Source organism: Wyeomyia smithii, chromosome 3 (assembly GCF_029784165.1).
Source record: "Wyeomyia smithii strain HCP4-BCI-WySm-NY-G18 chromosome 3, ASM2978416v1, whole genome shotgun sequence".
Lineage (NCBI taxonomy): Eukaryota > Metazoa > Arthropoda > Insecta > Diptera > Culicidae > Wyeomyia > Wyeomyia smithii.
Genome location: NC_073696.1, coordinates 153,201,160 through 153,345,338, shown reverse-complemented (window position 1 = coordinate 153,345,338; position 144,179 = coordinate 153,201,160). Strand labels below are relative to the sequence as shown.

The window sequence follows — 144,179 nt, the reverse complement described above, 5'->3', positions numbered from 1 at the left end:
TGGAAGCAATAATTTTTGACCTTACAGGACAATTAAAGAAATTAGATTTGTGATTTTTCCCACAATTTACACATTTGAAACTATTAGTGGTCTCTTTCACGGGGCAGATATCTTTCGCGTGACTAGTGTCACCACAAATCATACATTTTGCTGCCATATGGCACGTTCGAGTTCCATGACCATAGGCTTGACAATTCCGACATTGCGTAAGATTATGGATTCCTCCATGTCTCTTGAAATTTCCCCATTTTATTCGCACGTTAAATAAAACACGTGCTTTTTCCAAACATTTCAAATTATGTACTTTGGTACGATCAAAATGTACTAAGTAATTTTCCTGGTGTATTCCAGTTTGATTAATTTTGGCATTTGCCTTTCGTTTCATCAAAATTACTTGGTTGGGGTCAAAACCAAGTGTTTCTGACAAACAAACTTTAACTTCATCAATAGATTGATCATTTGAAAGACCTTTCAAAACAGCCTTAAACGGTCTCTCGTTTTTGGCATCAAAAGAATAAAATTGATACATCTTTTCAGTCAAATACTGCAAAAGATGTTTACGGCCATCAAAAGATTCGGCTAAAATACGAATTTCGCCTTGGCGGCCAATTTGAAAATTAACTTTTACATCCGACAGAAATGATGAAAGTTCTGATCGAAATGCTTTAAAATTTGCTACAAATACCACAAAAGGTGGAACTTTAACCTTCTTCATAACGGCTTTATGCTCAGTATGAGAAGTTTGAACTTCTTGATCCCCTACGGAAGAAAGAATATCATACCTGTTAGTCGAAATTTCAGTGTTACTTGGAGGAGATGCCTCACGTTTCCTTGAAGCCGCATCAAAGCGAGCTTTTTTATTTCTTCCAGGCATAACTGGAAAACTTCACTACACTTTCACTTCACTATAGAATTTAAGTAGAAATATCTCAAACCAAATTTACTCACTGATGAAGTTGTTTCTAATACTGAGCGAACAAAGGCGTAGAACAGTGATCGCAGGCAGTAGGGGTCACGGAAACTTCTGGCAGCTCTAATGATGAATCCTAAGTTTCTGTTTGCTTTAGCAATAATATTCGAGTAATGATCTCTGAACGAAATCTGTGAGTCCAATAAAACTTCAAGGTCTCGCACAACACCAACTCTGACGACCGGGCGTCCGTTGATTTCGTAAGCCCACTCAATAGCAGATCATCAGCATACGCTAGCTTACAGCCAGGAGTAGGTATAAACAGGCATCGTTGAAGAAAATCGAGTACAGTAAAGGCCCCGAGTTGCTTCCCTGAGGCACTCCGGAGCTGTTTGTGAAGCTGTAAGAGAAAGTCGATCCAAGTTTGATGTTCAGCTTACGGTTGATCAAGTAGAATCCCAACCATTCAACGAAGTGAGGAGAGGCACCTAAACGCTCAATTTTAGTTAGCAATAATTGATGGTCAACACGATCGAAGGCAGCCTTAAGATATGCGTAGATTGTATCAATTTGATTTCCATCCTCCATTGCCTTGATGCAAAGTGATGAGAATTCTGCGAGGTTAGCGTCAATCGACCGTCCCTTGAAGAAACCATGTTGAGCAGGTGAAATATATGAACGAACTGCAGCAAATAGACCACCTCCAACTAAAATTTCAAAAAGCTTAGACCCAGTGCATAATGATGTTATCCCTCGGTAATTGCCGACATCACGCTTGTCCCCTTTTTGCTTTTCTCCTAGAAAGGTATAGCAATCACTTGAAAAACCAAAGGTATAAAAGTGGTCCCAATGGCCGAATGTCATATACCGCTTGACTCAGTTCGACGAACTGAGCATTTCCTGCATGTATGTGTGTGTATGTGTGTGTGTATATATGTGTGTGTATGTGTGTGTAAGTGTGTATGTGCAACTTTTTATTCTCACTCACATTTCTCAAAGATGGCTGGACCGATTTTCATGAAATTAATTGCAATGAAAGGTCTAGTTGCTATTGAATTTCATTGTAATCGGATTTTTAGTTTAGGCACCATGTATCAAAATGTGAAAATCACGACATTTCTTTATCTCAGAACTTACACAACCGATTTGAACAAAATTAATTTCAAATGAACCGGTTACCTAAAAAACCCTTAACTTTTGATTTTTATGAAGATTTACCTTGTGGTTCAGAAGTTATGGAAAGAAACGTGTTCTGGAGATTATTTAATCTTACTCAATCAATGTCATATGGAAGTTCTTGTTGCCCCATAAGACTCTATTGATTTTTTTTTGCAAACGGATTATTAATTTGCCTGTTATGTTTAAAAATGTGAAATCCAGCTATGAAAAGAAACATATTCCGAAGACTACATAAACTCACTCACTTTTCTCAGAGATGGTTGAGCCGATTTCTACAAAATTAGTGTCAAATGAAAGGTCTAGCTGCCTCATAACACCCGATTGAATTTTGCTGTAATCGGAATGTATCGAAATGTGAAAATCACGAAACATCATTATCTTAGAAACTACACAACCGATTTGAACAATATTGATATCAGATAACAGGAATTAGTTAAGGGTTAACTGATAAATTATGATTGAACACGTGGTTTCAAAGTTTGGCTATAGGGCATACGTTCCATTTTTATTTGATTATAATCGAACTTAAGCAACCGTTATGTATTAAATTTTTAATGCATATGTATGTTTCAATGTATGCTCATATGTGTGTGAATGTTCGGTAAAGTTGTGCTGTTGGCTATCCGAAATTCCTCATTTAGAGTGAAAAAAGAAACCAGCAGAAATTTTCAACGAGTATTTTTTCTCTTAAATCGTGTAAATCTATTTTAACATATAATAATTTTGGATGAGAAAGGCTGGGTCTCACCGCTAGGTGGATTAATTTGGGTTTTAAAAATAGGGAACATAAATGATTGTTTCCACATCTCCGGGAATTTCGCCTGTGTTAGTCAGCGGAGTTGCAATAGACTCAGCACAAAGCTTCAGTACAATGGATAGTATACCATCGGGCCCAGCTACAAGAGACGATTTCAGTTTTCGAATTGCTGTGCGAACCTCTTCTACGGTAAACAAGAGGGTTGTTATGTCAATAACATCGCGAGGTACTGATCCCAACGCCAGGTTGATGGACTTTTCGTTAGCGGGTTCAGCACTAAACACGCCGGAGAAGTGGTCTGCAAAAAGATTGCAAATTTTCTCACGAGATTCGGCAACTTTCGTACCAAGAAAACAGTTTACTGGAGTCCATTTGTTTTACGTTTTTCATTCATAAAGCTCCAAAAGCTTTTGGGGTTGCGCTTCATATCATTTTCTTTCTTTTGTACATATCTATTGTAGAGATAACGATTCATTTATTAATTTATTAATTAATTTATTTATTTATTTTTATTTTTTCGTCAAACAAAAGTAGACTACATATGTTTAAAACTAACTTACTTGCTTTATGCTATTTATACTAGTGGAAGCAAAAAAAAAAGAGTTTATACATAATTGAATAATAATTTCTTTACTTGACGGATTATTACAATAAATGTTTTCTATCGATTTAAATTGCGCGTTGAATTGAAATATTGTTTTAATTTAGTTCTCGACATAAAAAAGTCAATTGCTTCACAGTGTTGGTTATACACTAACATCATTTGATTAATAGGCCCGTATTCAGCATAATTGTTTCATTGATGATTTAAAGAAAACCAAGTCCGAGTTCGTAAATTTCTAGAAGGTACATAAAAATTGAGTTTTGATAATATTTCGGGTGAATCGACACGTTGAGATACGATATCGTTAACAAATGACAGACAGAATTGCAGAAAACGGAGACCATACAATGCTACAGTATTCTAAAAGTGACCTGACATAGGAATTATAAAGTGTTTTTATTGTGTATGGATCTTGGATATTATAGCAGAAACGTTTTATAAAACTGAGCATGTTACTAGCCTTATTAATAATTGTATTGTAGTGATCAGTGAATGTTAATTTTGAGTCGAGTATGACTCCTAAGTCCCTAACTCGTTCACATTTCTCTACTACCTGATCTCCTAAGGAAATAATATTGCTTGGCATGTTTCTTTTTCTGCCAAAAGCCATCGAACTACATTTTTTACGTTTAGCTGAAGAAGGCTTTTTTTACACCAAATGTAAAAATATTTTATCTCGTTACGAAAAATGTTTACATCATCAGCGTTTTTAATTTCAATGAAAAGTTTTATATCGTCGGCATAAATAAGAGTTTTTACATGTTTTAGAATAGAGGAAATGTCGTTTACAAATAATATAAATAGTAGAGGGCCCAAGCGAGAGCCTTGAGGAACTCCGGAGGTTACCTGAATAGGTTTCGATAGTCTACCTTTTAATTTGACTGTTTGTTGACGATCTATCATATACGATTCAATCCATTTGAGTAATTGTGGATGAATTCCAATTTTTCGTAACTTGAAGAGAAAGGGGTAGATCAATGCGATCGAAAGCTTTATTGAAGTCAGTATATAAGGTTTCAACATAACTACCTTTATCCATTGCGTTCAAAGAGAAGTTAATAAACTCGAGTAAGTTAGTTGTTGTTGAGCGCCCTTTGAAAAAACCATGTTGCGTTGGGGTAATTCTATTTTTTATTTGGTGGAATAACTTTTTGTTTATTATTGCTTCAAAAAGCTTAGGTATACAGGAAAGAATGGCTATGCCTCGATAGTTGCTAATGTCGGATTTTTTTATCAGATTTGAACACAGGCACTAGATATGAGATTTTCCAGAATTTCGGGAAGCAACCGGATTCCAGCGACATATTGAAAATCAAGAACAGTGGGGAAGTTAGCTCTTTAGCTAAATGTTTCATGAATGCTGGCGGAATTCCGTCTGGTCCCGGACCTTCAGACGCATCCAGAGCTTTTGAAGTATCTTCAATTTCGCGTGCACTGACATGTTCTATATTGAAATAGTTGGGAAACTCAGGAAAGTTGGTGAAGAATGTACAGTCACGATCAGATTCTGAGAAAGTTGTATAATTTTGTTGAAAAAAATCAGCAAATAGATCAGAGATGTATGCCGGGTTCTCTTCAACTTTGTCATGCAATTGCATTTTTGAAGGAAAATTTTCAGATTTTAACTTTGATTTAACATATTTGAAAAAATTTTTTGGACAGGATTTGATTTTAAGCTCAGTCTTTAGTGTGAACTCTTCGAACACGTTACTAATGGCATCGTTTAATTCGCCGCAAATGTTAAGATAAGTTGTTAAAGCATCACGATTTTTATTAGTTTTGTATTTTTTATGTGCTTTTTGTTTTTTGTTTTTTTAAGTTTTTAATTTGTCTATTGTACCAGACTGGGTATTTGGAATTGCAATGACGTCTACTTCTTTTCAATGGTATTTCGCTAATAAATAAATCAGATAATATCTTATAAAAATTTTCTATAGCCGAATCGACGTTTCCGTCTTCAAACAATACATCTTGCCAGTTGATACTATTTAGTTTATGTTTTAATTCATCATAGTTTGCTGACTGAAAGTCAAACACATCTTCGAATTCATATTCGTCAGGCCTTTTATTCATATGCACAAATAAAGAAAACTCTATTGCTGTATGATAAACTTCGTTTTTCCATAATGGTTATAATGAATTCGTCACACAAAAGTCTCCACTAATGTTGGACATTAACAGATCTAGATAACAATTTTGTCCATTTTTCACATGATTTATTTGATTAAGGCCAAGACTAGAGGTTTTATCAAAAAGCAGTTGCAGCGTTTCATTTTCGCCAATAATTGGAAGTAAAATGCTATGGCTATCGATGTCAATCAATTTGCGTTGGTTGAAATCACCGTATATGTGGAGTTTTACTTCAGATAACAGCTTAAATGCAATATTTTCAACAACATGAAAAAACTTTTCAAAGATTTCTTTCCGCGCATTATTTGGAGGGGAATAGACAGAGACAAATACGTGTGTCTCTCCTGCTAGTTCTGCTTTCACCCAAACATGTTCGAACTCTTTAAACTGAATGGTGTCGATAAGCGCTGAATTAAAGTCTACTGACACCGCAACCAAAACACCACCACCGGATTTCATTTCAGATAATTGATAGTTACGGTCATTTCTATAGACATTATATCGGCAACCGAAGACTTCTTCGCTGCGAACACCCTCATCCCAGCTGGTTTCGGTTGCTAAAATAACAGAAAATGAACAGGATAGTACATTTTTTTGAATTTCGTTAATTTTGTGAGCGCCTCGCATGCGGTTAAAATTTTGGCAATATACAGAGATCTCGGTAGTGGTGGGGTGTTCGAGTGTAGAAGCTAAAGAATGAGAGTCATTATTAACAGAGGTGTTTACCAGAGCAGAGCAGGTCGCGTCATTTCCTACATCTCTAGGTTGAACAAAATTATCACCAGCAACGGTCCTCTGATGAGTGAGCCAATTGCGTTGAAGACACGAGTGCCTAGATGAGCACGCAATGTATTGTGAAGTAGGAAGGTGTGCAGGATCGCTGATCATCTGGGGTTGAGAAAGTGGAAACGCGTCGTTCGCCGGGTATGGGTTTAAAGTTTCGCCTCTTTGAAATTGAATCGTAGGAATGAAGTTAGCTTGAGGTCTGGAGAATTGGTGTTTCGCTGCTGCAAGAAGCACTCTGTCAGGTGGTAACAGTTGATTTGCATGGAAACGATTAGAGTTGGTGTGTTGTTGATCATTGTAGGAGTTGGTGACGTTATTCTGTTGCCTGTTGACCATGTCATAGTTGGGGCTATTGTTTTTATTCCAAAAACTGTTGTTGACGTGACGGTTGGGGTTGGTATATCTACGGTTACTATTGGTGTTGAAGTTGTAGTTGTTTCGATTGGTACTTTGATGGTTGTTATTGAGATTTCTGTTAAAGTTGAGGTTGCGATTTTGGTTCTGATTGTTGTTGTTATTGTTGAAGTAGTTCTTATTGTTGCGGTTGTTGTTGGAATTGTTATTATTATTGCAGTAATTGCTGTTGTAGTTATTTCTATTATTATTGACAAAATTGTTGTTATTATCGTTGTTGTTGTTGTGAATGATATGGTTAAGCCTAGGGTTGTTGTTTCTGTTGTAATTATTTCGCCTATAATGATTTCGTCTTCTGGCCCTCCGTTTTCTTGCTTTGTCTGCCTGTTTTGCTGCTGCATAATACGGTGTAATTTTGTATTGTACGCTGTCCAGTCCTGTTTCCAAACTTTTCTCGAGCCAAGGAAACACCATCCACTGTTTGGAAGATCATTTGAAGGCTGGCCGGCCATAGTTATTTCATCTGCCTTACTTGGATAGCCAATGCTGTTTTCGATGGGCATCATTCTTGGCGTATACTCAGAAATTCTGCTGCCAATTATTCGGAAATTCTTCCAAGATTTCAGGTACACTACATTGAGTCTTAGAAGTGGCCATATCGATCAAATTTTCATTAACAGCTTCAAGCTGTTCGTCGACTTTATTAGTTATTTCATCAATATGACTGGTCAGCTTATTTGTAATCGAGTTGCTAAGTATCCCAAGCGACTCAGTCATGTTAACTTTAGCGGAAGTTATAGCATCGTCGAAAAGTGTCGTCACGTGGTTATTGATTTGTCTCACTACTTTTGTAGGAGAGTTCACTTTTGAAGTAGAATACTTCTCTCAGGAAGTTCGGCTACATAGGGATGTGAAATGAAAATCTAAAACCGAAAAAAGTGAAAAATATGTCCAATTTCAAATGCTAATAAATCGGTTAGCATTCGATGGATTTCCTTCGTTCTTGTAGCAATAGATTGGAAAATCTTATAAGATTCTTCCCAAATGAAGATAATTGTAATTTTATTATTCAAACTATTGTACTATTGAAAACAGTCAAGCCTTGCCAAAACGCAAAATTCGATCTCTGATTGGTTGTTATATGATTGCTTCCCAAGCACGGTCGACAGAATCATATACTTTGCTATTGAAAATATGCTATTTGGCCTATATAAGAGCCTGTTTCAGCTGAAGCTGCTCATAATAGTTCTAGACAGCGACAACAGCAGCAGCAGTAGCTGTGCAGTGAATACCAGCGATAGGGACCACAGATTTGTCGTAGTAATGGATAGCGCACTAGTTGCAGCGGATTTCAGCGTCGATAGCAGCTGGATGCAGTGACAGCGGATACCAATGACAGCGTATAACGGCCATAACTGTGGCATGGCTTCGGATAGCGTGGCAGTTGCAGCGAGTATCAGCATCGATAGCAGCTGATGCAGTGAGGCACTTTAGTGAAATGCAGTCTCTGTGTGATAGCGGGCACTAGTAAATGCATTCAGTGAAAAGTTAACTCATTTTGACAACACATGAGCCGTCTAGTTTTGAGTGTTGAAACAGCTTTCCACTGTTTATTCTATTACAAGGAATACTTTATTCGCATTGTCAGTGATAACGCCAAGATATGATCGGTATCTTATCCGATATTGAATTGAACAACAAATTGTCCTTTTCAGGATGAAATAAAAGCCTGATGATTGAAGAGTTAATATTTTCTCTTGAGTTATTCACATTTTTAAATTTGTAAAAGTTATAAATTTTACTTTATCTCCGTGTCTCAGAACGTACTGAATTATCTTTTTCTTCAGTCATGAGCACGACATACGAAAAATTTTCATTATCTGCATAAAAATTAATTTATCGCATAACCAAAATTCAAAAATTGTTAAGCCCCAATCATGACAAGCATCTTACTATATTATTGGAAATGGTCAATCCTTCTTGATGCGCAAAGTTCGATTGATCTGATAAGTCAACGTTTATTTACTAGAAAAAATGACTGACACGCAAGCAGCTGGGTTATCTTTCTTGTAGAAGTATTCTACTTCAACCTTGCGGTCGTGGCTTTGCCCACAACCCTCCTGTGATTTTTTTAACAGACGAAAGCTCCTGTTTTAGTTCATCGAATAGAGTTTCTTGCCGTTCGAGTGCCTTTTGAACGATTCCAATTTTTTGCAATGTTGACGTCGATTTGTGTATTGCTTCGCTATGCTTTTTCACTAAGTCAGCAAGAAGAGCCTGCTGGTGTACCAGGTGACGAAAATTTAATTCCATCGCGATTCGCTCCTGGCAATCATTGCAGGCTGGCATCATGTAGCGCCTAATCTGGTCTTCCTTGTTTCGTTGAACACCTGCGCACGCGGCATGGAATCGTAGGGAACACCCCTCACACTTCCATGAGTTCCGGTTGTCCGAAGACCCAAAACCGCATACCACACAGTTTCCACTAACTAACGAAGTCATGTTTGCAAAAAAAAGTGTAAATAACGCACAAACTTACTCGCGCGGAGCTTGAGTTGACTTACTGGCACAAAAGCACCTTCAAGCGAAAAAAGAATGTAAACAAAAAACAAAAATTTAAATTCGCGCGTGGCCGAGAGCTAATTAAAACACGTCCGTATTGGTTAACGATTCGCAACAAAGCGAAAGTCCGATAATTGCTGCTTGCGATGTTGAACTCACGCTTCTCGAAAAAACTGCGACAGTTGGTATATTTTCTCAATGCAGCTGCTCGTAGGGGTTTTAGTTCGTGAAGTTGACCATTTAACCAAGGTAGTTTCCTCCGAGGGCGTGACAGAGGCACATATTGCTGTTGAGTTGAGACAACTGGCAAGGGTAAGTTTCAACGGCTTTATCGATATCACTATCTAATAATCGGGACCGATTGAGGCTTGCAAAGCGCTACCAAGTGTGACAAAATCAGCTTTGCGAAAGTCGAACTTCATGTCGTTAGTAATATCATTATAGTTAATAGTGTGAGGGCAGTTCAAATTGCAAACAAGAGCTGGATGAAACGAATCAGTCTGCAGCAGGGGCCTGACTGTCTCTGACACGACACACTCCGAGGCGATTTCAGCGTTATTAAAAATAAGATCCAATGTGCGGTCTCTGATGTTTCAGATATCGTTGATCTGTTTCATGTTCAGCAAAGCCATGCACAGTGGGGCGACTTGATACAAAAGCTGGCCAAGCAAAAAAAGTGTCGATAAATGCGACAAAAACTTACATAATTTTGGGACGCTGAACACGAATTTGGCATCCATTTTTTGATTGGGGCCGTCCATAAAGCCATCCAATTTTTAATATTTGAATTATATGTTCTTTGACCACAAGTATTGCCACCGGGCGTCCTACCCATTGAAAAAAAAAACGTAATTTATGGACGCCCCTCGAGCTAAGCAAATTTTGCCTATAATGGCGACTTTCCCCAACAAAATTCAGTAGTAAAAAGGTCGAACACAGAATAAAAAAAACTACTTTTTTTCTGCGAAACACGTAATGTGGAGAATGTTGAAAATAACAGTTTTGATTATTTATATTATTAACGAAATTTCAGCAGATATTGACCCAGTTTCTGTAACATGACAGACGAACACAGTTTGTCAAAAATATTTGATATATATTCTCTTTAAAGTATGTCACTTGTAAATGCAATTAAATGTGCTTCTGTGATTAAAATCATTTCAAAAATCGAGAAGTACAAACCGGGTAGCTCCGTTCCGGTCCGGTTCGAAATAAAATCGAAACTCGAAGTTTCCGGTGCTATCTGACTTTTGACCGGATTCTACCCGGTGCGATGTCGAACACTATTCACAAGAAGTTTCAATAGACGCGACGCTGATTATTTTTTGACTTCTTTAAAAATCAGACAATATATGTTACGGAACAATAAATTCATCCACCTGACCAAGATTTTATTTGACGAAGATCTTGCTGCGAAGCCGCTGTAGACTTTGGCTGAAACTGAAACCAACAACCAGCTTTCCCCTAACCGGCAGAATCGTGACAGTTAGGTCATCGTGCCAAAAAAAACAGGTTTTCATGTTGACATTTCCTCAGAAACTGTTGAACAAATGAAACGGCAGGAAGATGATTTTCCCGGTGTGAAGCCTAATTTCCCGGGTTTCCCGTATATTTTACCCGGTCATTTGAAATTCCCGGCTTTTTCCCGCTTTTCCCGTTTTTCGCAGTGGAGTGGCCACCCTACCGACAATAGTATTGAACATCTCTGGGTGAATGTTTACGGCTCCGATTACATGATTGCTATTGGAGTTGTGTATATTGCTCCTGACTGTGCAACTGATGCCACACTTGTTGGAATACACATAGATACCAACATTTCGAATTCGTTAAGGCCATGTGATTATCATCTGCTTGTTGGGGTTACAATCAACCAAACCTAGTATGGAGGAGCTCTTCTTCAGATTTTTTATATGCTGACCCTTCTGAATCGAGGTTTTCGGTGTCAGGTTCTGCTCTTGTCCATAGCATGCACAGTGGGGAATCGCTGGCCATCACCCAAAAAATTTTTTCTTTCGTTAGCTGTTTCATAATATTTTTCCTTTATTGCTATAACATTCAAGTGTCTAAATCCAAAATTTGGGCGCAATATCATATAATCCGATTTTTTACGACTTTTCAAAGCTTGGCAAACTGACGTTTTTTGTTTTTTGTTTTTTTTTTTTTGAAAAAAAGTACATTACTTTAAAACGCTCTGTAGCTTTAATGATAGCCTGGATTTTTTTGACGTCAAAGGAAAAGTTGTTGTAAATATTGTGCAAAACAAATCCCTTTCATTAGATATTGTAAAATTTGGTCATAGTTGGCCTGACACTGAAAAAATTAAAAAACCTTGTTTTTTATAAAAAAGTAGCTTAAAAGTTTAGTTGCCGCAGTTTGCCACGGTTGTGAGTACATTAAAAATTTAGGTAGAAACGTAAGCTTTCAAATGTGTATTGTCCGCTGTAGCGCAAAACTTCGCAAATTGTCAGTTTAGTAAAAAAGAGCGATAGCAGATTTTTTTTAATTTTCTTTTAAGTTGAAATTTCATTCAGGATTGATTTTTTTTATAACCATGATACCCACATAATGAAAATTTACGATATCGTACTTAATTCGTAAGGATAAAATATAAATTTTGGCAAAAATCACAAAATTTATCAATGAAAAGTTATAAAATACGTGTTGAAAAAGAAATCAGTAAACAGATCTTTATGAAACTTCAATTATGACAAACTTTATCACTTTCTGCAAAACAATATTAAAAACATTCAGCCCTTTTCAATTTAAGATCATGAAATTCGCTAAACTGATTGAAGTATCAAATACAAGCAGCAAATTCATACCATCAAACTCCGGCTAACAATAGCCCGTTTGAAGATTGCTTTTGTTCGCACTCGTTCGCATACAAATGTAAAGCACAATTTTGCTGTATGAGAAAAAATAAAGAACATTCGTCGCCCTCCGCATCTTTTCGTATTCATTCAGGACGTTGTGTGATTCCAGTGTCTTGGTTTTCAAATTCATGAATTCGTTAAATTTAATTATGGAGCTTTCAACTTCAGCGGCACCACCTAATTTAATGTCCAGTTAGTTGGTAAATCATGGTTTTATACATGTATTTAAATGTCCTTTTTCAACCATAGAAACCGGATTAGAAAGACAACATATATATGAAACAATGAAACATCGAAAATCACTAGAAGAAATGAAAATTGCTGCGAAAGACATTGTTCCTGCTGATAAGTATAATGAATTTCAAATTTTCTGGAAACAATTCAACAGGAGATTTCAGCAATCACAGCGGAAGATGATTTTTTTTTTATTCTCGCTTATTTTCCGTCGGTCTAGTTCCGCCACTGTTGTTGTGCCAATCACCGACGCCCAGGGAGACTTTATCCAAGACCCTAACTTACGACTCGTTTTATTAACGGAACGGCGCCAACGGCTTTACTTCCTCAACTTAAAAAGAAAATAAAAAAATCTGCTATCGCTTTTTTTTACTAAACCGACAATTTGCGAAGTTTTGTGCTACAGCGAACAATATGCATTTGAAAGCTTACGTTTTCACCTAAATTTTGAATGTACTCACAACCGTGGCAAACTGCGGCAACTAAACTTTTAAGCTACTTTTCTATAAAAAACAAGGTTTTTTAATTTTTTTAGTGCCAGGCCAACTATGACCAAATTTTACAATATCTAATGAAAGGGATTTGTTTTGCACAATATTTACAACAACTTTTCCTTCGATGTCAAAAAAATCCAAGCTATCATTAAAGCTACAGAGCGTTTTAAAGTAATGTACTTTAAAAAAAAAAAAGACAAAAAACGTCAGTTTGCCAAGCTTTGAAAAGTCGTAAAAAATCGGATTTCATGATATTGCGCCCAAATTTTGGATTCAGACACTTGAATGTTATAGCAATATAGGAAAAATATTATGAAACAGCTAACGAAAAAAAAAATTTTCGGGTGATGGCCAGCGATTCCCCACTGTGCCATGCCATGGACAAGTGCAGAACCTGACACCGAAAATCTCGATTCATAAGGGTCAGCATATAAAAAATCTGAAGAAGAGCTCCTCCATACTAGGTTTGGTTGATTGTAACCCCATCAAGCAGATGATAATCACATGGCCTTAACGAATTCGAAATGTTGGTATCTATGTGTTTTTCAACAAGTGTGGCATCAGTTGCACAGTCAGGAGCAATATACACAACTCCAATAGCAATCATGTAGTCGGAACCGTAAACATTCACCCAGAGATGTTCAATACTATTGTCGGCAGGGTGGCCACTCTACTGCGAAAAACGGGAAAAGCGGGAAAAAGCCGGGAATTTCAAATCACCGGGTAAAAAATACGGGAAACCCGGGAAATTAGGCTTCACACCGGGAAAATCATCCTCCTTCATGTCTGCTGTTTCTTTTGTTCAACAGTTTCTGAGGAAATGTCAACATGAAAACCTGTTTTTTTTGCACGATGACCTAGCTGCAATGATTCTGCCGGTTAGGGGAAAGCTGGTTGTTGGTTTCAGCCAAAGTCTACAGCGGCTTCGCAGCACTTCGTCAAATAAAATCTTGGTCAGGTGGATGAATTTACTGTTCCGTAATATATATCGTCTGATTTTTAAAGAAGTCAAAAAATAATCAGCGTCGTGGGAGGTGTATTGAAACTTCTTGTGAATAGTGTTCGACATCGCATCGGGTAGAATCCGGTCAAAAGTCAGATAGCACCGGAAACTTCGAGTCTCGATTTTATTTCGAACCGGACCGGAACGGAGCTACCCGGTTTGTACTTCTCGATTTTTGAAATGATTTTAATCACAAGCTGCACATTTAATTGCATTTACAAGTGACATACTTTAAAGAGAATATATATCAAATATTTTTGACAAACAGTGTTCGTCTGTCATGTTACAGAAACTGGGTCAATATCTGCTGAAATTACGTTAATAATATAAATAATCAAGACTTACATGACGTGTTCCGCAGAAAAAAAGTAGTTTTTTTTTTATTCTGTGTTCGACCTTTTCACTACTGAATTTTGTTGGAGAAAGTCGCCACCTTGAAGAGCTCTTTCTCAGATCTCAGATTTTTGACGTGGGACTACGTCTTTGTTTTCTATACTGGGATGCATTCTGTAAAATAGGAAACGAAACTGGCAAATGTTACGTCAGATTTCAAACGATAATAACAGCATAACCACATGATGGATAACAATAACCAATATATTGTTGGATAGATAAAACGTGTAACAATTTTATAATACGCTTGTCATCATTATTATTTCACTGTTCAACGGTGAAAATTGATGAAAAGTTACAAGGAAATTTACGCGAACAATGATCCAATCACACACGACCATTCCTAGCACAGACGACGTGAATGGACACCAACCATTCTCTGTTATATTCTCTGTTTCAATATAAAAAAATGGACAGAGTTTCCCCGTCCCAACAGGTCAATTTAAGTTTGCTTCCATGAACTTAGACTAATCCGAAGTCTCAAAGCTAAAGATCTTTCGAAAAGTATTGAAACAAGCCTTTTGCTTGAACAATTTCTAAACCTGCTGTCAGAGCATAATAAAAACTGATGTCTTGAAAGAAAACGTGCTGGTAAAAGCAACTATACCGTACAGTATAATATTCGCGTTGACGGGGTTGCTGATATTTGTTTGGTTTTAGCATGCAAAAAAGAAGGAAGGAAGTATTTTTGCTTTTGTCATCACATTTTGACAATTACATAAGAGTGTTCACGTAGGTGCGAACAGCCTTCAAAATCTCTTTCAACGCGAATATCCCGAATAAATATTATGTGGAGCAGAGCGCCGCTGGTCTCTCATCGTCTGCAGTGGTACACGACTTCTTTTTCCGTAAAATCAAGGGAAAACTGCAATGCTGCTGCATTGATAGTGATTAAAAGTTTATCTCATGAATATAAACTACTCAACAAAAATTTGGCATTTTTGCAACGATCATAAGATTTTTTTTGCATTTTATTTTCGATATTCACTAAATGATCGTGATCGAACGAGTAGATTTCTGAAAATACAAATTTATAGAAGCTTAAGAGCCAGCGAATGCTTCTGAATATTTTATCGATTGACTAGGACCTATTCGGAATCATTGTTACACATTTCAACATTGTTAGATGATATATTTTTGTTTTCAACTTAACAAATAATACTTTTACGTATATTAGCTGTCTTCGTAATACAGTGAATGTAATTGTTGGCAAGTGAAAAAAAACTTGTCAAACGAAAAAACAGAAATTAATCATTTCGAACTTTAGCTTCCTAGTAATTGTCGATTGTTATGATTTCTCACTGGAACTTGTTGATAATTTTGTTCAACATATCTTCTTATGTTTTCCTATGAGTGAACCTATGCAGACTTGGTTTTCCCCTCCGGGCGACCGAAGAGCAAGGTGCATCTTCACTTGCACTACGCGGGAATCAAAGGACTTCGCGCGCGCGATTCATTTACGCTGACACCTGACAAGCAACTGCTCACTCCGATGCATTCTGCACGGGAAAAACGAATCGTTTACACTTCAGCAAGAGAGAAAGCCGAAGTTTTACACCTAAAACTGAAGTTTTGCTCCGCAAAGCCGAACGATGGCACACGGCGTCCGTCATATAATTGCCATGGCTAGTGCGATTGATTTTAAAAGCCAAGGTAATTTTTCCCAGTATTCAAATGAATATTCTAAGCATTTTTACTGGCTGACGACCCGACAGTAGCAAAATGACTCCAGAGATTTTCTGACCAAAGCGCATTGGACATAACATGTTGGTCGCAAATGCAACTGATGTATGACGATAAATGTATAAATAAAAAAAGGTACTGAACTTTAATTAGCCACTCTACATTTTCAGCTTTTTACAGCCTTTTGCAAACGATCACAGCTTTTCTTTGCCAGTTCTTCACATCTTTTATTTTGTTCAAAATGTCCTTTCTTGGATTCTCAGGTCAGTGTAACAACTTCGTGGTATGAAAAAATATAGTGAGAGTAACGAAGGGGTAAGCATGTATGGTCCACGTTGTTAGATGCTCATCCACTAAAACAATAGTGAATATTCCTAATTAATTTTTTTCAACTAAATCCTACAGAAACCAAATATATCCTATTTCTAGGATGTCTTATAAAGCCCAAACGAATAAGAACGAAACCAAAAACTAAAACTAGTATGTTCTTTTTTAATTACCGCGCGGTTAGATTTGTTGTTTGATGAGCACTCCGTTGCTTTTCAAGTACCGTCAGGCGGGATCAGATTGTGAGGTTGTCACTTCTAACCCGTGACTTGTCAGCCATCTCTTCCTGGTCAAAAGACTAGTCTTTCTTGGTTGAATATTGGAGGGAACTTATTTAAAAACGTTTGATCTTGTGATCGCCATGAGATGGCTAACAAACAATGGGTTTGTATGGCCCAATTTCACCCCAATTTACGGAAGTCATGAATAAGCATCGTTCATGCCTTGTTTCCTCGGTCCACAAACTGGAACATGAGTATCCGAAATTAACGATCTGGTGCCTCGGAGCTCAGCACCACCAAAACGTACATATTATCATTGTAACAAACGCATTTTTAAATATGGTAATGGGCCAACGGCAAATAGTCATTTAGCAACTCATTTATTATTGTTTCTTGGGAGAAAGATTTGAGTAGAAAAATAATCGCAAATAGGTTCCCTTCAGAGAGGAGATTGCTACATAGATAATCCCCGACCGACCCTTCGTGCGGGTGCTAGATTAGAAGCAGGTATAAAATTTCTAGATCCGTGCGAGTGCACTGATCGTAAGCGGTCTATTTTCTCAGTCTGTTAGGTTTAGCCAGCATCAATGACTATGTGAATTATGGGCGGAGCGTACGTCTGCGTACGCATTATTATCTTAAGTAGGGAAATAGGGAATGCAAATCCGGCGTTTTGTAAAACATTGTAACTATCTGAATGAATGTTGTCGCAGGCGCGTGTAAAGAAAGAGCCGATAACGTTCCAAACCTTTTTCCCGTTCAGGTACCGGATTAAGGGTAGGCAAATTTGACCTGACTAGGCGAGTGGAAATTTTGTCGCGTTCTTTTTTGTTCCCTTACGAAGCTTCGGAGAATCTTCTCTCTCATTTTCTCTTCCATACGTAGGCATAGTTCATAAGATTCCAATTTGTAAATTTTGTATATAAACCCGATTTGCTACCAAATAAAATCATACCACTAGCAAAATCGAACTCGCGTAGATCTTTCTTCATCCGAAAGTTAGATTTTCAAGGGTTGTCCCTTGCGTGTTGAAGCCTTTCGAATGCGAAAAGGACCTTTGTACGTCGGTTAAGATAACCCAAGGTATCTAACCCTTTTTAAAAGAAAGACGTTCCTTCACTTAAACTCCTGTAGTCGACTTTGGTGGCTCCAGAGAGGAGCTAGTTGGTATCGGTCCTTTCTTTCAACCTTGCGACGATTCTTTCTACGGCGATCAACCTTGCGAAAGCATCAGCACAATCAACCCTACGAAGTCCTAAAGGAAATCATCAGGACGATCAACCCTACGAAGCCACAGAGAAAATCATCAGAAAGCCGCTACCCCCCTCATTACTCAACGATGAGTTATTTTGTTAACAATCCTAACGGTAGTTGCCGCTTGTGTAAGGAGAAAGATTCTAAGGAAAACATGGTCGCATGTGTTGAGTGCGATCGCAGATTTCATTTAAACTGTGGACACCTTAGAAGGCTACCATTACCTGAGGAACGATGGATTTGTGTTGAATGCACAAACATCGAAATGGGTCTGGCAATAATGCAATGTTTAAAGACCAGCGATACGATATCGCAAAGATTTAAAGACCATGGAGAAACTATGGCAAGAAAGATGTATTCAGTTTATCAAACGAAGACTGAATCATCACAGATTCGCTTCAGTGGAGAAGCAAATCATGTTCCAGCAGAGAACAGGCTAGCAGATCCAGAATGTTTGGATCAACTCATCCGGTACGAGGATGAGTTGGAATATAATAACCTGCTTAAGGACATCCGTAATACTTCGAATCTAACGGGTTGCTCCAATGCACTAGACAAATTCGTGTCTAGTATAAAGGCCATGAATGAAATTAGCCTATTAAATAATCCTCAGCTGATGGAGGATATTATTGGAAAATTTTGTTTCGGCATACAAATCTGTTGGGCTAAGGAAAAGTCTCGAGTCAAAGACTTAGGTGAATTGAACGACTGGCTGAAACCACATGTTGAAGCGCATGCGATAATGCCGAGATCACGACCACCGCCAGGAATTCCTATGTGCGCCAGGAAGAGCGCACAAAATGAACAATCGCTCAAAGACAAGGATACAACATCTGTTGTAATTTTCGGGAATCACAAACGAGTTGATCCCCACGAATCTAAGCTAAAGCCTTTAAAAGAAAATGAAGAAATATTCAAAGCAGTTAAAAGAATAAACATTTCTGAAGAATCAATAAAACCGCGAAAGGTTCTTGTTAATTCCCCAAAGATTGTGGAAAAGAAGCCTGCACGACCTAATGCCACTAAAGTATGTGCAGTAAAACAAGGCTATCAAGATTGCCAAAAAACAGAGATAAGCTCTCAAAAAGGGAAGCTTGAAAGTGAAAAGAAAGACCCTAAAATTCATCAAGTAAATGAACATAAAGGCATAAAACTCTCCTCGAATAACAATAAATTGTTGAGAAGTCCTTCGGTTTTAAAACGAAAACCTGGTAACATTATCAAACCGAGAGTATCACCTGCAGAAGTAATCAATTCCAAAAACGGAAGATATGCTCCAGGATCACCATGGAAAATTAGGCGTAACAAACCGATAGTAAGCTACAACTACGCTGAAAACAACTTAGACACTACAAAGCAGTGTGTGGTCAAAAATGATGTTTTGAATAACTACGTTACTCGGAATCAACGATCAGTGGAATTGATAAAAGATCATTTGATATTGAATTTTCGTCGAAATTTTACAATTGTCATGGAGGACAATGTATACTTTGATGCAGCAATGAAATTTTGGAGCTGCAATGGATGGTGCAAACGTCCTGAGGAATTTTCCTACCCGGCGAACGCAATTGTTAAACATCATAATGCGGATATAAAACGCGAGAATCATCTTTAAGCCGCGGCTGTAAAGAGCCTCTATGAAAATGGGTTCAATAGTAAAAGGAAAATCCTATCGAATAATATTGAAATGTTAGGATGTATATCGAACCCAAAATATTCGTCGGAAATTGCAGAACCACCTAACGACAAGGTGAAACAATTCGAAAAGTTTCCGGATATGATTTGGAACACGATACGACGAATTGGCCAAAAGGATGAACATATTGGAATATTCAGCTGCAATAGAATATCAACAAGGAAAAAATGATGCTAGAATCCACTAAATTTAAAACATGTTCAACGCAGGATGAAGATGTTAGCAAGAACGTCATATCGCTAATAAATGTTAAAGTTGATGGAATTCAGGAAGACATCGATGAAAAGCGCTGGATACAATGCAATGCAAGTTCAGTCGATGAAACTACGAAGAAGGTTATTGAAAAACTTACATGGCATAATAAATCGAGGATTCCCATACTTGTTAAAACTCGTTGGGAAAAGGCCCAAGAGTTAACTTTTTTGAATCGATGGCGTAGAAATTTGAAATCTTCGACAAAAGAACGAAGTAAATGGAATAAATTGGTGGAACCGTCAAAGGTCGACGGTTACTTATTTGAATGCTAAAGGAATACTTATGCAACCTTCCGTAAAGGTTGCAAATTTGGATGTTTGAAGGAAAATAAAGAACAAACCCTAATACATCAAAAAGTCATCAACCTGTCAACAAACTTTGCAAGCGTTTCGTTTCTGAATTGGAGAAACGATGAGACATTAATGAAAGTTAAAATCTTCAACATAGAAGTAATAGAAAAAAATATTGAGCGAAGAAAATGATTCTATCGCCGTAGTACATTAAGAAGAATTGAAAGCGATAACAAAAAGCTTCTCATCTACGGAGAATTTGAAGAAAAATTGTTCAGAAGTTACCGAAGTCTGCCTGTGAATTAAAGGTAGTGAAATTATGAGAAGATATCCACAAATATAAAAAGTGCTAGATGTAAATAAGTTGTTTGAAAAATTTAAACCTTAAGTTCTTAACAACTGTGATTACACGTTGAAAGGTTGAACTGTATGAAGTTAAACCAATACCTTCGATGATTATAAAACCAAAGGATTCTATAGATAAACTTGACCCATCGGAATTGCAACAACACGCTTTCAAGACAGTAAACGCCATTGAGGCCGAAATACGATTGAACGTTATTAGAACAGTATTTTGGTCAGCCTCTTAAACAGTTCTTCCGTGGGTAAAAATCTAAGAAGAAGGAGGCTGTGCGAAATTTCGAGGTTTCCGAAACTAAACGAAATTTTTCTCGAAATTCATCAAAAAATGACTAGAATTTATAAATTTTAAGTGAATCTTTTTATTGATTCGTATTTAAACAGAAGGCTTAAAGATATTATGAGTTTATTTACGTGGAAAATTTTCAAGAAAATACCGGAAATTAGGAAAATTATAGTTAACTATAGATTTTTTCAAACTTTATACGGTCAAAGCTTTGAAGCATTTCCGGACCTTAATTAGAGTTTATAACAGTAGAAAAATTGGTTCAGAAATCATAATTTGTATCTATTTATTGAAAAAATGTGTTCTAAATTTCGATAAATTTCGGTTAATTTCGTGAAACTCGAAATTTCGCACACTCTTATTCGTAAGCTAAATCAACAGGAATTGTTTCAAAAACCTCCAACTCTAAGTTGTCTTTCGCACTTCATCGTTTTCAATCAAAACAAGTTGCCACCGAAGCCAAGATAAGTTTTCGACGCAACTGCAAAAGTAAATGGAGTATCTTCGAACTCAATGTTGCTGCCCGGTCCAGATCAACTGACTTCATTATTTGGGATCCTTCTACGATTTCGAGAAGGAAAAATAGCTGTATGTGGAGACATCAAGGAGATGTTCCATCAAGTGAAAATACGCCGTGAAGATCAACATGCGCAACGTTTCTTATGACAAGGTGAAACAATTCGAAAAGTTTCCGGATATGATTTGGAACACGATACGACGAATTGGCCAAAAGGATGAACATATTGGAATATTCAGCTGCAATAGAATATCAACAAGGAAAAAATGATGCTAGAATCCACTAAATTTAAAACATGTTCAACGCAGGATGAAGATGTTAGCAAGAACGTTATATCGCTAATAAATGTTAAAGTTGATGGAATTCAGGAAGACATCGATGAAAAGCGCTGGATACAATGCAATGCAAGTTCAGTCGATGAAACTACGAAGAAGGTTATTGAAAAACTTACATGGCATAATAAATCGAGGATACCCATACTTGTTAAAACTCGTTGGGAAAAGGCCCAAGAGTTAACTTTTTTGAATCGATGGCGTATAAATTTGAAATCTTCGACAAAAGAACGAAGTAAATGGAATAAATTGGTGGAACCGTCAAAGGTCGACGGTTACTTATTTGAATGCTAAAGGAATACTTATGCAACCTTCCGTAAAGGTTGCAAATTTGGATGTTTGAAGGAAAATAAAGAACAAACCCTAATACATCAAAAAGTCATCAACCTGTCAACAAACTTTGCAAGCGTTTCGTTTCTGAATTGGAGAAACGATGAGACATTAATGAAAGTTAAAATCTTCAACATAGAAGTAATAGAAAAAAATATTGAGCGAAGAAAATGATTCTATCGCCGTAGTACATTAAGAAGAATTGAAAGCGATAACAAAAAGCTTCTCATCTACGGAGAATTTGAAGAAAAATTGTTCAGAAGTTACCGAAGTCTGCCTGTGAATTAAAGGTAGTGAAATTATGAGAAGATATCCACAAATATAAAAAGTGCTAGATGTAAATAAGTTGTTTGAAAAATTTAAACCTTAAGTTCTTAACAACTGTGATTACACGTTGAAAGGTTGAACTGTATGAAGTTAAACCAATACCTTCGATGATTATAAAACCAAAGGATTCTATAGATAAACTTGACCCATCGGAATTGCAACAACACGCTTTCAAGACAGTAAACGCCATTGAGGCCGAAATACGATTGAACGTTATTAGAACAGTATTTTGGTCAGCCTCTTAAACAGTTCTTCCGTGGGTGAAAATCTAAGAAGAAGGAGGCTGTGCGAAATTTCGAGGTTTCCGAAACTAAACGAAATTTTTCTCGAAATTCATCAAAAAATGACTAGAATTTATAAATTTTAAGTGAATCTTTTTATTGATTCGTATTTAAACAGAAGGCTTAAAGATATTATGAGTTTATTTACGTGGAAAATTTTCAAGAAAATACCGGAAATTAGGAAAATTATAGTTAACTATAGATTTTTTCAAACTTTATACGGTCAAAGCTTTGAAGCATTTCCGGACCTTAATTAGAGTTTATAACAGTAGAAAAATTGGTTCAGAAATCATAATTTGTATCTATTTATTGAAAAAATGTGTTCTAAATTTCGATAAATTTCGGTTAATTTCGTGAAACTCGAAATTTCGCACACTCTTATTCGTAAGCTAAATCAACAGGAATTGTTTCAAAAACCTCCAACTCTAAGTTGTCTTTCGCACTTCATCGTTTTCAATCAAAACAAGTTGCCACCGAAGCCAAGATAAGTTTTCGACGCAACTGCAAAAGTAAATGGAGTATCTTCGAACTCAATGTTGCTGCCCGGTCCAGATCAACTGACTTCATTATTTGGGATCCTTCTACGATTTCGAGAAGGAAAAATAGCTGTATGTGGAGACATCAAGGAGATGTTCCATCAAGTGAAAATACGCCGTGAAGATCAACATGCGCAACGTTTCTTATGGCGCGACTGCAACAGTAGTAAAAAATCGGATATTTACGTCATGCAAGTTATGACTTTTGGTTCGACTTGTTCGCCGTACTGCGCGCAAGCAGTAAAAAATCATAACGCAGATAAATACTTGGAACAGTTTCCTGAAGCTGTGAATGCAATAATGAAACAACATTACGTCGACGATTACGTCGACAGCATTTGGGATCCAAAAAAGGCAAAGGAGCTTGTACAAAAGGTAACCGAAATTCATCAGGAAGGTGGCTTCCATATTAGAAACTTCTCTTCGAATAATACTGAATTGCTGAGAAGTATACCTGTAACAAGACGGTTAAGCGCTGATATAAAACCGTACGAAGATAAGAAATCTCAAATTGAGAAGGTGTTAGGTGTGTATAGGAACACCAGTAGAGACACGCTAAGTTACCGATTTAATCATAACGATATAGGAGTAGGAATCCTCAATATTAACGAAATACCTACGAAGAAACAGGTATTATCTTTGCTTATGAGTATTTACGATCCACTGGGTCTAATTTCTCATTTAGTTGTGCATGGTAAGATACTAATGCAGGAATTACACAAATATTCCAAACAATGGGATATACTTTTCCGGACGTACACAATGGCTGAAATTCTTACGTAAACTTAAACAAGCGGAAAGCTTTTCAATCCCGAGATGCATTCTAACAGAACACGCTCCGATAGAGTTACATGTTTTCGTTGACATCTCTGAAATAGCACTCGCAGCTTGTGTATATGCTAGAACTTTAACAAGCTTTGGAATCAATACGCAGTTAATAACAGCTAAAACAAGAGTTGTGCCAATTAAACCGGTATCTCTACGTCTGGAACTCCATGCGGCAGTCATGGGGACAAGGCTATTAGACGTCGTTCAAAAGGAGATACGTCTGGACATAAAATCTGCAACATTATGGACAGATTCGAAGGCAGTGCTAGCATGGATAACTAATACGAAAAGAAAATATACATCATACATTAACGTCCGAGTCGGCGAAATATTGGATACCACTGTCAAAGATCAATGGCATTGGGTATAGTCTGAAAACAATCCGGCAGATGAGGCCACTATAGAATATGTCGGAGAAATTAAATGGTATAATGAGCCAAAACATTTCGAATTACGGTTCGACGGTTGAACGTTACCCGGTAATCAACCTGTACCTGTACCAATAGAAGAAACCTTATTCAACGACGAATGTGGCCTCGTAAATAAAAACGATTTCTCCGATTGGCGGAGACTACACTACCAAATTTATCATCAGGTTATGGCAGAAGATAATAAATTTCAAAGCCGCTCATCTGAGGTACGTCGAAATACATTGTACAAGAAGGATCCTTCCCAATTAAGTTGAACCCGTTTTGGGCGAATACAGCGTGATGCAGTCCACATAGAAATGGCAGAAAAACTGTCCACAAGATTCAACTATTTGTCTCGATTGGGATGCCTACGATACTGCCACTGAAAATAGTGATAGCAGCAATGTATATCTACGTTAAATGCCATCGTTATTAAGAAGACCATTTACAGCTGCGGAGCCAACCGCGGAAAATTCAGTGTAGATGTAATCACTTATTAAATGATCAATGTATTTATTAGTGTTTTTTGAATCTTTTAAAGTAATATGTTTCCTGAAGAAAAATAAAAAAAAAGTGTTTAAATAAGTAGTGCTATCAAATAAACTATCTTAACAAGTAAAAAAAAAATATATATACACATGTTAGTTTAAACAAATAATGCGTAATAATTTCTTTGGATAAATCTTAGTAGATTTATGGGGCCCAGAATGTAACAAAAGCATTTTTAGATATGGTAATGGGCCAACGGCAAATTGTCATTTAGCAACTCATTCATTATTGTTTCTTGGAAGAAAGATTTGAGTAGAAAAATAATCGCAAATAGGTTCCCTTCATAGAGGAGATTGCTACATAGATAATCCCCGACCGACCCTTCCTGCGGGTGCTAGATTAGAAGCCGTGCGAGTACACTGATTGTAAGCGCTCTATTTTCTCAGTCTGTTAGGTTTAGCCAGCGTCAATGACTATGTGAATTATGGGCGGATAATGCTCAAAGAAAAGGGTGATAAGTCCTATTATCAGCCGGCGCGTCTGCGTACGCATTATTATCTTAAGTACGGAAATAGGGAATGTAAATCCGGCGTTTTGTAAAACATTGTAACTATCTGAATGAATGTTGTCGTAGGCGCGTGTAAAGAAAGAGCCGATAACGTTCAAAACCTTTTTCTCGTTCAGGTACCGGATTAAGGGTAAGCGCCTGACTAGGCGAGTGGAAATTTTGTCGCGTTCTTTTTTGTTCCCTTACGAAGATTCGGAGAATCTTCTCTCTCATTTTCTCTTCCATACGTAGGCATAGTTCATAAGATTCCAATTTGTAAATTTTTTCTATAAACCCAATTTGCTACCAAATAAAATCATACCACTAGCAAAATCGAACTCGCGTAGATCTTTCTTCATCCGAAAGTTAGATTTCCAGAGGTTGTCCCTTGCGTGTTGAAGCCTTTCGAATGCGAAAAGGACCTTTGCACGTCGGTTAAGATAACCCGAGGAATCTAACCCCTTTTAAAATAAAGACGTTCCTTCACTTAAACTCCTGTAGTCGACAATCATGAAGGCTCAATCCACAAACGCATTGATTACTATCTGTGAGCCTGATTCGCAGTGCATGTGCGTCTAACCCGCAGTCTGCCAGTTTGAAGGCGTACTCTGACGAGAAAATTGCAAAAACTTATTGTAGGCAATTGTAGGTCTATCATAAATATCACCATTTGTTGCGCCCACCTAAGCCAAAGTTTCCACCTTCTTATTAACCGGAATGGAAAAATGAACTGACCGTAAAGTGAAATAATGGTCCGCGGGCATTTTTTGCGGCGTAAAATTTCTGTAATACTTCTGTTTTTTAGTCATTATGACACGAAAATCAACTACTCAATATGTGTGACTGAACTTTTTTTCCAATATAAAGTAGGTTATTAGTTTTCTCATTTGGTTTCATTCATCTACACGGTGTACCCGCCGTGTACTCGAGGAATAACACACGCGCACCTCCGAACTAATGTGTGTTCACGGCGTGCGATAAAAAATTTACCCCATCCTGCCGAATACACCTTTTTGCATTTAACCCTTTTTCCTCTGAGATTAGTGGTGAATTTCATTCAATGAGGCAAATAAAGGTGGGGAGATAGCGAGAGAAGAATGCTTATGCTACAAGTATATCATTATAGTGTTTATGAAGACAATAATAAACTAAGCCTAATTAGGCGAGATCTCACACTCGAAACACGCACCGTGTTGTTCGATTTACGTTGTTTTTTAACCATGACGTTTAGGATATACTGTCTTATGTTGACGAACCTTTTTTCCGCACCTGCATGTATTTCATTAAACTTTATTGATATCGATTTTCTGGCAGCTGTTTTCGATGTAAATAATCTCAACTAGGTAAAAAACAAATACCTTGAAAAAGCTGTGTAATAAACTTCGATCCTACCCGCGACAGGAAATGCAGCCGCAAGGATAAAGAAATTCGAAAACATTGTAAGCATTTTACGATTAACTAAAACCGCAGACAGACGTCCAAGCTGAGTTTCAAACTTGAGTAAAGATTTTTGTAGTAGCAATTCGTAACCAGATAGCGCTACCAGCGACGCCTCATACACCAGCGAAAAATTATGTATTGTAGCGATAAGGTCACCAGGCGGCGCTAGTATACTAGTGATTTATAACGCAATTCTCTTTGAAATTTTACACGGAATTTTCGATCAATTTTGTTCTTACTTGTATTTCCTGGGGAAAACACGGCGGTTTTTAAGTGCTTTAACAGATAAAAATTACCGGTTGACCTTAGCGTGGGTCCCTTCTCATTGTTCCATTCCGGGCAATGAAAAGGCTGACGCTTTAGCTAAGGGGGGTGCTATTGATGGCGATATTTATGTAAGACCAATTGCTTATGATGAATTTTATAGCATTTTGCATCAGATAACACTCAACAGTTGGCAATTATCATGGAACTCAGATGAACTGGGACGGTGGCTACATTCCATTTTTCCTGAGGTATCGACGAAAGCATGGTTCAAGGGGTTGGATGTAGGTCGGGAATTCATTCGCGTGATGTCCAGACTTATGTCCAATCACTACACATCAAACACGCATCTCTTTCATATAGGGCTTGTAGACAGTAATCACTGCGTTTGTGGCGATGGCTACCATGACATCGAGCATGTTGTTTGGTCGTGTACCGAATACTGTGGTGTTAGGTCCAAGCTTATAGATTCCCTTCGGGCCCGAGGAAAACAACCGAACGTACCTGTTAGAGACATTCTGGGAAGCGGTGATCCCCAGTACATGACACAGCTATACGGGTTTATAAAAAATGCTGGCACTAAAATTTGATTTTTTTATCTATTTGTTAGATTACAATTCTCGTCACATTCATTTTCATTCAGAAAGTGATTCACCATGCTGGAGACACTAAAACGAAGACTCGGCATCTTCATGTTCACGTAGGCACCTCAGACCAAAACTGCTCAAATGGAACATCACTGCTTAGCCATGTACAAATAAATAAATCCTGTAACTCAATATAGTTGAAATCAAAATTGTAACTCCCCTCCTCTCACCTTAAATCCCCACTAGCTCGTAGTCGGCTGCGAGATATAAAAATGTGCCTCCCTTGTTTCCCTGCTAATTTAGAATTAAAAAAAATGTACTTGGCTCAGTTAAACAAAAATTGTATCGTGCCGTGTCAAATAAACTATTTTAAATTAAAGATTCGCTCACAGCTAGAATTTTGAGAGGTTGGAAAGATAAGCAGGTGCGAGTCCATGTGTATGTTTGGTTGATCAATGTGGAAACTAGCAGTCAACATCAAGCCATATTGCGCAAGTTACTTTCCCCTCAAAATACAGATAAAGCTGGGGCACATTCAATAAGAGACGATACAGCTTTAGCGGATGAACTCCGCGATAATCATACTCATCTGGAAGGCCATTACAGCTCATGACTTTTATGGGAAAATTTTATTCACTCAATCCAGCGCATAAGTATGATGAATTGGAAAGATCTGCAACACCACCGTTACAATTATCGAAATATTTTCGTTGGGTTGCAACGTCTGAGCCAAGCAGATTGGAGGCCGTACATAAAGGATTATTTGTCGCTTAACACAATTATAGTGGATGGCTGAGAGAGATTGGAAATGTAAAACAAGTTGTAATTGATGCTAAAACGTTACTAGATGGAGCCTTATCTAAAGTAGAAGAACTGGAACAACGAGGATTTGCTGGAAACGATCTTTTAACTTCCATGGAGTCCGCAGTTCGACCGGAGGATACCGATTTGAGCAATAATTTCCTGAACAGTGCAAATGATTGTGAGGGGTGGGATAAGTGTCCTGTACAAGAGTCCATTAATGTTTTGCGTTGTTTTAAATGTGGAGAATTTGGCCATGAAGGACAGAGTGTGTTAATCCCGAAACATGTTCCAAATGTAGCGGGCAACACAAGACATCTGATTGCTCTTCAACTGAATTTAACTGCGTGAATTGTTTAAAGTCAAATAAAGAAATAAAATGAATTCGGACGTTAAACTCCCAACTTCTAGTTCACAGTGTCCGGTTTATCGGAGACTGTTCGAAAAAAGAAAAAGCAACATGTGTTTAAGTAAATAGCAGCTAAAAGAATCACAAAATGAGAAGAAGTTAAAAATATTATATCTGAATATTGCTGGTTTATCTACAAATTATGTTGCTTCGCGGCATCTTGTGGAAACAAAACGTCCAATGCACACTGGGCCAGAAATGGAATCTAGAGGAACGAAATTAATAGCGCTCTCAGGGTTTGACCAATCGGTTTCCGATCTTCTACAAAGTGTCTTGGTATAGTTAGGGCTTCATTTTGGATGTTTGAATTCGTTCGGAATTCAGACGCAAAGGTGGCGTTGCGATGCCAACTTCTTTCTCTTACACGCTAGAGCTTTGCGGTATTCGACAAAGCTGTAGATCTCTAAATTCCATGATACTTTACAGAACATACAAAATTTCTTACTCTTCAAGTTTCAGAGATCTATGAGTTTTTATATATTTTCTCTGAATTTCACGTTTTATTGTGATAATTTTATGAGATCACTCGAATTAATTTCTTCCAAATTTTTTCTCGATAGAAATTGCATAAATACGTCGTTTTCTTCCAAGCACAGAAGTTTTTGAAGTACTTTAGTGAAAATATTACACAAAATCTGAAAAAAATACATAATTTTGTGAAGTAGATATCTCAGCGGGTAGCAAGTATTAGCAAACCATGATTTTTTCTAAAAATTGTCCATCAAAAAATCATCATTTTCTGAAATTTTAAAAGATGAGTTTTTGTTATATTTCAGTTTGAATATAACCATAGGTTTCATGTAAAAATATAATTGCTATGTATTTATTGCATGGAATACACGGTCCAGTACTTTGATACTCTATCCAACCTATGTGCAGTCTTCAGCAAAGTTTCTCAGTGTAATAAGAACTTCAACTTGACGCTCAGTTTAGTTCGCGATTTGGCCGCAGAGCTTCGACACCAACTTTTTATTCTTCCACGCTAGAGCTCTGCAGTTTAGTGATTAGTGATTAGATTTTAGTGCTATTATAAGGTTTAAAATAAACGGCATACACCTACGTTTTTTTACTGATAACATATCGCATTTATGATGACCATGGCACTAGTTATTTACACTACAGTGTTGCAAAATGCATTGCCACAATATGCAAATTACTACAATATGCAAATGCATCAAGAAGTAGTTTTGATTGCCCTGTAGTATTTTTACCCATCCATTTTGATTAATGCAGTGGTAGATTTAACTAGTCATATATTTAAAAAAGAAAAATGGTTTATAGTTATAAGGAACGCACTGTGTTTAGTTTAACCATTTAATTTAGTATTTTTTACCAGATTTTCGGAATGCTTCAGAATCTAATTGTGCCTCTTGGGCAAAACGGTCAGCCGTTGTGTTCGCAAAATGGGCAGTCTGAGAAAACGATGATAGCACCATTTAATATTGTTTCTCTCAGCATTCTCACCACGTGAGATGAGACTTGAACTCATTAACTCTCATTTGAAATAAAAATCATCATTAGAAACGTTGTTAAAACCTGTAAATATGCTACATGTAAATGATGTGAATGATTCCATCTGCGCAGCGGACGGTAAGCTTTAAACACGTGCTTTTTTTGCGCAGCGCGTCGTCCCGTATAGAAAAGAAATTTGCTATAGTCTTTCATAGGGCCGTCTTACCAGCACAGTCGGTCCGTTTCATATGCACGTTGTGAAATAGTGGTTTTTCGAGACTGTTTTTATTTTAGTGAAAACTAATATAAAATCACTCTAAAAAGGAAGGGTTTGCATTATTTTATGAAAAGCACTAGTCAATGTCGAATATTATGAATATCGTTGGTTGCAATGTTGTGTTTTGAGCAGAATAATGAATGATCTCCTTAGGGTGACCGTCTTGCTCGTTGTTCCCCTAATGCAAACATCAGTTTGCGCCTGCAGTGTTGTTGATAGTTTCCCGACGGAGGTCCGTGCCGGCTTGATTAGACTTCTGAAATCCGTCAACGTTTATCGAAATTTATCTTCAAGTGTTTTTTCTTCTTATGCTCGACGATAACAATCAGCTCCTCACAAGCGTTACCAAGCATGTTTTCCCTACCTTTATTTTAAATATAATGACTAATCAAAAATAAATATCACATCTGAGATAACACACAACATATCACGGTGTTTCGAAGGTTTCGAAATGGCAACCGAATCGTAAACATTCAATGCATACTAAAAAAAAATACTACGCAATCGGTAATCCTGAACAGAAAATCTAGTTGGGTAAAAACTGTGAGTACTACACTGAAGAAATGCTGTAGTAAACAGACATTGATTTCAGCATGCAGCATGCATTTAAATCGACTGCAAGTGTAAAAAAATGTAATATTGACAAAAGTTGCGTTTATATGTTGTAGTCAAATTTACCACACTTATAGTGATTCGGTATTAATTTGATAAGTTGAAATAACTACAGAAAATGTTCAAATTTACTATGACATTTTTGGCACCGATATCAAATTTTCTACCATAATGCGATTAAAATAACAATTTTTCCGGTTAATTTTACCATTATTTTGCATAGTACAAAAAAACGCCAGAATCACAGTCAGTTTACTACACCTGTTTTTTCAGTGTAGATGCTGATGCATTTGATCAGTAGAGTTTTTCGGGATACAAAGTCACTTTTTACCTTTCGCCTTTCAGACATACTGGTGGGGTTGCTATTTACGCCAAGCAATCAGTAACATTCAACATTCTGTCAAACGAATCTGTTGAAAATAATTGGTTCCTTGGAATTTCAGTTGAAGGAGGCATGACGATTGGAAACTTTGGACTTTTATATCACTCCCCTAGCTCAGTAACCAGCGTGCTTTAGAAATATTAGATAACTGGTGGGATAATTTCGTTGATTTAAACAAATTAAATGTCATTGCTGGTGATTTCAATATTGATTGGTTAAATGATCCAAATTCGAATCTATTTATTTATTTATTTATTTCGTCAAACAAATGTAGACTACATATGTTTTAAACTAACTTACATGCTATATGTTATTTATACTAGTTAGAGAAGGAAAGAGAGTTTATACATAATTGAATAATGGTTTCTTCACTTGATTCGGATTATTACAATAATTATTTTCTATCGATTTAAATTGCGCGTTGAATTGAAATATTGTTTTAATTTAGTTCTCGACATAGAAAAGTCAATTGCTTCACAGTGTTGGTTATACACTAACATCATTTGATAAATAAGCCCGTATTTAGCATAATTGTTTCGTTTATGATTTAAAGAAAACAAAATCCGAGCTCGTAAATTTCTAGAAGGCACATAAAAATTAAGTTTTGATAATATTTCGGGTGAATCGACACGCTGAGATACGATACCGTTAACAAATGACATCATTGCGAATTCACGACGGGCTTTTAATAATTGGATGTCGATAAGTCTGCAGCGTTCGTCATATGATGGTAGGGGAAATGACGTCCATCGTAGATTACTTACTTTACTTACTTACTTTACTTTTTTGGCTAACGGACCGTTCACCGATCTAGGGCCGAACGAATTCTTCTGTCTTCTTCTGTCTTGGGCAGCCGTTCTCCAGTCTCCCCGTACACCAGTAGATCGTGCATCCTCTTCCACCGCGCACATCCACCGCGTGCGAGGCCTACCACGGAGTCGACGGCCTCTTCCTGGTTTTCTACTGAAGATAGTTTTGGCGGCTCTCTCGTCAGGCATCCTGGCTACGTGTCCAGCCCACTGAAGCCTGCCCCGCTGTATTACCTTCACTATATCAGCATGTTTGTATACCTGGTACAACTCGTGATTCATGCGTCTGCGCCACACTCCACCTTCCAATTTACCGCCAAGTATCGATCGCAGAACTTTACGCTCAAAAACTCCGAGCACTCGTCGATCAGCTTCCTTCAGCGTCCATGCTTCATGTCCGTAAAGGGCCACCGGGAGTATCAGCGTCCTATACAGCGCTAGTTTTGTGCGAGTTTGCAAACTACGGGACCTTAGCTGGTAACGCAGTCCGTAGAGAGCCCTGTTCGCAGATGCAACTCGTCGTTTCACTTCACGGCTCATATCGTTGTCACATGTCACAAGCGTACCAAGATAAACGAATTCGTCAACCACTTCAAATCGTTCCCCATCTATCTCCACCTCAGCACCAACACCACGAGGACTCCCACGCTCTCTGCCAGCTACCATGTACTTCGTTTTGGCAGAGTTAATGACAAGTCCCAATCTCGCTGCTTCTCTCTTAAAAGGTACGAAAGCCTCCTCCACGGCCTTACGGTTGATACCGATGATATCGACGTCATCCGCAAAACCAAGAAGCATGTGAGATTTCGTGATGATCGTACCGTTTCTTTCGACGTTTGCTCTTCGTACTGCACCCTCAAGAGCGATGTTAAACAGTAGGTTGGAGAGCGCATCCCCCTGCTTCAGTTCATCCAACGTTACGAACGCGGCTGATGTCTCGCCAGCTATCCGCACGCACGATTTGGATCCCTCCAGTGTCATACGACTCAGCTTTATTAGTTTCGTAGGGAAACCGTGTTCCAGCATGATCTGCCACAGCTCATTTCTTTTCACTGAGTCGTATGCCGCCCTGAAGTCCACAAACAGATGGTGAGTCGATAAGTTGTACTTCCGGAACTTATCGAGGATCTGTCGCAGGGTGAAAATTTGATCCGTCGTGGAACGCCCTTGTCGAAAACCAGCCTGGTATTCGCCAACAAAGGATTCCGTTAGCGGTCTCAATCGGAATAACAGGATACGCGAGAGCACTTTATAAGCGGAGTTGAGCAACGTTATCCCTCGATAGTTGCCACAATCCAATCGATGGCCCTTCTTATAGATAGGGCATATGAGGCCTTCCAACCAGTCGTTCAGCATTTTGTTCGTCCGCCCAGATTTTTAGTATTATCTGGTGGATCGCATAGTACAGCCGCTCGCTTCCCGCCTTTAGAAGTTCGGCCGGGATACCGTCCTTCCCAGCGGCCTTGCCGTTTTTCAGCTCACGAATCGCCTTTTTCACCTCCTCCTGTGTCGGTGGCTCCACAGCTTGTTCGTCACTCATAATCGTCATCCTGTTCCTGCTCTGCTCATCCGGCTCCTCACCGTTCAATAGCGCCTGAAAATGCTCCTTCCACCTGGCTGCAACCGTCGGTTTATCAGTAAGCAGGTTGCCGTCCTTGTCATTACGCATGACCGGCACAGGGAAATTCCTGCTTCTGACTCTGTTGACAGTTTTATAGAATCTCCGCACGTCGTTTTCAGCATAGCTGTCCTCTGCGCTGGCGAGCACCTGCTCCTCGTACTCGCGCTTCTTCCGACGGTGAGTTTTATTTTCGGCAGCTCTTGCCACCCTGTACCTCTCTCTGTTCTGACGCGTAGCCGCAGTGAGCATGTGGCTCCTGGCACGGTTCTTCTCATCTGTCGCTCTCTGGCACTCAGCATCGAACCAGCCGTTAGGCTGTCTTCCACGCGTCGTACCTACCACCTCTCTCGCGGTCGTTTCGATGGCGCCGTGAACACTGCTCCACAGCCCATTTATGTCTTCTACTCCTTCCTCCTGCTGTTCTGTGATCCGTTGATCCAGCTCTCTGGCGTATTCTGCTGCCACGCCATCAGCTTTCAACCGCTGAATGTTGAAACGCGTCGTCCTCTCTGTGCGAGATTTCAGCACGTTCGACAACCGTGCGCGGATCTTACAAACGACGAGATAATGGTCAGAAACAATGTTTGATCCTCGAAAAGACCTAACGTCAGTAACATCCGAAAAGTGCCGACCATCAATCAGTACGTGATCGATCTGGGAGCAGGCTTCTCCATTTGGATGCCTCCAGGTGTGTTTCCGAATATTCAAACGTGGAAAATAGGAGCTACATATGGCCATTCCTCTGGCCGTGGCAAATTTTATCAGCCTCAGGCCGTTTTCATTGGTTGGCGAGTGGAGGCTATGCCTTTCAATGACCGGACGGAAGAATTCCTCCCTCCCAACCTGTGCGTTTGCGTCTCCGATGACGACTTTTACGTCGTGTTTTGGGCACTCGTCATAGATTCGCTCAAGCTTGTCATAGAACTCATCTTTGACTTCATCGGATTTGTAGTTTGTCGGTGCGTAGGTGTTGATTAAACTGTAGTTGAAGAATTTGCCCTTAATCCTCAACACGCATATACGGTCATCTACGGGCCTCCACCGGATGACTCTTGTTTTCTGATTTCCCAGCACTACGAAACCAACGCCCCGTTTCGCTACTTTGCCGCCACTGTAGTAGATGTGGTACTTGAAAGAAGTGCGTGCAATAGGGTCTACTGCACGGAATCCTCCTGAATCGCTGCGATTTCAACTCCCTGCCGCTGTAGTTCTCGAGCAAGCCAGCCTTAATCTTTTTCCGTGTTCGTAGATTACGAAGTGCATATAACAGGAATTGTTTTTGCACTGATTCTATTCTGTCTATATGTGTTGCAGAAAACGGAGACTATACAATGCTACAGTATTCTAAAAGTGACCTGTCATAGGAATTATAAAGTGTTTTTATTGTATATGGATCTTGGAAATTATAGCAGAAACGTTTTATAAAACTGAGCATGTTACTAGCCTCATTGGTAATTGTATTGTAATGATCAGTGAATGTTAATTTTGAGTCGAGTATGACTGCTAAGTACCTAACTCGTTCACATTTCTCTACTACCTGATCTCCTAAGGAAATAATAATGCTTGGTATGTTTTACATTTTTTTACGTTTAGCTGAAGAAGGCTTTTTTTACACCACATATAAAAATATTTTATCTCGCCACGAAAAATGTTTACATCATCATCGTTTCTAATTTCAATGAAAAGTTTTATGTCGTCGGCAATGAAAAGTTTTATGTCGTCGGCAATGAAAAGTTTTATGTCGTCGGCATAAATAAGAGTTCGTTTACAAACAATATAAATAGTAGAGGGCCCAAGTGAGAGCATTGAGGAACTCCTGAGGTTATCTGAATAGGTTTCGAAAGTTACCTTCAAATTTGATTGTTTGTTGACGATCTGTCAAAGTCGATTCAATTCATTTGAGTAATTGTGAATAAATTCCAATTTTTCGTAATTTGAAGAGAGGCAGGGGTATATCAATGTGATCAAAAGCTTTACTGAAGTCAGTATATAAGGTTTCAACATAATTTCCTTTATCCATTGCGTTCAAAGAGAAGTTAATAAACATGAGTAAGTTAGTTGTGGTTGAGCGCCCTTTGAAAATAATACGAGGGTGGTATCCAAGACACGACCGCATAGTTGACGTAGGACTATAATAGTTTTATATTTCCCTTAAAGGCTCTGTTTGATTTGAGCTCGTTTTACTTTTGGCACGGTTAGATTTTGGCATACATGTGCCAAAAACGAGCGACTATGTCTAATCACATTTCTTAGTTCTCTTGATTATTTCAACCAACATCCTCCAAAAGAAGGGTATTTTGGTTCTTTATGTTGCCAAAGCGGATAACCGGAATCGGTAGAACGGCTCCTGGAATATGACCGGAACATGTACCGGTAATATAATGATCATGATCTAAGCAGTACCAAGCCTCTAATTACTCGGGTAGTAATATCAATTATCTAGTTCGTCAGCCTTAATTCATTAAGTGACACCTCAAACGACTTGGAACTAAAACTAGTTCATTGATGGAAATATTTATGAAAATAGTCATGAATAGATAACCGTTCATTTTTGGCATGGTTCAATCTTGTCGTGTCGTGTTTTGCAAAATCGAACGGGGTCTGTATTTTGATTATTTATTTGCAGCACTCTATTTCAGAAGAAAATATTTCTCTTTAACATTGATGAATATCATTCATTCTAATACAGTCAATTTTCTTCAATACGCGAAAAGGCTATACAGACCTAAATTGAGTACGATTTAGTAGAAATTAAACAATATTAATTTGTCTTCTGAACGATGGCTCACTCTCCGATCACCAAGCGGCAAAGATGTCACATAGTAAAATTTTCCTGCAGTTACCAGTCCATGGAAAATAATAGCGATAAAGAATTACAGTTTTTAAACAAAACTGTATATTTACAGAAAATTTAAAATGGACATGAGAAAAAACACAGTGTAGAGTTCAAAAATAAACAACGCATTTTATCTGTACAATGAACCTAATTTATATACCCTGCAATCTGCCTCTACCGACACGTACAGAATTTTGTTGTCCCAGTTGGCGCAGCGTATTTGGCGGCACCCGTTCATATTATATTGAATTCCCGTTCAAACATATTGGACTTTGATATTTGCTACTATACGAAACAAGAAGAAGAAGACAATTTAAACGGCAATTCGGTTGTGTTCCAGATCGCAAAACGATACCTACGCGTTAACCCAACATGCCCCACTGTGCGTCGACAGCGGCAATGTAGTCTTTACTTGGCTTGGCTGCACACAAATGAATTTCGAATTCTACTGCACTGATAGACGAGGAGTGACCAGCGCTCTATTCATACATTGCTCGGTGCAGTACTGTTTCCTGTGCCAGCATGTTTTCCTTAGGACATCATTCTACATCAACATTCTAACAGCAGAACGTAAAACTGTCTGATAGTGGAGGTGGTTACGAACTTTCCGAGAAAGCTTCACCTTCAAGACATCGAAATAGTCTAGGCTCATGAAAGCGAACATTAGTTGACCTATTGGGACGGGGAGATTCTGTCAAAAAAATTTTGCCACTGCTATACAGGATATCACAGCAGGCAGTTGGTGTCTACTCATGAAGTCTGTGCCAGGCGTGCTCACATGTGATTGGTACATTGTTCGTGAAAATTCGACCTTGAAACTTTTATGAAATTTTCACTGTCTAACAATGAAACGATATTGATATTGAGGGATCACAAAATTGTCCATCATTCCATCAATCCAACGAAATATTGATTATTGTAATCAATCCTGTGGTTACATCAGTATTACCGTTTGAAATCTTTCATTCCAACGTTACACCTTGGTTTTAGTTTCCGCAGAATGTATCTCGATATAGTGCGGTTAGACGTAGTCCTACGTCGAAACCGTGTTGCGTTGGAGTAATTCTATTTTTTATTTGATGGAATAACTTTTTGTTTATTATTGCTTCATAAAGCTTATGTATACAAGAAAGAATGGCTATGCCTTGATAGTTGCTAATGTCAGATTTTTTACCAGATTTGAACACAGGCACTAGATATGAGTTTTTCCAGAATTTCGGGAAGCAACCGGATTCCAGCGACATATTGAAAGAATAACAGTGGGGAAGCTAGCTCTTTAGCTAAATGTTTCATAAATGCTAGCGAAGTTCCGTCTGGTCTCGGACCTTTAGACGCATCCAAAGCTTTTGAAGTATCTTCAATTTCGCGTGCACTGACATGTTCTATATTGAAATAGTTGAAACTCAGGAAAGCTGGTGAAGAATGTATAGTCACGATCAGATTCTGAGAAAGTTGTATAATTTTGTTGGAAAAAATCAGCAAATAGATCGGAGATGTCTGCCGGGTTCTCTTCAACTTTGTCGTGTAGTTGCATCTTTGAAAGAAATTTTTCAGATTTTAACTTTGATTTAACATATTAGAAAAAATTTTTGGGCGAGACTTGATTTTAAGCTCAGTTTTTAGAGTGAACTCTTCAAACGCGTTACTAATGGCATCGTTTAATGCGACGCAAATGTTAAGATAAGTTGTTAAAGCATCACGATTTTTATGAGTTTTGTATTTTTTAAGTTTTTAATTTGTCTATTGTACCAGACTGGGTATTTGGAATTGCCATGACGTCTTTTTTTTTTTCAATGGTATTTCGCTAATAAATAAATCAGATAATATCTTATAAAAATTTTCTATAGCCGAATCGACGTTTCCACGTTCACACAATACATCTTGCCAGATGATACTATTTAGTTTATTTTTTAATTCATCAAAGTTTGCTGACTGAAAGTCAAAAACATCTTCCAAGTCATATTCATCAGGTCTTTTATTCACATGCACAAATAAAGAAAACTCTATTGCTGAATGATAAACTTCGTTTTTCCATAATGGTTGTAATAAATTCGTCACACAAAAGACTCCACTAATTGTTGGACATTAACAGATCTATATAACAATTTGGTCCATTTTTCACATGATTTATTTGATTAAGGTCAAGACTAGAGGTTTTATCAAAGAGAAATTGCAGCGTTTCATTTTCGCCAATTTTGACGCTTTCATCCAAACATGTTCGAACTCTTTAAACTGAATGGTGTCGATAAGCACTGAATTAAAGTCTACTGACACCGCAATTAAAACACCACCACCGGATTTCATTTCAGATAGTTGATAGTTTCGGTCATTTCTATAGACATTATATCGGCAACCGAAGACTTCTTCGCTCCGAACACCCTCGTCCCAGCTGGTTTCGGTTGCTAAAATAACAGAAAATGAACAGGATAGTACATTTTTTTGAATTTCGTTAATTTTGTGAGTGCCTCGCATGCGGTTAAAATTTTGACAATATACAGAGATCTCGGTAGTGGTGGGGTGTTCGAGTGTAGAAGCTAAAGAATGAGAGTCATTATTAACAGAAGTGTTTACTAGGGCAGAGCAGGTCGCGTCATTTCCTACATCTCTAGGTTGAACAAAATTATCGCCAGCAACGGTCCACTGACATTCGCTTCCCTGCTATCGTTGCGAAAGGAAGCATTCGAAAACAGGTCCGTTATTTTTGCTCGCTCGAACAAACAATACTGTTTGGTGTGCATACAGTTCGCTTGTGTTTTTCGGTCTCGTTGCTGATAGACAATAGGCGTACGTCCAGCAGCCAGTGCAAATCCCCACGCCGCCGGGCGCCGGATACCCCTTGCGGCACAGAAGATTTTGTGCACTGTGTCCAGACTGTACGCGTGCTACCGGTGTTTTCGGTACCGACACTGTGACTGTGACAAAAAAGAAATTCAGTAGTCGTTGCGCATTCCCGCGCTGCCGTAGGAAATTCCTCGCACCACCAACCGCTGATTCAGCTGGAGGAGACTAATTGCGATTCCTACCAAGCAACCTACTGGATTAATCCAACTAGCAGCCAGGAGGGCACGTAGGCAAAAATACAAAAAGTCTGGTGAAGTATTAACATTTGTTTTTTTTCCTTTATTTATTTTTTTTTCAATACGGTTGTCTTTTTTCTAATTTAATACATCTTGTTTTGAAAAATTGTTTTTATTTTTTGTTTTTTAATTGTTGTAAAAGAATTATTTGATTCCTCTTATATACGCATATATATTGGTTGCGTGCGGTAGAGCAAAACGCTCCCGCAAAAAATTGACGTCATGCAGGTGCAACTATTCCTGGATGTGGAAACAAATGGGGAACAGATTGAGATCTCCCCCATCAATTCCCCTCTACCTTCCCCTGTACCACCCCCTTCACCAAGCCCTGTATCAAGAGTACCGGAAGTACGGGTAAAAGCTTACCCAGATGCCGCAAAAGGTTCGTTCGTAGTTTTCTTCAGGCCTATAAAGAAGCCTTTAAAAATAATTCAAATCGGCAAGAAGCTGGCAAAACAGTTTTCGGACGTAACCGAAATTACAAAGGTTAGACCGAACAAACTGCGAGTTGTCGTGAGTAGCTTGAAGCAAGCAAACGCAATTGCGAGCTACGAGCTCTTCACGAGAGAGTACCGCGTGTACATCCCTGCCAAGGACGTGGAGATCGACGGTGTGGTTACCGAAGGAAGCCTCTCGGTCGATGACATTTTGCGTCACGGGGTTGGCTGCTTCAAGAACCCCCTGATTCAAGATGTAAAGATACTGGATGTCAAGCAATTGCATTCAGTATCCATCGAAGAAGGGAAGAAGAAATTCTTCCCTTCGGATTCCTTCCGTGTAACATTCGCCGGATCCACACTGCCGAAATACATCTCTTTGGACAGGGTTCGTCTGCCTGTACGCCTGTTCGAACCGCGGGTCATGCATTGCCAAAACTGCAAGCAGTTAGGTCATACAGCCACCTACTGCTGCAACAAGGCACGCTGCAGCAAGTGCGGAGGCAATCATGCTGAGACCGCTTGCAGTGAGGATACTGAAAAGTGTCTTTACTGCGAGGGAACTCGGCATGACCTTTCGGCGTGTCCCGCGTACAAACAGCGCGAGGAAAAAATTAAGCGTTTTCTCAAGGAACGATCAAAGCGCTCTTTTGCAGAAATGCTTAAGAGGGCTGAGCCATCCTCGACAGGAAACATCTTTTCCTTTTTGCCAACAGATGAGGGTACATCTGACGATCCCGTCGAAGGGTGTTCTTATGCCATGCCAGAAGGATCAAGGAAGAGAAGAATGATCAACTCTCTTAATCTTTCTCGCAAAGGTTGCAAGATAACCTCTAGCGGAATGACCAATAAGCCAACACAAAAAGGAAGCGGTGAAGAAAACCCGAAGCAAGTACCTCTCGGTTTTGATTTCAATTCCAACCAGGAGTACCCACCGCTTCCTGGGGCACCAAAAACCCCTCGTGCACCCATTTCTCGATCAGAAGATAAAAAAGAAACAGGGTTCATAAAATTTTCTGATATTGAGGACTGGATATTTAAAACATTCAACATACCAGATCCCCTACAAAATATTCTTCTTGCCCTTCTTCCTACAGTGAAAACCTTTTTGAAGCAACTAGCGGCAACTTGGCCCCTCATTTCAGCTATCGTATCTTTCGATGACTAATACGGCGAAAGAGGTTAGGAATTTTATCACTGTATTACAGTGGAATTGCAGAAGTATCATTCCCAAGTTCGATCTATTCTCTCATTTGATAAATACATACAATTGTGACGCATTTGCGCTCTGTGAAACCTTTCTCAATTCAAACGATCAACTCAATTTCCACGATTTTAACATAATTCGTCGAGATCGAGACTCACACGGTGGAGGGGTACTTTTAGGGATCAAAAAGTGCTATTCTTTTTCCAGAATCGACCTCCCCTCGGTCTCGAATATTGAAGTCGTTGCCATTCAAACGAATATGAATGAAAAAGACTTTTGCCTTGCTTCGATATATATTCCTCCATCCGTGCGAATTGAACAGACGCAACTTTCTGATATAGCAGAATTGCTTCCCGCGCCTTTTTTGATATTGGGAGATTTTAACTCTCACTGTTCGCTATGGGGGTAGCTGTACGACGACAACCGATCTTCTTTAATTTACAACTTGATCGACGACTTCAATATGACACTTTTGTATACTGGGGAAGCGACACGTGTACCTAATCCTCCAGCACGTGAAAGCGTGCTTTACCTATCCCTTTCCTCGACATCACTAGCGTTAGATTGCCAGTGGAAAGTAATCAATGATCCCCACGGTAGTGATCATCTTCCAATCGTTATTTCAATTGCTAATGGTTCAACTCCCCCGGATCCAATCAATATTTCATACGACCTTACACGTAATATTGATTGGAAGTCTTATGAGACGATTATTGCGGAATCCATCGAGTCTTACGAGGAACTTCCTCTGGAGGAAGAATACGCGCTCCTTTCTGGCTTGATCATCGACGCTGCGACTCAAGCGCAGACGAAGCCGATACCCGGGGTAACAATTAGACGGCGCCCTCCTACCAAATGGTGGGACAAAGAGTGCTCTGAACTGTACGCGCGGAGGTCCTCGGCGTATAAGGACTACCGAAAGTACGGCTCTGTTAAGCTGCTTCGAAGGTACGAGGTGCTCGACAGGCAGATGAAGAGCTTGATGAAAGCTAAAAAACGCGGATACTGGCGGCGGTTCGTAAACGCGTTGTCAAGGGAAACATCGATGAGCACCCTTTGGGATACCGCCAGGCGTATGCGGAACCGTGACGTTTCGAATGAGAGTGAGGAGTATTCAGATCGCTGGATACTCGATTTTGCCAAAAAGGTCTGTCCGGACTCTGTACCGGAACAGAAAACCTTTCGCGACGCGTTTTTAGTAACTACGGAAGAGCCTCAATTTTCGATGTTGGAATCTTCAATGGCTCTCCTGTCGTGCAACAATAAGGCTCCAGGGTTAGATAGAATAAAATTCAACCTGTTGAAGAATCTACCCGACTCTGCAAAAAGACGCTTGTTGAATTTGTTCAACAAGTTTCTTGAGCTAAATATTGTTCCGCATGATTGGAGGGAGGTAAAAGTCATTGCTATTCGGAAACCCGGGAAACCTGCCTCACAATTCATATAGGCCGATTGCGATGCTCTCTTGCCTCCGGAAATTAATGGAGAAAATGATCCTCTTACGGTTAGGCAAATGGGTCGAAACAAACGGTTTACTTTCAGATACTCAATTTGGCTTTCGCCGGGGCAAAGGGACGAACGATTGCCTAGCGTTGCTTTCTACTGAAATTCAACTCGCATTTGCTCGAAAAGAGCAAATGGCTTCTGCGTTCTTGGATATTAAGGGGGCTTTTGACTCTGTCTCTGTAGAAGTTTTAAGCGAGAAACTTCGTTCGCAGGGACTTTCACCAAATTTGAATAACTTTTTGCTCAATTTGTTGTCAGAAAAGCATATGTATTTCTCACATGGCGATTCGACAACTTCCCGAATTAGTTACATGGGCCTTCCCCAGGGCTCTTGTTTAAGTCCTCTCTTATATAATTTTTCCGTCAATGACATCGATGAATGTCTTGCAAATTCATGCACGCTAAGGCAACTTGCAGACAATAGCGTTGTATCCATTACTGGAAGCGAGGCTAACGATCTGCGAGGACCATTGAAACTGAGCTGGTCGTTTTTTCTAGGAAGCATAACCCAGCTCAGCTGCAGCTCCTACTAACGGGTAAAACGATCTCTCAGGTTTTAGTCGCTAAATATCTCGGGGTCTGGTTCGACTCTAAATGCACCTGGGCTTGTCATATTAGGTATCTAACACGAAAATGCCAACAGAGGATGAATTTTCTTCGTACGATTACCGGAACCTGGTGGAGTGCCCACCCAGGAGACCTTTTAAGGCTTTACCAAACAACGATATTGTCTGTAATTGAGTACGGGTGTTTCTGCTTCCGCTCCGCAGCAAACACACATTTGATCAAACTGGAGCGAATACAATATCGTTGTTTGCGTATTGCCTTAGGCTGCATGCAGTCGACCCATACGATGAGTCTTGAAGTGCTAGCGGGTATTCTTCCGTTGAAACATCGCTTTTGGAATCTCTTTTACCGGTTGCTTATTCGATGCACAGTTATGAACCCATTAGTAATTGAAAACTTCGAGAGGTTGGTCGACCTTCAATCTCAATCCAGATTTATGACTTTATATTTTGACTATACGGCTCAAGATATTAACCCTTCTTCATACGTTTCCTCCAATGTCGCACTTTTAGATACTTCTAATAATGCTATATTCTTCGACACCACCATGAAAGAAGACATTATTGGTATCCCGGATCAAATGCGGTCGCAAGAGATCCCTAAGATTTTTTCCAATAAGTTCAAACATGTTAGTTGTGATAGAAGGTTTTCCACTGACGGATCTAATCTACATGAGTCCACTGGCTTCGGTGTTTTCCACGAAAATTTTACCGCCTCCTACAAACTCGCTGCTCCTGCTTCCGTGTACGTCGCAGAGCTCGCTGCTATTCAGTACTCTCTTGGGATCATCGAAACCCTGCCCATAGACCACTACTTCATCTTCACAGACAGTCTCAGTGCCATTGAGGCTCTGCGATCGATGAAGACTGTGAAGCACACCCCGTATTTCCTGGGGAAAATACGGCGGTTTTTAAGTGCTTTAACAGATAAAAATTACCGGGTTACCTTAGCGTGGGTCCCTCCTCATTGTTCCATTCCGGGCAATGAAAAGGCTGACGCTTTAGCTAAGGTGGGTGCTATTGATGGCGATATTTATGTTAGACCAATTGCTTATGATGAATTTTATAGCATTTTGCGTCAGAGAACACTTAACAGTTGGCAATTATCATGGAACTCAGATGAACTGGGACGGTGGCTACATTCCATTTTACCTAAGGTATCGACGAAAGCATGGTTCAAGGGGTTGGATGTAGGTCGGGACTTCATTCGCGTGATGTCCAGACTTATGTCCAATCACTACACGTTAAACACGCATCTCTTTCGTATAGGGCTTGTAGACAGTAATCACTGCGTTTGTGGCGATGGCTACCATGACATCGAGTATGTTGTTTGGTCGTGTACCGAATACTGTGGTGTTAGGTCCGAGCTTATAGATTCCCTTCGGGTCCGAGGAAAACAACCGAACGTACTCGTTAGAGACATTCTGGGAAGCGGTGATCTCCAGTACATGACACAGCTATACGGGTTTATAAAAAATGCTGGAATTAAAATTTGATTTTTTTCATCTATTTGTTAGATTACAATTCCCGTCATAAACTGAATGAAAATGATACACCATGCTGGAGACACTAAAACGAAGACTCGGCATCTTCATGTTCACGCAGACACCTCAGACCAAAACTGCTCAAATGGAACATCACTGCTTAGCCATGTTCAAATAAATAAATCGTGGAACTCAATATAGTTAAAATCAAAATTGTAACTCCCCTCCTCTCACCTTAAATCCCCACTAGCTCGTAGTCGGCCGCGGGATATAAAAAATGTGCCTCCCTCTTTTCCCTGCTAATTTAGAATTTAAAAAAAAATGTACTTGGCTCAGTTAAACATAAATTGTATCGTGCCGTGTCAAAAAAACTATTTTAAACTAACGGTCCACTGATGAGTGAGTCAATTGCGTTGAAGACACGAGTGCCTAAATGAACACGCAATGCATTGTGAAGTAAGAAGATGTGCATGTTCGCTGATTTCTGGGGTTGAGAAGGTGGAAACGCGTCGTTCGCCGGGTATGGGTTGAGAATTTCGCCTCTTTGGAATTGAATCGTTGGAATGGAGTTAGCTTGAGATTTGGAGAATCGGTCTTTCGCTGCTCTGTCACAAGCACTCTGTCAGGTGGTAACAGTTTATTAGCATGGAAACTATTAGAGTTGGTTTGTTGTTGATCATTGTAGGAGTTGTTGATGTTATTCTGTTGTCTGTTGACCATGTTATAGTTGGGGCTATTGTTATTATTCAAAAAACTTGTTGTTGACGTGACGGTTGGGGTTGATATATCTACGGTTACTATTGATGTTGAAGTTGTTGTTCTGTTCTCTATGATAGTTGTTGTTGTTGCTGTTGTTGTTATTGTTGCTATTGTTGTTATTGTTGCTATAGACGTGATTTCTGTTTGGTAAATTGCAACTCCTAGATGCTCGATTTCGTTGTCGTGAACGTTTTTGCCTATTTCGCCATGCTCTAAATCGTATTCTATCCTGTTCGTCACGACGCTTTGTCTTTTCGTCAAAGGATCGCCAGTCAGCTTTCCTCCAATTAAACGCCATACCGAATGATCCAATTAAACGCCATCCCGAATGATCACAATCATTCTGTGAAACTGGCGAGGTGGAAAGCGGAGCTTTTTTCTGTATTGTGTCAAATTTGGAAGATCATCAGCTCGTCCAAAATATTGAGCTTGATATTTGGATCGTCATGAGGGCTTTGTTTGCCAAGCTGTTTTATTTCGTTTTTCTATCTTTTCGCAATCCAGTCGTAGGTCAACCAGCGACGTTTAATGATTCCTTATTGAAGAAATTGCACCCGATATACTGTGGTTTTTGTTGATGGTGGCTAACTCATGCTTAAGATTACTAAGCAGCGTTTCTAGATTATTAATATCTTCCGTTGCAGCATACGGTTGGTTTGGCTGGTTTGAATATTGGAGTTTAAATTTATGCACCACCTGTGTGTTTGAATCAATCTGATTCAACAGTAGATTTTGCTTTTTGATGTTGGGTCAGCAGTTCTTTTGTTTTGAAGCATCCGCTTGATGTTGTAGCACTTCTAAACCAAGATTTACATTATCAAGCGAATTGGTTGAAATTCAAGCTACTAAAGTTGAACATTAATAAGACAAAGTACTTGATAATTTCTTCAGCCAACTCCAGACTAGACGTAAATATTGAAATTGATGTTGATCGCGTAAATGAAATAAAGTATCTTGGAGTAATAATTAACCTTTAAATGCGTAATGTTGTTTTAAAACAACGTTACTCATAACGTTTTAAAATATATGTATTTTATTTTTTTTTAAATATAATACTTCAGAACAGCTCTCTAGTAGGCTGTCCCAAAAAAAAAACGATGTTGAAAAAGTCAAGATGCTCAGCCCTAAATTGAAAGATAATGTTATTTATAGCATTTTTGTAGAACATTTCGACTTTCTAAAAAATTGTTTTCAGGTTGCCCAAACGTGATTTATGAAAAAAATACTTTTTCAGCTACAAACCCACTCTTTTGCACTTTTTTTAACTCTGTTCGATTCCTAAATTTTTCCATACATTTTTGTGGGATTGTTTTCCAATATTTTGCATGGTTTGGACAGCATCGCATTCAATTATTTGACTCACAGAGCTCATTGAACATCACAAAAAAGTGAATTTTTCTTATAATTTTCAGATAAAACCCTTCAAAACACATTTTTTTGATCAAGAACTGACATTTTTTCTGCAAAGCGGGATTCAAGACGAAAATTTACATGAAAAAAGATCCTTGATATTTAATCGGGGGGCTGAGATATTGGCGTTTTTACATGTGATGGAAAACTATGCATTTGTCAAAAATGCCACAAAACCTCAATATCTCCATTGCACAGTATTTTATTTTACCGTTTGTGCGTATAATTTCCTAAATTGTGATTCAAATAATGATTATAGCGATAAGGTATGTTCGGAGGAGTTTCAGGATATTTAAAAATGCATCTTTTAATGTAGAAAGATGGGTGATCAATCCACCTATGAGTGAGATAAAAAATTTACTTTTTAATCAAAATAAGATAGACGCACGGTGTCTTCGACAAAGTTTTAGGTTATATTAAAACAAGAAACTTTACCGAAGACATCATGTTTCTATCTCTTATATATTAAGAGCACCACCTCTCTGTTCTGACGCGTAGCCGCAGTGAGCATGCGGCTCCTGGCACGGTTCTTCTCATCTGTCGCTCTCTGGCACTCAGCATCGAACCAGCCGTTAGGCTGTCTTCCACGCGTCGTATCTACCACCTCTTTCGCAGTCGTTTCGATGGCGCCGTGAACACTGCTCCACAGCCCATTTATGTCTTCTACTCCTTCCTCCTGCTGTTCTGTGATCCGTTGATCCAGCTCTCTGGCGTATTCTGCTGCCACGCCATTAGCTTTCAACCGCTGAATGTTGAAACGCGTCGTCCTCTCTGTGCGAGATTTCAGCACGTTCAACAACCGTGCGCGGATCTAACAAACGACGAGATAATGGTCAGAAACAATGTTTGATCCTCGAAAAGACCTAACATCAGTAACATCCGAAAAGTGCCGACCGTCAATCAGTACGTGATCGATCTGGGAGCAGGCTTCTCCATTTGGATGCCTCCAGGTGTGTTTCCGAATATTCAAACGTGGAAAATAGGAGCTACATATGGCCATTCCTCTGGCCGCGGCAAATTTTATCAGCCTCAGGCCGTTTTCATTGGTTGGCGAGTGGAGGCTATGCCTTCCAATGACCGGACGGAAGAATTCCTCCCTCCCAACCTGTGCGTTTGCGTCTCCGATGACGACTTTTACGTCGTGTTTTGGGCACTCGTCATAGATTCGCTCAAGCTTGTCATAGAACTCATCTTTGACTTCATCGGATTTGTAGTTTGTCGGTGCGTAGGTGTTGATTAAACTGTAGTTGAAGAATTTGCCCTTAATCCTCAACACGCATATACGGTCATCTACGGGCCTCCACCGGATGACTCTTGTTTTCTGATTTCCCAGCACTACGAAACCAACGCTCGTTTCGCTACTTTGCCGCCACTGTAGTAGATGTGGTACTTGAAAGAAGTGTGTGCAATAGGGTCTACTGCACGGAATCCTCCTGAATCGCTGCGATTTCAACTCCCTGCCGCTGTAGTTCTCGAGCAAGCAAGCCAGCCCGCGCCGGTTCATTGAGAGATCGGACGTTCCAAGTACCCAATTTCCAATCGTTTACCTCAATCTTTTTCCGTGTTCGTAGATTACGAAGTGCATATAACAGGAATTGTTTTTGCACTGATTCTATTCTGTCTACATGTGTTGCAGAAAACGGAGACTATACAATGCTACAGTATTCTAAAAGTGACCTGTCATAGGAATTATAAAGTGTTTTTATTGTATATGGATCTTGGAAATTATAGCAGAAACGTTTTATAAAACTGAGCATGTTACTAGCCTCATTGGTAATTGTATTGTAATGATCAGTGAATGTTAATTTTGAGTCGAGTATGACTGCTAAGTACCTAACTCGTTCACATTTCTCTACTACCTGATCTCCTAAGGAAATAATAATGCTTGGTATGTTTTACATTTTTTTACGTTTAGCTGAAGAAGGCTTTTTTTACACCACATATAAAAATATTTTATCTCGTTACGAAAAATGTTTACATCATCATCGTTTCTAATTTCAATGAAAAGTTTTATGTCGTCGGCAATGAAAAGTTTTATGTCGTCGGCAATGTAAAGTTTTATGTCGTCGGCAATGAAAAGTTTTATGTCGTCGGCATAAATAAGAGTTCGTTTACAAACAATATAAATAGTAGAGGGCCCAAGTGAGAGCATTGAAGAACTCCTGAGGTTACCTGAATAGGTTTCGAAAGTTACCTTCAAATTTGATTGTTAGTTGACGATCTGTCAAATTCGATTCAATTCATTTGAGTAATTGTGAATAAATTCCAATTTTTCGTAATTTAAAGAGAGGCAGGGGTATATCAATGTGATCAAAAGCTTTACTGAAGTCAGTATATAAGGTTTCAACATAATTTCCTTGATCCATTGCGTTCAAAGAGAAGTTAATAAACATGAGTAAGTTAGTTGTGGTTGAGCGCCCTTTGAAAATAATACGAGGGTGGTATCCAAGACACGACCGCATAGTTGACGTAGGACTATAATAGTTTTATATTTCCCTTGAAGGCTCTGTTTGATTTGAGCTCGTTTTACTTTTGGCACGGTTAGATTTTGAAATAGTTGAAACTCAGGAAAGCTGGTGAAGAATGTATAGTCACGATCAGATTCTGAGAAAGTTGTATAATTTTGTTGGAAAAAATCAGCAAATAGATCGGAGATGTCTGCCGGGTTCTCTTCAACTTTGTCGTGTAGTTGCATCTTTGAAAGAAATTTTTCAGATTTTAACTTTGATTTAACATATTAGAAAAAAATTTTGGGCGAGACTTGATTTTAAGCTCAGTTTTTAGAGTGAACTCTTCAAACGCGTTACTAATGGCATCATTTAATGCGACGCAAATGTTAAGATAAGTTGTTAAAGCATCACGATTTTTATGAGTTTTGTATTTTTTAAGTTTTTAATTTGTCTATTGTACCAGACTGGGTATTTGGAATTGCCATGACGTCTTTTTTTTTTCAATGGTATTTCGCTAATAAATAAATCAGATAATATCTTATAAAAATTTTCTATAGCCGAATCGACGTTTCCACGTTCACACAATACATCTTGCCAGATGATACTATTTAGTTTATTTTTTAATTCATCAAAGTTTGCTGACTGAAAGTCAAAAACATCTTCCAAGTCATATTCATCAGGTCTTTTATTCACATGCACAAATAAAGAAAACTCTATTGCTGAATGATAAACTTCGTTTTTCCATAATGGTTGTAATAAATTCGTCACACAAAAGACTCCACTAATTGTTGGACATTAACAGATCTATATAACAATTTTGTCCATTTTTCACATGATTTATTTGATTAAGGTCAAGACTAGAGGTTTTATCAAAGAGAAATTGCAGCGTTTCACTTTCGCCAATTTTGACGCTTTCATCCAAACATGTTCGAACTCTTTAAACTGAATGGTGTCGATAAGCACTGAATTAAAGTCTACTGACACCGCAATTAAAACACCACCACCGGATTTCATTTCAGATAGTTGATAGTTTCGGTCATTTCTATAGACATTATATCGGCAACCGAAGACTTCTTCGCTCCGAACACCCTCGTCCCAGCTGGTTTCGGTTGCTAAAATAACAGAAAATGAACAGGATAGTATATTTTTTTGAATTTCGTTAATTTTGTGAGTGCCTCGCATGCGGTTAAAATTTTGACAATATACAGAGATCTCGGTAGTGGTGGGGTGTTCGAGTGTAGAAGCTAAAGAATGAGAGTCATTATTAACAGAAGTGTTTACTAGGGCAGAGCAGGTCGCGTCATTTCCTACATCTCTAGGTTGAACAAAATTATCGCCAGCAACGGTCCACTGACATTCGCTTCCCTGCTATCGTTGCGAAAGGAAGCATTCGAAAACAGGTCCGTTATTTTTGCTCGCTCGAACAAACAATACTGTTTGGTGTGCATACAGTACGCTTGTGTTTTTCGGTCTCGTTGCTGATAGACAATAGGCGTACGTCCAGCAGCCAGTGCAAATCCCCGCGCCGCCGGGCGCCGGATACCCCTTGCGGCACAGAAGATTTTGTGCACTGTGTCCAGACTGTACGCGTTCTACCGGTGTTTTCGGTACCGACACTGTGACTGTGACAAAAAAGAAATTCAGTAGTCGTTGCGCATTCCCGCGCTGCCGTAGGAAATTCCTCGCACCACCAACCGCTGATTCAGCTGGAGGAGACTAATTGCGATTCCTACCAAGCAACCTACTGGATTAATCCAACTAGCAGCCAGGAGGGCACGTAGGCAAAAATACAAAAAGTCTGGTGAAGTATTAACATTTGTTTTTTTTCCTCTATTTATTTTTTTTTCAATACGGTTGTCTTTTTTCTAATTTAATACATCTTGTTTTGAAAAATTGTTTTTATTTTTTGTTTTTTAATTGTTGTAAAAGAATTATTTGATTCCTCTTATATACGCATATATATTGGTTGCGTGCGGTAGAGCTAAACGCTCCCGCAAAAAAATGGACGTCATGCAGGTGCAACTATTCCTGGATGTGGAAACAAATGGGGAACAGATTGAGATCTCCCCCATCAATTCCCCTCTACCTTCCCCTGTACCACCCCCTTCCCCAAGCCCTGTATCAAGGGTACCGGAAGTACGGGTAAAAGCTTACCCAGATGCCGCGAAAGGTTCGTTCGTAGTTTTCTTCAGGCCTATAAAGAAGCCTTTAAATATAATTCAAATCGGCAAGAAGCTGGCAAAACAGTTTTCGGACGTAACCGAAATTACAAAGGTTAGACTGAACAAACTGCGAGTTGTCGTGAGTAGCTTGAAGCAAGCAAACGCAATTGCGAGCTACGAGCTCTTCACGAGAGAGTACCGCGTGTACATCCCTGCCAAGGACGTGGAGATCGACGGTGTGGTTACCGAAGGAAGCCTCTCGGTCGATGACATTTTGCGTCACGGGGTTGGCTGCTTCAAGAACCCCCTGATTCAAGATGTAAAGATACTGGATGTCAAGCAATTGCATTCAGTATCCATCGAAGAAGGGAAGAAGAAATTCTTCCCTTCGGATTCCTTCCGTGTAACATTCGCCGGATCCACACTGCCGAAATACATCTCTTTGGACAGGGTTCGTCTGCCTGTACGCCTGTTCGTACCGCGGGTCATGCATTGCCAAAACTGCAAGCAGTTAGGTCATACAGCCACCTACTGCTGCAACAAGGCACGCTGCAGCAAGTGCGGAGGCAATCATGCTGAGACCGCTTGCAGTGAGGATACTGAAAAGTGTCTTTACTGCGAGGGAACTCGGCATGACCTTTCGGCGTGTCCCGCGTACAAACAGCGCGAGGAAAAAATTAAGCGTTTTCTCAAGGAACGATCAAAGCGCTCTTTTGCAGAAATGCTTAAGAGGGCTGAGCCATCCTCGACAGGAAACATCTTTTCCTTTTTGCCAACAGATGAGGGTACATCTGACGATCCCGTCGAAGGGTGTTCTTATGCCATGCCAGAAGGATCAAGGAAGAGAAGAATGATCAACTCTCTTAATCTTTCTCGCAAAGGTTGCAAGATAACCTCTAGCGGAATGACCAATAAGCCAACACAAAAAGGAAGCGGTGAAGAAAACCCGAAGCAAGTACCTCTCGGTTTTGATTTCAATTCCAACCAGGAGTACCCACCGCTTCCTGGGGCACCAAAAACCCCTCGTGCACCCATTTCTCGATCAGAAGATAAAAAAGAAACAGGGTTCATAAAATTTTCTGATATTGAGGACTGGATATTTAAAACATTCAACATACCAGATCCCCTACAAAATATTCTTCTTGCCCTTCTTCCTACAGTGAAAACCTTTTTGAAGCAACTAGCGGCAACTTGGCCCCTCATTTCAGCTATCGTATCTTTCGATGACTAATACGGCGAAAGAGGTTAGGAATTTTATCACTGTATTACAGTGGAATTGCAGAAGTATCATTCCCAAGTTCGATCTATTCTCTCATTTGATAAATACATACAATTGTGACGCATTTGCGCTCTGTGAAACCTTTCTCAATTCAAACGATCAACTCAATTTCCACGATTTTAACATAATTCGTCGAGATCGAGACTCACACGGTGGAGGGGTACTTTTAGGGATCAAAAAGTGCTATTCTTTTTCCAGAATCGACCTCCCCTCGGTCTCGAATATTGAAGTCGTTGCCATTCAAACGAATATGAATGAAAAAGACTTTTGCCTTGCTTCGATATATATTCCTCCATCCGTGCGAATTGAACAGACGCAACTTTCTGATATAGCAGAATTGCTTCCCGCGCCTTTTTTGATATTGGGAGATTTTAACTCTCACTGTTCGCTATGGGGGTCGCTGTACGACGACAACCGATCTTCTTTAATTTACAACTTGATCGACGACTTCAATATGACACTTTTGTATACTGGGGAAGCGACACGTGTACCTAATCCTCCAGCACGTGAAAGCGTGCTTTACCTATCCCTTTCCTCGACATCACTAGCGTTAGATTGCCAGTGGAAAGTAATCAATGATCCCCACGGTAGTGATCATCTTCCAATCGTTATTTCAATTGCTAATGGTTCAACTCCCCCGGATCCAATCAATATTTCATACGACCTTACACGTAATATTGATTGGAAGTCTTATGAGACGATTATTGCGGAATCCATCGAGTCTTACGAGGAACTTCCTCTGGAGGAAGAATACGCGCTCCTTTCTGGCTTGATCATCGACGCTGCGACTCAAGCGCAGACGAAGCCGATACCCGGGGTAACAATTAGACGGCGCCCTCCTACCAAATGGTGGGACAAAGAGTGCTCTGAACTGTACGCGCGGAGGTCCTCGGCGTATAAGGACTACCGAAAGTACGGCTCTGTTAAGCTGCTTCGAAGGTACGAGGTGCTCGACAGGCAGATGAAGAGCTTGATGAAAGCTAAAAAACGCGGATACTGGCGGCGGTTCGTAAACGCGTTGTCAAGGGAAACATCGATGAGCACCCTTTGGGATACCGCCAGGCGTATGCGGAACCGTGACGTTTCAAATGAGAGTGAGGAGTATTCAGATCGCTGGATACTCGATTTTGCCAAAAAGGTCTGTCCGGACTCTGTACCGGAACAGAAAACCTTTCGCGACGCGTTTTTAGTAACTACGAAAGAGCCTCCATTTTCGATGTTGGAATCTTCAATGGCTCTCCTGTCGTGCAACAATAAGGCTCCAGGGTTAGATAGAATAAAATTCAACCTGTTGAAGAATCTACCCGACTCTGCAGAAAGACGCTTGTTGAATTTGTTCAACAAGTTTCTTGAGCTAAATATTGTTCCGCATGATTGGAGGGAGGTAAAAGTCATTGCTATTCGGAAACCCGGGAAACCTGCCTCACAATTCATATAGGCCGATTGCGATGCTCTCTTGCCTCCGGAAATTAATGGAGAAAATGATCCTCTTACGGTTAGGCAAATGGGTCGAAACAAACGGTTTACTTTCAGATACTCAATTTGGCTTTCGCCGGGGCAAAGGGACGAACGATTGCCTAGCGTTGCTTTCTACTGAAATTCAACTCGCATTTGCTCGAAATGAGCAAATGGCTTCTGCGTTCTTGGATATTAAGGGGGCTTTTGACTCTGTCTCTGTAGAAGTTTTAAGCGAGAAACTTCGTTCGCAGGGACTTTCACCAAATTTGAATAACTTTTTGCTCAATTTGTTGTCAGAAAAGCATATGCATTTCTCACATGGCGATTCGACAACTTCCCGAATTAGTTACATGGGCCTTCCCCAGGGCTCTTGTTTAAGTCCTCTCTTATATAATTTTTCCGTCAATGACATCGAAGAATGTCTTGCAAATTCATGCACGCTAAGGCAACTTGCAGACAATAGCGTTGTATCCATTACTGGAAGCGAGGCTAACGATCTGCGAGGACCATTGAAACTGAGCTGGTCGTTTTTTCTAGGAAGCATAACCCAGCTCAGCTGCAGCTCCTACTAACGGGTAAAACGATCTCTCAGGTTTTAGTCGCTAAATATCTCGGGGTCTGGTTCGACTCTAAATGCACCTGGGCTTGTCATATTAGGTATCTAACACGAAAATGCCAACAGAGGATGAATTTTCTTCGTACGATTACCGGAACCTGGTGGGGTGCCCACCCAGGAGACCTTTTAAGGCTTTACCAAACAACGATATTGTCTGTAATTGAGTACGGGTGTTTCTGCTTCCGCTCCGCAGCAAACACACATTTGATCAAACTGGAGCGAATACAATATCGTTGTTTGCGTATTGCCTTAGGCTGCATGCAGTCGACCCATACGATGAGTCTTGAAGTGCTAGCGGGTATTCTTCCGTTGAAACATCGCTTTTAGAATCTCTTTTACCGGTTGCTAATTCGATGCACAGTTATGAACCCATTAGTAATTGAAAACTTCGAGAGGTTGGTCGACCTTCAATCTCAATCCAGATTTATGACTTTATATTTTGACTATATGGCTCAAGATATTAACCCTTCTTCATACGTTTCCTCCAATGTCGCACTTTTAGATACTTCTAATAATGCTATATTCTTCGACACCACCATGAAAGAAGACATTATTGGTATCCCGGATCAAATGCGGTCGCAAGAGATCCCTAAGATTTTTTCCAATAAGTTCAAACATGTTAGTTGTGATAGAAGGTTTTCCACTGACGGATCTAATCTACATGAGTCCACTGGCTTCGGTGTTTTCCACGAAAATTTTACCGCCTCCTACAAACTCGATGCTCCTGCTTCCGTGTACGTCGCAGAGCTCACTGCTATTCAGTACTCTCTTGGGATCATCGAAACCCTGCCCATAGACCACTACTTCATCTTCACAGACAGTCTCAGTGCCATTGAGGCTCTGCGATCGATGAAGACTGTGAAGCACACCCCGTATTTCCTGGGGAAAATACGGCGGTTTTTAAGTGCTTTCACAGATAAAAATTACCGGGTTACCTTAGCGTGGGTCCCTTCTCATTGTTCCATTCCGGGCAATGAAAAGGCTGACGCTTTAGCTAAGGTGGGTGCTATTGATGGCGATATTTATGTTAGACCAATTGCTTATGATGAATTTCATAGCATTTTGCGTCAGAGAACACTTAACAGTTGGCAATTATCATGGAACTCAGATGAATTGGGACGGTGGCTACATTCCATTTTTCCTAAGGTATCGACGAAAGCATGGTTCAAGGGGTTGGATGTAGGTCGGGACTTCATTCGCGTGATGTCCAGACTTATGTCCAATCACTACACGTTAAACACCCATCTCTTTCGTATAGGGCTTGTAGACAGTAATCACTGCGTTTGTGGCGATGGCTACCATGACATCGAGCATGTTGTTTGGTCGTGTACCGAATACTGTGGTGTTAGGTCCGAGCTTATAGATTCCCTTCGGGTCCGAGGAAAACAACCGAACGTACCCGTTAGAGACATTCTGGGAAGCGGTGATCTCCAGTACATGACACAGCTATACGGGTTTATAAAAAATGCTGGAATTAAAATTTGATTTTTTTCATCTATTTGTTAGATTACAATTCCCGTCATAAACTGAATGAAAATGATACACCATGCTGGAGACACTAAAACGAAGACTCGGCATCTTCATGTTCACGCAGACACCTCAGACCAAAACTGCTCAAATGGAACATCACTGCTTAGCCATGTTCAAATAAATAAATCGTGGAACTCAATATAGTTAAAATCAAAATTGTAACTCCCCTCCTCTCACCTTAAATCCCCACTAGCTCGTAGTCGGCCGCGGGATATAAAAAATGTGCCTCCCTCTTTTCCCTGCTAATTTAGAATTTAAAAAAAAATGTACTTGGCTCAGTTAAACATAAATTGTATCGTGCCGTGTCAAAAAAACTATTTTAAACTAACGGTCCACTGATGAGTGAGTCAATTGCGTTGAAGACACGAGTGCCTAAATGAACACGCAATGCATTGTGAAGTAAGAAGATGTGCATGTTCGCTGATTTCTGGGGTTGAGAAGGTGGAAACGCGTCGTTCGCTGGGTATGGGTTGAGAATTTCGCCTCTTTGGAATTGAATCGTTGGAATGGAGTTAGCTTGAGATTTGGAGAATCGGTCTTTCGCTGCTCTGTCACAAGCACTCTGTCAGGTGGTAACAGTTTATTAGCATGGAAACTATTAGAGTTGGTTTGTTGTTGATCATTGTAGGAGTTGGTGATGTTATTCTGTTGTCTGTTGACCATGTTATAGTTGGGGCTATTGTTATTATTCAAAAAATTGTTGTTGACGTGACGGTTGGGGTTGATATATCTACGGTTACTATTGATGTTGAAGTTGTTGTTCTGTTCTCTATGATAGTTGTTGTTGTTGCTGTTGTTGTTATTGTTGCTATTGTTGTTATTGTTGCTATAGACGTGATTTCTGTTTGGTAAATTGCAACTCCTAGATGCTCGATTTCGTTGTCGTGAACGTTTTTGCCTATTTCGCCATGCTCTAAATCGTATTCTATCCTGTTCGTCACGACGCTTTGTCTTTTCGTCAAAGGATCGCCAGTCAGCTTTCCTCCAATTAAACGCCATACCGAATGATCCAATTAAACGCCATCCCGAATGATCACAATCATTCTGTGAAACTGGCGAGGTGGAAAGCGGAGCTTTTTTCTGTATTGTGTCAAATTTGGAAGATCATCAGCTCGTCCAATATATTGAGCTTGATATTTGGATCGTCATGAGGGCTTTGTTTGCCAAGCTGTTTTATTTCGTTTTTCTATCTTTTCGCAATCCAGTCGTAGGTCAACCAGCGACGTTTAATGATTTCTTATTGAAGAAATTGCACCCGATATACTGTGGTTTTTGTTGATGGTGGCTAACTCATGCTTAAGATTACTTAGCAGCGTTTCTAGATTATTAATATCTTCCGTTGCAGCATACGGTTGGTTTGGCTGGTTTGAATATTGGAGTTTAAATTTATGCACCACCTGTGTGTTTGAATCAATCTGATTCAACAGTAGATTTTGCTTTTTGATGTTGGGTCAGCAGTTCTTTTGTTTTGAAGCATCCGCTTGATGTTGTAGCACTTCTAAACCAAGATTTACATTATCAAGCGAATTGGTTGAAATTCAAGCTACTAAAGTTAAACATTAATAAGACAAAGTACTTGATAGTTTCTTCAGCCAACTCCAGACTAGACGTAAATATTGAAATTGATGTTGATCGCGTAAATGAAATAAAGTATCTTGGAGTAATAATTAACCTTTAAATGCGTAATGTTGTTTTAAAACAACGTTACTCATAACGTTTTAAAATATATGTATTTTATTTTTTTTTTAAACATAATACTTCAGAACAGCTCTCTAGTAGGCTGTCCCAAAAAAAAATCGATGTTAAAAAAGTCAAGGTGCTCAGCCCTAAATTGAAAGATAATGTTATTTATAGCATTTTTGTAGAACATTTCGACTTTCTAAAAAATTGTTTTCAGGTTGCCCAAACGTGATTTATGAAAAAAATACTTTTTCAGCTACAAACCCACTCTTTTGCACTTTTTTCAACTCTGTTCGATTCCTAAATTTTTCCATACATTTTTGTGGGATTGTTTTTCAATATTTTGCATGGTTTGGACAGCATCGCATTCAATTATTTGACTCACAGAGCTCATTGAACATCACAAAAAAGTGAATTTTTCTTATAATTTTCAGATAAAACCCTTCAAAACACATTTTTTTGATCAAGAACTGACATTTTTTCTGCAAAGCGGGATTCAAGACGAAAATTTACATGAAAAAAGATCCTTGATATCTAATCGGGGGGCTGAGATATTGGCGTTTTTACATGTGATGGAAAACTATGCATTTTGTCAAAAATGCCACTAAAGCTCAATATCTCCACACAGTATTTTATTTTACCGTTTGTGCGTATAATTTCCTAAATTGTGATTCAAATAATGATTATAGCGATAAGGTATGTTCGGAGGAGTTTCAGGATATTTAAAAATGCATCTTTTAATGTAGAAAGATGGGTGATCAATCCACCTATGAGTGAGATAAAAAATTTACTTTTTAATCAAAATAAGATAGACGCACGGTGTCTTCGACAAAGTTTTAGGTTATATTAAAACAAGAAACTTTACCGAAGACATCATGTTTCTATCTCTTATATATTAAGAGCACCATAGAGTTTTCAAATAGAAGGCACTAAAAGTCACGATTTCCGTTCTAACTTTTTTCACAAATTTTTCCGAATTTTTAAACCTTCTACTAAGTTATCAGCCATCTGAAAATGCATTTGTTTTCTAAACATTGTTGTTTTTTATGTCCCAAAATAAAACAGTTATTCAACATATTTGTTAAAATGCATAGTTTTCCATCACATATAAAAATGCCAAAATCTCAGCTCCATGCAAAAGCATGAAAAGTTTACTATACTAAAAATAAAAATAAATAACTTTTTTGTGTTAAGAGATAGAAGAATAGTTTATTCAGCAAAGATTCAAAAATATGAAACTTTGTTGAACAAAGGAAAACCCTGTCTTTTTTTGGTACAAAGTTATAAAGTATATAACATGGAACTTACCTAAAAGTTAGTTTTTTGTACTTAACTTTTGTTAGTTGCATTTTACACGAAAGTATTGTTCAGAGGATTTGTTAGGGCGCCCAAAACACATGTTTTCGCCAAAGGTCATATATCTCCAGGACTTTTCCTTACAAAGTTATATCATATTTTAGCTTATTTTTTCGATAATTTTAAAATACGCGAAAAGGCTATACAGACCTGAATTGAGTACGATTTAGTACAAATTAAACAATATTTATTTGTTTTGTGAAGATGTCTCACTCTCCGATCACCAAGCGGCAAAAATGTCATATAGTAAAATGTTCCTGCAGTTACAAATTCGTGGAAAAAAATAACGATAAAGAATTACAGTTTTTAAACAAAACATGTATATTAACAGAAAATTTAAAATGGACAAGAGAAAAACAATGTTCAAAAATAAACAACGCATTTTATCTGTACAATGAACCTAATTTATACACCCTGCTGTCTGCCTGTACCGACACGTACAGAATTTGTTGTCCCCGGTGGCGGAGCATATTTGCCGGCACCCGAATAATCTGTATTAAATTCTGATGTTTGCTACTATACGAAACAAGAAGAAGAAGAAGGTCAATTAAACGGCAATTCGATTGTGTTCCAGATCGCAAAATGATACTTACGCGTCAACCCAACACGCCACACTGTGCGTCGACAGCGGCATTGTAGTCTTCACTTGGCTAGGCTGCACACAAATGAATATCGAGTTCTACTGCACTGATAGACGACGAGTGATCAGCGCTCTATTCATACATTGCCTGTGCCAGCACGTTATCCTTCAAGACATCAGTTTTAATAACATTCTAACAGCAGAACGTAAAACTGTCTGATAGTGGCGGTGGTTACGAACTTTCCGAAAAAGTTTTACTTCAAGACATCAAAATAGTCTAGGCACATTAAAGCAAACATTAGTTGACCTATTGGGATGAGGAGGTTTTGTCAATTTTTTTTTTGCCACTGCTATACAGGATATCACAGCAGGCAGTTGGTGTCTACTCATGAAGTCTGTGCCAGGCGTGCTCGCATGTGATTGGTACATTGTTCGTGAAAATTCGACCTTGAAACTTTTATTAAATTTTTACTGTTCAACAATGAAATGATAATGATAACTGAGGAATCACAAAATTGTCTATCGTTTTGTCAATCCAACGACATATCGATTATTGTAATCCATCATGTGGTTACTTATTTTTATTTTATTTTATTTTATTTATTGCCAATACCAACAGACATAAATAACTAGTCCTAATGGTTAATTAATATAAAATACTACGAAACAGAGAAATAAATTTGGAACGTAAAACTCGATGCGATAGATGAAAATCAAAGGCAGATGAAACTCGGTTGAAAGCTCGCTGAATACCAATGATGGCACCGTTAGCACTGTAGTTAGTGCGGCGGAAAGGAAGTTGTTTCTCGGCGAAGCTGGAGAGTATCAAGCTGGAGGAGCTGGCAGCGGTCCTCATATCGGGTATTGCGCATGGGCTGTCGCCAGGGGAGCATTCTAAGTGCGTAACGCACAAACCGGCGCTGGATGCTTTCGATGCGATGAATTGTGTTGTTGTAGTGAGGAATCCAGACAGTAGAGCAAATTTCTAGCGAAGACCGAACAAGGGAGCAGTAGAGCGTCGTTAAACATTGTATATTTCTAAAGTCCCGCGTCAAGCGACAAATCACTCCCTGCTGCCTAGAGGCTTTAGCAACAATGAACGATATGTGTTGCTTGAAGGTGAGTTTGGAATCAAGGAGAACTCCAAGATCCTTGACGCATTCCACTCTCTGTATTGGAGACCTATCAAACGTGTAATCGAAATGGAGTGGGCGGTGCTTTCTGGTAAACGTTATCACAGAGCATTTCTCGGAGTTTGGTATCATGCAATTCAGTTTACACCAGCTTGCAAATAGTTGAGCTGTTGTTGAAGAAGAGTGGCGTCTTCGACGTTTTTGATTTCATTGAACAGTTTCAAGTCATCAGCGAAGGCAAGGCGGGGGCATTTCAACGAGTGATGTACGTCATTGAAATACAACAAAAACACCAGCGGGCCAAGATGACTACCTTGGGCAATCCCAGAAGTAGCAACGAATGATTCCGATATTTCGTCGCCGATTTTTACTCTAAGAGTTCGTCCCCGCAGGTAGGATTCAAACCAGTGAAGCAAGTTGCCGCTAAATCCGTAGCGATCGAGTTTGGCAACAGTGATTTGATGGTTTACTTTATCGAACGCAGCCGAAAGGTCCGTGTAAATCACATCGGTTTGACACCGTTTGACAAAGCTATCAAGCACGTAACTAGTCAGACAAAGCAAGTCAGTAGCACAGGAGCGTTTAGGAAGAAATCGATGTTGATCGTCCGCAATAGTGCATTGGCAATGAGAAAAAACTGGTTGGAGAACGACTAGCTCGAATAGCTTCGAAACTGCACACAAAGCCGAAATCCTTCTATAATTGTTTATTTTTGAGCGAAAGCCTTTTTTGTGGATTGGAAACAAAAATGCCTGTTTCCAAGTTGTGGGAATTCTACCAGTAGCGAGTGACAACCGAAACAAGTGGGTAGGCGGTGTGATCAAGCCAGTAATGCATTTTTTAAGTAGTGTTGCTGGAATACCATCCGGGCCTGGGGAGTACGTATGTTTTTATTTACTAGCAGCTACAAGGATAGCATTGTCATCAATGTTGACCGAGGTGATGGAGCGGCCAGGGAGAGGAACGTTATTAGCAGCGTCATAAATTTTCCTATCCGTTGGTGTATCGTTGCTGAATAAGCTAGAAAATTTAATTGCGAACATTCTGCAAATAGAGGCAACATTATCAGCTTTCTTACCGGCGAATTCCATCGTGGATGGTAAGCCTGATTCCTTCCGTTGTTCATTGACAAACTTCCAAAATTTCTTTGGATCAGCTCGCAGTTTGCCTTCCATACGCAGTCTGTAATTAGAGTAGCACCGTCGGCGAAGTCTCTTATATTCGTGGTTCAACTGTCGGTAGTGTTTGCGAAGTATAAGGGCACCACTCGCTGAGAACCTCTTCAACGCAGAGCTTTTCAACGTTTTTAAGCATCGTAAAGCCGGTGTCTGCCACGGACGGTATTTCTGCGATCGGTTCCGTGTTTTAAGGACAAACACTTCTATCAGACCATTTAAAACGCGGGAAAAATCGTTTACAGCCCAATCGATGTCAGTTGAATTTAGGCTGCCTATCCAATCGACAGATAGTAACGCATTTATCAAACCGTCAAAGTCGGTTCGCCGAAAGTTGAAATTAGATCGAGTAGAAGGTTCCCGGTAGTCAATTTTAAATCGATCGTTGAGCGACAAAACAAGTGCCGGGTGATGAGGAACGTTCTTCACGAGTGGATCAGGTGCGTAAGCAAGGACGGTGCCGTGTCATTAGTGCTGACAAAACAGAGGTCTAGACAACGCCTATTCTCGTTCGTTTTACAATTGATTTACTGCAGTCCTGCGGCGCTGTAACCGTCTAATAGATCCAAGGCGCAGGCATGAAAAGTGGACTGATCCGGGTCAGGATAAAGAAAACCGTCGCGAGAGGGACGCCAGAATAGGCCTGGTAAATTGAAGTCCCCAATAACGATGATCTCATCGCACGGCTTAGCTCTGGCGGCTATCGTTGACAAAGACTGAAGATGAGTGTCAATCAGTAGCTTGTCGCGTGTTCGATCCGGTGGAAAATAGATAGCGCAGATAAATAGCTTTCGACCAGACAATTGGACGGACACCCAAACCTGTTCGAGAATGTTCCAAGAAGTCTCGTGGATTATGTTCGCATTCAACCGGCGATGGACAGCAATGAGCACACCTCCACCGGTCTTTTTCTGGCTGTTGATAGGGCTGCGGTCGCAGCGAAAGCCCTTATACTCAGAGCCGAATAAGTGCGATGATTGAGTGCGATCATCCAGCCAAGTTTCTGTAAGCGTAATGAAGTCGTAGTATCCTTCTGAGGAAGCCAGCAGATAGTCGTCGATGTTCGAATTCATGCCACAAGTGTTCTGATAATAAAGCTGATTCGGCGAGTTGGCTCTGCAAGCATTAGGCGTCCTGGATTCGATCGGCGACGGACTTGTTGAAACGGGGGCATTATCATGCATACTAAAACACGAATCAGAATCTAAACATTCGTCGTCAGAAGTATAAAACGGAAGATACTTAACTTGTGCGAGAGCCGGCTGACTCTCGGTTAACAATTTAACAGCGTTTGAATGGGCCAATTGGCGAAATCTATTTGGTCGTACTGGATCAATTCGAACTCTCGAACAAAAACTCCGGTGGGCCATGTAGAAGCTCGTAAAGCAGTGTCCCTTAGCTCTTTTGGTACCTCTACCCGGAAAGAAACAAAGTTCAACTTCGTAAGATCAGCATCTTTTTTCACCAGTCTAACAACATTCGGCGTTTCGCTGATACCGAGGCATTCCTGTGACATAGCGACAATATCATCAGCAGTATGGCTCGGATCTAGCCGGCTCAAAGAAAGCCAAAACTGTTGCCGTTCATCAGCAACGGTTTTTATTTTGCACTGAACTGATCTCGTGCCACAGACACCAGCCGCAGCGGTACGAAATTTCGCATTGTCTTCGCGACTCCTTTTAGGTGTCGGTTGTTCTCCGGGTTGTCGCTGAGAATAGAAGATTTTTTGAGCTGGAGCTGCAGCGCTTATCGGGAAGTGCTTTTCGATGCGAGATGAAAGATCAGTGACGACCGTGTTTGATCTATCGACAGCTTCACACAGCATCAATGAGTCGGTGGCGGGGGGGCTGGCGGTAGCCGGGTGTTGCAACCATTCGCTGAATTTGTTGGCACACTCATCGCACAGCCAAAAAAGATTGTCGCTGAATGTTGACATCACGTCCAGAATGGATCGCTGCAATCCCGGAATACAAGTGCGATGGAACAAAGAGCCGAGTTGCCGCGGCAGGCAATTCTATCTATCCCATTTACAGGGGAGCTGCAAGTTTTGCAAGCCGATGCCATAGCTTCAACAAAAGAACACTGTGCAGGTTGTCGCCGGTGGCAAATAGTGAATAATGCGTCAAAGGGTTGCAGTAATTATTACACTCGATGTCACACGCGTAAAAAGGTTGTTCGAAGAAGCAGTTGATGGAATAACTAACTGGAATTGGAAACTATTTCACTTGGAAAATACGAAATTTGAATCAGCGGTTAAAAACAACGTTAGCAAACAACAATAGCAGTGTTGCCAACATCAGTATTACCGTTTAAAATCTTTGATTCCAACGTTACACCTTGGTTTTAGTTTCCGCAGAATGTATCTCGATATAGTGCGGTTAGACGTAGTCCTATGTCAAAAAGAGTTTGTTTGAGTCACGCGCGCGTAGACTGACATAGACAATCTTGATTTTAAGTACATCAGGTTGAAACCCCTGAAATGAAAACAAAAAGCATATCGAGTTGACAAATTGCTTCTTGGTTTGTAATATTTTCGGAATTATTTTATTTTCTTTTTAACAATTTATCTGTTTTCATGATTTGAAATAGGGTTTGGAGCGAAAACTGAAAAGGCTTGAGTTTGCCTCTGATCTGTAGAGCTCGTTAACGAGAACTTTAGTATCATTGGATCTCTCTCGTAGTTCTAGATCGTTATCTAGAACCAATTTTGATTAATGAACGCTTTTAAACATTAGGTTCAATTCCCAATCAAGTCCAGATAATTTTCGGGTTGGAAACGTTCTGGATGAGCCTTGGATTGGAAATTCGTCAATCTTTTTTAAATTATTGGTATTCATTTGAAGGGTTACTATGTCTGAAATTAATAACCAGTCCGTTATTTGTTTGCCAACTGGTTACATTGCATGTTTCTAAAAATATCTTATATAGATAAATCATCCAGCTCAAACCGGTGAAGGGGTATGAAGTGGGACCATCATCATCATCATCATCATCTATGTTTCGCTTCATCCAAAAACAGTATGGGTTCTCGATTGAAGAGTTCAACAAGTTTCTTTTCAATATTAAATTTTTTGTAAACCTGTAATCTCTGCTTTCCTTTGTATATTCCGTCATGTTCATATTTAATTATTGTCCTGTCACAAAAAAAATAGAATGCAGGATATCTTCAAGAAATAGTAGAAGGGTGGTATCCAATACACGACAGCATAGTTGACGTAGGATGTTATATTTCCTTTTGAAGCTTTATTTGATTTGAGCTCGTTTTTCCCGGGCGGAAAATTATGGTGTCATACCTCCCCCCCCCCTCTCCGCACCAGGTTACAGGTAAAGCATCTTGTAACTGTTCATTGTAATTTATTATATTTTTTAGTAAAAACCTAAATTAATCCACCTAGCGGTCAGACCAAGCCTTTCTCATTCGTACGTATTGTTTGTTAAAATAGATTTACACGACACACTTCATTTCAGAAAAATATACTCCTTGATAATATTTGCTGGATGTATTCATCACTCTAAAATAACAAATCATTGGTAGCAGTGAAACCATACCGAACATTTAAAACATAATCTTCAAACATATATGAACATGCATTAACAAATGCGAATAACATGAAATAAATATGTTTCAAATATACGACGCGAAATGTAGACTCGACATATCATTCGTTAAAATATATCTTTTGATTCTATTGTTCATAATAAGATGTTTTTTCTATATCGAATAATACTTGCTTTTCACAACTTTTGAACCACGTGTACAATCATAATGATTCGTCAGTTAACCCTTAACTAGCCTGTCCATCTGAAATCAGTATTGTCAAATCGGTTGTGTAGTTTCTTAGATAATGAAGTTTCGTGATTTTCACATTTTGATTCATTACAGACGAAGTTAAAGTCCGATTACAGTAAAATTTATTGGGGTGTTATGAGGAAGCTAGACCTTTCATTTGACACTAATTTTGTGGAAATCGGTTCAACATTCTCTGAGAAAAGTGAGTGAGTTTGAGGAGTCTTCGAAACATTTTTTTTTCATAGCTGGATTTCACATTTTCAAACACAACAGGCAAAGTAATAGTCCGATTGCAATAAAAATAAACGGGGTATCATGGGGCAACTGGACCTTCCATATGACACTGATTTTATGAAAATCGGTCCTACCATCTCTGAGAAACATGAGTGAGATTCAAAAGTCTCCAGAACACGCTTCTGTCCATAGCTTTTGAACTACAAGTCCAAACTTTATAAAATTCAAAAATTAAGGGTTTTTTAGGTAGCCCGTTTATTTAAAACCAATTTTGTTCAAATCGGTTGTGTAGTTTCTGATATAATGAAGTTTCATAATTTTTACATTTTGATACATAATAGATAAGATTATAATAAAATTCAATAGGGTCTTATGAGGCAACTAGAACTTTCATTTGCATTATTTTTTTCATAAAACTGAAAATCGGTCTAGCCATCTCTGAGCAAATCGAGTGAGATTGGGAGAGCGTTACATACATACATACCCACACATATACACACACACACACCCATACAGAAAATGCTCTGCTCGTCATACTAAGCCGATTGATATACGACATTCGACCCTTTAGAGCACTTTTATACCTTTGGTTTTTTCAGTGATTGCTATACCTTTCTAGAAGAAAGGCAAAAATCAATAGAGTCTTATGGCGCAACTAGACCTTCCATATGATACTGATTTTATGAAAATTGGTTCAGCCATCTCTGAGAAATATGAGTAAGATCAAATAGTCTCCAGAATACATTTCTTTCCATAACTTTTAAACCACATGTCCAATCTTTATTAAATTCGAATGTTAAGGGTTATTTTTAAGTAGGTATAAACTAAAAACAGTATAATTTAATAGGGTTTCATGGAACAACTAGACCTTTATTTGAATATATTTTTTTGAAAATCGGTTCAGTCATCTCTGAGAAAATCGAGTGAGGTTGACAATTTGCACATACACACATACACACACATACAGAAAATGCTCAGCTTATGGAGTTGAGTTGGGTGATATATGCCATTCGACTGTTTGGAGCACTTTTATACCTTCGGTTTTGCCAGTGATAGTTATACCTTACTTGAAGAAAGGCAAGAATTAGTGAATGATATAAACTCATCGGAAACGTTTATATTTTCATTTGATACCTGTTTTGTTCCAATCGGTTGTGTAGTTTCTGAGATGATGAAGTTTCGTGATTTTCAAATTTCGTTAAAAGACAACGTTACAGTCCGATTATAATAAAATTTAGTAGGGTATTATGAGACAACTAGACCTTTTATTTGCAACTAGACCTTTCATTTGCAACTTATTTCGTAAAAATCGGTCCAGCCATCTCTGAGAAAAGTGGGTGATGCTTGAACTCACCCACTTTTCTCAGGATAATGTTTCCTTTCATAGCCTGATTTCACATCATTATACATAACGAACAAAGTTAAAGTCCAATTACAATGAAGTACAATAGGGTCTTATGGGAAACTAGACCTTCCATATGACACTAATTTTGTGAAAATCGGTTCAGCAATCTCTAAGAAAAGTGAGTGAGATTAAACAGTCTTCGAAACTCGTTTCTTTGCAAAACTTTTGAACTACATGTCCAAACACTAAAAAGTTAATTTACAAATGGTTCAAAAAACAAGCCCGTTCTTTTGATACCAATTTTGTTCAAATCGGTTGTGTAGTTACTGAGATATTGATTTTTGTGATTTCCACATTTTGATACATAACCTCGAAACTAAAAATCCGATTACGATAAAATTCAACAGGGTTCTATGGGGCAACTGGACCTTTCATTTGCAATTAGTTTCATGGAAATCGGTCCAGCCATCTCTGAGAAAATCGAGTGAGATTGGGAGACCGTTGCATACATACATACATACACACACACACACACACACACACACACACACACACACACACACACACATACAGAAAATGCTCAGCTCGTCGAACTAAGTCGATTGACATACGAGATTCGACCCTCTGAAGCATTTTTATACCTTTGGTTTTTTCAGTGATTGCTATACCTTTCTAGGAGAAAGGCAACAATAGCCTGCTACCGAGTATACTTTATACAGTATATTAAGCAGTTTGCACGTGAAACCAAAACGGTTTTAACATAAACTAGAGCATTAGCTTGCCGAAGAGTTACTTAACTCGCAAAAACCACGTTACAATAACATAGCATTCTAGAGTATCCTTATTATAGATTGTTGGCTGAACAGAACCAATATCAAGGCATTCTGTATTATAAACCGAACAGAACAAAACATCCTTATTATTTAAAACAATAACCAAGCGTCCTGCTTATAAGCCGTCGAACGACCGGTGACTTACGAAATGTAAATATCCTAACGATCATGCCACACCATGTACACCTTTTCAATTTAACTATAAGCAAAACAGAAGCCGTAGGCACAACGTTTCTCATGGTTGCTCTCAGGCGCTCACGGTTGCGCGCGGCTCTGAGTAAATACGCGCTCTCGCACGCGCTCTAATGTTCTCAGCAAATAGTCGAATGTATGTACTAAAAATAAGTTCGAAATAGAGACAGGCCAAGAAATACTATAGGCCTAAATAAGATAGCTAGATAAACGGTAAACTGAGAGTCTCTTGCTCTGAGTTACCCGTAGGTTCATACCCAAGTAACCAAAAGTTCGGATAAAAGTAGAATTCCTAGACTAATCAGCCAATCTAACGATCATGAATAGAATTCTATTCAGTTCAATTTTTAAGTAACTAACCGTACCTTCAAGTTCGCATTTGTTGAATAAACTTCGAGTAGCATGCAAAGCAGCTTCTAAACCGAACTAGAAAGTTCACATTGAGTTCGGTTAGGTCGCTGAACAGAGCGCTATTCAGCTTGAAAAGAAAACTTCGAAATAATTAAAATAAAAATCAATTTGCATTTTTTCAATTCTCTCAGTCATCATTCGTGTTGATTCATCAATCCCATGATAATCATTTACTGAAGAAATTAATATCAGAAGAATAATGTCTGGCTTCAATTAATATTAAATTTCATATTTTTTTTTGCAACTTACTACACACAAGCTTCGAACTCGAGTCCTCCCTCTTTGAAGCCTAGATTCATACCACTGCTCCGTTCCCGCTATATGAGATCAGCATCGATTTTACTCGGTGTGCTGATTTCTCTTCATTACCTACACGTTCATAGCTAGGAACATACCGGGTCTCTCTTCCAGCTTGAAAGTTCAGATAAAGTACAGGCGGAACCTCATGCGAACTAGGAAGCTCAGCAAAGGCTGACGCGGAACTTTTTCTGAACTTTCAAGTTCAGAAGAAGTACGCGCGGAACGCAATGTGAACTCAAGTCTGACAGTTCTCTAGTTTGTTTTGATTTTGCTGCAGTTCGTTGGTAATGTAATTGAAAAATGTTGTGTACGCAATATTTTCCTTCCAAACGTTTACTGAAATTTTATTCTGGTAAGCAGTATATACAAAATATGATAAGTGTTCAAATTCAATAAAAACTTTTTCGGTCAATAGATATGCTGTGTGCCGCAGTCGAAACGACCAACGCCTTGGAACACAGAGAACTCTCGATGGTGTCCGAGAAATGGATTCGGACCTCCAAAACCGGCAACATCATGCTGTGGCCTACATATAAAACACCCAAGATTTGAGCAAATTGCTCAGGGATGAAAGCATCGCGCACAGCAAATGTCTAACGGGAAATCGCAGCTTACATCCGGTTTATTTTTTCTTTTGACCTGCACATTCATGGGTATCTGAATTCATAATTGATTTCCTGTAATTGTTACCTAGAAAGTGTTTAGATAGAGAAACTTAGCTAACATAGCTTTGTTTTCTTTTTGCCATTAATTTGGATAATAAAATTCCGATGATAATAAAATAGACCACATTTTTTATTGTTTTTGAAAAACTCATTTTATATCACTAATCCTGAAGCAAACTTCACTTTCGCCAAAGTAGAGGAAAGCACGAGTCAGAACTTAACATGAACCTTGAAGTGGAAATGAAGTACGACATAGACTTCTCCTGAACTTTCGTGCTGATTAAAGGTACGGATAAAACGCTAACCGAACTTTAGTTTCCTACGGCTTTAAGGTTCACGTGTGAACTTTATGTGAACTTCAAGGTTCCAATGAAGAGGAGCAAGCAGCTTCTCCTGAACCTTCGTGCTGATTAGAAGTATGAACAAAATGCTGACCGAACTTGAATTCTAAGGGTTTTGAAGTTCACTTGTGAACTTTATGTGAACTTTAAGGTTCCAATGAAGAGTAGTAAGCAGCTCCTGCTGAACTTTCGTGCTGATTAGAAGTACGGATAAAATGTTAACCAAACTTTAATTTCCGGGGATTTTGAAGTTCACGTGTGAACTTTATGTGAACTTCCAGGTTACAATAAAGGGGAACAAGCAGCTTCTCATGAACTTTTAAGTTGCTTTCAGGTGTAGACGGTACTTTTTTTAGAATGAAGTTCGGTTTGTGAGTAATGTGTCTTGTTGTTCGGCAAGAAAGCTCCGCGGAACTAAATCCGAACCTTATGTGAACTTCTAAGTTCGTTTGTTAAGTGAAATTAGATCTTCTGGTTGCTTGGGTATTCAAGCCAAATTGTAACTCAATAAAGTTAATCACTTCCATCATTTCCATCATCATCTACATCTTATGGAGTGGTTCCGTGTACGTACAGTGCACGTATAGGACTTCGTATGATTCTTTTCTTAATAATCACAAGTCCTGGTAGAGAGGCATTCTCTCACACCAGCGATGCCAACCTTTTTTCAAGAAAAACTGGAAGAATTCAAAATAAAAAACTGGGTACAAAAATTTGAACCTTCTGCATAAATTTGTTGGTTTTTGGTTCAAAAATTTTGCGTAAGTAACAATAATATACATAAATTGCATTGTTTCATGTAAACAAAAAGGGTGACAGAGAAAGTGCATTGCTATTTTGATATTTTACTGATGGAGATTATAGCCACTAGGTATAAAGTTCGGCGTACTCGAATTTTTCAAGATTCGACTGGGATTCACTTTACATCAGAAAACTGAAGGGCATGAATAAATAAGGTGACGAATAGAAAGCTGGATAAAACTGGAACAATTTTCCAAAAACTGGAGATATTCAACCTTTAGCTGTTTCGCTGGTGTGCAAAAAAAACTGGAGATATCCAGGAAAAACTTGAAGGTTGGCAACGTTGCTCTACACGGTGGTGACAGAAAAACTCGCGCCAGTTAATCAGTCCGAAGTTTTAAAATAATATAAAGTATAAAGTTTAAGTGATAAACGAGTGACAGAACGATAACAAAGCGAAATATTCGTCGGTGAACGGATTTCGATCAAATTGTGAAAACGATGTAAAACAGGATGATATTAATGATTGAAAAGGTTAAGAAAACTGTGAATTGATAGCTAGGAAAGATGTTCTGTGAGACTTAACAGAGACAAAGTTCGGGAAAACGATTATCTAGGTGTTATAAACAGGGGAAAAAACACCAGAAAATAGTAAGGAGGAACATTGTGTACAAACTTTAATAGTGTTAAAAATAAACTTGGTTCTCGCTCGCAGGAAAAAAAATGTAAAAGTGGATTAGAGTGATAATGAAGCTACACAGTGGGTACCTGCATAGTACACACTAGGAACAAAAGGAAGGAAAGTAATATGATCAAGTAAACAATTATACTATAACTAGCCGACCCGGCAAACTTCGTCCCGCCCATTCTTGTGTTTAATTGAATAATTTCAAATATTTCAAATTCATTTTTTTTCTTGCGATGTGTTTATTAGGGTGGGGAATCGTCATATGCAAAAAAAAGAAACTTGATAGCAGAAAGCCAGAACCAAGTTTTTTTTCATTCTATTTGGAGCCTTGCCTTCAGTACATCACCTCTATTCCGGAAATACTTATATTGGGTGGTATTCAGTTATCATCGTTGTTTTCCAGAAACTGAAAGTGGTCATCTTCGAATTCAAGATGGTGTCCAGGGTCAATGCTTGGCTTCTATACATTATTTCGATTACGGAAATATTCATATGTAGTAGTATTCGGCTATTTCCCAGAAGTTGCCATCTTACAATTCAAAATGGTGTCTGAGGTCAATTTTCAGCTCCATGCATCATTCTGGTTAAAGAAACACTCATATTGGGTGGTATTTGGTCACTTCAGGTTATTTTCCAGAAACCGGAAGTCACCATCCTGGATTTTAAAATGGCATTTGGAGACAATTTCTGGCCCCTGAGCGTATTTCTGGTTCAAGAAACACCCATAATAGGTGTTATTTAGTCATTTTCGGCTGTTTTCTAGAAACCGGATGTCACCATATTAGAATTCAAAATGGTGTCTGTGGTCGATTCTAACTCCTGTATATCATTCTGGTATCGAAGCATATCCTATTGGATGAAAATCGGCCATTTTTGGCTGTTTTTCAGAAACCGGAGAAAATGGTATTTGGAGACAATTTCTGGCCTCTGCGCGTCATTCTGGTTAAAGAAACACCCATATTAGGTGGTATTTGGTCATTTTCGTCTCTTTTCCAGTCACCGAAAGTCGCCATTTTACAATTCACAATGTTGTCTGAGGTCGATTTGTGGCTTCAATGCATCATAACAATTCCGGAAATACCCATATTTGGTCATTTGCCGCTGATTTTCAGAAACCGGAAGTCGCCATCTTGAATTTCAAAAGGGTATTTGGAGACAATTTCTGGCCTTCGAACGTCATTCTGGTTAAAAAAACACCCATATTAGGTGGTATTTGGTCATTTTCGGCAGTTTTCCAGTCACCAGAAGTCGCCATTTTAGAACTCAAAATGTTGTCGGAGGTCGATTTGTGGTTTCAGTGCATCATCACGATTCCGGAAATACCCATATTGGGTGGTATTTGGTCATATCTCGCTGTTTTTCAGAAACCGGAAGTCGCCATCTTGGATTTCAAAATGGTATTCAGAGACAATTTCTGGCCTCTGCGCGTCATTCTGGTTAAAGAAACACCCATATTGGGTGGTATTTGGTCATTTTCGTCTCTTTTACAGTCACTGGAAGTCGCCATCTTACAATTAAAAATGTTGTCTGAGGTCGGTTTGTGGCTTCAATGCATCATAACAATCCCTGAAACACCCATATTTGGTCATTTGCCACTGTTTTTCAGAAACCGGAAGTCGCCATCTTGGATTTTAAAATGATATTTGGAGACATTTTCCGGATAGAAACCGGAAGTTTCCATCTTAAATTTAACAATGGCGTCTGGAGTCGAAAATTGTTCTTGCTCTCAAAAACCTCAACATATCAAATTTGGTTCCATCTGCTTGATTATTCCTCGAGATGTGCAGAAATTTGTGTGGAACCCCTTCTTTCAGAAGAAGGAGGGGTGTCGAAACATTATAGACATCTTTGTTACCCCTAAAAATATTCACCTGCCGAATTTGGTTCCATTTATTTGGTTAATTCTCGAGATGTGCAGAAATTTGTGTTTCATTTGTTTGGAACCCCTCCCTCACATAAGAGGAAGGGGTGACGAACCATTATAGACATACTTATTACCTCTAAAAACATTTACATGCCAAATTTGGTTCTATTTGGTGGATTGGTTCTCGAGCTGTGCGAAATTTGTGTTTCTTTTGTATGGGCCCCTCCCTTTAAAAGAGGGAGGGGTGTGAAACTGTTATGGATATATTTGATACCCCTAAAAACATCCACCTTCCAAATTTAGTTCCATTTACTTGGTTAGTTCTTGAGATGTGCAGAAATTAGTGTTCCATTTGGATGGAACCCCTCCCTTTCGTAGAGGGAGGGGTGTCAAACAATAATGGTTATATTTATTACCCCTAAAAACATCCACCTGCCAAATTTGGTTCCATTTGCTTGGTTAGTTTGCGAGATGTACATGAATTTGTATTTCATTCGTATGGGACCCCTCCCTTCCAGAAGAGGGAGGAGTATCGAACTATTCTAGATATATTTGTTAGCCCCAAAAACATCCACCTGCCAAATTTTGTTCCATTTACTTTCTTAGTTTTCGAGATGTGCATGAATTTGTGTTTCATTTGTATGGGACCCCTCCCTTCCAGAAGAGGGAGGGGTCTCGAACTATCTTAGTCACCTTTCTCGGCTCCTAAAACCCCTATATACAAAATTTCACGCCGATCGGTTCAGTAGTTTCCAAGCCTATATGGAACAGACAGACAGACAGACAGACAGACAGACAGACAGAAAGACAGACAGACAGACAGACAGACAGACAGACAGGCAGACAGACAGAGCTGCATTTTTATATGTATAGAAGATAATACGAGTAAAGACGAAGTGAAAAATTATTAAAAATGGACAAGTGCGAAGCTACGTCGCGCATAAAACATAAGATTTGTTGTGTATGATAAGGATTTTCATTACCAGTTTGTAAATAGTGTAAAAAAGTGTTGGAAAAACCTAACATTACACGAACTCGATTTATTTGTTTCTTTTTTAGACGAATCTGTCGCAACAGGAAGATGAATTTTAACCGGTAAGTTCTCGGTTTTCTTCCCTATAACAAAAAAGTTCATTCATTTCGCGCAAAAATAATGTGACTCCGTACCAGCGAAATAAACTAGTTGACATTTGCACGACCTGACTAATTAAATAGCAGTGCCTGCGGCAACACCGATGGCAAGACGAATTATAGAACGCAAACAGACAGAGTTGCGCACATGGAACTCACCTTAATTGTTCTGAAAGAGAGTTTCAGCTCAATGGTAGCCATATTGAAAGTATGTAAATTGGGGGCTACGTTATCGTCAGCGATATAAAAACAGCGTGAGAGCCTTTGCGATCGCGTCTTCACTTATACAGTATAGTAGCATACGCTAGAATGCTTGTCGTTCCGTTCTTATGCCACCAGGTTGAATCTGTGACGTATTTCACAGTGTTATTGCGATCAGCTGTGCCATGCGGTCAAGGTCGCGGTTTGTATGCAGCAATTTTAATGGCCGATGGTAGATCGTGCTGCTAGCATAAGCAAAACAGTAGCGATGAAATGTTAAGTAGGTCAAAGAAAAAATTGGATCAATAAGCGCAACGCGCGCAGCAACAAATTTAAATATCCGCGGGGGGGGGGGGGAGAATGTTAACAGACTGCAAGGATATGTTATGATGAATGTTGTCGTAAGGAGACGGAAGTTACAATATTCTTATGAAAGAGCTCTTAACGCCATCTAATTTGTACATTTACAATTTTTGATTAGTTGTAAAATTGGTTCAATTACACTTAAAGACTATTTAAGCTCAGATATGTCGGGAAAAAATATTATTAGAATAATTGATTGATTGATTAATAGAAATAAACGTTGAAGCTTTAACACCAAATGGTCTGAACCTTGGTGTTCAGATTTTTTGATGGCACGACGAAGAAATTAGAGTCGGTCACGCTACGTTATCACATCTGGTCAACAGAATCGCTAGTGATATCTAAAAAAAAGAGAAAGAAGGCCACATGAGCCTTTACAGTCGTCTTTGTAGACGGATATTTCACAGTGCTATTAATTTTTATAATACAATATCAGCAATATAGAATCTTTATTATTTAGAAAGAGTTTTGAAATAGTTTACAATTATTTAAAAGAAGCTTTGGGAATATTTTTTTTTATCAGGGAGAGTAATATTGATTGTAAAATGGAGTACACGTTCCCAGAAAGAGATGCCATGCAGTGCATCCCAGAATATGACGGATCGGTAGACGAACTAGAAGCGTTCATTTACCATATTGAGCATTTTGCCCTAGGAATACCAGAAGGAGTATCACATGCTTCACTGGTTTAGATTGTTCTATTGAAATTAAAAGGCAGAGCTGCTGCCGCAATACATCGTATCAACGCAAATGCTTGGCCACAGGTTAAGCAGGATTTATTAGAGGAATTTGGAGAAAATATATCTATAGGAGCGGTAATTATGTAGGTAGAAACGTTGAGGCAGGGAGTGTATGAGAACTTCCCTGAATACAAAAGAAAAGTACTTAAAATTAAGAGACAAATCGACTTCTACGAAAACAAATGTGAGAAGTCCTGTATGATAGTGAGTCTACGGTTACATTACATAGCAGGGCTGCACGACAGCTTATTGAAAGAAGCCGCCGGAAGTAGAGGAGCGCATTTAATTTAGAAAAGCTGCTGGATTACTTAGAAAGTTATGAACAGGAGATCAAACATATCTCCGATATTGAGAACCACTTGCGTGGCTTAGAATTGCTCGAAAAAACAGCACGCCGCGCTCAAGCATTGTTTCAGAAGCAGAAATATCTTCTCAATTAACCACACGGGTACGAGTTATGAAAAGAGGTGGCTCAAAAGAAATAAGCATATTAGCCGTAGGACTAGAAATTATGAAAGATAAAGCGGGAATCGGCCTAGTTATAACAATCACGACGCTCCTAGACATTGGCGTAATCAGGAGAACTATGCCAGAAACAAGCAGCAAAATTATTATGGTCCGAGCGGATCAATGAACAGACTGTCCGATCACTCGTGCGACCGCAGACACCGAAATATTTTGAGTATAAACCATACTGGAAGGAGGGATACAAATTACCCGAAACAAGGTTTGAAAGATCCGTTTGCACAAGAGTATTTCAGCGATGACTTCGCAGAATTGTGTCAGGACGTCAACTGGCGTATGTGCACAGATGAACCCAGCAACATAGAATTATCAGATTGGGAGACCGCGTACAATCACATAAGAGATAACAGCGCTTGTGTGGCTAACCGCGTCTATTACGATGTCAAAGGGTACTTAATGTTAACACTGCTGGCTAGGCAGAATGTCCAATTTACGTTAAACCTGATCGTAGATACAGGTGCATGTACGAATATAAGCATTGTAAACCGTTTGAATGTACCGGTAAATACACAGAATTTAACCACTTTTGGAGGTATCGGCCGCAACATTGCACTGTGGTACAGAACGACAATTTAGGCGGAAATGGAGTTTTCGATACACTTTTGTGATTTTAGAGCCATACTTTATATGGCGAAGTTGCTTATCATAATTTGGTCTACATTTAAACTGAGGTGAAAATTAGGGTGGTCCTAGAACCAACGAAATGAACCAACTAAAATTTTTATTTGTGGAAAAATGTAATTTTATTTTCAGTAAAGTTGTAGATCACTTGATTTTAAGCAGCTTTGTTGAAGACTACTTTCTTGTAGCTTTTAAATTGACTGAATTAGAGCAATTTTGCCTAGGGTGGCTCTTAAAAAACGGTTTTTTCGCTCTACTTTGTTTAATTCAATTTTCTCAGTAAAATTATGTTCAGACGACTTTTAGAGCTTTAAAAGACGCAACTTTTGGTGGCTATACTTTAACGATATCTTTTATGGGTGAAAAGCTATTAAGCTTTTAATTTTTAAAATACGCTCTTTTCAACTGTTGATATCTCTGAATGGGGCAGATGAAAAAAATATCTTCTGGTTTCATTTGAAAGAGCAACTTTTGTACTTTATCACAAAAACAAATTGGAGATAAGTTATTCCTTAAAATCGAATAAAATAAGTTTGAATATGATCATTTTCAGTCGAAAAATTAAGGTTTTTACAGCCTAGTTTTTTTATTTGATAAAACTGATGTACATATGCTTCGGTAAAATTGAAAGTGAATCAATTTAAGATAACTTTGCAATAAAAAAATTTGTATCTCTTGAACTGACTGATAGATAGTAGCATTACCATATCTGATAAATTAACGATTTTTTCATGTAACCAGTATTTTACGCTTAACCTCGCGTCTAATTTTTCGGCAAAATTCTCTATATGTTGTTTTCAAAACTTCTGAAGATGTACATTTTGGAGTAAATATGTGTTGGTGTATTTTCGTCAATACAGTGCAGGATATACTTGGTTTTCATTAAAAATCCTGAAATAGCAACATGTTAACTTTCAGACAACGTTCTCATACTCGCGTTCACTACTAGTACAACCTAACACCACAGTACACATTCACGCAGGCGTAGCAACACATTTGCGCATGCGCAAATTGTGTTGTTCCTAAACAACGTGTGTTGCCTGGGAACCTGCTTGTTTCTGAGGAACAATCATTGCAATACGACTTTTCAAGATGGAAGTTCCACGAAGCGATTTAGCGAACCTTCTTATTGAAGGAAGAAAACTTAGTGATTTGATTGATTTCGTTAGTCAACGGTTTCCCAGTGCCGCCTCACGTAAAAAATTAAGACTTTTTAGTTTAATGTTCTGGAAATTGTGGAAAAAATGTAATCGTCCGAAGAATCGTTTTCTCACCGTAAATTCAACGTGGCTAAGTGGAAATGTGGTGTTCAAAATTAAGCAAACTGTTGTGGAAAAACCTACTTTGAAACCATTTTCCGATTTGGGCCGAAGAAGCAAACAAACCCGTTTGCATGATTTAACTAACAATCATTCACCGGAGGAGCTAGGTATGGCCTCTGCTCTATGTATTAGCCGTTGTGGATTTCGTTCGGTTGGAAAGAGAATTGAAAGTCTCGTACGATCTCCGGAATCAGCAACAGAGTCTTTCGAAAACGTACCACAGATTGAAGAATATACCGCGGAAGAAGCCATAGCGTTTATTTGCAGAAACAATTTCTCCAAAAGGCAGTACCATGACATTCGGATGACTACTTTGAATAGGGGCGTTCATTTGTATCCTAGCTACAACAAGGTTTTATTGGCCAAACAAGATAGTTATCCAAACGGTAAATACTATTCGATTTTTCTGATCTTTATTGAGAAGCTAGATGTCAGAAGCTTTTAAAATATTTATAATATTTTGTTCAATTCAAAACATTTCAAGGTATCACCATCAAACCGTCATGTGCGGAAATATCTCTACAGTCTTTAATAGACCATACAGTGCTACGCCTTATCAAGTTCCTCAATAAAGACATTCTGCAGGAAGATTGGGTACAAGTGATTTTTAAATGGGGTTGTGATGGGAGTTCCAACCATTCAAGGTACATAGTAAATCGGAAATAGTAGAATCAAATGCATTTTAATTTTTTCCTATTTCTATATAAAGATTCAAGCAGGTGTTTTTTGATGAGGATAACGATAATGAGCTTAAGGAATACAGTGATGCTTATATATTTGCGATGTCCTTGGTTCCGATCCGAATCATTCGACGACAGTTTGGAAATGGAAAAGAGGAAATCATCTGGAACAACGATATACCTTCTTCGGTATCGCTCAGCCGTCCAATTAAACTAATATTTTCCAAATAAAATGCGCAGTTAACGAGGGCCGAAGTGAGTAAAATGGAAGCAGAAATTCAAAAGCTGGTACCGACAAAACTCAGTGTTGAAGGAGTGGATTTGAAAATTGCAGCAAAGCTCGTTTTTTCAATGGTTGTTACGAAGGTGGTCAATGACGTGGCAGGAACTCACTCACAGCAGTGTTACATTTGCCTAAGATCAGTAAAGTTGTTGAACAACGCTGTTGGTGCTCAAGCTTTCAACGTTCCCGATGTATTGAAGTATGTCTTTTCACCACTCCACGCTCGAATTCGAACTATGGAGCTTATATTAAATATCAGCTATCGTTTGACACTGCCAAAGCCTTCATGGCGTGTCAGCAAGAGTAATACCATACTGAAAGACCGTCAGGCTTCTATCCGACTGGCTCTTAAAGAGCAGTTACGGCTGAGGCTAAACAAACCGCTTCCGGGGGGAGGTAACTCGAACGACGGCAACACTGCCCGTCGCTTTTTTAGCGAGGTTGACGCAGTTGCTGAAATAACAGGACTAAATAAAAATATTCTGTTCAGATTTGGGAACCTTCTCACAGTAGTCAATAGCAAGAAAGAAATCGACATTGAGGCTTTCGAAGCTTTTGCCAGGGAAACTCACGAAATTTATCGTGAATTATATGATTGGTATGTACTTTCTCCTACAGTGCATAAACTTTTATTACACAGTAGTAATATAATGAGAACCGCTGCATTGCCACTGGAAATGTTGAGTGAAGAAGCCCAGGAGACCCGCAACGAGTGTATCAGAAAGTTTCGAGAACACCACTCAAGAAAATTCAGCCGAATCGTGAACATTGAAGACGTTTTCAAGAGGCTTCTGCTAACATCCGATCCCGTCATTTTGCTAAACAACCGACGTACTGCCCAATGCGAAAGTTTGTCACATCTACCAACAGAAGCACGAAAATTGATTAAACATTAAAACTTTCTTTTCAAAATAACGAACATTAAATTTTGCCAATTATGCATAAACGGAAGAGAAAAGTATTTTTTTTGCATTACTTACAGCAATTCCATCGTTTTGTAACTGCCGAAAGTTATTTTAAAGATTGTGTCGTATATAAATTTTAATATTTTGAAATTTTTTTGATTGAAGATACGTATACAAATTTTATTGAAAATCAAATGAGACGTAATTCTACGTAAAAAGTTTCGAAAAATAGCTTATCTTCAATTTTACCAAAGAATATGTACATCAGTTTTATCAAATAAAAAACCTTACTTTTTCGAATGAAAATGATCATATTCAAACTTATTTTATTCGATTTTAAGAAATAACTTATCTCCAATTTTTTTTATGAAAAAGTACAAAAGTTGCTCTTTCAAATGAAACCAGAAGATATTTTTTTCATCTGCCCCATTCAGAGATATCAACAGTTGAAAAGGGCGTATTTTAAAAATTAAAAGCTTAATAGCTTTTCACCCATAAAAGATATCGTTAAAGTATAGCCACCAAAAGTTGCGTCTTTTAAAGCTCTAAAAGTTGTCTGAACATAATTTTATTGCGAAAATTGAATCAAACAAAGTAGAGCGAAAAAATCGTTTTTCAAGAGCTACCCTAGGCAAAATTGCTTTAATTCAGTCAATTTAAGAGCTACAAGAAAGTAGTCTTCAACAAAGCTGCTTAAAATCAAGTGATCTACATCTTTACTGAAAATAAAATTACATTTTTCCACAAATAAAAATTCTAGTTGGTTTATTTCGTTGGTTCTAGGACCACCCTAATTTTCACCTCAGTTTAAATGTAGACCAAATTATAATAGGCAACTTCGCCATATAAAGTATGGCTCTAAAATCACAAAAATGTATCGAAAACTCCATTTCCGCCTAAATTGTCGTTCTGTAGCACTGCGCATTGTGCGAACCTCAGATACAATTACGTTGGATTTAATATTCGGAAATTTCCTAATCCCGACACAATTTCATATATTAGAAAATTTGCCAAGCGACGGAATAATCGGGACAGAGTTTTTAAAGAAGCATTCAAATTGGGAATAATTTTGATTACATCGTGTTCAAGAAACACGGCAACAGAGGTCCGGACGACATGAGTCCGTGGAGCATGCCCAAGGAGGAAGTCCTTAGTCGAAATGTTTATGTGGCAGCCAGAAATAGAGTCGTGGTGCAGAACGGGGTGTGAGGAACTAGCAACACAGCCCGCAATGAGGCGGTCGTAGACAAAAACGAAATAAATAGCGAGTACCAAACATATCGAGATGAAGAGCCGAAGAACAATTTTATTGACTCGAAGAATATTATAATGCCCGAGCTAGACCTAGACTCGAGGCTTGACTGTGACCTGTTGGAGTATAAGCTGATACCGGAGTCAAAAGGTATAGCAAGAATTGAAGAACTACGGCAAGTGTTAAATTTGGCCCACTTGCCTGATATGGAATTTAAGACAGTGAAGAATATAGTTGAAAGCTTCGCAGACATATTCTTTTTGGAAAGCGACAGATTAACTACGACTGACGCCGCCGTACACACTATTGAAACCTCATCAGATGTGCCTATTAATTAAAGGCAGTACAGATTTCCGGAAGCTACAAAAAGGCACATTAACAGAGAAATCGAGGAAATGAGGGCGCAGGGTATTATAAGACCCAACACTTGCCTTTGGAATGCACCGGTATTATGCGTACCGAAAAAACCGGATGCTGACGGTAATAAGAGGTATCGTATTGTGGTCGACTTCAGATCTTTGAACGAAGTCACCAAACCATTTGTTTACCCAATACCTCTCATAAATGAGATAATGGACAATGTTGGCGACGCAAAATACTTTTCCTCAATTGATTTGAAATCGGGCTTTTACCAAGTCCCGATTGATCGCCGAGATGCGGCTAAAACAGCATTTTCAACACCAAAAGGTCATTTCGAATTCACACGAATGCCAATGGGATTAAAATTCAGAAATTGATGAATACCGTTTTGTTTGAGATAGGGGACGTGGAAGCGTTTGTCTACCTCGATGATATTATAGTTTTCGGTGACACTATCACCGACCATAATGATAGCTTGCGCAAAGTATTACAAGCTCTGCGCAAACATAATTTGAAAATAGAACCGTCTAAGTGTCAGTGGGGAAAGGAATGTCAGGAAGCGTTCGAATTTCTAAGAAATGCACTGATAACAGAGCCGGATTTAGACCGACCAGATTACCAAGACACTTTTGTTATTACGACAGACGCTAGCAATTATGCTATTGGTGCCGTCCTGTCAAATGAAAAATCCATGCACCGGCCGATCGCATTCGCGAGTCGTGCACTTGTAGGTGCAGAGACCAGGTATCATATCATAGAAAAGGAACTACTGGCAATTGTATGGGCCATAGAATATTTCAAACATTACATTTTTGGTCGAAAGTTTATCGTTTACACGGACCATAGACTACTTATAGCAATTTGGGGATTGAAAGAGACATCTCCAACGCTGACAATATTGAGACTAAAGCTGTTTGGAATGCAGTATCAGGTACAACGCCTGCTAGAGCAGCAGAAAAACACTTCAGATGAATTAAATGGCACAATACAAGATTTGAGTGCCATAGACATTGTGGACATCGCTGAGGACGAGGATGAGCAACAACTCGTCAACATTTCGTATGATGATTTTTCCCAAGCATTATCAGATGGCCTGATACCAAGCGAGACGGTGGAAGTCTCGAAGAGAATATTGGATGAGAGGAATACCGAAGCTCATCTTGTCATTTTAATCAGCCGGGCGGCATACAGAGAACTTCAGACACTGTATCAGCTGTCACAAGGACTGAAAGAATACGTAGAGGATGGTGTACTTAAAATAAAAAATCACAGGAGGGTTGTGTGCAAAGCCACGACCGCGAGGTTGAAGTAGAATACTTTTACACAGCTCTATTTACGGCTGCACATTAACCTACGGCCGGGCGAAACGGTTCACGCCGCTTTTTGCGTTTAGCCTGGCAGAGGCCTAATGTGCACGGCCAACACAATAGAAAAGTGTTTTCACATTGAAAATTAGACACGGCTTTACTGGAGTAAGTGTTGGCAAATGCATCTACCGCTACCGTCGACCACAATACGAAAGCGCTTCGTTTCATGTGGGGAATAATATTAACAACGAAAAATGACGCGCACCTAAGGGAACACACCTGAATGACGTAACATTGTTTTCATGATTTTTAAGCCCCCCCTCCCCCCTCGTAACATTTGGTCACAAAACCTAAACCCCCCCTGAAAAAAAACGTAGCATTCGAATACCCCCCCCCCCTCTGACCGCTTCCGAAAAAACGTACAGAAATACGTGCAGTCAGGTTTTTTACGCGGAATTTTTAAGAGGTTTTTTTCACGCGGATTTTTTAACTAACTCGGTTTTTTACGCGGATTTTGAATTAACGCGGTTTTTTTACGCGATACTGCGCTAATTCAAAAACTTTTTCGCGAATTTTCGAATTAACGTGGGTTTGGAACCAGTAACGTTTAAGTGTTTATCTAGTAGAAGACTTAGTCCAAAAAATACCCACCGCCCTCCGAAAGATCCGGAATGACCGTCAAAGAGGACAATTTTAAATACTAGTTCTAGAGCGTCTCGGGTTTTTTCTAAGCCCTTCTCGCTGGTTCACTTTACGCGGATTTTTGAATAACGCGGTTTTTACGCGGATTTTTGAATTAGCCCGTTTTTTAAAGTGGATTTTCGAATTAACGCGGTTTTTTTACGAAATAAAAACCTGACTGTAGTAACATACATACAAAAAATACTTGAAAAAAAACCGTGTCTAATTCAATTTATTTACAACTTATAGACTCGTGACTGCTTCTTCTGCTTCGAAGGGCTTGTGTTTTGGTACAAGGAGTAAAGGTGTTTAAAAACAACTTAGTATGATCCATGTCTGCAGAAAACACAGAAACTATTCCGGAAATGAAACGAGTATCTTGTAATTTTCACTATTAAAAGCCACAAAAAAGCAACGATTTTTGTATTCAAAACAGATTGTGTGTTTGGAAATCCAAGTGATTGTTTATGTAGCAGAGCTTTTAGAAGATTTCAGAATGCCACAGATAAAAATATTTCGACAGATCTCGCTGCAATACTTTGGGCAATGTTTTAGTGTATTTTCAGAATACATTTTTCCTGCAAAAAAATCAGTCTTTAAAAAAAATGCTACGTCGATTTTACTACAACCCCCCCTCCCCCCTTGTCACAGCTTGTCACAAAATGATGATATCCCCCCTCCCCCATAAATGCTACGTCATTTAAGTATGGTCCCTAAGCACACCCGAACTGTTTCGCCATGCCGCTCCCATTTACTTCCTTATAACATCCGCCTCATGGAAGTACCGGCTGCACCTACCGCTGAGGCTGTTACCATACTGCTACTGGTACCCAAAACTATTAACTCTTCAAATTAAGTGTTTTATTTGTCCTCAAAAGAACAATTGTTCAATTCCATATCGGATATAATTCAATCGCAGCTCTGTAATATTACCGACAGTAATATTCTTCTGAACAAAATGAGCCAACTTTTCCATTAGAGGGAGTGCCGGCTGATGTACGGCAAAAATCTCGCCCGATCGCTCGCGTTGGCGTTCGTTCTCAGTCAGAGGCCTGTGACGTGATGACCAACCACAGGGCAAGTGATTTGTTTAATTTGAAGGCAGCCACAGGCGCAACCCGCTGTTATCCTTTGTTACTGCTGAGTGCTGATATCTGCTGCTGTTGCTGTCAAAGTTGTGGACGGTCCATCCAGTTCACCTTCCGACTAATGAATGTAGCTAGTTTTCCCAGAAACACTCTTTCATAGCCGAAGGGTGCTACGTAATAGGCCACGCCCTATCAGTTCAGTTGTTCCATTCCCTAATGTTCTTTAGACAAATTATTCCACAATTCGCATTTGATTTTTGTATTCAGCGAATAAACACCGATGGTGCTCTCACACACGCAACGGTTTTAACCCGTATCTTATTGCGGTTTGTAACATCAAGCGATTTCGTTCGTTCGTTGTTGCGTGTTGCATCATGTTGCAACTTGGCAGCTGGGAGACGACGAAATTCTGTTTATGCTGATTGATTGAATCGACTTCATATTAGCTCTGCATAGTCGAACTAACTGCTTTTGAGAATGCGTTCTAACAGAGCAGTTTATTATTCAATGTCGGTTATGCTGATCGCAGCCTTTGCGCTGCCCCTACAGTGGGGGGTTTACTAAATAAAGTAAAAATTAGACAACTACAACAGAATTTGATTGCATCCCGCACAGAATGTCTGCTTGTGCTGATGCCAGAAAATTATTAACCTTCAATTATTTTTTATTTGCCTTGAAAAAAAAGCATTTTGCGGTTCAAAATCGGTTGCTAATTACAACCTTTGAGCTGCCCTAACATTGGGGGAATTAAGATACACGGACAACATGCATTGTGGAAGCTATTTTACATTCAGTAAATTCGATGGGTGCGACAGATTTAAATTGCTAGGATGCAACACAGAATGCTTGCTTGCGTTGACAAAAATTATTAACTCTCAATGACTTGGTTATTTGCCTTGAAAAAGGCATTTTGATTTCCAAAATTGGATTTCCTGATGGCAATTTTCATGCTGCCCCAACACGTGGAGAATAATGGCTGTCTGAGGACACACGCTGAGAAAAACCGCGCTGCTCCTGAGACGTGGTGACTAGAGGTGGGAAAAATGGTTCACTATAGTGAGCGGATCAGAGCGGTTCCGCTCACTAAGATGAACTAGTTCTTTTTAACAGCTCACTCGCTCTTTTCGTTCCTACATAATTTTTGGTTTTTATCAGTGTAGCTAATTATCAGACACCGCAAGCGAGAGCCAGGTTAAAGCTTTACACCCGATTTGCCAAGCGCAAGGTCGCGCGCAAAATTACAATAGAACTCCCAGAAACAAGCTGCAACCAAACGTCTGCCCTGATATGCATGACTTGCATTTTTCATCACCCAGCCACCAGCCAGCCGCAAGAGCATGCAAAAAAAACAACTTGCAACAGTCCATACACAGGTACACGGGTTGACTAACGCCGAGTACGCACACGAATGGATGTGGAACGAAAAGAACGAAAGAACTGATTCACTGATCTGGCAATCCGCTCGCAGGCTGATCAAAAGATTCAGTTCTTTGAAAGAGCGAAATCTTTCGCTCTCAGAAGAACTGGTTCTTCCGATGACTCTTTTGTTCAGCTCGCAGGCAATCCGCTCGCGATCAGAAGATTTAGATCTTTTAAAGAACTGATTTTCTGATCAGCTCGGGAGCGGGTTGTCTGCATAGATTCAAAAGATCAGTGAACCAGTTCTTTCGCTCTTTTCGTTCCACTTTTCGTTTGCGTCCCGGCGTTAGCCAGCCCATGTGCTGTGTGTGGACTGTGGCAAGTAGATTTTATTTTTTATTCCCACGGCGGGTGTATGGTTATGCATAGGAGAGCAGGCAGCCGGTGGTAGCTATTTTCTGGGAGTTCTATTGCAGTATCGCACGCCGCTTTGCGCTTGGGGTGTAAAACATTCATATGGCTCTCGCTTGCGGTGTCTAATCAACAAAATCGGCTTCAGCTTTTTGCTTGAAGTAAGGGGTGAGTTACCGCTCTTTAAAAAAGAACGATAGATCACTCACTCACTTTGAAGAACCAGCTCTTTAGATCAGTTCGTGAGCGGATTGCCCACCTCTAGTGGTGATCAACCACAGGGCTAGTGCTGCTGCTAAGGGAGGACGACTGCTGTTGTCGCTGTCTAGAACTATTATGAGCGGCTCCGGCTGAAACAGGCTCTTATATAGGCCAAATAGCATGTTTTCAATTGCAAGGTATATGTTCCTGTCGACCGTGCTTGGGAAGCAAGCATATAACGACCAATCAGAGGTCGAATTTTTCGTTTTGACAAGGCTTGACTATTTCCAATAGTGTGAATAATGAAATTACAATTATCTTATTTTAGGAAGAATCTTAGAAGATTTTCCAGTCTATTGCTGCAAGAACGAAGGAAATCCATCGAATACTAACCGATTTATTAGCATTTGAAATTGGACATATTTTCCACTTTTTTCGGTTTTAGATTTTCATTTCACATCCCTATGTAGCCGAACTTCTTGAGAGAAGTATTCTACTTCAAAACAAGAAGGTAGGCGGTTTCATATTAGACGGCAGCGGAAATTCATTAATCGACTGCCGGAAATTCTTTTCACTGTTTTTAGAAAGTTTCAACAGAAGTCCCACTGCTGTGAAAGCTGCTGGGGTAATTCATTTAATATCATTAAGAAAAATCAAACAACGGGAGATTCTACAAATGATTCAATTTATAGCGGGTAAGCTAAACAAGCAAATTATACTATACAATGCCTATAGCGAGCGTACGTTAGTTACGCCAGATCAGGTAGAAACAATTTTAAAAGAATTTCACGATGTACCCTTGCGAGGGCACGTTGAAGCGCGACGAATGCGCCAGAGGATTGGCACACTATTTACGTGGGCCACTATGAAACGGGATATCGAGAACTACGTTCGGCAGTGTGATTCCTGCCAAAAGAACAAAATTGGAAGATCAAACAGGATACCGATGCAGATCACCACGACAAGGATATCGTGGTGTTACCCGAGTCCGTTATGGGAAACCGTTATGGTTTAGTCATGCAGGATGACTTGACTAGATACCTAATTGTCGCTCCAATGGAGAATCAAGTTAGCCAGACGGTAGCCAAGACCTTCGTAGAAAATTATATTTTTAAATTCGGTGAGCTCACTGTGAAAGAGGTGAGCAAAATTTTGAAGATCAAGAAAATTACTACTAGCCCGTATCATCCACAGGCTAACTTGGTAGAGAGATCGAACCGCGAGTTAAAAACGTATTTGAGACAATTTATTGGCGGAAAGCCGTACACGTGGGACGAGTTGTTACCATTTTTCACGTTTGAATACAATACCTTAATAAACTCGTCCACAGGATATACGCCTTTCGAATTATTGTACGGACGTACAGCACGTATTCCCAACTCCATTTACAAGCGGAATGGAGTGGACAATTTGACATATGAAACATATACACTAGAGATGAGAAAAATATTTTTTGACCTCCACACAAACGCGAAGGCCAACCTAAAGGATTCAAAAGAAAAGCGCAAGCAGGTGTATGACAGAAAAGCAAATGAGTAGCAGCCCATGATTGGCGATTCAGTTTTAGTGAAATCAGTCCCGACAGGACCAGGTCAAAAGCTCCAGAATATGTGGAGAGGTCCTTATGAAGTAGTGGAATTCCCAAGCGAAATGACCACAGTAATTAGAAACGGAAGCACCTAAAGCTGTATGAAAAACTTAAGAGGAAGTAAAATATAGGCGTGAAGAAATACGAAAAGTCGCCGAAAAAGATGAATGATTTTATTGACGGGAGTCAATAGGCAGAACCAAACGGAAAAAAGTATACTTAAGTAAAGGCGTGAAGAAATAGAAAAAGTCGCCGAAAATATCAAGAGCCTTTTAATGACAAAAGTCAAAGGCTGGGCACAAATTAAACGAAAATATGGGGAAAATAAAAATAAAAAAAGCCTTCGACGGACAAATGTCAAAAGGGCGTGACGTTTAATTAGGATTTTTTTTTTTAAATAAAAAGACGGTGGTGAATTTAGTTACTTGAAAAAAAAAATTCAAATAAAAATACGTGGTTGAATTTATAGGCAAAAAAATGACCTATCGTGTGGGTACACGGAAAACAGAAATAAATAATACACAGGGAACGTTTTTATATAAAATGCGAATTCAGCATGGGATAAATGTACAGAGTACAGATGACCTCGTAAGTGAGAGGCAGACGTAAGAAAAAATGGCCAACGGCCCGATAAAAGACGAACGGGAAATAACAATGAGGGCGATTATAAGGAGTTAAGGAGTTAAAAGAAATTAGAACAGCATTTGTTTTTTTTTTTGTAAAATGCAAATGTTAACATGGGAAAAATATATAGTGAGCAAAAGACCGCATGAGAACGGGGTTCAATCAATTAAAAATGGCTAATGGCCCAATGAGAGAAGAAAACCTATTAATGAAGTATTGGAGATAACCTAAATAATGAACGACAATAAAACTAGGAGAGATTTTGGACAAGAAGGCTAAACCTTCCAGACGGGGGGACTACTGGCGTTAAAAGATTCCAACTATCTATTGTTAGTTAAGATCGGGCGAGTGGAAACAACGGGAGTGACTATCCGGAACGATTGAGATGAATGCGTATCAGGTGAACGGACAAGGGAGTAGTCAACCCAGTATGAATGGAAGTGCGAAATTTTTCTTTTATTTCCTTACCTTCTTATCTTTCAGGAATCTCTGAAGCAGGCGGTCGCACCTTCGGTCGGAAGGGAGAGAGGATTATGCAGGCGACTGCATACTAAGGTGAATGTAAGTAATGTAAGTATGACAGTAGAAAATGACGATACATTTGCAAAGATTACGGATTTAAAAAAAAGAGAGATTCAAAAGAATAATTAAATAGTCGAGAAAGTGACGATACATTTTTATTGCATATAGAAGATGATATGAGGTGTTAAGAAGACGCCAGGTATTAGACGAACATTGTATATGAAGACAGAGGAAAACGATGAATATTTATTCAACACGGTTTGTAAAATTAAAAGAATTATTTATAAAACAGACAAAAGAATACGCGGTTTGTGCGATGGAAACATGATGAAAAAATATAGAGAGATAAAAGAATAATATATTATGTAGAAACAAATTTATTTTGATGAAAATGTTATGAGGAAAAGAAAGGAAAATATTTGAAGAGAAAGCAAGATGAAGAAAATATCTAACCGAAGCAAAGCATTTATACTATTATTTTATAAAATTGAAGAAAATTATTTAAAGAGCAATTGTTAAGAGATGAAAAAAAAGTTAATAAGCGGCCACAAGACAAGTGAAACTGATATTTTAACGCGGAAAGTAAAAGGCCTGATATAGATAAATCGTATTGGTATGTGTCGAAATGATTTTTAAATTTAAAAAAGAAAAAAAAACATCAAATATCAAAGTTAAAAGTGAATAATGAAACAAAAGAAAGAATGCACGTTTGAATATTATTTTTGGAAAATCAGATAAACAGAATATACATACTAAAAATGATAAACATCTTAGTAGGGGAAAAGAAACCGAATTATGTTATCCGAAAAGAAATAAAATACGGGCCTAGATTGTAAGTAGAAGCGTAGGGTGGATAATAGAATGTAAGAAGCCCGTACGCGAGTGAATTAATTTTAAACAGCACGTGAGAAAAAAAAGTACCAAAACAAAAAAGATTTGATGAAATAATAGCAAAAAAAAACATATGCACCACTTGCTTAGCAGGGTTGGCATTTAAGATGAACAATAATACGCAACACCAGCAGCTAAACGGAGATAACGAAGACGTGTTCCGGATCGTTGAAGACGACTATGATGCAGCCCCAGAAGGACTTAGGAGGTAGCCGAGTGCGGGGAGCTGAGCGGAGGAGTGCCAACGGACGGCGGTTACCCAGGAGTGGCCACGAAACAGATGATTACGAAGCTGGCGAAGGAAGTTCTCGTCGTAAACTGAAAAGTTGAAAAGGCTGTTTATAAGACACGACCGCAGAGGTAACGTAGAATACGACAGCCTGTCTTATGCCAATGTATTTCTTGGAATAGATTTGGGAATACACTGAATTGGGGTTAATTCTTCAGATAAACTTTGAGGTTAATTGTGTTTGTCAATGCCATTTATTGACAAGTGAATATTTTTTCAACATGGCAAATTTTTTATTTAGTTTTGAATGATTCACAGTGATAATCAAATTCTACATGAGGTGATTTGTTAGCAATTACACTACCCGTCATAAGTTTGGAATCGCTTTACTGAGTATTGCAACACCCAGTTTGAATATTGCAACGCCTCCCGAAAAGTTAAGCATCACCTGGAATAGGCGGATATCTCGTGTTTTGGACAACCTAGAAAGTTGCGGTTTTCAGCAAACTTGTTCCGAAGGTCAAAGACTACTGTATGGTGGCCAATTCAGTGTGAAATTTTACCGCTATGTTGTGCTAGTGGGCACACAATGAGTCGTATTTTGAACTTAACTAATCTCACGATTCCGACCTGCCAGAAAGTTGCGGTGTTCAGCAAACTTGTTCAGAAGGCTAAAGGCTTCTACATGGTAAACAATTTAAGACTGAATTACCCCGCTAGGCGGCGCTAGGGTGCATGCAGTTTTTCATATTTAGACTTCAACTTATCGCGTGATCATTACTACCCACAAAGTTGCGGTGTTCGGCTTGTGCCACCAGTTCTGGTCAAGCATATTACAGTTACAGTTACAGAAATTTGCCCATTTTGAGTGATGCTAAACTTTTCAGGGTGTTGCAATATTCAAACTGGGTGTTGCAATACTAAGTAAAGCGATTCCAAGCCACGCACTCTAGCCACACGCTCTATAGACATGCACAGACACGCTAGACATTCACACGCTATATAGCAAACCACGCACGCTATATAGCAAGCCACACGCGCTGGTGATGGTGGCGGCGGTGGCGGTGGTGGCGGCAGTAGCGGTGGTGGTGGTGGCGATGGCGGTGGCGGTGGTTGTGGCGGTGCCGCATGCGCTATAAACATGCACACACGCGCTACAGGCATGCATACACGCCATTAACATACACACACGCTTTAAAGCTAGCCACACACCTTATATATTAGGGACACGTACACGGGACGGTGGCGATGGCGGTGGTGGTGGCGGTCAGAGTTGCCATTTTCACAGATTTTTCTGTAAAATCACAGATTTTTTTCCTTTTTCAAATCACAGAAGCTGTAATCACAGATAACAGATATTTTTGGAAAATCACAGATTTTTCCCATAAATGCCGGAAATAACAAATTACCTACATTTTTTCTACAGGTCAAACTCATTAATTCGAAGGTACGATTTTCCGGAAGCTCGAATAACCATCCGTAAAAAATAGTTCGACTATCCGGAGTCATTTTTTTTAGCAAATTTTGAATTCGTTTACACTTCCGACATTTGCCTTTTTATCGATTCTATCTAGGAATGCTAGTTTTTTGCGCTATATGCTGCTTAGTTAACTCAATGAAGTGAGCAGAGAGGTGACCAGATTGAATCACCTCACTATGATTGAATTTACGATATTTTGCCGTGTACCGTATCCAACTAATGATGAGTTTCTTCTGATACGCAGCTTATCTGGTCTCAAAGCCAACCTGAAAGACACTTCGTTGAGGAACAAGTTGACTGTTCCAATGCAATTTTAAAAGCTAAATAGTTAATTCAATCGAGTGGAGGATATTTTATGTTAATATAAAGCATTTCAATAAATCTCGTTTTGTTTTTAAACAAATAATCATACCCCAGATATGATCACAGATATTTTTTCTCTGGTCACAGATTTTCACAGATTTTTGTCGCCAAAACACAGATTTCGAAACGGCAACTCTGGTGGCGGTGCCGCATGCGCTATAAACATGCACACACGCGCTACAGGCATGCATACACGTCATAAACATACACACACGCTTTAAAGCAAGCCACACACGCTAGCCACATACCTTATATATTAGGGACACACGCTTCAAATATTCACACACGTTATGTGCATACACCCTGTATATACATACGCTGGATGATGGTGGCTTCTCAAACCACCTGGCGGTGCGAGTCTCTTTCAGTTTCGGGTTGTATTTGCCCAACGATATCTGAATCGGATTACCGCTGGTGGGGTCCAACTCAGATCGAAGGGGAGCCGAACTGAAAGAGGTAAGAACTGCAGCTAACCACTACCACCGCCGCTGTTGCCCGCATCTGATCCCATCGCCTACTGCCATCGGGGTTGATGTTCGCTGTTGTTGTCTGCTGCTAGTAAACTGTTTTGCTAGAGGAGAAACAGTCTCTTATATAGGTGGTGGTGGCGGTGCCGCACGCGCTATAAACATGCACACACGCGCTACAGGCATGCACACACGTCGTCGGCTTCGTGCAACACTGGCACAACTCGAAATTTTGCATTTTTGAGTTTTTGATGGCAAACGATGCGAAATCTAGTTAAGTTTCTTCTCGAGAAATCTTATTTCAAAGTTCCCAAAAAATCCAGAGTTATGAGTAGAAGTGCCTTTGCTGCACAAATCGAAATTTCTTCATAAAGTTAGTAAAAATAAGGTTTTAACTTGGACAACGTGCTCATATTATGTGCATAATAGGCCCAAAAGTGTTAAATGAGAATTGATAATCATAAACTTCGAAGTTTTCTTGAAAATCGAAAAATAAATTTTCGATGCAAATTTTCAAACGCGTTTTTCTCGAAACTATGATTTTTGAGTTGTGCCAGTGTTGCACGAAACCGACGACGTCATAAACATACACACACGCTTTAAAGCAAGCCACACACGCTAGCCACACACCTTATATATTAAGGACACACGCTTCAAATATTCACACACGTTATGTGCATACACCCTGTATGTATAATGTATAATACGCTGGATGATGGTGACTTCTCAAACCACCTGGCGGTGCGAGTCTCTTTCAGTTTCGGGTTGTATTTGCCCAACGACATCTGAATCGGATTACCGCTGGTGGGGTCCAATTCAGATCGAAGGGGAGCCGAACTGAAAGAGGTAGGACTGCAACTAACCACTACCATCGCCGCTGTTGCCCGCTGCTGATCCACTTCGCCTACTGCCATCGGTGTTGATGTCCGATGCTGCTGCCTGTTGCTAGTAAACTGATTTGCTTGAGGAGAAACAGTCTCTTATATAGCCCAAAGAGTGCATTCCCGGCTAACTAGGTACTCCATTCTGTCGTCCTATTTCGGGAAAGGCAGCAAGCGACCAATCAAAAATCGACATTTGCGTTTCGACATTGCTCAACAATTTTCAATATTACAATAGTTTCGTTTAGTCGGATTACAATTTTTTGCATTTGGACGGGTGCTTAAATGATTTTCCAATCGATTGCTGCAAAAATGACAGAAATCGGTTGGAAACTGACTGGGTTTAAAACGTTTGAAATTGGACAATTTTTGTGACGCTCTCGATGTTTTCGGTTTTGAAATTGGATTTCTGTATTGAAATTGGGTCCCTGTAATTGTTGCCGTAAGACGTATTCTACGTCAAAAAAAAGGATGCAGCTAAATCAACCGATCCATCCTGGATTATCACATATGAGACAGGTAGCGGGGCAAGACACGCAACCTACCCCAACAGAGTTATAAACGGATGTAGGCCAAGTCAAAGCAAGGCCATAACCAACCCGGAAAGAACTTCGTTAGTATGATTCTACCTAACGCATACACATGCATAAAGCGCAGTTCTACATAAGCGCATATCAGTACGCGGTAAATTGACACCGTCGTAGAATAAAACAAAACTCGGTCAAAGCACACGAATCAGCTGTTGACAAGCAGTCCATTGGCACTTCAAATTATTGCCAAATGGATTACATCTAAGAATGACGACTACACATAGCGCAAAGAGTGCCTCAGCTAGGTAGCGCAAATAAAACAACCCGGCGCGCAGAAGTGCGCTTATAAAGAATGAGTACCGTTAAAGGTGTTAACAGAGGCAGCGTGATGACGTCGTCACGTGATCCAGACAGGCGTCCACTACAGGCCGAGGGGATCACCAACGACCAAATACACTTCACCCGCAAGATTTTCGCAACACAAATCGAGTAGCTGCGCAGCGGACAAACAGACACATAACATACGCGTTTGTGGATTTATAAATTGAAGAAATGAAGAGATTTAATGTGTGAAAATGAAAAAATTAATAAGAAACAATATGTTGCATCAATGACAAGGAATATTATAAGAGACCAAGAGACTTATTGTATAAAACCGCTAAGACAAAAAAAAAATAAATTTTATGAAGAGCAGTAGACGCACCAAGAAACCATCATAACTAGGCATTAGGCCGTTATCTCTTCGCGATAACAACCACCTCAGGAGAATAAGGAAATGTGACGCAACACCTCGCGAATTTCCCAATGTTTCGTCACGTTGGCATCAGAATTCAGTAAAACTCAAGAAGAATGTAGTCTAGAACAATAGCCTGCTACCGAGTTTACTTTATACAGTAGATCAAGCAGTTTGCACGTGAAACCAAAACGGTTTTAACATAAACTAGAGCATTAGCTTGCCGAAGAGTTACTTAACTCGCAAAAACCACGTTACAATAACATAGCATTCTAGAGCATCCTTATTATGGATTGTTGGCTGAACAGAACAATATCAAGGCATTCTGTATTATGAACCGAACAGAACAAAACATCCTTATTATTTAAAACAATAACCAAGCGTCCTGCTTATAAGCCGTCGAACGACCGGTGACTTACGAAATGTAAATATCCTAACGATCATGCCACACCAAGTATACCTTTTCAATTTAACTACAAGCAAAACAGAAGCCGGAGGCACAACGTCACTCATGGTTGCTCTCAGGCGCTCACGGTTGCGCGCGGCTCTGAGTAAATACGCGCTCTCGCACGCGCTCTAATGTTCTCAGCAAATAGTCGAATGTATGTTCTAAAAATAAGTTCGAAATAGAGACAGAATAATAAGAAGAAGAAATACTATAGGCCTAAATAAGATAGCTAGATAAACGGTAACCTGAAAGTCGCTTGCTCTGAGTTACCCGTAGGTTCATATTTAAGCCAAATTGTAACTCAATAAAGTTAATCACTTCCATCATCATCTACATCATATGGAGTGGTTCCGCGTACGTACAATGCACGTACAGGACTTCGTATGTTTCATTTCTTAATAACCACAAGTCCTGGTAGAGAACGCCTCTACAGATATACGAGATTCGACCCTTTGGATCACTTTTATACCTTTGGTTTTTTCAGTGATTGCTATACCTTTCTAGGAGAAAGGCAAAACACGTGAAAAACTGCGTTAATTAAAATAACAACCGCGTTAATTCAAAAATCCGCGTTAAGTAAACCACCAAGAATGGTTTTAGAAAAAACCCGAGAAGCTCTACTGCCAGTATTTAAAACTGTCCTCTTTGACGATTATTTCAGATCTTTCGGAGGGCGGAGGGTTTTTTTACTAAGTCTTTCACTAAATAAATACTTAGAAGTTTTTGATTACTAACCCGCGTAAGCTCGAAAACCCGTGAAAATTTTTTGAATTACCACGGTATCGCAGAAAAAGAAACTGTTAATTTGGAAATCCGCGTAAAAACACGTTAATTCAAAAATAGAAGAAAAAAGTAGGAAAAAACGCGTGATTCAAAGATCCGCGTGAAAAAAACCTCGTATATAAATTCGCGTTAAAAACCCGCGTAAAAAAACCTAACTGTACACTAAGGTCGCTTTTCACGCGGCTTTTTCTACGCGGATTTCGGAATTTACGCGGTTTTTTACGCGGATTCCGGAAATCAATCGGAGTAGGGTAGAGCGGGGCTAGTTGGTTACGGGGTAAGTTGGTCAATGTGGATATCTTCAAATCTACGCACCAAAAAAATCGTGTTATATGGGTGAAATGAAGCAGATAACCAATAAAATTAAATAACAAAATGAAATGCGGTTTTTATTAAGACGTATGATAAATACAGCTTGTTGCCAAATTGGCTATCTATTCTACTCGGTTTCCAAGTTGTAATGGACTTCTTCCAAGCACCATTTAGAATATAAGTGAATATAAAACAAGCGGCGCGATCATATATCGCATCAGCACAATACGTCGGTGCGATCACCCGCTGCATCAGCAGAAATGGGTATCGCTACCGACAGGTGCAATAAACTAATCGCGAGTGCGATTCATTCAACTACCAACGTTCGTCGTGTCTTCACTTCTAGATGACACTCCCGGGATTTTAGTTACCACATGGCGACCTGTGCCATATCGGACAGTATTCACGTCGAAGCGAACCAAAAGTGGAAGAAAAAGTGCCGAACAGGAATGCGATCCGTACGATTTGTGAAGGAAACGAATTAGCTCAACTTACGCTCCCATCAAATTAACATGAAATTTACACCGTGAGCAACTGACGTGATAAGTGTTACGATGATATATGGATGTTCTTATTCCATCACACCGTTGCTAATTAATTGATTTTAGTTAAAAACAAAAATAACTATGGCCGTTATAACAAGTGCTACAAAAAGTAATAGTTTAATACATGAAAAATAGTGCTCGAAATTTTTGCAATGTGGTCTATTGGTAAGCGGGCGCAATGCGTCGCAAACGGTGTAAAATAATAACAAAAACCTAACAGTCAGCGAAATGCAGCCGAATGCCGACCTAGGAAACGAAAACATTTAGCTGATGCAGAACACATTCATCTAACGTGCCTTCTCCAGCCAGACATTCACCTAACATCTATTACATACATGCCAACGAGGAAAATTTGTTGAAGCAGAAAAATACTAATCCAACAAGTTAAATCAACGACGGAAGTTAAAAGAAGTTTATTCCGAATATCTATTGAGTTTGGAAAATGATAAGACGCGGTAAGCCGCAGAATTTCCAGCTTCGTGTGTCTGATTTAGAACAGCTACTCATTGAATACGTTTTGATATCAGTTCGTCCTAATATATCAACTCTAAAGTTTAAAGTGAGGAAAGTTCCATAAAAAGCTCAGGAAGAAAACGAAGCATTAGTGATTGCAACCGAAAACTCAGTAGCCCCCCTCCCCAGCCAATCTGTGGCGCATACTTTGCTGCCCTCACCAACTAATCAACACTTCTGATGTACAGTCAATTTCTCGAGCGACACCCAGCATGTACCTACAACAATATGCACACATTTTGCACAGCATTGCAAAACGATAACGATGTACAGCAACGTTGCTGAAACCTCCACAGTGGACCTACCTACTTATTTGATTGATGCGACGGATAAACACCGGACGTCTAGCGAGCTATAAAATAAGTATGATGTTGTAAAATAATACATATTGTTATTACTTTTAGTTACCTACATGGCATCGAGGAAGATTTATTGAACAAATAACGAAACGTAAAAAGGTAATTTCAGATAACTAGATATAGAGGAAGTTTAGATTTTTCGTTCACTAGTGACGATGATGCAATCAAAGTCATACATTTATATATATTTATATATTTATATATATTATATATATAGACGCGATAAAATCGTAAATCTTCGATAAGTGAAATACTATATACTATTTTTGTTATAACAATTTTTGACAGCGCCAGCTTGTATCGTGTTAAGTTTTAGTTTAATTTTTTTTCCATTAAAACAGACCGATATTTCTGTGCAATCAAACAAACAAAAATAATAATAACCGATGCCCGCGGTGAAATCATTGTAAGTTGTGCGTGCGATATTTAGGTCGGTATGAAGAAAAAAAAAACAAATGTATGCCTGTATTCATTATTACTATACTGGTGAACTCGAAAAACTATTTATCTTACTATTTACGAATGAAGAAAGTTAGCTACTATATTATTATCGACATAACCCCTAAAAAAGAGATGAAATAATTTCGTCGGTGAGCAGGTTATGAACTGCCACAATTTTCTTTTTTGATTAATTTTAATAAATGGAGTGAGTGAAGTAAAAACAGGAAAATCTGAGTACACAAGCACTAATGTTACAGTAGTTACTTGAACATTGTGAGAAAAGTTAAATTGTGAAACGGAAAGTAAAGCGTAATCAGCATTGCTCAAACTTTTCTGAATCTTTGAAAATTGTAAAACACACACAAATAACATGGAACGAAACGGATTATTCATTTAGGAGCAACTGTGAAGCTCCTGAAAATTGTAGAGAACAGGTTCACCAAAAAAAAATCATATCTAAGGCTTTACGAAGAATGAAAACACAGTGAAAGGATAAATTCTTGAAAGCAAGCAACAAGCATAACTAAAATTATCAAACAATAAATTATTTAAAAGATGCAAAAAAAAAAACAATGGCAATAATGAGGAAAGCAACACTAACAGTAAACAGCAACAGAAAAAATAAGAAAAAAACAGCTAGACGAACCTCTACGTAACCTCATACGAAAAGGTTCAAGGTTCCAATGGGGAGAAAGAGAAGAACAAGCTTTCAATGAGATCAAGAAAGGAATTTCTAAGGCAAGTTGTCTAGGGCTCTTCAAACTAGAGGACGAAACAGCGGTCCTAGCCGACGCGAGTCCTCATGCGCTTGGAGCAGTACTAATTCAAACTAATGCTATGAAGGAATCTAGAGCTATCTGTTTTGCGTCAAAATCTCTGACGGATAGTGAACGACGATACTGCCAAACGGAGAAAGAGGCGCTCGCGCTGGTGTGGAGTGTCGAGAGGTTCCAAACTTACCTGATCGGCAGGGAGTTTAATCTTCTTACGGACTGTAAAGCACTTACATTTCTTTTTTCACCTACGTCACGTCCATGTGCTCGAATCGAACGCTGGGTACTACGCCTGCAAGGGTTTCAATACAGGATCGTGCACATTTCGGGGAAGCTAAATATAGCGGACGTTATCTCAAGACTTTCAACTATTCCACCAAAAGCCTTTGATGAAGGCGAGGAGTTGATGGTTCGCGAGGTGATTGATTCAACCATTAGTGCTACTGCTCTTAAATGGGAAGATCTCGAAAAGGCCAGCCGTGATGATCCCAAAATTCAACTAATTTTTCAAGCTCTGGATTCTGGACGTTCTGATGAAGTACCATTAGAGTACAGAATGGTGTTCTCAGAGTTATGTAGGCTAAACAACATGTTGTTGAGAACTGACCGTCTAGTGGTACCTTTAAATTTGCAACAGCGAGTCCTCCAACTTGCTCACGAAGGACACCCAGGAGCTCGAATCATGAAAGGGCATCTTCGCGCCAACGTCTGGTGGCCAAAGATGGATCAACATGTCGAAAAATTTGTTAAAACATGTCGCGGTTGTTTGTTGGTATCCCTGCCAAATCCGCCAGAACCAATGGTACGGAAGGAGTTACCAACACGACCATGGGAACAGATAGCCATTGACTTCCTAGGACCGCTTCCTGAAGGAGAAAATCTTCTAGTGTGGATTATTTAGCAGATTTTTAGAAGTCGTGGTAATGGATGACACATCAACTTCTGCTACTATTACCGAACTAATGTTTATTTTCTCTCGATATGGAATACCAGAGAGCCTGAAAGCCGGTCCGCAATGGTCCGCAGTTCACATCCGAAGACTAAAAGGTTTCTGTGAGGAGTATGACATCTGGTTGGTGCACTCGATTCCTTATTGGCCTCAGATGAACGGGGAAGTTGAGCGTCGAAACCGCTCAATCCTGAAGCGATTGAGGATAGCCCAGGAATTGGACAAGGACTGGCGGAAAGAATTGAGGCAGTATCTTCTGATGTATCACGCAGCCAATCATACGACCACAGGGAAACCCCCATCAGAGCTCATGTTTGGGCGCAATACGACGTCGTTAGAGAACGGGACGCTATTGAAAAAGAGAGGGAGGTTATATTCCGCATATAAGAAACGCAGAGCTAAACCAAGTGGGTTGCAAGTGGGAGATCGCGTTCTAGCGAAGCGTACCAGGAAGGGACATAAGTTGTGTGCCGACTTCTCACCTGAAACTTTCGATGTTGTCCAGAGAAGCGGAGCTGATGTTACCATTCGTTCAACCAAAACAGGGAAGGAATTCAGAAGAAACGCGGCACATTTGAAAGCACTTCCCCGCGAAGAATCCAACGGAAATGATCCCATTGAAGATGCAACATCGTCGGAGTCGGGCTTGGAGCTAGATGGAGCTGAACCTACCGGAAATGCGACATCGCCGAAGCCAGGTTTGGCCCTCGCAAGTAACCGACATGGAGAGGGGGATAGAAATCCGGAAGGAGCATCAGGCGGATTTCGGAGAGCAAGTACATCTAAAAGAACAAAAGTAGAACCTAAGTATTTTAAAGACTTTGTAACCTATTGAATAACTCGTTTAAAGAAGGAGGGGAGTGTAGGGTATGAGCTAGCTGAGTTTTAGGTAAAACGGATGAACAGTGTTGTAGATGAGAAAGCGGGAAACAGAAGCACCCTGTAAGAGGAATGAAAAGAGGAAAGAGAGCGAGAGATGGTTAACATAATATTGCTCACCTTTTGTTGGTTTACTAATTAATATTATTCCTAATTCCTAATTCCCAATTTCAATCCGTTTTAATGTTTTCATCTACATTATGTTCAAGTCATTTATTCAACAGTACCATAACATTTACAAAATATGACATAAAAATATTTAAAATTTTTTTCTTATTTTCACAAACAAAACAATAATCAAACTAAAGCATTACATGCCATTAAAACAAACGAAAAAAAATAACCTAACCTAAAGTTAAAAATAACACAACAAACAGTTTTTCTATAGTCACGAAGTATGTGCTAAACAGTTCTGCTAAACCTAACTTTTGATAATATAAATTTATGTGCTTATGTAACTTTGTTAGAAATATTGTATTCATATATTTTTGCTCTCATCCGATTATACTGAGAGTATAGTCTGACAGAGCAACTATATCAATGCAAATTCTACCAAATTACATAATTATTGTCTCACTCATTCCAAAAACTCAATATCTAATATATATTTTCCAATTTTAAAAACATTTATAAAACAAATTACTTAAATCAGTCATAAACCGAACAGATTAGCAAAACACTCATCAATAACACTGTAATATTTTCTTAGATTTTTTTTTTTTTTCAAAGATCATGCAATATCATTTTCATTTAATTATAATCCGATAACTTTCACAATACTAGCAACAACAACAAAAATTTTCAAATAAAATGCAGAATAAAAAAACACAAAACGAATCTCATATCTTAAAACAAAAAAAACGTTATAAATATCTATAAAAATATTTTCCTTCAAAAAAAACCTAAAATTTAGCTTTAAGACCTTCTATAACAACATACGTTACAAAACAACATGCGTTACATAACTTCAAATTTCTAGACAATCTTCATCATCTACAATAGATTCGAGCATTGGAGAAAGATCACAGACATCTCAATAAATATCTGAGATCTTTACCCAATAAGTACCAATGGATTGGGACGATACGACAAAATCTTAGCTACACCACTAACTACCATACCACAACACAAAATTTGAAAAATCTAACAGCGAAAACTAGAAAAAATAAAATAAAAATAAGCAATAGGCAAAAAGAATATAACATTTACAAAAAAAAATAATAATAAAAACATCCAAAAAAAATATAATCAACGTTCGACAAAAATCAACATCGACATTACATTAAAAATATGTTCTTAGGCATATTTCCGGATATGAAGAAATTTCAGAGATAAATCTTTTAAAATTTAAATAGCAGCAGAATACATAAACAAGGAAGTTATTTAGTATCTGATTTCAGTATTTCTGATGTAGATTTCAAAATAAATGTAGAAGGAAGCATAAATACTTTTAGAGAATATTTGAGAGAATTTTTGAGAATATTTGAGAGAATATTTGAATTTTGTTTTTTTAGAGAATATTTCAAAACAAATTAAAAAAACAAAAACAAAAAAAAATACAATAATAATAATTTCTACATTACCAATCATATGAATATAAATTTTGAACAAATTTGAATTTATGAAATTCAAATTTTTCCCTAAGAGGGGTGGTGTAATGGACTTCTTCCAAGCACCATTTAGAATATAAGTGAATATAAAACAAGCGGCGCGATCATATATCGCATCAGCACAAAACGTCGGTGCGATCACCCGCTGCATCAGCAGAAATGGGTATCGCTACCGACAGGTGCAATAAACTAATCGCGAGTGCGATTCATTCAACTACCAACGTTCGTCGTGTCTTCACTTCTAGATGACACTCCCGGGTCCGGCTAGGAAACCGGACCATTTTAGTTACCACAAAGTTGAAACTTTTTGTCCCAACATAGCTAGCCACATTGAAATAAATCCGGTTCAACGCATAACAAAAGCCTTTTTAGTTAGTTTTGATGATAATGATGGTCCCGCCTCTTACCCCTACAAAGATTTGAGGTAGACGATTTATCTATTAGATAATCAGTAATTACTACAATTAAACCAGAAACCAAAAAAAACGGACTGGTTTTGTCAATACAGATATAATATCCTCCATAATATTCCAATTCTTAAGCGGCAGTATAACTGAATAAAAAATAAATTAAACACAAATTTCTAAGTCGTTCTACGACCAAGTTCTAATTACTTTACTGTAGAGTATCCCTCGTGTTAGTTTTCTTTTTTTGATACAAAATTCCTCAGATGTTTTACTTCAAACGTTTATTTGTCTTCCTTCTATCACTTCTGAACTGTAACTGTAGCTTCACGTCCAATTATTTTACTTCTTTTCGGCATCTTTCTCCTTCATCACCGCTCTCAGGCTCTCGCCAACCAAGGGTGTGACACTCTATAAAATATATAATAATTATTTTAGACTCTACATCCCTCTCTACTCCATGGATAAATGAAGAATGATATAAAATACGAAGAGATAAAAAGGAGAGTTGATTCAAGTATGAAAGTTGAATAAGAGATAGCGTACGCAAAAAAAACTTACCTACAAAATATCTACTCATCAAACCGAGTGGGACGCTTGATAATGCGCTTGACTCGTCCTTGATTTGAAACCTCTACACCTTTGGAATCGGGATCATCTGTCTTATATAACTCTTGAGTTGCAGTAGATACTTTCAATGAATGCTGAGATACTATCATCTATACTATCAGATGGCATTTACTCATCATCTTCACGAAGATTGATTGGCCATTTTTCTCAAATGAGATACGGGGCGCCTGTAACGGACACCATCTCCCACATTGATTTCCGCTGGTCTAGCGTGCCGTCGAGCATCCGCGTAAAATTTTCCTTGCATTTTATTAATTGCATCTCTGTCACGTATGTCTTCATTGCGATTCCAATAAAGTTCAGTCCTCAATGAAGGCAACAGGTCTTTCACTGGCCTACCAGCGAGAAGCTCCATAGGCGAGATCCCCGTTACTGAATGCGGGGCCGAGTTGTAGGTGTACACATAGTCCTGTACAGATTTCCGCCAATCCTGTTTCATCGTCCGAGCAATCCGTAGCACACGCAATATTCCTCGATTTTTTCGTTCAACTATTCATTTGCGACCAGTACGGAATGGAATGTATGAATATTTTTACTGACGTAATAAGCTGTAAACTCGTCACTGGCGAAAGGAGGTCCGTTATCGGCTCGAATCGTTTCGGGATACATATGTTCTTTAAAAATGTGTTCCAGAGCTCCAATTGTCTTTTCAACATTGGTCCCTTTTATTTCTACGACTGTTAGAAAACGGCTGTAGTGTAGTCAATGACTACCAAAAAAGTCGCACAGTCTTTTGCAGAAAAAAAATCCGTACTCTTGCCATGCACGATTGGGCATTTCCTTCCTCTGCATTGGTTCTGGGGGATTCTGGGCACTCACTGCAGTACTTCCGACGCATTCTTGAACTCTAATTGCCACGCCACGGTCCATGTATGGCCACCACACTTTTTCTCTCAAGTTTCGTTTCATGGCCACCACATCCGGATGACCACGGTGCGCGATGTCAAGAGCTCTTTGGCGTAGAGCTAGCGGAAGAACAATTCTATCATCTCTTACCACAACTCCTTCAATAACTCTTAATTCCTTTGAAAACGCCTGATTTGGAGGCCAATTTGAAGTTTCAATAGCTTTTATCACTGCGCAAAGTATTTCGTCACGTTTATTGCATTCCTGATCTCTTCCAGCGTTATAGCCGATGGTCCTTCTCCAATCCCACACACATAATGTTCCGATGCTTCATCGAACGGTATATCTGATTGTGGACAAAGTCTTGAAAAGATATCTGAGATGTTTTCAGAACCCTTAATGTACTTTACGCAAAAATCATACGGCTGTATGATAAGGCCCAAGCCTCGGCCCGCGAACAAGCTCGCTTTCCCTCTTGATGCTTTTTTTCATTAATATACTCCAGCGTTTTGTGGTCGGTGAAGATCGTGAAACGTATGCCAAATAAATACGGGTAAAATTTCTCGACGGCCCAGACGACGGCCAACGCCTCACGCTGTGTCTGCGGATATATTCTTTCTGTTCTCGTCAACCCCTTCGACGCGAAACTGATTATCCTTGGTAAATTCGAGTTGTCTCTCTGCGTCAACACAGCCCCAAGATCTACCGGGGAAGCGTCAACATACAACTCTGTTGTATCCTTTGGATCAAAAAATCCCAACCGATGAACAGTATTCGTCAACTCCATACGCAAATCATCAAACGCTTTACGCTGCATTTCGCCGAAAGATTCCGCCTCTCCTCTAATGAACTTACGCAAGGCTTCCGTCCTTGTTGATAGATGTGGGATAAACTGACCGACAAAATTTATCAACCCAAGAAAACTGCGAATCTCTTCCTTTGTTTCAGGTTATCTAAAGTCGCGTATTGCAGCAATCTTGTCGTCTGCAAGACTAATGCCAGCTCCACTAACTTTGTACCCCAGAATCTCGAGCTCACAAACTCCTAGCAAGCATTTAGCACTGTTCAATAACGCTTGGTTCTTTTCGAGAATTGCCAGAACCTTCTCAAGACGCTCATTGTGTTCCTCACGGGTTTTCCCCCACACAACTACGTCATCGATGTACACCACGACACCGTCATTGCCTGCTAGCATTTCGCACATTATACGCTGAAATAATTCTGGTGCACTATTGATACCGAAAGTCAGTCGCTTGAATCTCATCAAACCTCTATTGGTCATAAATGGTGTAACCTCACGCGACTCCGGATGTAGCTCGACGTGATGAAAAGCAGAATTTATATCCAATTTAGAAAAAAATGCAGCTCCTTTTAACTTGTTCAACAGAGTATCAATCAGCGGGAGCTGAAAGTGTTCCCGTTGTATCGCTTGGTTGGGATACCGCATATTGATACACAATCTTATATCATCTGTCCCCTTGGGAACAACCACCATAGGTGATATCCAATCAGAGGGTCCGCAGACGGGTTCAAGAACATCAGTATCCAGCATCTGCTGAATCTTTTGGTTAACCTTCTCTTCCATTGCTACGGGTATCCTAAGGTATGCAATCTTTCTGGGAGGAATACTTCGATCAATAGATAATTTAACTTAAATGTTTGGGAATTTAAGATACGCCTTTTCGCCTTGAACATGTTTGTATTTGTATTTGTATTTGAATAATCCATCTGACAATAAATAGTCTTAATGAATAAATTACTAACTAATCACAGTTTTGAGTCTACTTATAAAATATCGGGTTGGTTCGTCAAACTGGAAGTGGTCTTCAACAGCGGTAAAGCCACGAACACACGCTGTGAATGGTTCATTTTTTCGAACAAAGTGCGGTGAAAAACAGGTTGCAGTAATGTTGCGTTTCGGAGATTTCTGGAGCAGTGCCGGGGCATCTAATTCTCCATTTAGTAGCTTAGCGATGAACAAACATTGTTGTATTTTTCTCCGGCGTTCCAGAGTGTCTAAGCCCAGTAGTCGGCATCTATCAGGGTATGGTGGCAAGTTGTCGGGGTTTCTCCATGGTAAGTTCCGCAGTGCCAAACGAATAAACCGTTTTTGAACCCGTTCTATCCTAAGATTCCACGTGATCTGGTAGGGGTTCCATACAATACTAGCATTTTCTAAAATCGGTCGTACAATTGCACAGTACAATGCCTTCCAACAATGCGGCTCAGAAAAGTCCTTAGTCACCTTGGATACCAATCCCAACTGTCTTGTTGCTTTAGAAATCAACCCTGAGCGGTGCAAATCAAATGTCATTTTCGAGTCCAACAGGATACCCAAATCAGTCACGTCGGTTACTCTGGTGAGCGTCATGCCGTCAATATGATAATCATGGATAATTGGTTGTGATTTACGATGGAACGAGATGACTTGACATTTCTCCACGCTAACAATCAATTTGTTTCTGTGGCACCAATCAACAAACAAACTTAGACAGGTTTGTAAACGGCGACAGTCCTCCTGCGTTTGTATAACAGCATATAACTTCAAATCGTCAGCATACACCAATTTAAAACAACCTCTATTCAAAATCAAAGCAGCATCATTGAAGAATAGAATGAATAGTATCGGACCAAGATTACTACCTTGTGGGACACCGGAATTGTTTGTAAATGCCCTCGATACGCAACCATTAATCCGTACCCGAAGTTCACGATTCGTTAAGTATGATTCTAGCCAGGACATCAATTCAGTAGAAAACCCAAGCCGAGACAACTTGTTCAGCAGTATTTGATGGTCAATTTTGTCAAAAGCTGCCTTTAAATCTGTACATCGACTTGCGTTTTTTTCTCCATATTAATTATACATTCTGACGTAAATTTCATCAAATTCGTTGTAACCGATCTACCAGGCATAAAGCCGTGTTGGTCAATTGAGATATAGCTTTTCGTGACATCGAGCATAGTTTCACGCACTATAATTTCCAAAAGTTTTGAGGCTGTGGATAGGCTCGTGATCCCTCGATAATTAATCACATTGTAACGATCACCACGTTTAAAAACAGGAGTCATAAAATACTGCTTCCAGATGCGAGGGAATTTCATCTGCTGGAACGAACGGTTGAAAATAATACTCAATGGTAGCGCTAAAGAGGCAATACACCGGCATATCACAACAGCTGGCAGACCATCAGGACCAGGAGCGAACGATCGTTTTAATTTTTTCGCTGCAGTCGAAACCGTTTCTGCATCCACAGCAAATGCGTTGAGATCGATTAAGTCAACGGGAACATCGCGGATGGCGTCACTTATCTCCGTTCTTGAAGCAGGATTCTTTGAGAAGACTGATGCAAAATGCTCAGCAAACAACTGGCAAGAATGCGTAACATCAGCTGATGTGGTCTCTTTGAAATAGACATTCTTTGGTATCACAGGACATTTTCGCTTGGAATCAATAAAATACCAAAAATCACGTGGATTTCTCGTTAAGCTTATCTGTACTCTTAGTACGTATGATTTGTAGAGACAGGAATTCATAAGTCGATATGCTTTACTAGCCAATTGAAACTTCTTATGATTGCCAGGAATTCTGAAACGCCGTAAATTCCGTTGACAAGTATTGCGCGCACGTTTTAATTCACTTAAACGGTGAGTGCCCCAGGCGGGTGACCTCGGGGGACGGATTCGCGGAACATTTGCAGTCAGCCAATTGTTCAATATAGAGCAGAACGATTCTGCCATTTCATCAACATCATTCGGTAAAATCGCATTCCAGTCAATGGTGGTCAAATATTGTGAAAGAGCCGCAAAATCTATTTTGCGGAAGTTCAAAGGCCGCTCATTTCGACTTTCAACTGATTCTTCACATACTGCTGGTATTGGAAGAATTATCTCGAGCGGGGATGATGTGAGTCAACGGGTAGAAGCGGAACGGAGCAGTTATGAACAACGGCTTCACAATTGGGCGTACAAAAAACTAAATCAAGAGTGCGATTGAGCGAGTTTCAGATTAGGTTTCTTTGGTGGAGGCACAAATAATCCATTCCATCCAAAAGAGTGCTGCTAGCCGCCGGTAGTCGAAGAGAATCGCATTGAACACAATCCTCAATAAGGCTCCAACGCATTCGTGGTTGATTAAAATCTCCACACACCAAAACAGCGTCATTAGGAAGACATTTTTCGCAAAGCTCATGCATTGAGGAAATATACTTATTGATTACACTCACGTCTTGGCTTTTGTCCGGTGGAATGTAGATTGCGCACAAATAGAACTTCTTTCCCTTAATTGTCGCAGAGACACAAACTTGTTCCAAACTTTGTCCGCATGATAGTGGTACTTCACGGCTGGCATATTGTTGCGCAATAGCGATCAAAACGCCACCGCAGCGAACTTTGTTGCTGTTGGCTGGGCTCCGATCACAACGAAAAACATTGAAGTCTGCACCAAAAAGTAGCTGCGAGGTAATGCCATTGTCTAATTCAGTCTCGGTCATGATGATCACGTCATAGTTGCAGTCGGTCGCTGCTAGAAGCAGGTCGTTAATCTTAGTTCTCAAGCCGCGTACATTTTGGTAGAAGGTCCAGATGTGCCCGTCCACATAATCGCTGCTGCGCTGCAAGGTACAGTCATTGAGTGCGGGGGGGGGAGTTCAAAATTCATTAAATACTCGCCTTTGGCAGGAACCAGTTGGTTCCTGCCGTCCACGTTACATCGCAATTTATTTGAATTGTCGTTACAGAGGTTTACGCAAGGTGTTTCGGCAAATGTTATTGCCGGGTCGCAATGTTCATCGGCCGTATCGGGTTTTTTGGCTGGTCCATAAACTCCCTAAACATTAAACCAGCTGGCCAAATTTCAGCGTTGAGGGCCTGTTGTTTTATCGACGGATCAAGACCAATTTTAAAAGACAGGAAAGTCATTTGTGAAACATCCTTTCCTTTCGGCACAAGACGAGTTACATTTATTGGGTCATTTATGTCCAAACAGCGAGAAACGATTTTTTCGACATCATCATCGGATATCAATGGTTGAAATCCAGACAAATAAAGCCAGAACACTGGTTTCGGAGCAGCAGGCATGATAAAAGGCACCGAAAGATTTTCAAAATCAATTGCTTTTGTGCCTTTATTGGAAGCTGGACGAGTGGATTGGTCATAATCACCGCGACGACGTTTTGCACTCAATCTCGGCCAAACTGGTGTTCCACTCTCACTTGGTACACCGAGCAAAGGCGAAGCAGCAGAATATTTGTTTTGTGTCGAGGCAGAAGAAATGTTGTCCACTTTTTTGCTTAACGCTTCAACCAGGCCAGATAGTTGTTGAACTTCCAATCCAACTTTCAATACTTTGAGAGTTTCAGCCGTAGCCTTGCTGAGCAGCCACTTTCGTGCGCCGCGGATAACAAAAAAATCAGCATAGCACTTTGGCTTGGTTTCGTTGATAGAGATCCATGCTTGAAAAGCAGTCAGCACTTGTAGGGGTTCTTGCGATGCGTATGCTGTAAACTGCCGGTCACCTTGGAACTGCTTCTTAGAAAGACTAGCATTATTTTTTAAAATATATTCCCAAATCCGCTCAGTAACAGCGTTAATAACCGCATCCGAATCTATCAAGAACTCCACTGGAACTTGGCCAATGAAACACGTAACGGTGCCATCGTTGGTTGAATTTACCTGGTAAAAAAAAATTAAAAAATCAACGAAAATAGCCTAAATTATTCTTTATTTCGGTTCACATATGATTTAAATCAAATAAGAAGCAATAAAACAATAGCAATTATGCCAATATCTATCAAAAACTCATCAGGCATAAACTGCCGTTCTACGCATATTTGTCCCATGTTCCAAATCATGCAAACGAGAAAAACGATGTTAAAGTTTTAAAATGCTTTTACGCATTGCGCCAATGTGACAAATGCAGCCATGGGTTTTTAAAAAGTTTTACCTTGCAATAGACTGTTTTCAATAAATCTAGTTGAATGTTTTGCGGTTTAACACTCTTCTCCATAAAAATACCCACTGGGACAATAATGCCGAGAAATTTGCCTTCCAATATATTTTTACGCTTATCAATCCCACCACGTGCGTTCGATGTTTCCCAATACAAAGTTCGTTTTGGGGATACAGGGCTGTTTATTTTCCACGAAAATGATCACGCTAATCGTGTTATAACGAAAGCAGGTGATGATAGTCGAGATGAAAGTTTAGTTAATTAAATAAGTATCAGATGACTTACCATTTCAAAGGAGAATTGTTTTTTCAGATTGCTCATATTTGAACATTGTTAGGCTTTCACCATTTTGGCCACACACAACAGTTCTTATAACTTTCAGTTAGTATATTTCTCATGCGTTTATCTTCTTATACTCGAAAAGAAAAGGCATTCAGATTACAAACCAGCACACAAGGTTAAGGTATTCCGAATAAATATATGAACATACCGCATTTTAATAATCAAGCAAAGTGATTTTCGGTACCGAATTTCTAACACCCGTAATGTAGCCAAACGTTGTAAGAAGAAGTTTTTATTGCTCTGTAGCACTTCTCAAGTGTTGAATAAAAGAATTAGTGATTAGTAGGATCGATTAGAATAGAAAAAATCTAGTGGAATAAATATGTGTAGAAAATAATCGATTGGACAAACAGATTTGGTATGGTTTTTCAAGACTTTCGGAACAAACAATGTTATTTTTGAGTTTTTCAAAAATATACGTGAAAATAGACTCATTGGTGATAAAAAACGAAAATCGAGTAATATGGGACAACTATGCGTAGAACGGCAGTAAAAGAAATAAAACAAATTAGAATAATAATAACAGATGAATTTGTTGCTGCAGGGTTATTATCATTCTACCTTAGAATTCGTCTCGTCATGCTCATCTCTCAATGCTCTTCGTCCCGATTGAGTCTCCGGCGAGTTTTCATCCTTCACTATCTGAGAACCCAATTACGAGTTTTTTCCTGTTGAAAACTTTCTTGCGAAGTGACCGTACCGTCCGCATTTACGGCAGTTTGGGTTCCGTGCAGGACAGTCTCTCGAATCCCGATGATGATTCCAAGATCCACAACGACTGCATTCAGTTGCTGACCGCTCAGAATCCTCCTACCTACGTGCGCGCTTGACAGATTGACTGTAATTCTCAGTTCTTGATCCATATTTATTCCCGTATCAAATTTCAGTGCTGCTACAATACCAGCCTCAGAGCGGAATGGTTGCGATTTTTCCTTTTGCTTCAATAGTACTTCTCGGTTCACAGCATAATTGATCATCTCGTCTAGGTTCATCACGCTCTCTAAACCCTTATCTCGCACTCTTTCGTCGAAAGCACCGACAGTAACTTGCTGCAACAGCTCTTTTCTTCGCGGTCTCGGAAATCACACTTCGATGCCTGGGTGCGCAGTCTCAAAACGTAACAGTTGAACGATTCTCCTGCCTTCTGTTTGAGTGATCTTAGACTTTTAATTCCACTCTCTCGTTGCGCTTTCCCACCAAAAAAGCATTCAGCCGCTTTACTGCATTATCATACTCCGGGAGTTCTTGTGGTGCTAGTGGAACTTTAACTGGGCTTGAATAAATCTCTCCTGCTACCGGCGCGAGATTATAATATATCCGTAGCAATCCTCTGCCACCTCGAGCAAGCATAAACAGCAGTTTCTGGTGTTGCGATTCAATATTTTTCAGCTCCAGAATTAACTCGTACGCCCTGTACCACTCTTCCCATTCCTGTCGTAAGTTAGATGAATCCATCGAGTCGTTAAAACAATCCAAGTGAAATTGTTTTTCGGTCTCCATCTGAAAAGTAAGAGAAATAAATTTTATGCACTAAATAACTGTGAAGTAAACAGTCAAGTAAACAGGCAGAAAACAAATCCGATCACATTCCCCTGGGATTGTGATTGTGATACCTTGCACCACGTATTTTATTTATACATGACGACGGTATCTCTGCTGACACTAATAGTTCCTCTGCATGCAACACACTTCCATTCTTCTTTCTCGCGTCGTCAACCGAAAATCATCATCATCTTGTTTCTGGCGCTTCGGTCGTCAACTGGACCCGCATCTTCTCTTAGGTGCATTTTTTTCATCTCACTGCTTCGGCCATCAGCCGATCTCTTTTTTTTTTCTTTTGCATTCAAGATATCACTGTTTTGCTGGTTGTGAACCATAGTTTTATCCGCCATTTTGTTTAACATTGATCGAAACAATCAAATAATTAAAATTAAAAAAAAAGATGCACTCTCACCATATTCACAGAATGCATTGTTATCTGTATAAACTATTTGCTGCTTCCAATTACTCACCATCAAATCGTACCGACTGCGCCAATTTGTAGAGTATCTCTCGTGTTAGTTTTTTTTTTTTGTTAATACAAAATTCCTCAGGTGTTTACTTCGAACGTTTATTTGTCTTCCTTCTATCACTTCTGAACTGTAACTGTCTCCCCTAGCTTCACGTCCAATTGTTTTCCTTCTTCTTCATCACCGCTTTCACTCTCTCCGCCAACCAAGGGTGTAGCACTCTATAAAATATATAATAATCATTTTAGACTCTACATTTACTACTTTCAATCAATTGGACATTACTCACATCTGAATTAAGCCAACACCCAATCTAGCCCACAGCTAAATTGCTACAGTCCCAACAAGGCCATTCCCGCCGAACTCAGCAAGCAAAGCACAGGTAAACCGTGAACTCAACATGGGACTTATGAGGATGTCCCCACCTAGGGAAGTCTAGAAAATTTCCAACCCGAAAAAAGTCCTAGAACAACTAGGAATTTCAACATCCAAAGACAATCAAAAGTGTCATAATTTTCCCAAGTAATCCGTCGTATGTCCAGAACTACTTAAAAGTTTATTGTGTCACAAAAACTCAATTTTCATAACATACATCAGCATAATACATCTGTATATATGTATGTAGAAAAACCTTTATTTTTCAAAATGACATATCAATTTCAGAAAGGTAGTCAATTATATCTGTGTAACGCGCGCGATTCTCAAACCATTTAATACAAAATCCATCATTATCATCGGGACGAACATAACAGTTTTTACAATGCTTAAATAAATACTAAAAAGCTGTTACAGCAAAAGTCCACATAAAATCATCCGTTATGAAAACTTCGTTAATTTAGTGCGTGTGAAATACATTTTCTCTTGAACTCAAGTAGCGTTGCTGCACGTTTGACCTGTGTAGGCAACGAATTGAACACTTTAAGAGCCAGTTCGCGAGAGGCGCAACCGCATGTTGTTTTATTGAAATATTACGTCAAATATCACATACTATACCTAAATTATTACTTTATATATAGCATCAATATAATAGTACCCAAAGAGTGGATATACCTTAATTGTATTGTATTTGACAGTTAAAGGATTTTTTCCAGAAACCGGACGCTGCAAAATCCGGTTTCAAAGTGAAATATGGAGTTTACTCCCGGCGTGCGAGCCCGGGATAAAAAAAAGCAAAGCCTTGGTGCTACATTCCGATTCGGAACTCGACTTTCTGTTTTATTATACACAGACTTCGTAGCCAACTGTAAAGTCTAAAGGACAATTGCGGGGCAAGCGCTACGATCCTACTGACACTAACAGTCTCTCCCGAGCTGAGACTCGAACCAACGGCGACTGGCTTGTTAGACCAGCATCGTACCTCGAGACCAGCTGGGAGGGTTAGCCCGGGATAATGTTCCTGAAAACCATTGGGTAATGTGTGTCCCTTTAAGGTTGTTTTCCAGAAACCGAAAGCTACTATGTATCTAGAAATTTAATATGGCGTCCTAAGTTGATTTCTGGCCTCTGGGTATAACGCTTCCGCAATACTCATAATAGATGATATTTGGTCATCTTAAGTTGTTTTCCAGAAACTGAAAGTCGGCATCTTCGCCATCGAAATACCCGGATTAGGCAAAATTTAGCCATATTAGGATGTATTCCGGCAACCAGAAGTAGTCATCTGGATTTTTCGCGTAATGTATTTGAAACATATTTATTTCATGGTACAGGTCGGACTCGATTATCCGGAACATCAATAAAAATTTCATTCCGGATAATCGAATCATACAAAACATATTTGAATTTGCGATTAACGAACATAAAATAAATATTTCCTTTTTTTTATTTTACTAATATCATGCAGTGGCGTAACCAGGAATTATTTATGAGGCGAAAAGAGGAAAAAACTTGAGGACCAAAAAAAATTATTGGGCATTGATTATTTCACTTAATTCGAACATGTTCCAAACATGCCGGAAGTGATATAAATGGTAACAAATATGCCAGAAGGGATGTTAAAGGTAAAATTTCCCAATAAAAATTAAAAACAAACACCGAAAAAATAAAATTCCGGATAATCGAGTCTAAAACTCCGGATAATCGAATTCCGGATGATCGAGTTTCCGGATAATCGAGTCTCCGGATAATCGAGTCCGACCTGTATTTGCATATGTATGTTTTAATGTGTGCTCATATGTGTGTGAAAAATCACGAATTCGAACACTAATGCTTTTAATGCACTAATGAATCGTGCAAATAACGATTTTGTTTGCTCCACGAATAAGTAGGAACTCGGTTGGAATTATTTATTATCGCAACCATCATATCGATAATATCTTTTACCTTGTTTGATGCTTTCCTTGAAGTCAAGGAAAACTTTAGTCCTTTTTAGTCAGTTTCCAACAGATGCATCTGGTGGTTATGTCAAATAAGAGCTTTGTAGTTGTTTTATAAAATGCTAACTTCGGGTTCTGAACCTTTTCTGTGGAGCAAATAGCACCCCGAAAATCGCCAAGTATTTTTCAAGAAAAATTGTTTTTTTGTTATGTAAATCTCTTTGTCACTTTTGACATCTTGCCTTTAAGTTGTAGCAAGTACACATATAATGTAAATATAGAGTTTTCCTTTCTTATATTACGGTTCCTTTCTTCCATATAAATGTTTATTAATTACGTAGTTTGTTATCGAATATAATTTCCAAAGTAAGGTTAGAGTTCAAATTATTATTAATATTTTTTGCAAAAGATCTTTGACTCACGGTCAAAGTAGTACTTAGCATAAAAACGCAAATAATGAGATCCCCGGTGCTCGAGTTCTCTAGTAGCCTTTCTCCACCCATGCCACCGACGCGATGAGATGCTTGACCTAGCCGAAAAAGTCCACTGACCTTTACGTCTGCTGAGAGAGACACTTTTGCGCTCTATCCTTTGGGCTGGGAATGATTGGCGAGATGAAAAACGATCGCTGGAAAAGGATCATCTTTCCTAGACAAGACGTTCTTCGTGCTTCTCAGCGCTGTTAGACGATTTTCGCGATACTAATTTCCGGTAACGAAGTTACCGAAAGGCGGTTTGTCTGAGGACTTCAAAGCTGAGACCCTTCACTTTCGTCTGACTAGTGGTAGAGGTAGGAGTGGTTATCGGTATTATTAGATCGGTCGTGATAGAAACCAGTTGTGAACAGGTGAATTAGGCATGAAATACTTAACTTAGCTTAGTGATAACTAACCTTTCCTCAGGTAGTCAGGTTGTGCCCGTGTGAAAAGACGTGAACCGATTCGTGCTCACAAAATCGAAATTCACTGTTTGTTTAAAACCAATGAGGTAAGCCGCCCATCTTCGGCCGGAAGGCAATTTGCATAAAATGCCACGTCACAAAATGGCTGTCCTTTATATATCTAGCTATAATCAGCACGGCGCACTAGCGATACCCAACCACATCGTCAGCAACCGTCAAACCACCGACAGTCGGGCAGAGATCCGGCTAGCCAAAAGGCCGGAAGAGGGCCAACGACACCACGTGCCCGGAACAACCACCTATAGGCCGATCAGGGATCGGCAACTGTAGCCAACGACAACCGTGAAGGAATAAAGCGACGAACAGCAAAAGAAAGGAATCCGCGTGGGCGGATCGGACTAATCGACGCCAGAAACAGCGAGCAGCGGACAGGGCGCAGCGAGCGGCGATGCGGCCCGCAGAAAACACTCTAAAGTAAACCCCGGGTATTGAGTAAGTAGAAAACTTTCTTTGATTTATCCATGCGCATGCGATACTAAATACCTCCATAATTAAACGAGGTTGAAAAGCAAGCGAGTTTGCCAACCGCTTACCCCCTCCCCACCAATCGTGGGTAAAATTGAATCTGCACGGGGCACGTGATAGGAGCTCGCTAGAATGGAAAGATAAAGAGGAAAGGGCACAGAGAAATGGTCATGTGATAGAAGACCGAATTAATAAATGTTATACCATGGTTTGGAAAGCAAATTAGAATAAAAGTTTTCTTTTAGCGCAAGCCAATCGAGATGTTTTGATGCGCTTTATCACAGTTCTCTGTTAGGTTTTTACATGCTGTTCGGTCCGTTTACTTTCTCTTTTTCTCGTGAGTTTACTGGAGAGGCTGACTCCGATATCAGCCAAGGCAACTCCCGATTCGCTGATAGGCAGTCGAGTGGGAAGTTGAAGCTTTGCCAGGGATGAGAAAACCCCCTTGTGTAGTATTTGTGAGGTGCGTGAACCGTGTGTTAGGACGTCGAAGTCGTCGCGTCAGTCAGGTTTTCCGACGCAGGTGTCTGCGGAGTACAGCGAGAGTTTGAGTCTGCCAACTTGCTTCCCCTCCCTAGTATAGGGATAAAAAAGGAACCTTCTCCCGAAGGTCTCAGGTCGGGCAATCGTGATTCGTGGTGGGTGGTCTCTCGCATGAGAGTGGCGCTTAAGGCACCCACTTAGCACCGGGGTGCAGGCAGGCGGACCAGTTACAAAGTTCGTATTAACATAGAGTAATAATCTAAATTTTCAGTAAATATATCAAGTCTAACCCAAAAAAAAAAAATTTAAGGAGCGTTTTACCCCAAATTGTGTATCTTCTGGCAAAGTAGGTAGTTCTGGTAAGGTACAGTAATAATCCAAATTTTCAATAAAATCTATTGAGTCTAGCAGGAACTATAGAGATTTTAGTGATTTTGACGGTTTTTTGAAAAAAAAATTGGCACAATTGGCTTATACATGACATCAAAGCTCTTGAGTTGCTCTAAAAAAACGCCAAATCCAGATATTTTTTCTAGCGATGTTGAAAAATGTAGGATGACCCTGAAAATTGACAATTTTTGAAAGAAAAATGCGTTTTTTTCGTCAATTTACCTCTTTGCTATATATTGTGACCATGCATTTTGAAGTACTCTTAGTGTAGAATATTACCACAAATTTTCAGAAAAATCCATCAAGTATAGCAGAAGTTATTGCACTTTTTAGTATTTGGACGTTTTTGGACATATCATTTTCATGAATCGTTTTACCCCACATAACCTTAATGAAAAAAAATGAAATTTTGCAAAACTTCCTACCTTGAAAAGACAAACAAACGCTGAAAATTTCAGCCCAATCCACAGTGGTACAGAAAGACAATTTAGGCGGAAATGGAGTTTTCGATACATTTTTGTGATTTTAGAGCCATACTTTATATGGCGAAGTTGCCTATTATAATTTGGTCTACATTTAAATTTAAACTGAGGTGAAAATTAGGGTGGTCCTAGAACCAACAAAATAAACCAACTAAAATTTTTATTTGTGGAAAAATAAAATTTTATTTTCAGTAAAGTTGTAGAACACTTGATTTTAAGCAACTTTGTTGACGACTACTTTCTTGTAGCTCTTAAATTGACTGAGTTAAAGCAATTTTGACTAGGGTGGCTCTTAAAAAACGGTTTTTTCGCTCTACTTTGTTTAATTCAATTTTCTCAGTAAAACTATGTTCAGACGACTTTTAGAGCTTTAAAAGACGCAACTTTTGGTGGCTATACTTTAACGATATCTTTTATGGGTGAAAAGCTATTAAGCTTTTAATTTTTAAAATACGCCCTCTTTAACTGTTGATATCTCTGAATGGGGCAGATGAAAAAAATATCTTATGGTTTCATTCGAAAGAGCAACTTTTGTACTTTATCATTGAAAAAATTGTAAATAAGTTATTTCTTAAAACCGAATAAAATAAGTTTGAATATGATCATTTTCAGTCGAAAAAGTAAGGTTTTTACAGCCTAGTTTTTTTATTTGATAAAACTGATGTACATATTCTTCGGTAAAATTGAAGATAAGCTAATTTTCGAAACTTTTTACGTAGAATTACGTCTCATATGATTTTCAATAAAATTTGTATATGTATCCTCAATTAAAAAAATTTCAAAATATTAAAATTTATATATCATTCGCTTTTTATAATCATTCGCTTCTCTGCTATCGTCGAGCAAGGAAGCATTCTTTCAACGTTCCGTAAGCATGTTGCTCGTCCGATAATACAATACCCGCTTTGTGTTCAGACGGTGCGCGTATCGCTTGTGTTTTTCGGTGCCGGTGCGGACAATAGTCGTCCAGCAGCAAGAGCAAGGATTTCTTGCATTGTGCACATACGGTATACGTACTGTATGAGTTTTCGGTCCCGGTGCAGTGACAATAGAACACGTATCAGCAGACGGAGTAGATCCCCCCGCGCCGCCGGGCGTCGGCTACCCACCAGCGGTGACGAATTTTGCAGCCGCCGTTGGATTGTTGTTGGTTTGCAAAGACGATTTCTTCACCCTGTCGCTGGTGTATTTTTTTTCAATTCTGCCACGGCGATCATCATAGGATTAAATCAACTAGAAGGTCGTTGAGGCAGCAGCCTCGGAGTTTCGGTGAAGTATTCACTTTTACTTTATTTTATTTTTTTTACGTAGAACTACGTTTTTCTTTAGCCTACCACATAGGGATGTTGTCCGTGTATCTTAACTCCCCCACTGTTGGGGCAGCACATAGGTTGCGATCAGCAAAATGCCTTTTTTCAAGGCAAATAAACAAGTAATTGAAGGGTGACAATTTCCTAGCATCAACACAAGCAAACATTCTTCGCGGGATCCTAGCAATCAAATCCTGTTCTGGTTTATTTAGTTAATACCCCCACTGTTGGGACAGCACAAAGACTGCGATCAACATAACCGATTTTGAATAACAAACTGCCCTGTTAACACGCATTCACAAAGGCAGTTAATTCGAATATGCAGAGCTAATATGAAGTCGATTCAATCAATCAGCATTAACAGAATTTCGTCGTCTCCCAGCTGCCAAGTTGCAACATGATGCAACGAGCAAACGAAATCGCTTGATGTTACAAACCGCAATAAAATACGGGTTAAAACCGTTGCGTGTGTGAGAGCACCATCGGTGTTTATTCGCTGGAAACAAATATCGAATGCGAATTGTGGAATTATTCGTCTAAAGAATATTAGAGAATTAGACAACTGAACAGAAAGGCGTGGCCTATTACGTAGCACCCTTCGGCTATAAAAGAGTGTTTCTGGGAAAACTAGCTACATTCATTAGTCGAAAGGCGAGCTGGATGGACCGTCCACAACGTTGACAGCAATAGAAGCAGATACAGCGCTCAGAAGTAACAGCGGGTTGCGCCTGTGGCTGCCTTCAAATTAAATAAATCACTTGCGCTGTGGTTGGTCACCATGTCTCAGTAGCAGCGCGGTTCTTCTCAGCGTGCCTCGCCAGACTGCCATTATTCCCCCACTGGTGGGGCAGCATAAAGATCGTCATCACCAATTCCAATTTTGAACAGCAAAATACCTTTTTGACGTAGAACTATGTTATACTTTAGCATACTGCACAGGGATGCAAACTGAAAAACTGGGACGAAATTTGTCCCTTTTCAAATGCTTATAGGTCGGTTGGTTTTCAACCGATTTTCTTCATTCTTGCAGCAATCGATTGGAAAATTATACACGCATCTGCCCAAATGTAGAAAAATGTTTTTTAAATCTACGAACTATTGCACTATTGGAAATTGTCAAGGCTTGTTGGAATAAAAATAACGTCCTCTGATTGGTCGCTTGCTTGCTGTGTGTGTATGATATGGTATGATGTGTGTATGATATGGTATGATGTGTGTATGGTATGATGATATGGTGTGATGTGTGTGTGTATGATATGATATGATGTGTGTGTGTCTGTATGATATGGTATGATGTGTAAGTGTCTGTATGATATGGTATGATGTGTTTGTGTCTATAATATGGTATGATTTGTGTGTGTGCTGTGTATGATTTTTAACTCGGCACGTTCTGCTAACTGGTGAATCCGGGTAACGAAATTCACAACCCTTCAATAGTAGACATTATAACTCATTACCCAAGTAAAAATATTGGTTTTATCAAAGTTTTATAGCGCTCAATACAGCCAAAAAAGCGCTATGAAACTTCGATAAAACCAGTTGTGTTACTAGGGTAATAAAACCCTCAATGCATTTGTTAATAGTGTACGTAGTTCTACGTCATTTATGCGGTCGTGTCTTGGATACAACCTCCTACTTTTTTTTCTCTAATACGGTTGTCGGGTCTTTTTTCGTATTTTATTTCATATTACTTTGAAAAATTGTTTTTTTATTTAACTACCCATCACTTGAAACCTCATCTTATCACGGTCTTTCACCGTTAGTTTGCGGTAGAGCAAATTGCTCCCGCAAAGATGAATATGGATTATATGCAGATGGAATTTTTTTCTGGATATTGAAACAAATGGGGAAGAGATTGAAATCTCCCCCATCAGTTCTCCTCTACCTTCCCCTGTACCCTCCCCTGTACCAAGCCTCGTACCGAAGGCTCCGGAGATACGGGTAAAAGCTTACCCAGATGCCGCGAAGGGCCCATTTTTTGTCTTTTTCCGGCCCATAAAGAAGCCCTTGAACATCATACAAATTGGCAAGGACCTGGCAAAAAAGTTTTCGGCCGTAACCGAAATAACTAAGGTAAGACCGAATAAACTGCGAGTTGTCGTGGGATGCTTGAAGCAAGCAAGCGAGATCGCTAGCTGCGAGCTCTTTACGCGAGAGTATCGCGTGTACATCCCTGCCAAGGACGTGGAGATCGACGGTGTGGTTACCGAAAGGAATCTCACGGTCGATGACATTTTTCGTTATGGGGTTGGCTGTTTCAAGAACCCCTTAATGAAAAATGTAAAAATACTGGATGTCAAGCAATTGCATTCAGTATCCATCGTAGAAGGGAAGAAATTCTCCCCTTTGGATTCCTTTCGGATAACCTTTGCCGGATCTGCCCTACCGAACTACGTCCTTTTGGACAGGGTTCGTCTGCCTGTACGCCTGTTTGTACCGCGTGTCATGCATTGCCAGAACTGCAAGCAGTTAGGTCATACAGCCACCTACTGTTGCAACAAGGCACGCTGCAGCAAATGCGGAGGCAATCATGCTGAGAACGCTTGCAACGAGGACACTGAAAAGTGTCTTTATTGCGAGGGAACTCGGTATGACCTTTCGGCATGTCCCACGTACAAACAGCGCGAGGAAAAAATAAAGCGTTCCATCAAGGAACGATCAAAGCGCTCTTTTGCAGTTGCTAAAGAGAGCTGAGCCACCCTCGACAGTAAACATCTTTTCCTTTTTGCCAACCGATGAGGGTACATCTGACGATCCCGTCGAAGGGTGTTCTTATGCCAGAAGGATCTAGGAAGAGAAGAATAGTGAACTCTCCTAATCTTTCCCGCAAAGGTCGTAAGATAACCCCTAGCGGAATAACCAACATCCTGCGCAAAAAGGAAGCGGTGAAGAAAAACCGAAGCAAGTACCTCCCGGTTTCAATTTCAAATCTAACCAGGAGTACCCACCGCTTCCTGGGGCACCAAAAACCCCTCGTGCACCCATTTTTCGATCAGAGGATAAAGAAGAAACAGGGTTTATAAATTCCTCTGATATTGTGGACTGGATATTCAAAACATTCAACATAACAGATCCCCTTCAAAACATTCTTCTTGCCCTTCTCCCTACAGTGAAAACATTTTTGAAACAACTAGCAGCAACATGGCCTCTCATTTCAGCTACGTATCTCTCGAGGACTAATACGGCGAAAAAGGTTAGGAATTTTATCACTATATTACAGTGGAATTGCAGAAGTATCATCCCCAAATTCGATTTATTTTCTCATTCAATAAACACTTACAATTGTGACGCTTTTGCGCTTCGTGAAACTTTCCTAAATTCAAATAATCAACCCAATTTCCACGATTTTAACATAATCCGTCGAGACCGAGACTCACATGGTGGAGGGGTACTTTTACGGATCAGAAAGTGCTACTCCTTTTTTAGAATCAACCTCCCTCGGATCTCGAATATTGAAGTCGTTGCCATTCAAACAAATATGAATAGAAGAGACCTTTGCATTGCTTCGATATATATTCCTCCATCCGTGCGGATTGAACAGAGCCAACTTTCTGGCATAGCAGAATTGCTTCCCGCACCTTTTTTGGTTTTGGGAGATTTTACCTCCCACTGTTTGCAATGGGGATCGCAATACGACGACGCCCGATCTTCTTTAATTTGTAACTTGATCGACGACTTCAATATGACACTTTTGAATACTGGGGAAGCGACACGTGTACCTAATCCTCCAGCACGTGAAGGCGTGCTTGACCTATCCCTTTGCTCGACATCACTAGCGTTAGATTGCCAGTGGAAAGTAATCAATTATCCTCACGGTAGTGATCATCTTTCAATCGTTATATCAATTCGTGTTCGTGTCTCCAGCGTCGTATACGGGTATTCTGACAAATAGACAAAAGAATATAACATTTTAATGTCAGTCTTTTTCAAATAACAGTACAGTTGTGTCATGTACTGGAGATCACCGCTTCCCAGAATGTCTCTAACGGGTACGTTCGGTTGTTTTCCTCGGGCCCGGAAGGAATCTATAAGCTCGGACCTAACATCACAGAATTCGGCACACGACCAAACAACATGCTCGATGTCATGGTAGCCATAGCCACAAACGCAGTGATTACTGTCTACAAGCCCTATACGAAAGAGATGCGTGTTTAACGTGTAGTGATTGGACTAAGTCTGGACATCACGCGAATGAAGTCCCGACCGACATCCAACCCCTTGAACCATGCTTTCGTCGATACCTTAGGAAAAATGGAATGTAGCTACCGTCCCAATTCATCTGAGTTCCATGATGATTGCCAACTGTTGAGTGTTCTCTGACGCAAAATGCTATAAAATTCATCATAAGCAATTGGTCTTACATAAATATCGCCATCAATAGCACCCACCTTAGCTAAAGCGTCAGCCTTTTCATTGCCCGGAATGGAACAATGAGAAGGGACCCAAGCTAAGGTAACCCGGTAATTTTTATCTGTTAAAGCACTTAAAAACCGCCGTATTTTCCCCAGGAAATACTGGGTGTGCTTCACAGGCTTCATCGATCGCAGAGCCTCAATGGCACTGAGACTATCTGTGAAGATGAAGTAGTGGTCTATGGGTAGGGTTTCGATGATCCCAAGAGAGTACTGAATAGCAGCAAGTTCTGCGACGTACACGGAAGCAGGAGCATCGAGTTTGTAGGAGACGGTAAAATTTTCGTGGAAAACACCGAAGCCAGTGGACTCATCTAGATTAGATCCGTCAGTGTAAAACCTTTTATCATAACTAACATGTTTAAACTTATTGGAAAAAATCTTGGGGATCTCTTGGGGTCGCAATTGATCCGGGATACCAGAAATGTCTTGTTTCATGGTGGTGTCGAAGAATATAGCATTATTAGAAGTATCTAAAAGTGCGACATTGGAGGAATCGTATGAAGAAGGATTAATATCTTGAGCCATATAGTCAAAATATAAAGTCATAAATCTGGATTGAGATTGAAGGTCGACCAACCTCTCGAAATTTTCAATTACTAATGGGTTCATAACTGTGCATCGAATTAGCAACCGGTAAGAGAGATTCCAAAAACGATGTTTCAACGGAAGAATACCCGCTAACACTTCAAGACTCATCGTATGGGTCGACTGCATGCAACCCAAGGCAATACGCAAACAACGATATTGTATTCTTTCTAGTTTCAAAATATGCGTGTTCGCAGCGGAGCGAAAGCAGAAACAACCGTACTCAAGAACTGACAGTATTGTTGTTTGGTATAACCTCAGAAGGTCTCCTGGGTGGGCTCCCCACCAGGTTCCGGTAATCGTACGAAGAAAATTAATCCTCTGTTGGCATTTTCGTGTCAGATACCTAATATGACAAGCCCAGGTGCATTTAGAGTCGAACCAGACCCCGAGATATTTAGCGACTAAAACCTGAGAGATCGTTTTACTCGTTAGTACGAGCTGCAGCTGAGCTGGGTTATGCTTCCTAGAAAAAACGACCAACTCAGTTTTCTCCGGAGAGAATTCGATACCCAGCTTAAGAGCCCATTCAGACAAATTGTCTAAGGTATCTTGCAATGGTCCTTGCAGATCGCTAGCCTCGCTACCAGTAATGGATACAACGCTATCGTCTGCAAGTTGCCTTAGCGTGCATGAATTTGCAAGACATTCATCGATGTCATTGACGTAAAAGTTATATAAGAGAGGACTTAAACATGAGCCCTGGGGAAGGCCCATGTAACTAATTCGGGAAGTTGTCGAATCGCCATGTGAGAAATACATATGCTTTTCTGACAACAAGTTGAGCAAAAAGTTATTCAAAATTGGTGAAAGTCCCTGCGAATGAAGTTTCGCGCCTAAAACTTCTACAGAGACAGAGTCAAAAGCCCCCTTAATATCCAAGAACGCAGAAGCCATTTGCTCTTTCCGAGCAAATGCGACTTGAATTTCAGTAGAAAGCAACGCTAGGCAATCGTTCGTCCCTTTGCCCCGGCGAAATCCAAATTGAGTATCTGAAAGTAAACCGTTTGTTTCGACCCATTTGTCTAACCGTAAGAGGATCATTTTCTCCATTAATTTCCGGAGGCAAGAGAGCATCGCAACCGGCCTATATGAATTGTGATCAGAGGCAGGTTTCCCGGGATTCCCAATAGCAATGACTTTTACCTCCCTCCAGTCATGCGGAACAATATTTAGCTCAAGAAACTTGTTGAACAAATTCAACAAGCGTCTTTTTGCAGAGTCGGGTAGATTCTTCAACAGGTTGAATTTTATTCTATCTAACCCTGGAGCCTTATTGTTGCACGACAGGAGAGCCATTGAAAATTCCAACATCGAAAATGGAGGCTCTTCCGTAGTTACTATAAACGCGTCGCGAAAGGTTTTCTGTTCCGGTACAGAGTCCGGACAGACCTTTTTGGAAAAATCGAGTATCCAGCGATCTGAATACTCCTCACTCTCATTCGAAACGTCACGGTTCCGCATGCGCCTGGCGGTATCCCAAAGAGTGCTCATCGCTGTTTCCCTCGACAACGCGTTTACGAACCGCCGCCAGTACCCGCGTTTTTTCGCCTTTACTAAGCTCTTCATCTGCCTGCCCAGTGCCTCGTACTTTCGAAGCAGGTTGACAGTGCCGTACTCCCGGTAGTCCTTATACGCCGCGGAACTTCGCACGTACAGCTCAGAACACTCTTTGTCCCACCATTTGTTGGGAGGGCGCTGTCTAATCGTTACCCCGGGTATCGGTTTCGTCTGAGCTTGAGTCGCGGCGTCGGTATCAAGCCAGCTAAGAACGCGTATTCTTCCTCCGGAGGAAGTTCCTCGTGAGTCTCGATAGATTCCGCTATAATAGACTCATAACGCTTCCAATCAATATTACGTGTAAGGTCGTAGGATATATTGATTGGGTTCGGGGGAGTTGAACCATTAGCAATTGATATAACGATTGGAAGATGATCACTACCGTGGGGGTCGTTGATTACTTTCCACTGGCAATCTAACGCTAGTGATGTCGAGCAGAGGGATAGGTCAAGCACGCTTTCACGTGCTGGAGGATTAGGTACACGTGTCACTTCCCCAGTATTCAAAAGTGTCATATTGAAGTCGTCGATCAAATTACAAATTAAAGAAGATCGGTTGTCGTCGTACAGCGACCCCCATTGCAAACAGTGGGAGGTAAAATCTCCCAAAACCAAAAAAGGTGCGGGAAGCAATTCTGCTATGCCAGAAAGTTGGCTCTGTTCAATCCGCACGGATGGAGGAATATATATCGAAGCAATGCAAAGGTCTCTTCTATTCATATTTGTTTGAATGGCAACGACTTCAATATTCGAGATCCGAGGGAGGTTGATTCTAAAAAAGGAGTAGCACTTTCTGATCCGTAAAAGTACCCCTCCACCATGTGAGTCTCGGTCTCGACGGATTATGTTAAAATCGTGGAAATTGGGTTGATTATTTGAATTTAGGAAAGTTTCACGAAGCGCAAAAGCGTCACAATTGTAAGTGTTTATTGAATGAGAAAATAAATCGAATTTGGGGATGATACTTCTGCAATTTCACTGTAATATAGTGATAAAATTCCTAACCTCTTTCGCCGTATTAGTCCTCGAGAGATACGTAGCTGAAATGAGAGGCCATGTTGCTGCTAGTTGTTTCAAAAATGTTTTCACTGTAGGGAGAAGGGCAAGAAGAATGTTTTGAAGGGGATCTGGTATGTTGAATGTTTTAAATATCCAGTCCACAATATCAGAGAATTTTATGAACCCTGTTTCTTTCATGTCTTCTGATCGAGAAATGGGTGCACGAGGGGTTTTTGGTGCCCCAGGAAGTGGTGGGTACTCCTGGTTTGATTTGAAATTGAAACCGGGGGGTACTTGCTTCGGTTTTTCTTCACCGCTTCCTTTTTGTGTTGTCTTATTGGTCATTCCGCTAGGGGTTATCTTACGACCTTTGCGAGAAAGATTAGAAGAGTTGAGCATTCTCCTCTTCCTAGATCCCTCTGGCAAGGCATAGGAACACCCTTCGACGGGATCGTCAGATGTACCCTCATCAGTTGGCAAGAAGGAAAATATGTTTCCTGTCGAGGGTGGCTCAGCCCTCTTAAGCATTTCTGCAAAAGAGCGCTTTGATCGTTCCTTAAGGGAACGCTTAATTTTTTCCTCGTGCTGTTTGTACGCGGGACATGCCGGAAGGTCATACCGAGTTCCCTCGCAATAAAGACACTTTTCAGTATCCCCACTGCAAGCGTTCTCAGCATGATTGCCTCCGCACTTGCTACAGCGTGCCTTGTTGCAGCAGTAGGTGGCTGTGTGACCTAACTGCTTACAGTTTTGGCAATGCATGACCCGCGGTACGAACAGGCGTACAGGTAGACGAACCCTGTCCAAGCGGACGTAGTTCGGCAGCGCGGATCCGGCGAATGTTACTCGGAAGGAATCCGAAGGGAGGAATTTCTTCTTCCCTTCTTCGATGGATACTGAATGCAATTGCTTGCAATCCAGTATCTTTACACTTTGCATCAAGGGGTTTTTAAAACAGCCAACTCCATGACGCAAAATGTCATCGACAGTGAGATTCCCCTCGGTAACCACACCGTCGATTTCTACATCCTTGGCAGGGATGTACACGGGATACTCTCTCGTGAAGAGCTCGTAGCCAGCAATTTCGTTTGCTTGCTTCAAGCTACTCACGACAACTCGCAGTTTGTTCGGCCTCACCTTCGTAATCTCGGTTACGGCCGAAAACTGTTTTGCCAGGTCCTTGCCTATTTGTATAATGTTAAGAGGCTTCTTTATGGGCCTAAAGTAACTACGAACGGACCTTTCGAAGCATCTGGGTAAGCTTTCACCCGTGTTGCCGGTACCCTTGGTACGGGGCTAGGTAGCGGGGAAGGTAGAGGGGAATTGATGGGGGAGATCTCAATCTCTTCCCCATTTGTTTCCACATCCAGGAATAGTTGCACCTGCATGTCGTCCATTTTGCGGGAGCGTTACGCTCTACCGCACACAAACGATAAATATTCGAATGTGGGGGGGTGGGGGGATCAAGTAGTTGATATTAAATTTTAAAAACAATTTTTCAAACTACAATGGATCAAAATAAAGAAAAAGACAGTAATACTAATACTAATAACAATAGTAATAATAGTGGTAATAATAATAATAATTATAACAATAATAATAATAGTAACAATAATAATAATAATAATTATAATAATAACAATTATAATAATAATATTAATAATAATGATAAAAATTCTAAAGTGAATACTTCACCGAACGTCTAAGTCACGACCTCACGGCTGATAGTTGGTTTAATCGAGTGTCTCCGCAGAACAAACAATGACGATCCAGCTTCGTGTTGTGACACAGTGGCCGTATCTTACACTCGACCTTGTAGATGCCACTTGTAGTTGACTTCCACTCGCTTGATCGTATGATGGTCCGTGCTGCTAGCGGGGTAACAGCGGTGCGGGAGAATTATTCTTGCTGATATATCAGCTGCGTATCAGATCACTGGCGCGGTAGCCTGCCCCTACCAGTGTGCAGAAGATGTTTCTGCCGATATATTGCAGGCTATTGTTATCGCACACAAGAACTAATCGAAAAAAAAACACCCGTACGATAACTCGTGTATTGTTTTTTTTGCGAATCAAACGGAGATAAACAATTTGCGTCTAGTCAAGACGAAAGCAAAACAACGAATCCCAAAAACTTATGAATACTGTTCTTTTTGAGATAGGGGACGTGAAAGCATTTGTCTACCGCGATGATATTATAGTTTTCGGTGACACTATCACCGACCACAATGATAGCTTGCGAAAAGTATTACAAGCCTTGCGTAAACATAACTTAAAAATAGAACCGTCTAAGTGTCAGTTTTTGAAAAAGGAACTGGAGTATTTGGGTCATGTCTTTAATGAAGAAGGCATAAAACCCACCAATGCAAATATTTAGGCCATTCAGAGCCTTAAACCGCCCACAAACGTGAAAGATATAAGATCATTTTTGGGAACAGTAAATTTTTACGGGAAGTTTATCCCCAACATCGCGGAGAAGCGCAAGCCGCTGAATGACTTGTTGAAGAAAGACGCTAAATTTGTGTGGGGAAAAGAATGTCAGGAGGCGTTCGAATTCCTTAGAAACGCGCTGATTACAGAGCCAGTTTTGGTCCGACCAGATTATCAAGACACTTTTGTTATTACGACAGACGCTAGCAATTATGCTATTGGAGCCGTCCTGTCGGATGAAAAATCCATGCACCGGCCAATCGCATTCGCGAGTCGTGCGCTTGTAGGTGCAGAGACCAGGTATCATATCATCGAAAAAGAACTACTGGCAATTGTATGGGCCATAGAATATTCCAAACATTACATTTTTGGTCAAAAGTTTATCATTTACACGGACCACAGACCACTTATAGCGATTTGGAGGCTCAAAGAGAAATCTCCAACGCTGACAAGATTTAAGACTGAAGCTGCAGGGTTCGGAATGCAGCATCAGATATAAACAAGGTAGCGAGAATATAGTCGCCGATTTTTGTCACGTTTGTCAGATAGGACGTGTCAGGGGCAAGAAAGTTCACCCCACAGGCAGATAGCCATGATAACGCGCCGGCAGAAACGCCTGCTAGAGCAGCAGAGGAACGATTCAGATGAATTGAACGGCACAATACAAGATTTGAGTGCCATAGACATTGCGGACATCGCTGAGGACGACGATGAGCAACAACTCGTCAACATTTCATATGATGACTTTTCACAGGGATTATCAAATGACCTGATACCAAGTGAGACGGTGGAAGTCTCAAAGAGAATATTGGATGAGAGAAATATCGAAGCTCGTCTTATCATTTTAAAGAGTCGGACAGCATACAGAGAACTTCAGACACTGTATCAGCTGTCACAAGGTCTGAAAGAATACGTCGAGGATGGTGTACTCAAATTTAAAGACAAGAAAGTAGGCGGTTTCATAGTAGACGGCAGCGAAAATTCGTTAATCGATTGCCGGAATTTTTTTTCGCAATTTTTGGATAACTTCAATAAGAGCCCCGCGGCAGTAAAGGCAGCCGGAGTTATTCACCTAATATCCTTCAGAAAAATCAAGCAGCAGGAGGTTCTGCAAATGATTCAATTCTTAGCGGGTAAGCTAGAAAAACAAATAATACTATATAATGCTAATAGCGAGCGTACAGTGATTGCGCCAGATCAAGTGGAAACAATTTTAAGGGAATTTCACGATGCACCCCTAGGAGGGCACGTAGGAGCGCGACGAATGCGCCAGAGAATTGGCACACTTTTTACATGGGCTACGATGAAACGGGATATCGAGAACTACGTTCGGCAGTGTGACTCTTGCCAAAAGAACAAAATTGGAAGATCAAACAAGATACCGATGCAGATCACCACGACCGCATCGGAGCCATTTGAGAAATTATACATGGATATCGTGGTGTTACCCGAGTCCGATATGGGAAACCGTTATGGTTTAGTCATGCAGGATGACTTGACTAGATACCTAATTGTCACTCCAATGGAGACTCAAGAAAGCCAGACGGTAACCAAGACCTTCGTAGAAAATTATATTTGTAAATTCGGTGCCCCGTTGGAACTAGTCACAGACAACGGCGCAAATTTTGTGAGCTCACTGATGAAAGAGGTGTGCAAGATTTTAAAGATCGAGAAAATTACTACTAGCCCGTATCATCCACAAGCTAACTTGGTAGAGAGATCAAACCGCGAGTTAAAAACATATTTGAGACAATTTATTGGCGGAAAGCCGCACACATGGGACGAGTTGTTACCGTTTTTCACGTTCGAATACAATACATTAGTAAACTCGTCCACAGGATATACGCCGTTCGAATTATTGTACGGACGGATAGCTCGAACCCCGACTTCAATCTATAAGCGGAATGGAGTGGAAAAAATGACATATGACGCATACACACATGAAATGAAGAAAATATTTTACGATTTACATGCAAACGCACAAGCCAACCTGAAAAGGAGTAAAGAGAACCGCAAACAAATTTACGACAGATCATCTAATGATTACAAACCCATGTGGGGTGAACAAGTATTAGTGAAGGCCGTAGCGACTGGTGCGGGCCAAAAATTTCAGAACATATGGAGGGGACCATATGAAGTAGTGGACATTCCAAGCGAAATGACCACAGTAATTAGAAACGGCAATCGTTTAAAAAAAGTTCATAATAACCGGCTTAAGCGTTATTATGACTGATTATATGAACTTAAACTATGCTTTCAAGGTTAGCGGACAGAATATATTTAATGAAATACGATATTGGATGGCATAAGTTATAATAGCAAGCACCTAAAACTGTATGAAAAAGTAAAAAGGAAGTAAAATATAGGCGTGAAGAATTCGAAAAGTCGCCGAAAAAGATGAATGATTTTATTGACGGGAGTCAATAAACAGAACCAAACGGAAAAAAAGTATACTGAAGTAAAGGCGTGAAGAAATAGAAAAAGTCGCCGAAAATATCAAGGGCCTTTCAATGATACGAATCAAAGGGCTTGACAGGGTTTAAAGAAGGAAATGACGTGAAAAATACGAAAAGTCTGCCGAAAGAGATATACAGCCTTTGAGGATAATGGTCAAATGGCATGACACTGTTGGAAAAATTACAATACGAATGAAGTCGTGAGGAACGAGAAACCCCGCCGATAAAAGTTGAATAAACAAAAACCTGGGGAATTTAAATTACTAGAATAACCTGAAAGGTTGTAATGGAAAAAAGGAGTTGAAAGAAATAAGAACAGCATTTGTTTATTTTTTGTAAAATGCAAATGTTTACATGGGAAAAATATATAATGAACAAAAGACCGCATGAGAACGGGGCTTGATTATTTAAAAATGGCTAATGGCCCAATAAGAAGAGAAAACCGATTCATGAAGTATTAGGATTTTATTTTGTGATGGAGATAACCTAAATAGCGGACGACAATAAAACTAGGAGAGACTTTGAACAAGAAGGCTAAACCTTCCAGACGAGGGGACTACTGGCGTTAAGAGATTCCACCTATCCATTGTTAGTTAAGACCGGGCGAGTGGACACAACGGGAGTAACTACCCGGAACGATTGAGTTGAATGCGTATCAGGTGAACGGACAAGGGAGTAGTTAACCCAGTATGAATGGAAGTGCGATTTTTTTTTCTTTTATATCCAAACCTTCTTATCTTTCAGGAATGACTATAACAGGCGGTCGCACTTTCGGACGGAAGGGGGAAAGGAATTATGCAGGCAACTGCATACTAAGGTGAATTGTAAGTAATGTAAGTATGACAGTATGACAGTAGCAAAAGACGAATCGAAAATTAAATAATTACAGATTCAAAAAGAGATGCAAAAGATTAAAGAATAAAGCATATGAGAAAGTGACGGGACATTTTTAGTGCAAATAGAAGATGATATGAGGCGTTAGAAACACGCCAGTTATTAGACGAACATTGTATATGAAGACAGAGGAAAACGATGACTGCTTAATCAACGTGGTTTGTACAATGAAAAGATTTATTTATGAATCAGACAGAAAATACCTGACAAAGGAAAAGAAAAGATTGAACCGATGCGGTTTGTGAAAGAATAATATATTATGTGGAAACAGATTTATTTAAATGAAAATGTTATATTTGAAGAGAACGCAAGATGAAGAAAATATGTAATTAAAGCAAAGCATTGATATTATTCATAAAATTGAAGAAAGTTATTTGAACTGTATTTGAAAAAAAAAGTTAATAATGGACCACAAGACTAGTTAAACTGATATTTTAACGCGGAAAGAAAAGCTTATTACAGATAAATGGAATTGATACGTGACGCAATGATTTTTAATGTAAAACAAAAAAAAACATCGGATACCAAAGTTAAAGAATGTATGATGAAAAAAAAATAGTAAACAATGCACATTTGAAATGTTATGTTTGTAAAATTGAATACTAATAGAGATGTACAACTTAGTAGGGGAAGAGAAACCAGACTATATCATCCGAAAAGAAGAAAAACACGGGCCTAGATTGTAAGTAGAAGCCTAGGGTACACAATAGAATGTAAGAAGCCCGTACGCGAGTGAACAGTAATTTTAAACAGCAAGTGGAAAAAGTAACGAAACCAAAAAAAGAATTGATGAAATAATGGCAAAAAAAATAATGCACCACTTGCTAAGTAGGGCAGCTAGCATCTAAGAATTGAAAACGAGACGAGTTCCCGATCATCGAAGACGACCGAGGTGATTACAACGGATGCTGAGATGGAAGCATGTCATGACGCCCAGTACAGCGCGAAAAAGGAAAGCAGACGGTTGCGAGGGGAGTTGAACAGCGGGTGTCTATGGTCGAGATGGAGGTAAAGCCAAACGATATTACCAAAAGAAGACGAGCAGTTTCCAGTTTTCGACCCCTGAAGAGGCCAGATGTGCAACAGAACTCAATCAAAGCGGCTCATGGCCGAGCCTGAATCGAGACTTCAGCGCGAAAACGAATACATCAAACTATGCAGCGAAGGGAGTAATAATTTGCTCCTTATATATATATTACTCAATGAGAGTTATTGACTTCTACAAATTCGAGGATTCGAGGTCAAAGCCAAACAAGCAAAATGACGCTATAAAATTCTGCTCTTGTTTAATCAACTATGTTCTTTCCGCACTACGATTTGGAAATGTGCGCACATATGTTAGCGGGTAATTGGACACCCCGCGCAGGCGGTTAAAGATGCTAAACCAAGTGACTGCATTATGCAACAGAGCTGGTGGCAATCGCAAATCTTTTCGCCACACGGCGCGTAACAATATTGTAAGCCAAACAAAATATATCTGATCTATGTCAAAGGGACACGGCTAACCCAACATTGAAGTTCTACAACACACTCTGAAGAATCGTAAAACAACCAGCTGAACTGCAGCCTTAATTAAAATGCAATGGTAACCATTGAACTATTGTAAATAACCCGATGAAGCCTTAGGGATGAGTTCGCGAGGATGACACCACAACCAACCGACGAGAACCTCTACTGCCAGACGCACTCTCCCGTTTCAAACCCCCTGTAACCCGTCGCTTGAATACGACAGCCAAGCAGCGGATATCTACAAGGCGCAGCGTACCAGGCGAGCGAACATTTGTCAATTTGCTATGAAGAAAATCCATGTCTGAAAACGTTAATTTATGTAGAAATGATATGTAGCACCATTGTAATTAATTGAATTTTACGTGCAAAGAAAAGAAGGAATATCATGAAAACGAATATGTATATAGTAGCATAAAAACGCGAAAAATAATTGTTATGAAAAACACACCTATCGGCCGTCAGAACGGACCATGTGACCATTATCTCTTCTAGATAATGGCCAACTAGGCGGGGTGGCAGATGTGACGTCACACCCGCGCAGAAAATACCTTATGTTCCGTCACGCAGAGTACGGTACATTTTAGCTTAGTCCGAAAGACAGTAAACCTTCCGATGGAAGAAATGTAAAACAAGTACAGTGTAGGACCGGGACACGGCCACCTGCCGTTGTCCCTTGAAACAAGGTCATCTGTAAGGAAAGCAGGAAAAATCTTGAAGAAAAGACCGCGAGCGGTTCTGCCATGCAAGCGTTGGCGATAGCACTTTTCCGTCCGCGATTAATAGTCACCAAAGCCACCGAGGCATCGAATAGACAAAAAATAAAGAACTTCGCGCAGCCTTCTGCTGTGCCAGAGGCAAACAAACTCGACTAAAATAAACAAGTTTTGTGTTGTAAACAAAACGCCGCCTGTACTTTAGTAGTACTAGATTAGGTTAAGAGCTTAGTAGGGTAAACAGAGAATGGAGAAAGTCTCTCTCTCTGAGTTACCTGTAGGGTATATTTAAGTAGTGTTGTGCGAAAATAAAGTAAGTTAGTCCACGTTAATTCCGCGCCAATTGCACGTACAGGGATACTTAGGATTAGAAGTCCCTGGTAGGATATACCCTACACACAAATATCGAGGCAGCAATCCGTTAACAGACTTTATTTTATGATAATGAGGTTTATATCAATTTTTCCTGCCAAAAAAATTCAGTTTTGACAAGTAATTTTCGATTTTCTGCCGTTTTTCAACACATCCCACGGCAAGATTACCACCAATTGAATTGTCCATGTGCTCTGCACTAGGGTGCCAGCCAAAATGGTCATTACGAATTTCAAAAAAAAGCCTGTACAAAATGTTCACTTTCTCGAAAAAAAAAACCCTGTGCAAAATTTCAGCTCAATCTGACCTCAAATGGGGTGGCGCAAAGCGATTGAAGTTTGGCCTTTTTGAGAACCGAAAAATCACTCAAGGGGGGTAGGGGGTTGGGCTAAGTGAAATTCCGGTTTTCGATTTTTTTTAGTTTTTTGATGCCAAATGACTTAAACTTTGGTGTCATCTGGAAAAAATTTTTTTTTGCAAAAATCGACTCTCTGGGACTTAGTCGTTTTTTTATTTGTTGAACGCGGAGTTCAAAATGTTTAGAATTTATCATTTGAAATTGATAACTAGTCTCTCGAAATAGCCTGTATAATGATATACACTATAACTAGCATCGAATACATTATGTTTAATTAGGGTGGTTTATTTATTTGGCATGAGGTGGTTCATAAGTTTGTAAAAATTAGTATAAAATAAAAAAAGCACTTCGGTTCGTTTGATTGGTGTGACGTCTTCGACAAAGTTGTAGATAATAATTCTGTCTTTCCAAAAAAATACACCTAAAAAAATTATGTATTAAAAAAATAGTTAGAAGAAAAATTAACAATTAATTATTCAAATGAGCTCATTTTTTAAAAATCTGATTTCATCAATAAAACCTACAAAAGATTACCAAAATAATGAAACCAGTCCATTCATTCAGAAACCAAGAAAAAAAAGTTATCATATTTAAAAAAAATCTCAATTATTTGTTTCAAATTTTTTTTTGGAAGGACAATATTTTATATACAACTTTGCCGAAGACACTATGCCAATCAAACAAACCGTTCCGACTGTAGATATATTTTTAATTTCCAATAGAGCACTCTATGAGGAATTAGGAATATTTTTACATTCGAAACGGTTTATTTGATTTGCATAGTGTATCTGGTAAAGTTGTAAAAAATAACTTTGTTTTTCCAAAAACATGTACCCTGTTTTTTGACAAAAATAAATTTAAAAAAAATTATTTTTTTTTTTCTGATTTCTCCATGGCAAGTTTCGTTGTTCAGGTAATCTTTCGTAGTTTTTATAAAAAAAATAAGTTTTTTCAAATGGACTGTTTTGGATAATTGATTTCTAACTTTCTTTCAATTGTTTTTTCAAAAAATTAATAATTTGTTTTAGAGTGAATATTTTTTTTTTTTGAAAGACAAAACTCTACAACTTTGCCGAAGACGTCACACCGCTCAAACGAACCGTGTTGGCTCTAAAAATATTTGTAATCATCATTGATAGAAACCTAATTATCATGAAATAAAGTCTGCTGTAAAAAATAATAATAAGGGTTTGATGTTGTTTCAAAAGTTCAGTGAGAATATCAGAGGTATAGTAGTTTAAAATATGAATTTTAACGGCAAAAACTTTTTTTTTAACCATCATTGCACATAATCAGATAGCTCAGTAAATTGAGAAATAGCTACCTAGTATCTTCAGCAAAGTTTTTTTGTTATGTTATTTTGGAAAACTTTGCCAAAAACGGCGATAAAATATATTGATTTTTAGAGAAAATATTCTTTTTATCTCACTTGTAAGGGGATTAATCACGGATCTGTTAATGTCCAAAGAAGGATCTTTTTTCACTCTAAAACTTACCCGAAGACAGTATTGCTCTAACTGGCTGGCCACTGACTGCTACGCCATCAAATATCATGAGCGAATTTCAAAAGTGTGGCATTTTTCCATTGAGACCAAGTATCTTCACGGCGGAAGATTTCGGACCATCATATGTGACTGACAGACCATTTCCTAAGCAGAAATTAGTGGATATCGCCACATGTGAAACAGCATCAACCCAGATGATATCATCCGAGTAGAAGGTTCAGGAGGAAAGTGGTAAATTCTCACCTGGTGCAAGGAAACTCACGGTAGGAGGAAGGCGGAAGAGGTAAGCAGCTATTTTGAACGATACTCCAGAGAAAAACGCACTAGAAATTGAGCAAGCCCAATCTGTTAGACGTCAACCACAAACTACAACCAAAACAGATACCAACAGTAATTTCAAAGTACCACGAGAGCTGATCTGCGGGAATCAGGGTGGCCACTCTACCAGGAAAAGCGGGAAAAGTCCGGAATTTCAAATCACCGGGGAAAAAATACGGGAAAACCGGGAAATTAGGCTTTACACCGGGAAAATCATCCTCCTTCATGTCTGCCGTTTCATTTGTTCAACAGTTTCTGAGGAAATGTCAACATGAAAACCAGTTTTTTTTTGCACGATAACCTAACTGTCATGATTCTGCCGGTTAGGGGAAAGCTGGTTGTTGGTTTCAGCCAAAGTCGACAGCGGCTTCGCAGCAAGATCTTCGTCAAATAAAATCTAGGCCAGGTGGATGAATTTACTGTTCCGTAACATATGTCTGATTTTTAAAGAAGTCAAAAAATAATCAGCGTCGCGTCTATTGAAACTTCTTGTGAATAGTGTTCGACATCGCACCGGGTAGAGTCCGGTCAAAAGTCAGATAGGACCGGAAACTTCGAGTATCGATTTTATTTCGAACCGGACCGGAACAGAGCTACCCGGTTTGTACTTCTCGATTTTTGAAATGATTTTATTCACAAGCAGCACATTTAATTGCATTTGCAAGTGACATACTTTAAAGAAAATATATATCAAATATTTTTAACAAACTGTGTTCGTCTGTCATGTTACAGAAACTGGGTCAATATCTGCTAAAATTTTGTTAATAATATAAATAATAAAGACTCTGTTATTTTTAACATTCTCCACATTACGTGTTTCGCAGAAAAGAAGTAGTTTTTTATATTCTGTGTTCGACCTTTTCACTACTGAATTTTGTTGGGGAAAGTCGCCACCTTGAAGAGCTCTTTCTCAGATCTCAGATTTTTTTGTTTTTGATATAACAAACAGTAGCTAATATTTTTTTTTTCAAATTGTTTATTCAGAGTGTCAGTTGTATTTATTCTACGGACCATGAGAAAATTTCTTATACATTTCATTCCTTTTGAAACTCTGTTTGATTTGAGCTTGTTTTGCCAAAAACGAGCGGTTACGTTTAATCACATTTGGTAGTTTTCTTGATTTATTTTAACCAATTTTAGCTCAACATCCTCCAGAAGAAAGGTATGTTGGTTCTTTTTATTGCCGAAGCGGATAGCCGGAATCGATAAAACGGTTTCGGAGATATCATTGGAATATGTTCCAATATCATGATCATGATCAAAACAGTACTAAGTTTCTAATTACCCGGGTGGTAATATCAAGTATCTAGGAACTAAAACTAAGACGACTGTTAAGGTCGTCTTTGGCCACTTAAAAAGTAAAAAAGTCATGAAAATAGAACCGTTTATTTATGGCATGGTTCGATTTTGGCACCAGGAAAAATTCTGGCGTGTTGCCAAAATCGAACGGGATCTGTATTTTGATTATTTATTTGCAGCACTCTATTTTAGAAGAAAAAATAATCTCTGTAACATTGATGATTACCTTTTATTCTGATACAGTCAACTTTCTCTAATACGCGAAAAGGCAACCTTCGATAAAATAATAAATTAAGTACGATTTCGTAGAAATTAAACTTCCTTGTATATCTATTTATCTTGCGAAAGATAGCTCACTCACCGATCACAAAGCGGCAAAGATGTCACATAATTCTTTTTTCCTGCAGTTACAAGCTAATGGAAAAAACATCGATAACGAATTACAGTTTTAGTAGAAAATGTATATTCACAGAGAACTTAAAATTGACACTTGAACCGAAAACGTATGCCGATTCAGAAAATTGCATATTCTTTGGTGATTTTAATGTTGCGAATCACAAAACTATTACAAAAAACGTGAAACTCGAACAAATTCTTCAAAAACTCGTAAATTTCCAAAAAAAAAATTAACAGACAGAAATTTTGTTTCTCCTACGAAGTTACATATCATTTTCTAATCAAAACTTTGTCGAAAACTGCAGAGCTCTAGCGTGTAAGAATAAAAAGTTTGGTGTCGAAGCGCCATCTCTGCGGCCAAATCGCGAACTAAACTGAGCGTCAAGTTGAAGTTCTTATAACACTGAGAAACTTTGCTGAAGACTGCACATAGGTTTGATAGAGTGTCAAAGTACTGGACCGTGTATTTCATGCAATAAACACATAGCAATTGTATTTTTACATGAAACCTATGGTTATATTCAAACTGAAATATCACAAAAACACAAAACCACCTCTATCAAAATTTCAGGAAATGAAGATTTTTTGATGGACAATTTTTAGAAAAAAATATGGTTTGCTATTACTTGCTACCCGCTGAGATATCTACTTCACAAAATTATGTATTTTTTCGGTGAGCATCAAATAGTGACCAGCGCTCTATTCATACATTACTCGGTGCAGTAATATTGCCTGTGCCAGCATGTTTTCCTTCAAGACATCAGTTTTAACAGCATTCTAAACAGCAGACCGTTAAACTGTCTGATGGAGGAGGTTGTTGTGAACTTTCCGAAAAAGCTTCACCTTCAAGACATCAAAATAGTAGCTCATAGAAGCAAACATTAGTTGACCTATTGGGACGGGGAGATTCTGTCAATTTTTTTTTGCCATTGCTATACAGTATATCACAGCAGGCAGTTAGTGTCTACTCATGAAGTTTGTGCCAGGCGTGCTCGCATGTGATTAGTACATTGTTCGTGAAAATTCGACCCTGAATTTTTATGAAATTTTCACTGTTTAACAATAAAATGATAATGATAACTGAAGAATCACAAAATTGTCCATCATATTACCAATCCAACGACATTTTGATAATTGTGATCAATCATGTGGCTATTGAAAAAAAAACCAAAAATGCACATTTTACCCCATCCTGCCAAACACACTTTTTCGCGTTTTACCCTTTTTCCTCTGAGATTAGTGGTGAATTTCATTCAATGAAGCAAATAAAGGTGGGAAGATAGCGAGAGAAGAATGCCTTTGCTACAAGTATATCATTATAGTGTTTATGAAGACAATAATAAACTAAGCCTAATTAGGCGAGATCTCACACTCGAAACACGTACCGTGTTGTTCGATTCACGTTGTTTTTTCACCATGACGTTGTTTATGATATACTGTCTTATGTTGACGAACCTTTTTTTTGCACCTGCATGTGTTTCATTGAACTATATTTATATCGATTTTCTGACAGCTGTTTTAGATGTAAATAATCTCAACTAGGTAAAAAAACAAATACCTTGAAAAAGCTGTGTAATAAACCTCGATCCCACTCGCGACAAGAAATGCAGCCGCAAGGATAAAGAAATTCGAAAACATTGTAAGTATTTTACGATTAACTAAAACCGCAGACAGACGTCCAAGCTGAGTTCCAAGCTTGTGTAAAGATTGTAGTAGCAATTCGTAACCAGATAGCGCTACCAGAGACGCCTGCCTCATACACCAGCGAAAAAAATATGTATTGTAGCGATAAGGTCACCAGGCGGCGCTAGTATACTAGTGATTTATAACGCGATTCTCTTTGAAATTTTACACGGAATTTTCGATCAATTTTGTTCTTACTTGGACGTCTGTGCTAAAACTCTCAAGTTAGTAAAATGTAGATGTTGTGATTTCAGCCAACAAAGTAATGGGACATCTCTGGCGAGTGCAATTTCCACTGTGGGAACCGCTGCAACGGCAACCTTCAACAGCAGCAGCAGTACCTAACAATTTAATTACGGGAACTGTAACATAAGAGGCAATCAGTGTTTTCGCAATGGATTCCGCTGGTCGCTTTTGGAAGCGATTCCAACCGTAACTACGGTGGCGGACTCAAAGAACCGCTTCTTGCGTTATAGCACTTTCTGAAACAGTGGAAATAGTAATAGTGTTCTGCTGCAATAAATCAGCCAGCTTCGGTGATTACGAAGACTCAAATAAATGTTTTAACGAATAGTTTATTTCATTAAACGAATAGTTTATTTCATTAAGTTTTTTCCTCTGTCTCTTCGAGTAGTGGTTCACATAGTTTTTCTCTATAATATCAAACTTTCGATTTATTCTCGGCTACGGCAAAATAGCTTAGCATATCGTAGCGGCCAAGATAACTGGCAAACGAATGTTAGTGATGATTTTGAGCTTTCCATTCTTGTTCGTTTCCAGTACCGATATACTTCCTCTGCATGTACTCTAATTAGATATTGCATCGGTTATCCATAATTACTCGATAGTGGCTAAAATTCTAGGATCAGGCTCGTTCCAAAGGTTTGAAGCAAGAACTTTGAATGCTTATGCAACTGGAGAAAACTGAGGCAGAAGCATTTAACGGTAAACATAATTTCAGAGGTTCGTTTTTTCACTGAATGGTTTTATACCGCCCTTACGTTTGTTCAATTTGGCTATTATAGACGTAAAGAGGTACATTAGTGAGTAAAATGTTACCTCACAGAAAGGCACAATGTCCCACTGAAAAAACGCTACATTCGTTGGTTCATATTTGTAAACCGTGGAACATTTTAAAGGCGTGTGAGATACTTTTGATAAATGTGGGACATTTCGCGGGACGTTTTTCTAAGCAGGACATTTTGTGGAGCAACGGGACGCAAAATGCGGGACGTCTGGTCGTTTAACTTAACAACACATGCCCCTTGATTTTGATGATTTAGAGGAATTGGTACAGAAGGATCTGCATAAAAGGGTAACAAAAAAGCTTTTTAGTAGCAGTTGCATTATCTGGCCCGGGAACAACGAATGAATACGGGTGATAGAATGATACGGATGAGTGTTAGATAGGATTCTCGGATTGGTCATCAAAAATCAGCGAGTGATGGTCACGATCATAATTTACTGTTTGTCCGAAAAGGGCTACAATCCAGATTATAGTGCGTTTTCGCAAAAATTTTGCGAATATGATCGCCGTTCGGTTGAAGAGCATACATGCATTGAAGCAAGCATAGGTAAGGGTCTTACCAAACTACTTGCACATTTGATTGCCGAAGGTGGATTTAGTGTTATCAGTTCAGAAGGTGATAAATAGAATGATAGTTGATGGAAAACGACAAAGTTACGCTTTGATTGGCGAGGCAAATTACATTGGGAATTCTACTGATGGAGGTGTAGATTAAGTGTCTCAAGGTTTTCATTACCCCGGTTAAATGCGCAAGGACAAATCGCGCAAGGACTTGCATGCAAGTCAGCTTTCAAGTTACGTAATGAAAATAAATATAAAATTTCTTTCAATTAAAAACGATCTCTAATACATCAGAAAACTGTTAAAAAAACCAATTTCACTTTCATCTGGAGAATTTAATTAGGGAATTTCTAGTAGACACAAACATTGCGTGTGTAGGTCACAAGTGGAGTAGACAAATTATTTAAAAAATCGAATTTCCCAAGATCGGCCGGCCTAGCGGAAAATTGTGAGTATGAGCGAATGTTGGTCTACTGGTGGGTCACCATTCCTGAAAATATCATTTTTGGGAATTTCCTTATAGTGGAGTAGTGGTCGAATAAGTGACCTACATACGTTTATGAGGCAAATTATTGAAAAAATCGAATTTCCCAAGATCGGCCGGCCTAGCGGAAAATTGTGAGTATGAGGGAATGTTGGTCTACTGGTGGGTCACCATTCCTGAAAATATCATTTTTGGGAATTTCCTTATAGTGGAGAAGTAGTCGAATAAGTGACCTACATACGTGTATGAGGCAAATTATTGAAAAAATCGAATTTCCCAAGATCGGCCGGCCTAGCGGAAAATTGTGAGTATGAGGGAATGTTGATCTACTGGTGGGTCACCATTCCTGAAAATATCATTTTTGGGAATTTCCTTATAGTGGAGTAGTGGTCGAATAAGTGACCTACACACGTGTATGAGGCAAATTATTGAAAAAATCGAATTTCCCAAGGACGGCCGGCCTAGCGGAAAATTGTGAGTATGAGGGAATGTTGGTCTACTGGTGGGTCACCATTCCTGAAGATATCATTTTTGGGAATTTCCTTATAGTGGAGTAGTAGTCGAATAAGTGGCCTACATACGTGTATGAGGCAAATTATTGAAAAAATCGAATTTCCCAAGATCGGCCGGCCTAGCGAAAAATTGTGAGTATGAGGGAATGTTGGTCTACTGGTGG

At 39.3% G+C, this 144,179-nt stretch overlaps 1 protein-coding gene across 1 annotated transcript; it reads left to right on the top strand.

Annotated features, from left to right (window-relative positions):
• The first annotated feature begins 100,842 nt into the window (after window positions 1-100,842).
• Window positions 100,843-101,703, top strand: LOC129728705 (uncharacterized). The gene has a single exon (XM_055687158.1). It carries the CDS (start codon window positions 100,843-100,845, stop codon window positions 101,701-101,703), a length of 861 nt encoding a protein of 286 aa, XP_055543133.1.
• The last annotated feature ends 42,476 nt before the right edge of the window (window positions 101,704-144,179 follow it).

Excerpts from the sequence above, each read along its gene's own strand:
- LOC129728705 (XM_055687158.1), top strand. The coding sequence starts at position 100,843 with ATGGATGACACATCAACTTCTGCTACTATTACCGAACTAATGTTTATT.